The sequence below is a fragment of the Camelus dromedarius genome, chromosome 8 (genome assembly GCF_036321535.1).
Source record: "Camelus dromedarius isolate mCamDro1 chromosome 8, mCamDro1.pat, whole genome shotgun sequence".
Lineage (NCBI taxonomy): Eukaryota > Metazoa > Chordata > Mammalia > Artiodactyla > Camelidae > Camelus > Camelus dromedarius.
The window spans coordinates 23878170-24022348 of NC_087443.1; the positions used below are offsets into that span (position 1 = coordinate 23878170).

The 144179-nt window shown below is 37.7% G+C and overlaps 1 pseudogene; it reads left to right on the plus strand.

Annotated features, from left to right (window-relative positions):
- The first annotated feature begins 6255 nt into the window (after positions 1–6255).
- On the plus strand, positions 6256–69965 carry LOC105092496 (serine/threonine-protein kinase MARK2-like; annotated as a pseudogene).
- The last annotated feature ends 74214 nt before the right edge of the window (positions 69966–144179 follow it).

Genomic DNA, 144179 nt, shown 5'->3' on the forward strand with positions numbered 1-144179 from the left:
TCCTTAACTCTAGTGAAACTATAAGGAAAATCAAGGAAATATTAAACACAATTAAATGGAGGCTAAGTTTGGGAATGAAGGAGGTATAGTCTGGCAGTGAGAGGTATTCAGGAGCTTTAAAATGTTGGTACTGTTCTGTCCTATAAGCCAGCGCTGAGTAGTGAGTGGAATGTTCAGTTTGTCGCTCTGTATACTTTCTAGATTCATATGCAGTGTATTTAGATGTAAGCAATGTTTCTCAGTTTAGAAAAATCTCCTTTAAAAGGCGTGGGGCTTTCATCGAAGAGTGCATACGCTTCTTGGAAAGAAAGGCATAGAAACCAACAATGATTAATATAAAATATATGCCTGAGTGTTGATGTTGATAAAAGGGGTTAGGGTTTGGGTTTTCAGAAGAAATAGAAAAGAAAGTATACAGCAGAAAACAAAGTGAGGAAGGAAAGGAGGTTATAGCCGAGCATTTCAGCATTTCCTAAGCTTGGGGCAGCTAGTGCTCAGGAGTCAAAGCAGGCTGTAAAAGATGAAATGCCTAGGAGACACATTTGAGGAAACTAAAGCGTAAAGAGGGAAACAGATGAGTTTGAGAAACTGCTTAATACACCGCTCAGTACAAGATTTTGGACAAGTCACTGTATGTCTAGGATTCAGCTTTCTTGTCTGCAAAATCAGAGAACACAGAAGGGGGAAGCAGGTATAGCTCAGTGGAATGCGGGCTTTGCGTGCACAAGGTCCTGGGTTCAATCCTCAGTACAGCCATTAGGCATTAAGTAAGTAAGTAAGTGAATGAACGAATGAATGAATGAATGATGAATAAATAAATAAATAAATAAACCTAATACCCTTAAAAAAATTTTTTTTTAAAAGAGCACACAGAAAGTTTGGGAAGACAAGATGATTCTCCCAGCCTTCACACTGAGCTTGTTCAGACATTGTTCTCCTGACCTGTAGGAAGAAAGAAATCCTTGAACAAGTTTCTGCCACATTTTTTTTCACCAGCCAGCCGTGGGTGCTTAGGGCATTATTTAACAAATAGTGAAAAGGGAGGGGCGAGAAGAACATGTACCCTGGCTACAGCCACTACTCTGAGCCTTCGCACCATTTATCCTCATAGTTTGGGCAACAGCAGTTTACGTTCAGAGTTACTATTGCATAATTCTAAGGAAGATCACACACGGTATTTAATTTTTCAGTAGCTTCGGTGTTAATATTTTATTAAATTTATCTGAAGGGTAGGTTAGCGTGGCAAAACCCTTACCCAGTAATTAATGAGCTGGTAATTAATGGGTATGGAAGGGATGAGCCTTGTGGGGAGGTACAGGGGCATGGAGAAGGGGCGAGGGTAGGACTTGACATTCACAGAGGGCCCATCTCCCTAGGCAGACACATCTAGATCATGTAAGCTTTGAAGGAATGCAGGAACAAAGAGAAAATAGTGGATGTGCTGTGCAGAAAGTTCGTTGGGATAACTTGGTTGTAAGGAAAGCAAGGTAAGACATAAGCAGAGGCTGAGTAAAAAGCATGGCTCTGTGCTGTGCTCAAACATAATAACGGTGATGACAGCTGATTTTATTGAAACTTACTATGTATCAGACACTAGGGTAAATGCTTTCCATATATTATTCATTATACTTTGCGGGAAGTGCTGATATATATCATCATTTGAAAGATGCTAAAACGTGATTTCCCAAGATTAAGTGAACTACTCATGGTCACACATCCGGTAAATAGGAGTGAAAAGGTTTGAACCCAAGTAGTCTTTCAACAGATTTATCCTTCTTATATGCTACCCTGTGTGGTTGATTGGTTCTCTCTTAACTCACTGGCTTCACTGTTTAAGTCTGTGATCAAGCAGAGCAGCAGCTGACCACTGGGGGAAGGGATCAGAGGGGGAGGCTGTTTCCTCCCGCTGTGAGTGTGTCACGTGTTCATTTTATATCTTCTGCAACTAGTGAGATGGGAAAATACGAAATATGTCAGAGAGCCAACATTTAAATGAATTCCAAGCTTAGACTGTAAGCCTGGCCAAATATTCACCTAGTTTACCATTGTTAATTGTGCCAAGGCCCCCGTCCAACCCTGCTCACTGGAGAGCTATGTGACAATGTGACCCAAATATTTTACCTGCAATTCAGACACAGTCCAAATTTGAAAAATATGGGTAACATTATCAAATTCCCAGCAAACTCAAAGTCTAAAACAAAAGTCCATCCTTTATCCAGAAAATGTATAAATCTAAACAAATTTACATTTCAAAAATCTCCTCCCCAAGTGTTTACTCAGCTGTGTCTCAGTCAAAGGGTTAGTAAGACATCCTGGTGGAAGCTAGTGTCCTTCAGAAGGGTAGGCTGGAGGTGTCTTTCCCTTCGTCTGTTATGGCTATCACAACATGTCCAAAGTCAGAGTAACCTAACCCTAAAATACACGTGTACCCCACTTCCCAATTTCCAAAACTCTGTAAACCACATAAAGACATCAGAACATCAGGATTCACACAAGTTAGAAATCCAAGCAGTTTCTTAGTCCCTAAGCAGTTTACTCCTGGCAAAATAATGTTACTAACACCTAGTACATGTGGTAATCTAAACATTCCCCGCTATTTCCAGAATGAGTTTGAAAACGGTCCTTCCTGTTTGATACTTTGGAAGAGCTGGTGGAAGATTGGTGTTAATTCTTTAAATTTTTGGTAGAATTCTCCAGTGAAGCCATCTGGTCTTAGGTCTTTTCTTTGTCAGAAGATTCTGATTACTGCTTAAATCTCTTCATTAGTTATAAGTCTGTTGAGTTTTTGTGTTTTTTTCTTTTTTAAATATCTTCATGATTCAGTCTTGGTAGGTTGTATGTTTCTAAGAATTTACTCATTTCTTTTAGATTAACCAATTTGTTGTGCTGTAATTCTTCATAATAGCCTCATAATCTTTTTTATTTCTGTGACATTGGTTGTAATATCCCTCTTTCATTTCTAATTCTAGCTACCTGAATATCCTTTTTTTTTTAAGTCTAGCTAGAGTTTTGTTGTTTATCTTTGCAAAAAAACCAACTGTTGATTTTTTTTCCCTCAGTTTTCTATTCGCTACTTCTTTAGCTCGTTTTAATCATTATTCTTTTCTCCCTTCTGCATCAAATCAAATAGGAGAAGTGAGGTCAGCAAGATGGTGGAACAGTTAAAAGGAAATTGCGGTGCCCACTTTCCATTTCTGTCTTGCTTGAATCCAAGTACTGACAGGATGCATCTCTGAGGAAGATTCGAGAGGTCTCCAAAATCTCTAGCTGGGACAACTGAAAGTCCCCCCTCTATGAAACTGGACCACAAATTCTGGAGAGTTGGCTGATTCTTCAAATGCTGAAATCCTAACTAAAAAAAAAATAGATATACACAGGAATAGGGAAATATGACCCTTACAAAAAAAAATTACAGGCAAGATAGAAACTGTTCCTTCAGGCAGCCCCCCTAAAAGTCAAAATGTTGGGTATATGTTCTACTCCCTTTCTTCCCCAGAGAGAGAAGAGTTGGAATTTTCTCGAAGCCACCCTGTCCCATACTGGGCTCTGGCAAGAGAGAGAATCAGGAATTATCTAGTTTCATGGTTGGTTAGTTTCCGCTTCTAAAAACATTCCCTGTGTTTACCTGTTCTAACCTCCCCACTCCCGAAACTTGTGGCAATCAAGTACATATTTTATATCTCTGTAGTTTTATCTTTCCCAGAATGTCATGTAAATGGAATCATATGGTATGCAGTCTTCTCGCTCTGGCTTCTCTCACTCGGCTGTATGTATTTAAAGTCATCTATGTCTTTGAGTAGCTTAGTGGCTACTTCTTCACCACTGAATATTTTACATGGTATGGATGGATTACACTTTGACCACCCTTTCACCTCTGGAAGGACACCTTGGCAGCCCATTTTCTTCCCTGTTCTCCAGTTCTTTCTCTGGATAGCGCATTCTCAGTCTGCTTTTTTGAATCCTCTTCCCTGCTGACTGTTACTCATTTCTCCTTAGGTAAGACAGAAAGGTGGAGTGGCAGAAGTGGAACAGAGTTCCCTTCCTCCAACTGAAAAAAGATTTCAGGACTGCTCTCTGGTTCAAATTGATCAAACTTGCCTCTAGCGCCCCCTGCAGGTTAAGCCTTTGATAGAAAGAATGGTCTGGATCGGGGTTTACAATGGCTACCCTTCCCATCCCATTTCAGGTTCCTGTGGGAAGTTTTCTTGGCTCTTACTTTGAGAAGTTGGTTAGAATCCTAAAGTAAAGCCCAGGGAAGTATGAGGAGCGCTGTATGACTGGGGTGCCCAGGAACTTCTTCCTCTCATGCCGATCTTCATTCAGCCTCCACCACATCATCAAAAATACTAACAAAGTTGTTCCCAGTGGCTTCTGACATCAGTTTGCATCTGTTCCAGGTAAGCGAATCTCAGTTGCTGTGACTTTCTGGATATGCCTGACGCTTCAGATTTTAGGGTAATGGTTTGCCCTGTAATGTCTTTTCTCTGACAGTTCTTAAAAAATAATTGATTTTCTCTTTTCTCTGACAGTTTTTTTTTTAAAAATAATTGATTTCTACTTTGTCTAGCTATTTCTTATTGTAAGGATAGGAGTAACAACTTCTGCACTTTTTATGTGTGGGAGCTGAAACCAGAAATAGCTTCATCTTTTTAAATTCCTTGTGCTTTTGAGTTTTGTCACCCCAATTGCAATGCAAAAAAAAAAATTAATTCATTTGTATTACTGGTTTTTCTGCTACAGTGACCTGACTTATTCTGGAAATATATAGCAGCCCTCTAAGGCCCAGACAAGGATAGATGAAAGGGGCAGGGTGGGGGTTGCTCAGGAAAAATAGGAAGACGTTGAAATAGACCTTTTCTTGCCTAACAAAGGGTTTGTGCTCTCCACATGGAACATAATCCAAAGTATGGCTACTTCTGTGAGTATAGAAGTTCTCATAAAGTCTTGGAAGAATCTTCTCTCTCTCTTTAACACACACACACACACACACACACACACACACACACACACACAGAGACACACACACACACACACTCTCTCTCACGGAATGACATTTATAAACTAGGTCTCTCCTTGCCTTTGATAGGTTGTCTTGACCCTCTCCATGGCCTGTGTCTACTGACATAAATTTTATTCTAAAATCACCTTTTCACTTTTTTTAGTCATGACATTTAACTCACTTTGGAATTACAAATAACATTAAATCAAGACATGGCATTTTTCTAGGACAAAGATATAAGGAAATAAATGCCAGCTCCTTGTCCTTAGACCAATCTCAGTATCACTACCTTTCAAATTAAAGAACATCAATGGGCCGATGGAATGGGCTTCTGGGAACAGCTAGAGCTGAGCTGTTGTCCAGTAGCCAAGTCCAGGCATATTTAAGATGACCCCTCAGTCACCAGTAAAACTTTTTACTTTACAGTAAAACTCTCAGAAGTGGGCTGGACTCATTGCCAGAGTCTGCAGCAGCAGTTACATTTCAGGCAGTCTAAGGTCTAATATCTTAAGAGGATGACATAGAGAATGCTCCTCAGGCTCAGTCAAACCCTCATTTCTTAAAGGTGGTTCTATGAGGGACAATAATAAATTCTCACAGTGATTTGGAGGAGAAATGGGAAGCATGCTCCATGTGCAAGGTCAGAGTATCTTTGCCATCAAACTCCATATTCTCTGTTTCTCTTGGCATCTTTTTGTCAGTCATCATCCCACAATGATGTTTCTGCAGTGGGTGAAATGGATTAAGAAGTAATGATCCAGACAGTGCAGTGGATGGTGGAAAATGTTGGCCTGGAATCTGGAAGGCTTATTCTCTTCCAACCAGGCTACCACTGATTCTTGTGGGCTCCCTCCCCTTACTAATCCTCAACATTTCTAAATTCTTGCCCTAAAAAATTTATACATCATGATTAATCTCCTTCTAAGGTCTGCTACCATTTTCTCTCTCTCCTAATCTTCTTCTGATAGTTTATTGCTTGGAGTAAAAGACTATCAGCATCCATTCCTTTGCTTTGTCCTTTTCCATTGTAGAAAAGCAAATGCAATTTATTTACAAGTGCACAAGGCCTTATGACTTGCCCAGCTTTCTCCCAGTGACTTTCTATATGATAATGTGGATCTGTGTTGATCTCTGAGCTTAAAATGTATGTGAGTTTTTATGAGGGAAATTGCTTGACATTTTCCTGGACTTCAGATTCATCTCCCCATTAAAGCATTTTCCTGTTTCATATCAAGAGTAACATGCCAGTGGGTAGCATGGCAGCCACGATTGATGCACTAAACCCTGAAGAGCTGCCCCTCAAGTGGGTGTGGGTGAGTCTGAAGGCTTGCCCCTCTCTAGAAGGGAGCTGAGTAGGTGATTTTACTGATAAGAGGATTGCACTGGAGCCTGTGGGCAAACCAATGATAGGGCCTTGTCTGAGTCTGTTCAGGCAGCTATAACAAAAATACCATAGACAGGGTGACTTACACAACAGAAGTTTATTTTTAGCAGATCTGGAGGCTGAGAAGTCCAAGATCCAGGCATATCAGATTTAGTGTCTGGTGAGGTCCCACTCCCTGGTTCATAGAGAGCCATCCTCTCGCTATACCCTTACATGGAGGAAGGGGCAAGGTATCTGTCTAGGGTCTCCTTTAAAAGGGCACATTTCCCGTTTATAAGGGTGGAGCCTGCAAGACCTACTCAGCTCCCAAAAGACCGATCACCAAATACCCTGGAGGTGGGGTTTCAACATATAAATTTTGATGAGGCACAAACATTCAGCCCATCATAGGCATGAAGTGTGAAAGTAGGCAGAACTCGACTGAAAGGTGCAGACCGAGCCAAAATGCCAGGAATCCACTAAAACATTGACACAGACTTTCTAGAGACCCGCCTTACCACCGTAAGTCACCATAAGGCTGGTGACTTTTTGGACAGTTTAAATGGTGGTAAGGACTGGGTGATTAATATACTGGAATATCAGTATGGTATCCCAATAACCTGTATTAAAAAAATTTTTTTGGAGTGTCAGCAGAGAGGGCACTACTGCAGACCATGGAGTGGCGTTTGGGTACTCTACAGACATTTTATTCTTTAAGTGGATTGCAAATTCTGGAAAGTATTCAAGAAACAATGTTCTTTCCCCCCAAAATGTAGCAATTTGTCTCTTATCAACCAGAGGATCTAGGAAAAAATACGTACACGGTAGTTCATTTAACTCTAAGCAATGAACGTGTGTGTACGTGTGCATACATACAGAAGTGGTAAAAATTTTATATTTACTTTCTTGAATGATTTTCCCAGCTCCCATAGGTAAATGAACTTGGCACACACAATTGGTCAAATGATCTTTGGCAACATGTTTTATTAAATTCTCACAAAAATCATAAGAGGTATCAGAATTAAAGCTCAAAATGATAATGTCTCAAGGTCAGTAACTCACAGAGTGGATATTCTATTATTGATAGAAGTGTGGTTTAATCAAAATTAGTTATTTTATAAACTGAGAGGAACCCAGAAACCGAATCTTATCACAGCAACAGGAGCGGAACAGACAGTAAGGGGGCTACATCCAGGTGCTGATGCTGGAAAAAGACACTAAGACTGGGGATATAAAGCCTGCTGCCCAAGGAGGGGTGGCATTGTCAGATCACAGTTCATCAGGCAATTGTCGTTAAAGTACCCAAGATGAATAAATGGGTTTTGCAACAGGTGGGGCGATTATACTGATGGGAAACCCAGAGCCAATGCTAATAGAAATCCAAGAAATTATAATCAAGCAGAGAGCTACAGCCTCTTAATGTGGAGTTGGAGTGTATAAAACTCACCCAGTCGAATGAAATTACTGTGTTATTTAAAAGATTTCTAAAAATTGTATTACAGAACAGAAAACAAGGCTGAAGTCTATTTACTCAAAATAAAGGACCTAGTTCAGGCTGCAGTAGTAGCCTAGTCCTGAGAAGGCAGGTTAAGCTGTTGTAATAAAGAATATCCCAAATCTCATTGGCTTAGAAATACGTCTTGTTCATGATGTATTTCATTGAAAGTTGGCTTGGACCTATGATCTGTGTTATCATCATTGTTGTCTTTCAGGGACCCAGGCTAACAAAGCAGTCCTTTTCTTTCTTTTTTTATTTTATTTTATTTTTTTTAAACATTTTTTTTATTGAGTTATAGTCGTTTTAAAATGTTGTGTCAAATTCCAGTGTAGAGCACAATTTTTCAGTTATACATGAACATACATACATTCATTGTCACATTTTCTTTCGCTGTGAGCCACCACAAGATCCTGTATATATTTCCCTGTGCTACACAGTGCAATCTTGTTTATTTATTCTACATTTTGAAACCCCAGTCTGTCCCTTCCCACCCCCACCCCCTGTCCCCCTGGCAACCACAAGTTTGTATTGTATGTCTATGAGTCTGTTTCTGTTTTGTATGTATGTATGTATGTATGTATGTATGTATGTATGTATGTATTTATTTATTTATTTATTTATTTATTTATTTATTTATTTATTTTAGATTCCGCATATGAACCCTCTCACATGGTATTTTTCTTTCTCTTTCTGGCTTACTTCACTTAGAATGACATTCTCCAGGGACATCCATGTTTCTGCAAATGGCATTATGTTGTCATTTTTTATGGCTGAATAGTATTCCATTGTATAAATATACCACATCTTCGTTATCCAGTCATCTGTTGATGGACATTTAGGCTGTTTCCATGTCTTGGCCATTGTAAATAGTGCTATTTTCAAAGCAGTCCTTTCCTAAAACATTTTAATCACAAGGAGGATGGAAAAAGCTGTGTGGTATAAACACTGGCTCTTAATACCTCTGCCAAAAAGTGAAATATATCATTTCTTTTAAAATTTTATTAGTCAAAGCAAGTCATACTGCAGACCTGAGTTCAACAGGGTGGGAGAAGTGTAATTATCATACTGGAAGTAGAATAGGAGAGATGTGAAAAATGATAGTCTGTTGCAACTGGTTATAATGTAAGTTGATTCCAAAGCATACATTGTGGGAACCAGTCAAAGCTGGACTCCTCATACACTTTTTAACTACGGTAGGCTTCAGTCTAGAAAGTAGGAAAGTAGAGCTCCTGTTGTAAGTCAAGTATCTTATCCAGATTTGTGTGTCGGTATGTGTTGGTGTGTGTCTGTAGGAGGGAACGTTTGTCTGTGTGTATGGGAATTGAGGATGAAAATGGGATAAAAAAAAGGAATATAAAAGGTTACATGGATCAAGTGGATGAGATGAAAGCATAAAATTGGGCTAAATATGGAAGAAGGAAGAATTCCAACCTGACTATCTGAGGCTCAGAATACCAGAAATTGACACAATACTGTAAACTGACTATATTTCAATTAGAAAAAAGTGAATGAAATTGGCACAATAATGAGGGTCTTCTATTTGAGAAAGATGTTACACTAAATCTTTTATTGAATTTTTCCAGCAGCCCTCCAAGATCAATATATAGATTTAATATTAACACAACCCATTCTGAAGATGGAGAAACTTGAATCTCATAGAAGTCTATATTAAGTTGTAGGTCAGGGATTTTAACCTCACGACAGGTTATTTTTTCCAACCCATTAATATGATGACTCCCCATTTCAACCACCTATGCAGCTCACAAACATTTCCCACACAGTGTGGGATGAATATAAAGCCACAGAAACAAAGAATCACTGATCCAATTGGAAACTGTCTTGAAAGAACTAAAAGCTAAAATTCCTAAAATCACTCCACTAACCAGACATTGAATTTTAGGTGAGATCTCAAAGCTCAGATTGTCACATACTGCTTTTGTCTAGCTTTTACTTTTGCCATGGGAAGACTTACCCCCCACCACCCCAACCTTAGGAAAGGTGCTTGTTTGAACAACATTTTTACATGGATACTATTTCTCCTTGAATGGTCAGCATTGTGTGGTATTTTTCTTCCTCTGGGAGAGATGTTTAAAGGTGCCTATTATTTGACCTCTGCCAGGCAGGCTGCCTTGCAGCTGGCCGTCCTGCCTACATTTATCCAGACAACTGAGCTCAGCTCTCATCTAAGCACATGGATGAGACCTGCAGCAGGCTCCCCATCTCGTGCATTTGGTATTCCGGGGAAGTAGCTCAAGTCCTGTACCTTGTTAGAGGAAGAAGCAAACTGCGAAAAAGACCTTGGATGTGAATCACGGCATTCTCACTCAGCTTATTAAAGCCATGTCTATTCCTGTTTGGTCTCTGAAGCTGTTCTGGTGCTAACTGTCAGGGAGATTTTTGAGTGGTGAGTGAACAGTCAGATGTTTTGCAGTTTATTGCTCTGTGCGGACATGGCCATTTGTCAGACGGTGCTCTCTCTTAAAAGATAAAGCAGAATTATTGATATGGACAATTCTGGCGGTGGAAGAAAAATATATTTTGGTTTCTGGTAGAATTTACCTGAAATACAATAGTACTTAGAAGCAAAAAAGTTTTAAAGACCTCCTTCATTGTTCAGAAATAATGATGTGTATTCTTGTCAAGTAAACCATACATTCCAACACTTAATAAAGTTAATTCATACTTTACTAACATTAGCATGTCGTCCACAAAATAAAAATTAAAATAATAATTTATTATTTGGACATTTTCCATGCAATGACTTTGCTGAAGTTGATACAATAGTTGAAAGTCTATTATACGTGCTGTTTTATTTTTGTATTCATATTTAAACCATACTATATCACAGGTCCTTACAAAAAAAGATTCTAAAAAGAAGTCTGCTGTCAGATAATAAATTTACCAACATGAAAAAAAAATTAACCCAGGTCATTCAATTTGAAGATTCAGAAAACTACATCTCAAATTCCTTTTCAGTGACAGTCTCCATTATGTTGCTCTGCACAGTTAGTTCTGCTTGGAACAAACCTTCTTTAGAATTAATAATTCTATAGGCACAATGCACTAAGTATATAAAAAGTTTAAATTTTTTTGTTAACAAATGCTGAAGAGGGAAGCAGTATGTATTGTTTTAAGCGGTCATGAAGCAAGCAAGTAAAAGCATTTCATTTCAAAAACAATACCTTTTCCAGTTTTCTAGGATTGGCAAAGAAAGAAAGCACAGACCATGTATTTCATATCTTTGAATTATTAATTTCAATTAAGTTGTCAGCTGGAATAAGTCATCAGAAAATTATCTTAACTTTATTTCTATAATTTCAGGGTTTTTTTACTGACTGTTCATTGCTATTAAATATATTTTAAAATATTGTATAATATATAACATTTTAATAAAAAGAAATACCAGTATTTATAAACACTGAAAATCCTAACAAGCATAAAGTGAAATACTAAAATAATATATTTATGTGTAATAAAATTGCAGGTATTTTGTGGTTATATTTTCTTTTTTATATATTCATTTTTCAACAGTATTATTTTTGTTTTTTTCTCCTCCAGCTTTATCAAAATATAATTTATAGAAACTGAAATTCACTAACTTTAATTATACAGTTTGATGAATTTGGATAATCCTATAGTGTTCTGTAATCACCACCAACACAAGACAGAAAATGTTTTCATCTCCTAGATGTTTGTTCATTGTTCCTTATAGTTGATTTGCTCTCTTAACCCAGGCTCAGACAACTACGAATTTGCTATCTGTCTTTTCTCTATTATTAAATTTCATAAAAATGGTAGTTTTGCCAAAGGGATCAAAACTGTCTGATTCATTGTCTGGATCAGCTGTCTATTTGCAGGAGTAACAGAAGACAGTGGATCACACTGGACTGCATCCACAGTGTGCAAGTAGCAAGATCCAGACTGTGGACTCTATAGGTCAAACGGTGTGGGTCTTTCACAGGTGTAAAAAAACTGACCAAACTTTATAAAATGAGCTTTTACATTATGTGGTCATTTGTTTGATTTCATTCACTTAACAGAATGTTTTTTGAGATTCATCCGTTTTGTTGCATGTAATCACCTTTTGTCTCTTTTTAGTGCTGAGTAGTTTCTATATATGGATATTCTGTAATGTGTTTATTCATTCACCAGGTAATAGACATTTGTGTTGTTCCCAGTTCCTGACTATTATGAAAATGATGCTATAATCATTCACGTACAAGTTATTGCATGTAGGTATGTTTTCATTTCCCTTGAGTAAATAATTAGGAGTGGTATTTCGAGTTCTTATGGTAAATCTACATGGCATTTTATGTCACACTATTTTCCAAAGTGAATGTGCTATTTTGCATTCCCCAGCAAGCTATGTGTGTGATGGTTGTTTCATAGCCTCACCAACACTTGGTGTTGTCAGTCTTTTTAACTTTAGCCATTCTAGTGGGTGGATAGCGGTAACTTGTTTAAATTTTTTTGTCCTCTGATGACTAGGGATGTTGCACCTCTTTTCACGGGCTTATTTACTATTACGTGTATCTTCTTTCGTGTGTGCTTTCTATTTTTCTCCACTTTTTAAGTTGGATTATCTTCTTATAATTGAGTTGTAACCATTCCTTATAATCATCTCAATAAAAGTCTTGTATTATATAGGTGTATTTTTCTCCCAGTCTCTAGCTTGCCTTTTAATTTTCATAACTTCGTCTTTCAAAGTAAAAAGTTTTAAATTTTATGAAGTTTACCACTTTTTAAAAACTTTATGGCTTGTGCTTTTTGTATCCTGTTTAAAGCACGTTTCCCTAAACCAATGTTTAAAAATAACATGTTTTCTTCTAGAAGTTTGAGCAATTACATTTAGGTCCATGATCGATTCCAAGTTAATTTTCTACTTGGTATGAGGTAAAGGTCTTTACTTTTTCTAACCAGGTTTCTATTTACTCCAATGTTTTTTGTAGAACAGACCATCTTTCCCTCCATTGAATTATCTTAATGCCCTTCTAGGAAATCAAGTGATCAATTACATGGTGGGTCTATTTCTGGTTTGTTCATTATGCTCCACTTTTATATATGTCTGCTCTTACACCAACAATATACTCTAATGATAGTTGATGATTTGTAGTAAGTCTTAAAATAAGATAGTATAAGCCCTTCAAAGCTTGTAATTAAATAAAGACAGATTTACTTTTTCCTTTCTTTTCGATATGTCTTAAGAAAATTTTTTTTCCCTGTTAATAAAGTACAGGATAGGATCTTCAATACAATGTTAAATAGAAGCAGTGAGAGTGAACATTAGCCTTGTTCCTGATCTTATGCTGAAAGCATTGAGCATTTCACCACTGAATATGACCCTAGTTGTACATCTTTCATGGATGTCCTTAATCTGATTGAGGAAATTTCCTTGTTGGCTGAGAATCTTTAGCATGAATGGTCTTGAACTTTGCTAGATGCTATTTCTGATCTGTGTAAAATACTATTTAGTTTTTCTTTTTAATTTTATTAATATTCTGAATTACATTGATTGATTTCCTAATGTTAAACCAACCTTCCATTCCCAGGAAGAGCAACCCTTGGGTATGATGTATTATCTGTCATTTTTATGTTGTTGGATTCTATTTGCTAAAAGTTTATTGATAATTTTTGTTTGTATGTTTTTACAGTTATTGACCTATTTTATTTTTTGTGATGTCTTTGATTTTTGTTTAAGGCAATAATAGTGTCATAAAACAGGTTGAGATTCCGTTCTTCCTCCATATTTTAATGACAGAGTCTGCATGGGATTTGTATTACTTCATTGTTACATAAGTTATTGAGATAACCAGTGAAACCATTTGGACCTAGATTTCTCTTTCCAGGAAAGTTTTTCGTTTTTGAATTATATTTCTTTAAAGTATATCAGGCTATTAAAATTTTCTATTTCTTCTTGCACTGATTTTGGTAATTTGGTATCTTCCCAGAAATTTGTCCATTCCATTTAGGTTGTCAAATTATCCATAATATTTCTATATTATTATTTTTTAATATCTCTAGCATCTGAAGTGATGAAACCACTTTAATGATATTGACAATATGTATCTTCCCTCTCTCTTTTTTTTGTTGATCAATTAACTAGAGAGAAGCTTATCAATTTTATTGATTTTTCAAAATAAAAGAACTGGCTTTGAGTTTCATTGATTCTTTTCTGTTGTTCTTTTTCTATTTTGTCTATTTATGATTTTAGCTTTATTATTTCTTATTTACACTTATTGTTTATTTATTTTTTATTCTTATTCTAATTTCTTAAAGTAATACCTCATATCATTAAATTTATTTTAATGTAATGTATAAATTCCAAACTAAAACTTTCCCTATGTATACTGCTTTAGCAGCACTCCACCAATTTTAATATATACTCATGATTTTTCATTTTAAAACATTTTTCATTGCCCTTGATATTTCTTCTTTAACTTGCGGGTCATTCAGAAGAATGTTGTTTAATAGCTACATATTTTAGGGGTTTTGGTTATTCCAATTTAATTCCACTGCATTCAGAGAATATATTCTGAATGATTTAATTTTTTAAATGAATTTTTACTTGTTTTATACACCAATCTATGGTTCATTGTGGTAAAATTACCATGTGCCCTAAATGTATATTCTAATGTAGTTTAGTGTAGTGTTCTGTAAATGTTAATTATATCAATGAATTTGATAAGGGTGTTCTGATATTTTTTTTTTCCTTTGGCTTTAGTTTTTGAGCCTCGTTTTATCAATTGCTGAGATAATGATGTTAAAATATTCATAATACTGTGGGATTGTCTACTTCTTAAATTAATTTTGTCAGTTTTGTCTCATGTATTTTGAAACTCTGTCATTAGGAACATGCACATGGTTTACTCCATTAGTTTCTAACATAATTAGTGATTTGGTTCAGTTATCTATCACTTTATTTCTTATTTTCTCCTAAAATTTTATTTCTCTCTTTCTTTTTTTTAAATTTTAAATTATTTGAATACATGTTGATATTCTATTTTAATTATCCTGTCAGCTCTTCAGTTGTGGTTCTTTGCATAATATTTTTATAGTTGCTGTAGGGATTACAGCATACATCCTTAACTTTCCACAATCCACTTAAGTTAGTATTGATTTACTTTACATAAAATATAAAAAAATTCCAGCTCTATACATATAGCTGTTTTATGTGTTCATCTGTACATATATGATAAAGTCCCTAGATAATATTATAATTTATGTTTCAAGTATATGAACTACATGAAAATTAAGAAATAAAGACCTAATATTATTTTGCATTTATTCAAATATTTACCATTTCTGGTGCTTTTAATTTCTTTCTGAGAATCCAGGTTTCTATTAGGTATCATTTACCTTCAGTTTGAAGAATCTCTTTAACATACATTACAGTATAGATGTCCTGCCAGTAAACTTTCTTTAAAGTGAAAATGTTTACATATCAAATTCATCCTGTAAGGATATTTATGCTAGACATAGGCTACTAGAGTAAACTTTTTGTGGAACTCTTTAAAGATGTTGTTTCATTCTTCTTTCCTCTGTAGTTTGAGATGTCAGATCTTAATAAAATCATCATCCCCTTGCGTGTAATATTTGTTTCTCTAGGTGATTTTGATTTGCTTTTTTATACTTAGCTTTCAAAATGTGACTATAACATGGCTTGTATCTTGGTGTGGCTTCTATGTGTTTATTCTAATTGACTGGCTTTTGTCTTTCATCAAATTTGGGAAATTTTCAGCCATTATTTTCCAGTATTTTTCTACACTATTTTTTTTCTCTACACTCTTTCTGGAACTCCAATTGTACATATTTTCAACCATTTGATATCATATACCAGGTACTTGAGGTTCTGTTCACTTTTCAACATTTTTCCTTAGAGCTATTGACAGTAAATATTTTCTATTGATCCATCTTCATTTCCAAGAATATTGCCTATGCCCCTTACATTTCGCTGTTATTGTAGATTCTGCATTGATCAGTTCTAGGATAAAAATTTGTTTCTTTTTAAAAATAATGTCTATTTCTCTGCTGAGATTCCCTGGCTTTTTAGTCATTGAAAGTGTGTTCTGTTTCACATCACTGAGGAGAGTTGTTGGTAGTCACTTTAAAAGTCTTGGCTGCTAGTTCCAACATTTTGGTCATCTCAGGGTAAATCTCAGTTGATTTTCTTTGCTCTTCAAAATATGTTCCAAATTCCTAGATCTTTGTATATTTGGCAATTTTCTTATTGTGTCCTGAGCATGGAGAATCTGAATTCTGTAATTTTTGTTGCATGGGAATAACAAACTCTGTTTCTTGGTCAACAGATCTGATTTTAATTCAGAATTTTTGTTTTTAGCTGAGTTGCTTTGTTTCCTACAGGTATGGTTCAGAGAGTCATGTAGATAGAATTAGGATATCCTTTCTCTGTCTCTTTGCCTTCTGAGTTTCTTCTAAGTCTCAGAGGTTGTGAATATCCAGGCCCAGAAGACTGTGGTTTTTCCAGTGGCAGCCTTGTTGCTTCCCATAGCATCCTGAATGCTTAGGCTCAAATCTAAGAGCAATAACAATATGAAATCCATTTGTAAAATACCTCTCCTCTGAGTTTGTACACCCCACAAGATTCTGCTTAATTCTGTTCACTCCCCAGTGTCTCCAGGTACCTGCTGTTTGCATTATGTTCAGATTTTGTAATGATTTCCTGTGCGTGAGTCAGTCTGGTGAGATCTTACCTCTCCGACCCTATAGGAAACAGAATAACATTTTAATTTTTAAAACTGCTTCTTTGACATTTGATTTTCAGCACTGCAAAGAAGAAATTTATGTTCAGTTTTAATTTTGTTACTTAATGTGAAAACTGACATCATCATCTTTTGGGTATAGTTTTTCTATATCCATTTAATCTAATAATAATAATATACCAGTATAGTTATATTTGTGTATTATTTATACTATTCATATCTACTAATTATGCTCTTTATTTTAACTTATACTTTATTATATTTTGACCATTTCTTTTCTAATTTTTATGGTTCCTTCCAAAGGATCCCATATAATTTATAGATTAGATGGTTCTTCTAAATTCTTAACATTTTTTTCTCTTCCTGCAAATGTTTGTCCTGTTCCTTTACATTATAGAAAAGCACCTCAAGAATGTCTTTTATGTCACTTACTTAAGTTTTCATAGTACTATTTATATAATTTACCACCCTCAGTATAAATTTTTAGTTTCCTTGTCATCATTTTTTTATCTCTGAACTTTTTATATGGTGTTTTAGAATATTATTAAATAACCTCAAAGCATTTTCTAAAATTACTTTGAGTTACTAAAGTAGAAAATTTGGAGTGATATTAACTGAGTCGAGGATAAACTGAATATATTTTATGATACCATATTTTTATTTGTTTCATGCTATTTTACATACAAACTGATTTGTATATAATAAATACCTGTGTATACATGTATATGTATGTATTCTTGCATGTGTGTCTGTGTGCTAATGAACATATGTTTATATGCATATATATGCATATATATATGTATATATATATATGTATGTACATTGATTAAATGATAAGTATGACCCAGACTTAGTATTTATCAAGGCATATGTTGTAATAGGGTGTATGATTTGAACAAAGTTGTGGACAAAATCCTTTTCATAGATGCAATTGAGAAGTAGGTCAATGAACATAGCTCCTGGCAGAATTCCCAGTTCCTAGAGGGCTGTCATTTGTTTTATCTTTTTTTGACAGAAATGGGATATTTTTCTTCTTCATTCAGTGGTTTTCTAACACATTGAACAGATGAATTGCATGAAAACCATAGCCCCCAGAATAAACTAGTCCTCTGTCTCTGTCTGATGCCTAATCAATTCATGGGTTGTGAGGTCTGTACATTTAAGGAAGCATGTGTTCTGACTTCTAGTCTTTCAGACTTGAGAAGCCACCTCCCTTTCAGGTTTCAGTCTTAGAAGACTCATTTTTAGAGGATTAAAGAGTTCCTTAAGAGAGAGAGCTTGGAGAACAGAATTGGCCCAAGACTAATAAGAAAAATAAAATCCTTGTGATTCCCAGGATTCGTTTCTTAGGCTAGGCTATGGGCTGTGTTCTTTGCAGCCAAACTGCTGATGGTTTGACTGTATGGCATCTTTATATTGAGAAAAGCTGATGAATGGTTACATTCAATGTAGATGAGACATATGACACTAATCCCATCCCTCAAATCCAGACCTGTGAGTTCTAATAATGGGGAATGAAAGGTTTTTACTCCAACCAACCAACCAAAAAAAAAAAAAAAAACATGATACACTATAGAATTAGAAACTTGATAAGATTTATATTACCACCTGTGAGAGATTAATTTTCTATTCTTAACAGAAATACCACATATATGCTGACTTATAGAAAACTACTAAATGAAAGTTCCTATCTAGAAAGTTGCCTCTCAGCCATAACACAATGTGGAAAAGTTGCACAATTTAAAAAAAAAATTTATAGTTTTAATATTTTCCTTGGTACAAATTCTATGTATACACAGATGTAGTATAAACTACTACTCTAGGTACTAGTAACAGCGGTACATCTACCTCCCTGTGGATTATTTCAAATTGAAGGTTTTGGCAACCCTACATTGAGCCAATCTATCAATGTCATTTTTTTCAATAGCATTTGCTTACTTAGTGTCTGTGTGTCACATTTTGGTAACTTGTGTAATATTTCAAACTTTATTGATATTGTTATATTTCTCTTGGTGATCTATGAGCAGTGATCATTGATGTTACTATTGTAATTGATTTGGGGTGCCAGAAACTGCACCCATGGACGATGGTGAACTAAATCACTAAATGTTGTGTGTTCTGCTATTTCCACCCACCAGCTGTTCCCCCATCTCTCCCTCTCCTCAGGCTTCCTTTTCTCTGAGACATAACAATATTGAAATTCGGCCAGTTAATAACTGTACCATGACCTCTAAGTGTTCAAATGTAAGGATGAGCCACATGTCTCTCACTTTAAATCAAAAGCTAGAAATGATTGAACTTAGTGAGGGAGGCATGTCACAAGCCAAGACAGGCTAATAGCTAGGCCTCTTGTGTCAAATGGTTAGCCAAGCTGTGAATGCAAAGGAAAAGTTCTCAAAGAAAATTAAAAGTACTACTCCAGTGAACACACAAATGATAAGAAAGTGAAACGACCTTATTGCTGACGTGGAGAAATTTTTAGTGGTCAAGGTAGAAGATCAAACCAGCCACAATATTCCATTAAGCCAAGTCCAATGCAGAGCCAAGCCCTAACTCTCTTTAATTCTGTGGCAGTTGAAAGAAGTAAGGGTGCTGCAGAAGAAAGGGTTGAAGCTACAGAGGCTGGTTCATGAGGTTTAAGGAAAGAAAGCCATCTCCATAACATCAAAATGCAAGGTGAAGCAGCAAATAGTGATGTAGAAGCTGCAACAAGTCATCCAGAAGATCTAACTAAGGTAATCAATAAAGGTGGCTGCATTAAACAACAGATTTTCAATGTAGACATGGAAGAAGATGCCATCCAGGACTTTCATAGCTAGAGAGGAGAAGTCTGTGCCTGGCTTCATATTTCAAAGGGCAGCTAAGACAGCTGGGGACTTGAAGTTCAAGCTAAAGTTCATTTATCATTATGGAAATCCTAGGGCCCTGAAGAACCATACTAGATCGACTCTGCCTGTGCTCTGTAAGTGCAATAACAAAGCCTAGATGACAGCACGTCTGTATGCAACACGATTTGCTGAATATTTTGAGCCCACTGTTGAGACCTACTACTCAGAAAAAAAGGATTCCTTTCAAAATATTACTGTTCATTGACAATGTACCTAGTCACCCAGGAGCTCGGATGGAGGTGTGCAGTGAGAGTAACGTCTTCGTGCCTGCTCACACGACATCTGTTCTGCAGCCTATGGGTGAAGTAGTAATTTTGTCTTTCAAGTATTGTTATTTAGAAAATACCTTTCAAAAGGCTACAGTTGCCACAGACAGGGATCCCTCTGATAGATCTAGGCAAAGTAAGTTTAAGACCTTCTGGAAAGTATTCATCATTCTAGATGCCAGTAAGAACATTCACTATTCATGGAAAGTGGTCAAAGTATCAATATTAACTGGAGCTTGGAAGAAGTTGATTCCAGCCCCTATCAATAACTTTGAGGGGATTCAAGACTTCAGTGGGAAAGGTAACTGCCTTTATGCTAGAATGCAGATATGCTAGAAATAGCAAGAGAAATAGATTTAGAAGTGGCTTCTGAAGCTGTGATGGAATTGCTGCAATCTCAGGATAAAACTTACAGGACAAGGAGGGTTGCTTCTTAGGGACGAGCAAAGAAAGTGTTTTCTTGAGATGGAATCTACTTCTGGTGGAGATGTTGTGCAGTTTGCTAAAATGACAACATAGGATTTAGAATATAACATAAATTTATTTGATAGAGCATCAGAAGGGCCTGAGAGCATTGACTTCAATTTTGAAAGAAGTTCCAGTGTGGGTAAAATGCTATCAAACAGCATTGCATGCTACAGAGAAATCATTCTCAAAAGGAAGGGTCAATCGATGTGGCAGACTTCATTGTTGTCTCTTTGAAAAAAAAAAAAAATTGCCACAGCGACTCCAACCTTCAGCAGCCACCACACTGGTCAGTCATCAGCCATCAACATCTGAGGCAAGACACTCCACCAGCAGAACGATTAATGACTCGTTGAAAGCTCGGATGATGGTTAGCATTTATTAGAGCTAAAGTATTTTCTCATTAAAGTATGTACACTTTTTAGACACAATGCTATTGTACACTTAATAGACTACAGTGTAGTGTAAACATAACTTTCACATGTAGTGGGAAGCCACAGACTTTGTGTGACTCTCTTTATGGTGGTATTTGCTTTATTGCAGTGGTCTGTGACTGAGCTTGTAATACCTCCGAGGTATGCTGTGGTGTTAAGGTTTATACTTAGGTCTATGATCAATCTTGAATTAATTGTATAATATAAGGGGAGTATGATGAGGTTTATTGATTGAGTTTTTTTTTTCCTTGCTGATGTACATTAAATTGTCCCAGCGCCATTTGTTGAAAAGACTATTCTTTCTCCATTGTATTAACTTTACTACCTTGTCAAAAGTTAATGTTTTCTTTGGGGATTTTTTTCTGTTTCATGATCTTTTCTCCAGTACAACGGTCTTGATGACTGTTCCTTATGTTTTGTTGAAATCAGGTAGCCTGAGTCCCCTCCTTGGCCCAAGCAGTGTGAAGGAATAATGGGATAAGTGCTAAGTATGCTCTTAGGCTGCTAAGGAGGAAGTGTGTTCTTCAGTGTTAACACATGGTGCCCGTCAGATCAGTACGCAGGACGTGGCATTGCGGATTGGACCAAAGTTTCAGCTTGTAACAACTGCATATTTATTTACTCAGCTTGATTCTCTGTTCATATGGTTTTGGCAGCCTCTCTGGAGTGGATTACCTTAAAATTAGAGATTGACAGACATGTTTAACATTTGAGGAACCAGATCTGTTTTTTATATATATATTTTTTTTATTTATATATTATATATGTGTTTTATATATATATCTGTATATATATCTCACACACTTTGAATTTTAATCAGAGGCAAGAATAATCACAGTGAAAATAATAATACTTTGCATTGTTGATCGTGGGGGTATTGAGTTTACAGGGTTCTTTCATATGTTTTATCACATCCAGTCAAAAGAAAAAAGCCTGCAAGACAAGCTATTTTCCCTATTTTAAAATAAGGAAGCTACTGCTGAACTAGTTATCAAAGATACGTGTGGACAATAAAAGCCTTATCATCTCAATGTCCATGGATGAAGAAAAAAATATGGCGTTGGCCAGGTCAGTAGGAAGTGACTTACATATCATCAAAACACTTAGCATCATCAAAATGAATGCTTGCCTAAGAGTCAACCAAAAGGGGAACCTGTTGAGGAATCCAAAACATTAGGTTGATATAAACAACAAGCAGGTGGAAGTGGGTAGCATTGTATATGGCAACATAATTAGAGCTAATGAGATGAAATTAGGGAGATTATGGAGGAGGTCAGAGTTAACAGAATTGTGGAGTAAGTAGCAATTAACAATAGAGCTCCTTTTTCTGCTGAGTTTTTGGAAAAACATGTTTTATGAGTGAGAATAATTAGTTTATAGGGCTAATTTCCAGGAGCTGCTTAAGAGAGTGCTCCAGAAAAATGTTAAATTTCTGAAACAGTGTAGCCAACAGGAAAACAACACATACCCATATCTACGCACACAGCCTAATTTAGGTGAATTTTAGAAATTGTTTTTAAATACCTATGATGTCCTAGAGACTGTTCATTAAATTGAAAGATAATGTTTCGTTTTTCCTCTCAATTCAGTGCCTTAAAATTTGGTAATGATAGTAAAACTTTATATATTATACCCCTGATTAACATTTCCCTTCTCTGTGTATTTTTACAAAATGTCACAGTAATAAATTTAAAATATTTCCTTAAAATAGCCTATAAACCACTGAAAAAGTAGTAGTAAAAAATTTTGTGAACTTTACAAACTGGCTCTTCAGTATTACCCTAATTAATAATTGAATGTGATTTTCAAGTTTCATAGTCAGTTTGTTTCTAACATCGACTCAATTTTATATAAATTTTAAATTACAAGTAATCACATTTTGGACAATGATGAAAAAAATTCTCTGGGAATAATACGAGAAAAGCACAACCTATTTCTGATCCATCAGAACATTAAAATAGTGTTTTTGTAAATAATCCCCCAGGCAAGCCCCCACTGGGAAATTCTGTGTGATTTGTACACAGGAATGTGTAGGGTCTGTGAGAAACCCAGAGTAGCTTTTTCAAGCTGTATTTGTTTCTTATGCACAGTGCCAAGTCTTGAAAGAGGAAGGAATAAAGGTGGAAAAACTCAAGTATAGTAAAAACATTGTGTATGTGTGGATAAATATATTTAATTCCCTTCTTTCTTTATTCATTTTCCATATATAATCTCTCGCTAACAAGGGGGAAATAAGACTGAGAGAAACGCTCATTTTTCTGTCTCTTTGGGCCAGGGACTGAAGGACCTCCTCCTACCTGAGACACACTCTCAGTCCTGTTTCCCCCTTGTTAGCTGATTTAATGAAAATCCTTCCTCCTGCTAGGAATATAATTCGGAATCTCTCTAAATGTAAGGTCAGTAGTTTATATCTAGATGTGAGTTATCACACACCTATATGTAAAATAATTGTTCAAGATACGAGTGTATGGCTGGAATATGTCCCATCAAGGCTGCCAAGGGGGACACGATACGTTTGGCAGGTACAGAGATGACAGTGGGCTCAAAGGAATGTTACCATTTACTAGTCTGACAGTGATTTATGCTAAAGTGGGGTGGACATAAACAGTAGTTGAAGACCCTGGAAAATGAAGGCAATAAATTAAGAGTTGGGACTGTGGTTTTCTTGCTGGGAGGATACTCTGGTTCAAGAATCGTCTGGAGAGTGAGCAGCACTGGGATCCTGGAGACCTGAGATCAACTGGGGTCTGGATGGTCAATCAGATGCTCATTCTGTGGCCCCTTGAACAGTCATCTGAAGTGAGCCCCAAGGACATCAGCCATATTGCTGTTGTCTGCACATCCAGAACAGTAGGAGTGTTGGACTGTGAGTGAAACGCCAGATTACTTCCTCTCTCTCCTCCTTGGTTTCTCGTGTTACTGTGGTGTCAATAATGTCCACTCGTATGGTCAGGCCATTCAAGGTGGCTGTTCTCTCTCTCGGACGTCCCCTGCTCCCTCAGCGCCTGCTTCACCTACACCCTATTCACAGGACCGACCTTCCTACATACTTGCCCCCCACCCCAGCTAGTGATTGTTCTTATCAAAGGGGCGATGAGGGGCATGCCCTTCTGCTGGTTTCCCTGGTAACTGATGAGCCAACCTGATGTCGGTTCCTCTTGCAACTGCTAACCTCCCCCGGCCCCCAGGAGCAAGACTGCTTCCACCCTCTGCACATGGTGTTCAGACACATAAGCTCCCCATCCGTTAAACCATTGATGTCTGTCACTGACTCTTGAGTTCCTTCTTTGGTCTTGCAACTGGATGAGTATAGGCCTCGTAGACCTGCGAGGTGCAGCCCAGCACCCCTCGACCTCCCTCGCAGAGCAAGGACCTGCTAGTGTGAGGCAAGAAGCTGCATTTTGTGTGGCAGGCTTATTGGATGAAAGGAAGTTATTTAAATACCTGAAAGGACAATGCTGAGTCATATTTTCCCCGTGGATCATGGGATTTGTTTCATTTGCTACCCTTCAAATGGATTAACATCAATTTCTCCCAAATTCAAAAAAAGAAAAAAAAAAAACAACCAAAAAACTCTATCAGGAAGAATAAACACAATTGAAGCCAATGGAAGATTCATTCAGACCTACAGAACATAAAAAACTGGGAAATGAGAAGAGGCACGTTGATATTTTTCCCCTCTATGGCTGGGGCAAAAATGCACAGAAGTTATCTTTAGGGACACTGTTATTAACAGTACTGAAGTGATCATGAATCACGAGGAGAGGGACATTTATGTGTCCCTGTCATAACCCGTGTTAGGGGTTATGTAACATTATGTTCTATGTGTTAGGTCTGTGATTTTGTTTCTGCCTGTTTACATTTCTTTGTCTTAGTAATAGCCCCCCTCTTTTCCCTTGGAATGTGGGGAGCCGGGTGATGGAGGAGGAGGGGGTGCCATTACCTAGGTTCATGGACTGCTGGACCAGCAGGCCCGCCATAGGTTTTCCTCGTTTTCTGTCTCTCTGGGTCAGGGACTGAAGGACCTCCTCCCACCTGAGTCTGCAGGGACTCATTTGTGGAGGTCTGGAGATCTGTTGGAAAGCTCTCAGGGGCTCTGTTTGTTACCAGAAGCTAAATCAGAGAACAGACACTGTCACCAGGACAAAAAAAGAGAAAGCACTTGTGATTCCCTGTGACAGCTGCTTAGTGATTGCTTCAAGTGAATAGACTACAGCTCAGCCTCTTTTCCAGAGTGTCGCTGCTCAGTCTTCTGATTTGGGTTAACTAGGGAGAGAGGCCGGTTCCTTTGTCAAGGGCAGGGACAATGAAGTTTCCGGACACCAACTACCCACATCTTCTAGGTGAAAATTTCCGTTGTGACTGACAATGTATGTGCAAACATGGTCACCCCAATATGACGAGTTCATGTCAGGAATACTGTGCACCTGTTGGACAGGGCCCCTAGATGTTCAGACAACAAGAGGAGGTGGCAAAGCTGCTAAACTGAGTCAGGAAGTTGTGCTCATGTACTGCCTTCACAGTCTTGTCAGTCATCTGCCCTGCAAATCAGCTGAGAAGTAGAAGTGGCCAAGATCAGAAATGGAAAACCAGCCAGTGGCAAAAGAGGCCACGAGGACTTTGAAACAAAAAAACACAAGAGTCACCTTTAGGGCAGAGGAGGAAACTCTTAAAGGAAATCACAAATTACTCAATCTGAAGAGCCAAAAATTGAATTTATTCCAAACGCTAGAAGCTAGCTGCAGGGATTGAAATTCTCAGTGCACAAACAAACAAACAAAAAACAAAAAAAAACCCCAACAGATATCCTTAAAATAAAGTGCAGAGTTATTTGGGATTGGTGGAAGGTGAAATTCAGTCACTATAATTAAGATGGGTTCTGGTTATAATCTAATAAAAAAAATTAACTGGGTAAACTTGACAGTCTGTCTGAAGAGACCTGTGGATGGTGGGGATTCTTTTTCTGATTTTGAAGCTTCCAGATTACAAGTGAATCACATCCTGTGTATGAGAGTAGAATTTGCAGGTTTCTCTCAGATGCAGATCATGTGATTTTTTTTAAGTTAAATTTTTTTATTCTCAGAGCTAACTAAATATCAACAACTTGAAGAGTTGATGCTTCCTTAAATTTACACATCTTCTAGTTAACCTGGACCAAATCTTGTTTATAATGGTAGGTGAGGAAGATGAGTTTTATCTTAAATAAACCTGAAGTTGAATCTAGCCTATCAAAAGTAGCTAATAAATATTTTTCATTTAACTGTGAGATCACGAATAAAGTGAAATGCACTCTTGTAGGATATTGAAGAATCTTGTAGTCCTTTTATAGAAGAAACTGTGGGTGACTGGAAATTGTATGTATGTGTATTTTGTTGGGTTTTTTTTTTTTTTTTTTGGCCGGGGGTGGGGTTTGTTACAATGACTGATTAGTTTTTGGCATTTAGTGGGAAGCATTTAGAGACACGAGCGCCCGATACCTGTGGAACAACCCTACACAATTCATTTTCCTACCTCAAATGCCCACAGTGCCCCAGCTGAGAAATACTGGGGGACTTGAGAAAACTCCAGGGGCCAAAGAATGTCTCATCTGATCATATCTTCATGGCAGGGTATTGCCTAAAGACCAGGACAAGAAGTTATTGGGGACAGAAAGTAAAATATCTTCTTTATCTAGGGCTTCAAGGGCCAAGGGTCAAGGAAGAGGAAGGAACACCCACTGGGCATCCATTGGGTGACTTGCACATTGAGTAGTTCCATCTTTCAACTATCTGATGAGACGGGGGAGACTACCCTCTTTTACAGACAAGAAAACTAAAGACAGAAAAGAGAATAAGTTGTCCCAGGGCACAGAGATAATCAGTGTTATAAAAGTATTTGAACAATTTATATTCCCGCCAGGGGATCGCGTTACCAGGAAATTATTTTTGTGATTCTGCTTTTATGATAAACCAAGGTCTTTTTAATTCTTCTTTTTCTGTTAGTTTGTTCATGTTGGTCTACTCTGAGGACTAAGAGAATGGTGTCGTTTTTATGCTGATCCTGTAAACAGAGTTACTGAAGAATTAGAAGTGATTAGCTTCCCAGTCATCTGAAAATGTACTGTTAAATGGTGAGAGCTAATTCTGAAAGCTGGAAACTCTTATGAACGGCCCATTACTGTAATTGGCTTTTGTGCAACAAATGGAGTATGTTCCTCAGGGCTTTGTAGGGAAATGAAATAAATTGAATATAAACTAGATTACCATTCCTTAAAGTACTTTTAAGTTCTTTGTGTAGTCTAATGCTTCAGAGATATTTGCCTGCTTTATAGCCTCCCCCACATGTCCCATTCGTTTGTTGTTTCTCTTATTAGAATCTAGTAAACAGATCACTGAAGAACATCAGAGAGCACTAACTTCAGTATCTACATTATCAGATTCAATTTTGCACAAAATATTATATGACATTCACTTCTTTATCAGAATGAACGTAAGCCATTAATTTGTATTAATATAACCTTTAGGATGACTCTCCCATCTTGCAGTTTTAATGTATCCTAATCTTTCACCACATATATATAATATATATCTTTAATGCGTTTCCATCTGTATTACTCCTTCCACATGCAAATTCCATGTACGTACGGTCTGAAGATTGCATAGTGCCATTATTAATCATCAGGCAATCGCAAATCTTGATGGTGGCTTAATAAATTTCCACCTATCATTTGTTTGGAAATGCAGGAAGAATGGCGTATTTCTATGCTGAGTCGTAACATCCTAGAAGGAAGGCAGATCTTCTAGGCAGCTAGTGTGGACAGTCTTTAACTCCCTTTTAGTTTTGAGAGGCTAATTTTTTTGAGATTCTATAAATGACGATCTTTTAGAATAAAGAAGATATTAGTATTTATTCAATTCCCCTTTCTTACGCTCCGTGATTTCTCAGCATCTTCAGCTTGAGATGTGATTCATCACAGTGCTTATATCAGTGTAATTAAGTTCCAGTGCAGTCTGAGTGGAATCAGTATTTTTATAATAATTACTTGGCTGCAAGAAGAAGTTTAAATTTCAAGCCCAGTTCGACTATATCATACATATTTACCTTTTAGCAAGAGTTATTAACAACAAACCCAGAACTAAGTATACCCCAAAAAAGAGGTGGGTGGGAGACATGTAAGATAGAAACTGTAGGAGGGGAGGGAATAAAGAGAACAGCATATCACTTAAGTAATTGTGTAATTATTTGTATTATTCCAAGTTGAGTGGGTTCCTTCTTATACCGGCAAGTGTGTTTCCTGATGTGGAATTTGACCGTAGTGGTCAGAGAAGCTTATCTCAGCACTTAGCTCATTCTGTCCTCAACACTCACATACAACACAGGTATCCTTCCTGACAGGTACGCTTTGTGCTTCCTTCTCATAACCAGGAAAATATATAAGTGGGATCATGCTACACACTTTCTATTGCAGCTCTGCCTTTTCTTATAATGAAGGCCTCTTTTCATATCAGTATAGATAGAGCTGTTCCATTCTTTTATACTCTTGTATAATATTCCAGTAGAATAGTTGTACTTTAATTTATAGAAACATTCCCTTTTTGATAAATATTTGTGTGGTTTCCTGCTTTTCTTCATTAAAAGAATACCGTTATAGACAGCCTAGTAAATATATCTTTGTGTACATGTTAAAATGAACACTCCAGGATGTGTGTTCAGAAATGTATCTGAAAGTTTTACCAGATTTGTGGTTTGTGGACTAGAGGCTTTGACATCATATGTGAGTTTCTGGAAATAGAAAGTTTCATGGCCCACCTCAGACCTGCTGTTTCACAAAATGCACTTTCAAAGTGCAGTGATTCATGTTGAAGTTTGAAAAGCACTTGTCCTACAGAATTACATGTGTATCTTAAATAGTGATAGTTATCCTCAACATGAATATTATCAATCACTTCTCGTTTTTGTCGGGCTGATATTGTGTTTTCATTTTCATTTACTTGATTGAGAGTAGATTGAGAATGTTTTGCTGTACTTATTAACTATTTGTTTTACTTCCTGAATTGAATGTCTATATATATATATATATATATACACACACACACACATATATATATATATTCATATAACTTTTCCTTCTTTTCCTGTGTGTTTTTCTTTGTGATACAGAAATTCAGGATTGCCAATTTCATGTTGCACATATTTTCTCCCAGCCACTGCTTAATTTTATTAATTTTGTTACAATCTACTTCATTCATTCTGGAAAATGTTGAAATGTTAGCACAATTAATTTGTCAGTCTTTACTTTCTTGGCTCCTGGTTTTTCTCAGTTCAAATGGTCCTTTGTACCCCGATAATGGTAAGTTTAGTGTTCTGCATATATATTTTAATATTTCTGAAAGTTAGTTTTTTATTTTGTGAATTATTTTATTTTTCCCGAATGTTTATCCAGTTGTCTCCAACCACTTATTGAAAAAAAAGTCTGTTCATTCCTGCACTGGAAAACCTCCTAATGCCATTTACTGAATCCCCATATATAAAGGATCTTTTCCCATACTCTGCACTCGGTTCCAGTGAACTATTGCTATTTATGCTTTTATTCCCATAGCTGTGTAGTAAATTTTGATGGGTAGTATGGAAAATCCTCTCTCATTGCATATATTTAAGCATTTTTTTGTTAACCAAATTAAAAATTAGTTTCTTTCATGTAGATAATTACCTTGTCTAATTTCATAAAATAGTCCTTTAGGGAGACTGGACTCACAATTAATACAACAATACAGTTGGAGAGGATGGATCACACTATTTTTTCTATGATAACATAAAATAGTATATTTGAAAATTGACATGTATATATATCTTATGTACTATAAATACAAAATGATTAATATGAAAGTATAAATAAATAAATAAATTCACCATACTCCTCATCTAAACAGAAGCTCTGTTAAAATCTGCACATATTGGCCAAGTGTTTGTTTCAAGTTTTGAAGGGAATTTTGACACGCAAATGATAAAATTTAACCATGTATTAGACACATGTGTTGAGACATAATGATAAGATATTGATGATTAATAGATTACCCCCACTGCTAACTGAGCCCCAAGCAACTGTTCTGAAGCATCTGTTGGGGAATATGCAGACGGTGGATGTGCAGTTAATTTCAGGACCTTGTTTTTGTTGGTCATGGCTTCCAAGCCTCAGTTTCAACCCCATAAAGTGTGACTGTAATAGTGGCAAACTTTCTTCTGCCATTGATTTTGAGGCGCTGAAGATCTGATTGGGCAGCTCTATTCAACAAACTCAGCTGCCATTCTCTCACCCGAGAAACACTGTATCTGCTACCGCTTAGATATGTCTCTTGCATACGGATAAACCTGCCTGTTGAGCCTGGAACTTTTCATAACACTTTTTCAGTTTAGTCGGTAAATGATAAATCCATATTTCTAAAATCTGACCCCTAGACTTGGAAATGTACTTAGTATCTTCTTTAGTTGCATAACTAAATCTCAATGTCCTCATGAGTGGTTATTTTGTAATGTTTGTATTCTGTAAAATGTAATGCCTTTATCACTCAGAAGCTGAGTGTTTAATGTGGTCACTTTGCATTTAGATGCCTTATGTTTAAGCTCAGTGTTTACTGGGGAGCATCTGGTACTTAAACAGTTTCTATGGTCAAAGTTGACTAAATATTTGAACTACATTACCTTATCATAAGTTATCTATAGCACAAATAATTTTCCAAGTAAAATTAATTGCATTGTTTTAAAGCCCCCATCATAAATGTCCAAAGTCTTCAACTCTTTTCAACACTGACTTGTGACAGAGGTTAATAATATGAAGAGATTTTAGTCTTTTGGTCCTTTTCCCTTTTTCTTTTGGGATAAATTACTGACAGTCCAGATATTAACTTCCTGGAACTCTGCACACTCTTCTCTATGCCCCCGAGAAACTCTCTCTCCTGAATCTGTTGCTTCTCTAGTTTTTCATTCAATCTGTCTGTTAGTCTATAGTTACTTACTTTCTTCTAAGTTCTCTATCTGGTAACGTACTTGGAAAGCTATTAAGAATTCAAGTGCATTATTTCGTGGTGTTACCTGTCTTTATTCTTTTAGTAACTTCTTTGGTCAACTGCTACCAGTGAGAGAGGCATAATTTTCTTTTATAAAACAAAATTGATGGGGGAAGGCATAGCTCAATGGTAGAGCTCATACTTAGCATGCATGAGGTCCAGGGTTCAATCCTCAGTACCTCCATCAAGAAATAAATAAGCAAACCTATTTATCTCCCCCCAAAGCAAACCAAAAAAAAAAAAAAATGAAAAAAAAAGCAACTATACTTCAATTTAAAAAAGTTAAACACAAAAAAAACAAACAAAAACCAAAATTGAGTTATACTTATCCATCATCCACGTAAAACCACGATTCTGTGTATTTTCTGGAACTGAAGAGTTGCTGAAGGAGACAGGACAAGCAATATGGGGTAATAAATAAACAAACAAAACAGCAGCAACAACAGTAACATGTAAGGGAAGCAGAGGCACAGAAATGTACAAGGACCCAGGCCAGGAAAGTGTTTTCTCCCGCATTGCACATCTTTGTGGGTGTGTGGTGATAAGGGGTGTTTACTGGGCAGAGAACACTGCTGGGTTTGAGAGAACAAATGCTATTGAAAGGAAAAGGCACTGATGATAAAATTCTTTCTACTTCCTTGCAAAGGAGGCTAAGAATCTGTGGGAAAATGACATCCCTAACTCCCACTCAAACACCCATGAAAATTTCCAAAGAATGCAAAGATCTAAAGAAGTAAATTTACTTGATAATGATTCCTGACGTTCCTGATTCTGGATTTAATAGCGTTAACGGTGGGGATTGTTTGCATCCTCTCTGTGGGCTTTGATGTAGCACGGATGACCAGAGGCAGACTTTCAAAATTATATTTATTATAGAAATGTCATTATAGAATTATTTGACATAACAATGAATTCAGATTAATATGTACATATAGTTCTTTGGGGAAAGGATTAAAGGTCACAGAAATTAGGTATAAAGATCTATTATTTGAAGCTACCCAGGCAAGAAACTCAACCTTTGAGCCCTGCGAGAGCAGAGGAGCAGCCTGCATCCCTGACGTGGAGCCGTGAAAAGCTCCTCATTGGGGAGAAACCCCTTTATGTGATTTTTTTTTTCCTCATTGGTGTTGCTGTTCACACTTTGTTGTGATTAGTTATATATATACACTGATGAGTCTTGACATATTTACCTTCTTGTGACATGTTGGCTCTGCTGCCCCTGCCTGTCTGACTGTCCGTTTTACAAATGGGCAAATTAGACAACTCATGTATGTCGATACTGATAACATGGTGCTGATATGGGGTTAGGGACATGGCCAAGCCTTAATTCAGATATTCATATTCTACACCTCCACATGTATGGGGATAACATGTAAACACTGTAGGAAAAATATTAGAAAGTAAGAAGAGAAGCAAATTAAACTCAAATATATTGATTTCAGATCCTAGCTTTGCCCCTTTGATCTAAATTTTCTTATCTGTAAAATGAAGGTTTTTCCCAGATAACATTTATTTAAAAGGTTATTATTAATTTTTATTAACTTTCACTTAATAGTTGTTTAATGAATGCCATTTCCCCTTCCTGAACTGATTCCAAATTACAGGAGAAACAGAAAGAGTAAGTATTACTGGATCTCATTTCCACCCTATTTTTATGCAATCGTTTTGAAGCAGACTTAGAATTAATAATTCACAAATCCACAGAGATAGAATGGGAAATCCTCAAATTCTTCCAAATCCACCACCATAGTTCAAAGGAAATCCACATGTCACCTGAGGTCCATAACTCACGTCATTTTGATAATTTATAAACACTGCCTTATGTTCTTTTTTTCTAAATAGAGATATAACTCCTACACCACAAAATTCACCATTTTAAAAAGTACAATTTAGGGGTTCCTAATATAGCCATGGGTTGTGCGACCATTATAACTGTCTAATTCCAGAACTTTTTCAGTGACTCGGAAGGAATCCACATACCTATTAGCAGCCAATCCTCATGTACCCTCTACCTAACAACCACGTCTATTTACTGTCTCCATTGGCTGGTCTACCCTGGATATTTCATACAGATGGAATCATGCGTGTGTTCTTCGAGATTAGATTCTTTCACTTAACACATTGTAACATGGATCGATACACAATTCCTTTCTATGGAAGAATAATATTTTGTTGTGTGTATAAACTATATTTTGTTTACCCATTGACTCCAACATTTGTGTTGTTTCCATCTTTTGGTCATTATGAGTATATTATGCTGTAAACATCCATATACAAGTTTTACGTGGACAAATATTTTCAATTCTCCTGATTATATGGTAACTTTATGTTTAACTTTTTGAGGAACCAACAAAATATTTTCCACAATGCTGTACCATTTTAGATTCCTGCTTCCAGTGTATCAATGTTTCAGTTTCTCCAAATCCTCCTCAACATTCGATCCCCACTCTTTAAATTATAGCCACTAAACTGAGTGTGAAATTGTATTTAATTACAGTTTTGAATTGTGTTTTTCTAACTGACTAATGATGTTGAACATCTCTTCGTGTGATTACTGGACCGTTTTATGTCTTCTTTGGAGAAATGGCTATTTCAAATTCTTTGCCCATTTTTAAATTGGATTGTCTTTTTGTTGTTGTGCTGTGAAAGTCATGTAGAACTCATAAGTCTCTTCTCTTCACCAAGAGCTTCTGTGTGCATGTTGGGGCACAGCCTCGGCGTGTGGGAGTTGGAAACACTTCGTTGGTCCTCACTTTCTGCTTGCGCAGAGCTTCAGGGTTACCCGAAGGAGAGTGTAGGGCTTTCTCAGTTTTCAAGGCTGCCGCTGAGCTGGGAAGCAGAAGGCGAGTCCAGATCCAGTCAGCGTGTGCAAAGCTCACTGTTCTCCCTGAGATTCAGCTTTACTTTTTTTCTTGAATAAATGCTCCCCTAGATGCTTCAGACCTTTGAGTGACTTCCAGAGTTCTGAGAAAGTTGATTCTAATAATTTGGGGACTTTTATGGAGGAGGACATTTTTAGAGGTTCTAACTCTGCCTGTGTCCCTGATACCACTCTCTGCTGTGCCTCGGCTCTCTGGCTCAGGTTTACCACTTCTGAATCTACAGGACCCTCCGTGTTTCCTACTGCTGTCCCCCTCTGTCTTCTCTGTGCCAGCACAGATGGGACTTGCACTCACTTTCTTTTCCAGCATCTATGTGCACACACACAATTCCTGCCGGCTCTTACAGATTCGGTTTTCCAGGAAGGAAATTCTGTAGTAGAGAATGACATACAGGATGTTGATTTAGAGTGCCCCTAAGTTCAATACCTGTGGAAGGGAGGGAAGGGATGCAGGCTTGCACTGGTTAGTCACAGATGCAGGCTACCCATGACTTTGGGCAAAGCATCAGCAATGTAAGGTAACACATTCACAGTTTCTGGAGATTAGGATGCAGGCATTTGGGGAGTACATTATTTTACCTGTAACACAAGCTACCAATCTATCTTTTGTGAGTTGCATTTTGATGAACATGTAAATTTCCCATTTTTCTATTGGTTTGACAGTCTCTTTCTTTCTGATTATAGATTTTTATTCACAGGGTCCCCATTGTTACACAAACTAAATTCATTACTAAAATATGATAGATGTTGAATTTTTGAAAGTAGACTGTATCTCATTATTTTAAGTGAGAAAAAGAATAATGCCTTGCAACACCATTAAGAATTTTTCCCACATACGACCGGAACACTTACACACATTCATTTGACAACTCATGAAACGTATATGCGTATTATAAAATATTTAAAAAGTAATTACCTAATTATTTAATAGCTAATGAACTCATTAATGTGCACTTTTGCATACAGTATACAAATGCACTGAAAACTATCAAATGCAAATTATATTTTCTTCTATAATGCAATAAACAAATGCTACGATGTAAGCTAGCGATGGAATATTATGTTAAAGAGACATAAAGAATGCCAATAATATTTAGCAAAAAAAATCATAAAATGATAACTCACCTATTAAAGTGTTGCCTGAGTGGAGTTTGGTAGTTAGTGGAAGGAAACATGTAATAGATACTTGGTTTTTGGTCCGGAATTGTGAACAGCTGAGTAAAACAGAATACATGTCATGTTCCTCCTTCTCCGTGTCTGCAGCCAGGGAGCTGGTAGACGTCTTTCTCTTCTTGTCACTCAAGAGTCTGGGAGAGGATGGCTATGAATCACTGCTTGAGTGCTATCACACTCTGCCATAATCTCATTGATTCTGAACTTGGATCAACTCAAAGTTATATCTCTGTCACCATTTAAATCATGTGCAGGTGTTTGGGCTTCACTAATTTATCAGTGGCACTGTGGATTTTCTATTTCACTTTTTCCTTCTTTTAACATCTTTATTTTAGGGTAGCATGTACAAATCATAAGTTTACAGCTGAATGAATTGGCAAAAAATAAATGCAGTTGTGTTGTCATCAGTCGGGTATAGAAATAGAATATTACCATACTTCAGACGCCCCCCTCAGACCCTTCCTAATTACTAGCCCCCTCTTCTCCTAAAGTATTCACCCCCATAGCTTCTTTCACATTAATTATTCTTTATTCCATATTATTTCTGTCATATTAATTATTTTTGTCACATTAATTATATATGTGTGTGAACATATAATAATATAAGCTATATATGTATGGAGAGAGAGAATAAAACATTCATATTATGTATATTCTAGTTATGTATTGCTGCTACCGTATCACCTGAAAACTTAATGGCTTAAAGTAAGACCAGTCATGTTGTGAGTTGTCATGCATTCTCTAGGTCAGGAATTTGGGAAAGTCTGGGTGGTTTGGGTTTGGAGTCTCTCGAGATGTTGCAAGCCACAGGGTGAATGGATCTCCAGCAGCAGAGTGGCATGGGGCAGGAGCAGTTGGGAGATAGCTGAATGGAGACATTTCTCCCTCTTTTTATGTAGTAATAGAGCCTCTCTGCATGATCTCTGCACACTGGCTAATTTGGGTAGTTTGGGTTTGTTTGTTTGTTTGTCTGAACAGCATGGTGGCTTCAGATTGCTCACATGGTGACTCAGAGCTCTAATTGCAAGTTTTGAAGGCAGAAGCTGGACTGCTTTCTGTGATCTAATCTCCAAAGACACTCACTATCACTTCCACCACATTCTATTAGTTACAAGAAAGTCACGCCTGCCCAAATTCAAGGAGAGGAAAATTAGACTCCATCTCTCAGTGGCAGAGTAGGGGAGGCAAGGCTCTAGAAAAGCAAGTAGGCTGGGAGATCATGCGACTAGATTTGGAAAGTATAATCTGCCCCAGTCCATTGTCTGGCCACAACAATATGTATATTCCTCTTGCATGCAAAATATATTCACTCCCTCCCAAGATGCTTAAAAAGTCTCATCCCATTATATCAGACTCATCAGAATTTCACCTTTAACTTAGGCTGGAATGTGGATGCGGTTCTTCAGGTGCAATTCCTCAGGTCCAGCTCCTTGAATTCCACTCTCTGAAACCTGAACAACCTATGAGCATAAGCTAGAAACTATCTTCTCCTGACACGTGCAGCGCACAGTGGTGTAGTTGGCAGAGGATCCCTACGGCAAACACGTCTATTCTAAGAGGGAACATAGGAGGCACACAGTAGTCACTGCTCCACTGCAATTCCGGAATCAAACTAGGTGTGTGCTGCCAGTTTTACTGAGGTATAATTGACATCCAGCACTGTACAAGCTTAAGGTGTAATGCATAATGATTTGGCTTACATCATGAAATGATGACCCCAGTAAGCTTAGGGCTCATCCATCCTCTCATATAGATACAAAATAAAAGAAGAGAAAAATATTTTTTCCTCCTGATGAGAACTCTTAGAATTTAGTCTCTCAATAACTTTCACATATAATATATAGGAATGTTAATTATATTACTCATGTTGTACATTACATCCCTAGTGCTTAACTTATAATTGGACGTTTATACCTTTTCACCACCTTCATTCAGTCCCCCTCCCCACCTACTCCCCACCTTTGGGAACCACAAATTCCATCTCTTTGACTATGACTTTATTTGTTTCTTTGTTAGTTTGCTTTTTGTAGTAAAATTGACCTACAGCACCATGTTAGTTCCTGGTGCATAACGGGGTGGTTAGATGTTTCTATACATTACAAAATGATCACCACAATCAATTACTGTCACCCTACAAAGATATTACATTATTATGGACTATACTCCCCATGCTGTACATTTCACCCCATCGACTCATTTATTATGTAACTGAAAGTTTGTACCTCTTAATTTCCCTCACTCATTTTTCTCCTCCCCTCATCCACCACTGGCGACCACCTGATCATTCTCTGTATCTATGACTCTGTTTTGTTATGTTTGTTCACTTACTTTGTTTTGTTTTTAGACTCCATCCATAAATAAGATCATACAGTATTTGTCTTTCTCTGTGTGACTTATTTCTCTTAGCATAATACCCTCTAGGTCCATCCATCTTGTTGCAAATGACAGTATTTCATTCTTTTATAACTGTAATTTACTATATTATTACATATATATATATATATATATATGATATATATATCACATTTTCTTTGTCAATTCATCTATTGATGGACACTTAGGTTGCTTCCATATCTTACCTGTTGTGAATAATATTGCAGTGAACTCAGGAAGGAGATAGGCCAGGAGGGGAAAAAATTGGCCGAATTGCCCCTCTGTCGGAAGGGTACCAGCTGTAGCTGTACGCACCCACAGGGAAGCTGGGGACCTGGGAAACTATGCTTGTGTTGACCACACTGTGCTTTCTTCTCCTTTATGCAGTCGATTCCATACCTTTTCTTATCCTATTACCATGAAAAAAATTACCTCATATCTGGACTGCTGAATTTTCTTCAATGAAATCATCAGCCCATTCTGATAACCACACACTCTAGAATTACATTCTTGATACAGTGCAATCCCAATCAATATCCTAATTAATTTATTTGGAAACCTAAAAAGATGATAAATTCCATTGGGGGCAAAGAAATAAATCAGAGAGATAGATGACTTCTGGTTCAAAATGAAATTTAGCTAGCTGACTGTAAATGTACATTTTACTCCAATATTTATGAAGCATCAGAGAAAGATAAAAATAAAACAGTCCCCAAAAGTTATACTCAACTGTGTGCCTAAATCTGGGAAGGGTGTTGGCTCTTCAAACTGTGAAACTAAGATGAGGATTGCAATCAGTGTCTCACGTGAGTCTTGTGTGGCAAAAAATGTTCTTTAAAATCAAGACTCAGTCAAGGTTTACAAATTACCTTAGATCTTGAATGTTTCCTTAGAACGATGTCCCCTTTTTTTTTCTTTTATCACCATATTGACTTTTTGATGCATTCAGGCTAGTTGTTTTGTTGAATTTCCCACATTCTGGGTTGGTCTCATTTTCTCATGGTGTTGTATAAATTGTTCCTCTTTATGGCCTAGGTTTTATCTACTATGTTACCTTTCCTCTTCTTTAGACCCTGAGAACTGAGTTATTTACCAAGGAAATACTCATTTAAAAAGGTAGTGTTGCTTCTTTGTCCTTAAACAGAACAGACAATATCTTAAAATGTAAGACTGTCTTCGGTAATTGTCACGATGACTGGCATCAGGGCTTGATTTTATTGAGTATGTTAGAAACTTTTAAAGGACAAGTTATGCCATTAGCTTGGCTTCCATATCTTCCCCAATGGCCATATGGGCAGCTGATAGTTCTGCTAATATGTAGAAAATGAAATAACATTCGGGTGTCTGCTGTTACACTTGGTTCAACGTTCAACGTCTGTTTCTATGTGGGCATATGGGGGGGGTGCGCGCGTGCGCGCGCGTGCACAGGGACAACTAGTCACCTCCTCACAAAAACCTTGTATTGTAAATATTATCATCTCATCTTTGAGATAAGAATAGTTATATAAGTGTGCAAAACCATTATTTACAAAAGATTCCCCCATTCTAAAGCCTACGAGATTTCCACAATTAAAAATGGTAAAAAGTTTCACCTCTCACGCCAGTTTTGATCGGCTATTATAGGCTGAATAGAGAGCAGTCTTGAGGAGGCTTCTGGGGACACCCTTGACCCCAGTGAAGAAGAGTGCCACGGAAAGTACGTGATGTCAGCTGTGAGCCCCAGGGAGGATAAGTGCTAGTACCTATGAAACATACTTGAGAGTATCACCTGACCTACGATGAGCAAGCCAAGTCTAGCAGGCTCCTACCTGGGAGCACCATTTCTTTCCTCCTCCAAAGACAGTCCTGGTCCCCTGAGATTTTATCAGAGTGAGATATCCAGGCGTTGAGACACTAACTCTTCCCGGTAACACACACGCCAAAGGGGTGGAGTGACACCTGAGATGGGTTGGGGGGATCATAACAGTTCCTTAAAGTGGACAAGAGGTCTCTGTTTACACCAGGCTAGAAATAATTGCTATGTAATGGCCCCCTAATGTGTCCTCTAACCGTTTTCTATACAAGAGAGCACTTAATGTAAAACAGCTTCATGGGTCATTTAGATGAAATTCACATTTTTTTTTTTTTTTTTTTTTTTTGCAAGTGAGAAGTGCTGAGTAGATGCTTTCTATTGAATTCTTCTTAGAGAGTGCCAGACCAAGGGAAAGAGAGGAAAGAAAAGCCCCTTCGTAGGATGCCTTCTCCAAGCTCCATCTACCCCGCTGTACTGAAGGCGCTGGGACACGGCAGAGGTATCCCCTTAGAAACAAATGATGGTGAGGAATGGAGGCAGATGATTTGGTTGTGTTATTAAGTCTGAGGTAATCAGCGATGTAATTTGATTCCCTGTAATACGGCTATTCTATAAGAAGTCTCCAACAAAAAGGAAGGTGCTAGTGCGGAGGAAGGGTGGAGGGAATCCTGAAAACTCTTCATCCTGTTTTAAAATTCTGCTGCTCTTGGCCATTCCCCAGGCCAAGACATCATTTGGACGCTGAAACTATCACGAAAGTTTATATTCAGGTGTCCCTCGACACTTCCTAATACGGTATTTCACCAATTACCCAACCTGAATTTAATAGTCTAACCCACTGCGGTAGGAAAGCTTATCTCATACTGATTTTGTATTTGAAGTCGACATTTAGTGAGGTTAAATGATTGAGCCATTATTACCTGAATTTGAAGAGATAGAACAGTAATTGTTTTTTTCCCCCTGTTTTTTCCTCTGCATTATGCCGAATATAGAAATCAATGTGAAAAACAACACCTTATAAAGAAATATTGGGTAACCCTGTTATCAGACGTGGGCCAGCTGCTCACTAGGTCTTTAAATCAATAAATGAAGGAGGCAAGGTTGATAGAAAGTTGCTTTTAATCAGATAATCAGGCTTCATTTTACAGCAGTTTTAGGTTTACAGAAAAATAGAGCAGGTGGTACAGAGTTCCTGTTCACTCCCTCTCCCAGTTCCCTTCCGCTCCAGTTTTCCCTAGTATTATCATCTCCATTCGTGTGGTACATTTATTACAATTGATGAACAAATAATAGTACATTATTATTAACTAAAATCCATACTTTACCTTAAAGTTCATTTTTGTGTACAAAATACACAAAAAATGAACAATACATAATGTTGCATGTTCAGTAGTACAGTATCACACAGAGGTCTTACTGCCCTAAAAATCTGTGCTCTGCCTCTTCATCTCTTCTCCCCACCCAACCCTTGGCAACCACTGATCTCCTTTACATCTCCATAGTTTGCTTTTTCCGGAATGTCTTATAGTTAGAATTATACAGAATGCAGCCTTTTCAGACCGGCTTCTTTCATTTAGCGATTTGCATTTAAGATTTCCCCATGTCTTTTCATGGCTCGATACCTCACTTATTTTTGTTGCTAAATAATATCCCATTTGTATGGATGCACCTCAGTTTGTTTCTGAATTCAGCTAGTGGAGGTCATCTTTGTTGCTTCTAGTTCTTGACAATTATGAATGAAAGGGCTATAAATATTCAGATACAGATTTTTGTGTGGACATGAGTTTTCAATTCATATTGCAAAATACCCAGGAGAGTGGTTATTAGATCCTGTAGCAAGCCCATGTGTCTTCCAAAATGGCTGTGCCATTTCACATTCCCATTAGTAATGAATGACAGTTCCTGTTGCTCCATATGCTTCTCAACATTTAGTGATGTCATTGTTTTGAATTTCAGCCAGTCAAACGGGGATACAGTGGTATCTCATAGTTTTAATGTGCAATTCCTTAATGACAAATGGTGTCGAATATCTATTCATATGCTTATTTTCCACCTGTAAATCTTATTTGGTGAGGTGTCCCATATATTTTGCCCATTTTTTAAATTGGGTTGTTTGTGTTCTTACTGTTGAGTTTGGTTAAGTCTTTTATCAGCTATGTGTTTGGCAAATATGTTCTCCCACTCGATGATCTATCTTTTGTTTCCCTGAGGTGAGTTTATTGTAAGGTGGAATTTTTTCATTTTAATGAAGCCCAACTTATCAATTTTTTTCTCTCATGGATTATGCTTTTGGTTTTACATTTAAAAAACTCATTGCCAAACCCAAGGTCACCCAGCTATTCTCCTATGTTATTTGTTAGAATTTTTGTGTTTTACATTTAGATCTATGACCCATTTGGAGTTAATTTTTGTAAAAGGTGTAAGGTCTGTGTCTAGATTCAGTTTTCTGCATGTGGCTATCCAATTGTACCAGCACCATTTGTTGAAAAGGTCTAATCTTCCTCTGTTGAATTGCTTTTGCTTCTTTGTCAAAGATCAGTTGGCTATATTTCTGTGGTTCTATTTATGAGCTCTCTATTCTATTTCATTGATCTATTTGACTATTCTTTCACCACTATGACACCACCTTGATCACTGTAGCTTTACAGTAAGTCTTGAAGTTGAATAGCATCAGCAATTGTATTGTATTTATGAGCTCACAAACATGCTTTAAATTATGCTAAGAACTAAGAGATAAAAACGGATGGGAAACTTAGATGGAGCCAGCTGCCTACTTGGGGAGACAAAATTAAATGGGAGTTACCCAGACAGGAGATGAGCTTTATACCATTATGTCCCAAACTAGGTGTTATAGAAAATAAACATCTTAGGGAGCCAGGAAAGCGAAACCAGAGTAGGCTTAACAAGAGAAGGAAGACTCTATGAGCAATGGGAATTTGATTCGGGCTTGAAGGGAGAGGAGAATTTGGGGCAAGTGGAAAAGGTATCCCCAGTACATTTGGAAAAAAAGACAGCACAGAGGTGACTTGTGTCGTTTCCTCTGTTGCTTTTGAAGCATCTCTCCTCCTTCCTCATAAATAGCTTGGCTTCTTTGTGGCTCAGATTTCAGACTGTGTTGCTCTCTTCATCTGTTAGGTAACTCACTTACCAAGATCCTGATTTTTCCTTCTCATTTTTTAAAAATTTTTACACATAATCACCTAGTTCACTGGCTTCCTCCCAGCCCTAACCATTATCCTCATCCAGGGTGAATTCAACATAGAGGTGCACAGTCATTCTAGAAATCTGGAACTTTGTTATAGGACCATCAGCAGTATCCTCTTTCTCCAGCCCATCTCAGCCACAAACTTTGTGATCACAACCTCCGAAGCGACAGTCTCTGCCCCCAAGCCCCCACCTTCTAGCCCTCTTGCTGCAGTGCTTCCTGTAAACTCCTCTTTAACCCCATAGCTGCCACTCCTTTCACTGCTCCACTTTCCACAGAAATGCTCTGGAGTCCACTCACACAGCTTGGATTCCGTGACTCAGCATCACACTCCTAGTGTCACAGGTCCTTGGCTGGCAGCCATCTCCCCTGTGCTTCCATTGGAGCAGACCAGCTTGGCTGAAAAAGACACAAAACTAAAGAGATTCCTTTTTCCCCTTAACAGAGGCCCTGGGGATTGATCCCAGGACCTCGTGCGTGCCAAGCACACACTCTACCCCTGAGTCATACACCCCCACACACCATAAAGAGATTCTTAATCACCAAAAATATAATTATACTGCCTTTGGTGTGCTTGCAAAATCTGGGGGTCTCAGAGTAATAATGTCAGCTAAATTTGCTCAAAAAGAGACCTGAATTGACTTTTTGTGATGTCCACTATGCACTAGGACTTTTACACATGAAGTTTAATTCTCAAAATAATCCAGATAGATAGGTGTTATGCCCATAGCTCCCCAAAGCTCAGACAGGTCAAGAAATTGCCCAGAGACACATGGTAAACAGAGACGTGGTTCCTGAGAAATGGTCATCTCCTCTGCTCTGCTGCCTTCTGTAATTACAGAAGTCTCTTCCTTAAGAGAGTCTTCTGACAACTTGGCAGGGAAGGTTATCTCACGAGGAGATTCTTGTATTCAATGTAAGTAGCAGCACTCTTTGACCTTGGCTGTCTCATCGGTTTCATAGTTCTAGATGGTAAATTACATTTCATTCTGTGTATGTCTGAAATAATATTAGGTTTGTTTTTTATTCGGTGGGGGGAATATTACAAGTTGTCATGAAAGAGACTTGTTTACTAAAGTAGCATGTCCAGTCTCGATGAGATTGTCATGTGGGTATTTAATAAGTAAACTGAAGGTAAAATAGAATCCAAATTGTACTCTGAATACACACACACACACACATATATATATATATACATATAAATATACATACGTAAATCTCAGAACACCACTTACATCCCCTTTAGATATTCTGTCCAATTATCTGTTGAACAGTTTCCATGCTGGGCTACGCTGTCTCTGGTTCTCATATCCCAGTTCTGTGCCTGCTGCCTTTTGAAGCTTTGTAGAGGAAAACTTGAAGCCAGCTTTCCTGACCAGTGCTAGTCAACAAAACTCCAGGTGGTGGTAGAAAGACAATCATCATTTCTGTTGCTTCAGAAAATTCACATGCTTCAGTGCCATGTGCATAAAAAACTGTGGCAGCTGATTGAATTGTGGATTTTTTTTTTTTTTGAAGTACAGTCCGTTTACAATGTTGTGCTGATTTCTGGTGTGGATTTTTGATGCCAATTTTATAAAGCTGTGCAAACCCAATGCTGGTTTACTGTGGTTGCCACCAACGGAGGGACCCCAGTATGCCCATGGGTGAGGAGAGACATGGCTATTACACAGAGCAACTTGGCCATGAAATTCCTTATTTATGATCACATTCAGAAAGCCATGAACCTTTCTCACTTACTATCATATTTTAATTTGCTGCCACACTTGTGAGCACACACATAAATCAGCATGCATCTTTAAAAGATAAATCTTACGCCAAATCCAGGGCGAACCAGTGCATCCTTTTTTTATGGAATCTATGTGACCTGACTACAAAGAGCATTTTTGATTAATCAGAACTAAGATTTTAATAAAGAAACAGCAGGTGGGCTAACCACAAAATTAAAACTCCCAACCATCTCAGAGTAATAAAGTCATAAATATAAAGTGCTCAAAATATCTCATTTGCATCTTTGAATAACGTCCCTGTTTTACAAGGACAGGGCACCGCCTTGACCAGCAGAGGGCAGTTTCCCAAGCACGTTGTCATTTCCTGGTTCAGTCTTGTCGCAGTATCTCTGTCAGTCTTTCACTGCGCAATAGAGCAGGGCCAGTGTGGTAATTAATTGCCATCTGCAGAGTGTTTTTACCGGTGATTTTCAGATCCACTTGCTCAATTGCAATATCATATCAGCTGCATTTCAACACATGCTGGAGGACAAAAATGTGCCTTTGGTTTCCTAATCAGGTTTGGTCAATTGAAAAATTCTTTTTTTTTTTTTTTTTTTTTGCAGAAACGATGTCAACTTACCTCTGTGACTGTGGTAGAGCTCCCCTGTTAGTACTTAAAAATTTATGGCTTTCCAAACAAAGCAGATCAAGGTTTGAAACCAGACTCTGCTGCCCAGTGGCTGTGTGACCTTGTATTTGTTTTATTAATTACTCTGGTTACTTACTATTTTCTTGTAGTAAAATGTAAATAATGAGCCCAAGGTGGTATTGAGGTTTAAGCATCTTAAGAATTTATGAAAGACGTACTTGAAGATTTTCAGCTTATTCAAGTTGCACACGTATTTAGAACATAGCCTCCCAGTACGTGTACCTCGAAAGGTTTTGAGCATCAGAGCCATGCACTCCGCTAACTACCTCTGGGCAAACAGTTGAATCAACATGCCCATCTGTTGGTTTGGTGATAAACACTGCAAACGAATGATAACAAATGAACTTGGTAGTTCATGAAATGTTTTATGTGAATTATTTTATTCATCCTTCATGGCAATTGTTTACAAGGCAGGACAGGTTTTAGGCTCCTCCTTCTAAAATGAGGAAATAAGCTTCCGAAGGCTAAGCCATTTGTTTCAAAGTGACAGTGATAGATACAGAGGTTGAACTTGGTTCACTCCGATACCCAGTCGTGGGCATTTTTGACACACTATCTGGCTCCTCTGACCAGTCACGGCATTTCTCTCTCTCAGTCTGCCTCTGTATTTGCGACCGACAGAATTAAGCCAAATGACCCTGAAAGTTTCCTTCTAGCTCTGACATCCCAGGAAGTCACAGGACAATTTCCATGAAAGGGATGGCTCTAATATCAGTGGAGAATTATCACAATATTTGTACTATCCTTAGAAAATGAGGCTTCAAAGCTTAGAAATACTGAAGAAATTTCTTGAAGGGAAGAGAAGTAAAGAAAAAAGCTGTTGAGCGTCTGTTGGTCCCTGAGACAATTATTAGATTTTTAAAAAGTCAACCGTTTCTCCTTTTCAACACCATTAAACAGCACCTACCATCATTCTAAACACCACCCCCAAGACAGAACACTATAATTCTATCAAACTTTTTTCTAAATTAATACATTATTATATACCAAACAAACTTACTTGCCCTCACCACCATCCAAACACCACCCCTAAAATCAAACCAAGTAACCCCAATAGCAGTGGTAGCCATAATAGCTGTAGTAATAACAAACATGTAGACGTCTTCTGTGCACCAGAACCGTCCTTCGTGCTTTAAAGGCACAATTCCATATAATATTTTTGACTTTGTGAGGTGGGTGCTTTTAATATCCATTTCATAGCACTGATTAATTTGCTAGCCCTCATCGTCACCTGTCCTGTAGCATTTCTTGTCCAGGCTACTATCAATTATTTCCTGGTTACTTCAATAGTCTTTTTACGATTCTTTTTCTTTTCTACCCCTGCTTACCAACACATCAGTCTACAGAGCATCTGGACTGATCTTTTAAACCATAAATTTAATCACCCCATTCTCATGTTTAAATCCTTCTAGAGCATTCCGTTGCACTTGTAAGATGTCTAAAAGGCATTTCTGGCTGCAATCTACCTTTTTAATTGTATGTCATCTCATCTCATTTCATGCCTCTTCCTTCGTCTGTCACGAGGCTTCACCCACATTGAAGTCCACTCTGTAACTTGGCTGGATCAAGAATTTTCCCATTCCATGGTCTTTTCCCATGGGGTTCCCTGATTTGAATGCATCCTTCCTATTTTTTCCCTTTGTTATTCCAACACATACCTCAAAATTAATGTCATTTCTTCAGGGAGGCTTTTCTGGATTACCTGGTCTCAAGTAGATACACTTAATTCTTTAGCTCAGTATCCTGCTTTTTCATAACACTTATTGCAATGAAGAGTTACATACTTATTTGCATGTTTATGATTGTGTTTGTGTTCATGAGGGGAGGGCCCCCGTCTGTTTGTTTGCCACTTTATATCAAAAATTTTGCACAGCTCCTTGCCGAGAGTAGAAATGAATTAAATAGCAAAATCAAGGACTGAACATTTTCATCCTTATTAAACATCCTTATTCCCTTTTCCCCAACATCTTCCTCCAAAAATGCAGGACATTTAAACAACCTATCCATTGGAATGCAAACAAAAATTATAGAACATGTGACGCCATAATTTAAACCAACAAAAACCAACAAATAATAAAAAAGAATAATAGGAGTTAAATGGATAACTCCTATCTTTATTATGTAAGATTTTCACCCTCATTTTGTTTTTTGGGTTTTTTTTTTTTTAATAATACTAGTTCACCTGAAGTTAGCATTCCAGGTGGTGTGGATCTAACTAATAAAGAAATTACAGAAAGATGACTAGGGTAGGTGAACTAGCATCCACCCACGAATTAGGAAGGTATTCAGGGATGAAACTGAGAAACTACTGGCCCAGCATTTAATTAGAAGGGCCATATGATGTAAGTCATAAAATTGTAATTATATGGATGAGGTGAATAGTGACTAGTTCACCCAATCCCAGAATAACAGAACTAGGAGTCACTCTTCCTAACCCATAGCTTTGAAACTTGAATGAATTACATATTACAGCTATGGGCAATAAAGTGACACATTTTAAAACAGAGATACATTTTAGAGTTTATATTAACTCCTGGCTGTTACTATGATGGCATATTAAGGGGAACAATGGTATTGGGGAATCTGATTTAGCTTTTTAACCAGAGGACCTCGAGCCAAGGCATTCTTGTCTTCAAGCCATCCCTTCATGAGATATGTGAAACGCATATTTGATGCAACGTGTTCATTTATTACCTATCAGTATATAGTATTTTAGTCCACATTTTGGTATCATAAACCTTTTCTTTCTTTACTAGAATCATGGAGCCAACTTTCATTTAAGTACAGCAGACCTGCCATTTATTAGATGACTATAGGATTCGAGTATTTCTCTGGTGCGTTTTGCTTTCAAGTCACTCTGCCCCTCAGTCTATCTGAGCCGTCATCCCAAGAAGATGGTCTACCCTTTGCCCCAGTTACTACTCACAAGACTTGTTCTTCCAAGGGCTTTGTTATTACCTTACATCATTTGTTCATTTGATTATCGATAAATATTTCCGAAATACCTTTTACAAATATGCTATGTGCTGGGGAAGTGGAAAAGGAAAGGGGCATGAGTCCACCTCTTGCAATGCATGCAAGAGAAAGAAAAATTAATGAGTGATCACTTTATGATGTATGAAGAGAGACACAGGCAAGAAACACAGGAAAACTGAAGATTAAAAGTCTCACAGAGAAGATGACATCTGAGTTAAATCTTAAAGACCTAAGTTCATAAGGCAACACTTGCGAGATGGAAGAAAAAATTATGGAAGAGAAGAGAGATGGCTAGAATATAATATGCCTAAGAGAATGGAATTCATTTACAGGGGAAAATGTCTGAAGAGGTAGCCATTCACTTAAGCAGGAGTCATACTTAGAAACTGAGACTCTGTCCTGAAGGAGTAGAGCCTGGGGCTACTGATAGAAAAGGCTTCACTAGATTCTGAGAGACAGAAGGAGGTGACGCAACCTTTCTGAGTTTTAACTTGTTCGGCTAGATGGATAATGGTGATGTACCCTGAGGTGGAAATCCCCGGTAGTGGATTATTTGAGAGTGTGTGTATTCGTATGTGTGTAAAAGAGACGGAGAAGGTGCAAGGTGATGGGTTCACATTGGAACATGTTAGTTTTGAGGTACCTTGGGCCTTTTAGGCAGAGATGTATAGCAGGTAACTTGATACACAGTCATCAGATGAAGTCTGAAGTTCTGGTCGGAGGTAATGACTTAAAAGTCACACAAACGGGAGTGCAAGCCATGAGGCTATGTGAGAATGCGCAGAAAGAACACTTATAATGGAAAGACAAAGTGGTGTTATTCAATCAGAAGTTACGAAGCAAGGTAGTTTTCTTAGAGGGAAGTTACTGAATTCTTAGCAGATAGGAAAATGTGAGCACACTGCAGGTCTTCATTCAGTGAATGAGCACATGTCACTTGGCAGGCACCATGAAAGACACAGGGCATATTTATAAAAAGGTTTTTAAGTTATTTCTCAAGCACAATTCTACTTCACGAACCTGCAAAGTGTGTTAAATTGCCATGTGCTAAAACCCAGGAGAAATAAGCTTCCAATTCTGATGGAGCAACAGCAGGAGGGGATTTGTAAGCAAGTAGGACATCACCTCCTTGGAAAAGCTGAACCGGTACAGAGCAGCTTTCTGCTTCTAATAATGAGTAGGGCAAGGTGGAAGGATGAGCACACTGTAAGACCAGGACAGCTGATTAAACAGGGCTGTTGTCTTACATGTCCAGCTGGTTTGAAATACACCTTAATAGCTGCTTCAACAGCTTGTCTTGTGAAAGCAACAGAGCCAGGAGCACAGGAGCTGGCAACCAATGGTCTCAAAGCAGTCACTACAACTGCATTCATTCCCACTAAGGGCAGGTGCCCGGCATTTGGGAATTTCCTTGGAACCATGGATAAACAGGACTACAGGAAGCTGATTTCTTCTTTCTCTGTCCACAGTTTCTTGTTAGATAGAGATATAATAGTGAGGTAGACAGAGAGAGGACAGGTAGTCAGTTAGCTAAACAGACAGACACAGTCATGTGCTCCATGCACAGGAGTCTAGGACCAAGGAGGATTGGGGTAACACTACTGCCCTCCATCCCGTCACCCTCCCTGCTCCCAGTCTCTTACAGACTTCTGATGCCATCTGGGGATTTTCATGCCTAAAGCTCTTCATACCCAATCATATTCAGAACTATGGGAATTTTCTTTGGCTATCCTAAAAAGTGATTTGAGAAAAAATAAGCTTGGGCAAGCCAGGAGCATTCATTTTGATGAATGTAAAAGGAAGGATTCCAGAGTTATCTGGCCAAAGAATCATGAAAAACAATTGTCTGCTCATGGAAATGGACCCATCAGAGCCCCTCAACTTTTGGAGGTTTAAATATAGTGTGGAAATAGAAGAATAGGGATGTAACTGAAGATTTTATTTCCTATTAACTCTATTAAAGTCAAGCTGTAAAGAACATGGTACCAAATATCGATTAAGGGATTGAAATTTGCAAGTACAGGCAAAATTTAGAAAGTGACAATGTAGCTTTTGCACACATAGCTTAGCACTTTGGAGAAATAAGGCAAAGGGTCCTACTGTCTGTTTCAATGGAAGAAAAATAAATAAATTTAGCATGATTATCTACTTTTTTTTCTTTGGTAAATACCATAAAAAGAGTAACTCTGGGAATCAGGAGACTTCCCTTCTCACACTGGCTTTTTTTTTGGTAACCGTCTCTGTGATCCTGGTAAGCTACGCTCCTTTTGGGTCTCATTTTCCTCATCTCTGAAATAAGATAATTCGACTCATTCCTTCCTCTATGATAGTCTGAATCTATGAAATAGTTAGATTCAAAGGTAACTAAACAAATTTTGGTCAGAGAAAGCCGTGTCATCTTAGGCTCAAGCAAATCCTACAAAGTTGCTACAAAGGGTAAGAGATCTTCAGGGTCCAACAACTTTTCTATACCTGGAGGCAGGGATGTTCTCATTGTAGTTTGGATCTCCGAAGCCAGGAGCTGTCCACTTTTCCTGATGCAAGTAGGCAAATGATTTTCTCCCAGCCACCCTCAGTTATCTGCACCCTGAAAGCAGCAGGAGCAAAGGCTTCAATCAGATCCGCGTGGGTACTTGGTGCCACTAGGCATTATATGATTAAGTCTCTAAATAACACGCCAGCCAAAATCAAATCAGAGAGCCTGCACTGCAATTGCCAGTGCATCCACTGGCTCTCTATGTGCTGAATAAATATTGCACTTCCTGCGACACGATCTTGCCAAGATACTCCTAATTCTTTTCTAGCGTGAGGGCTCCCAACCAGGAACTATGTCCTGGGAGATTGTGGCAAGCCCCGTTACACACCATTTCACACACCTGTTTTTGTCTCCATAAATTTGCAATTACTTTTCCTCAGGCTTAGACTGATTAGAGCGTTCTTCTTTCCCCTCCAGTTGTTACAAAGGCAGTTCTAATGTGAATCAGCTCAAATGCCAGAACGGGTCAAATCTTTAGCTTTTAGCCTCCCCAGTGAGCCTCGTTTAAGTTTAAAAAGGAGACTTTAAGCCTTGCTGTGTAATGCTGTCTTTTGGCCTCTGAGCAGGAAACCAGGAGAGTTCGTAATGATCACAGTGGAGAATTCATTAAGCTGCCCTAACTGAGGGCTTGGGCGATGAGGAAGTGGGGGCCCCAGATTTGACCTGATTGAGCCTGGAGACTGGAGTGGGAAGACAACTAACGCTGTATGAAGCATTCTCAGAACTAGGGGCTTAAACATTTTCCTTTACCCTCATGGTCTCTCTTGAAGATAAGCGTTATTATCACTGTTTTACAGATGGCTCAGAGAGGTTAAGTAATTTGCCCAGAGTCACATATCTACAGGCAGAAGAACCATGATTAGAATGCAGATCTGTGTTTTTGGTTTTTTTTTTTCCCCTCTCAGTTTCCTAGACTGCTGAGGAGAAAACCCAGGCTTAGGGAAATAGAAAGCCACCTGAAGAATGGTTTTGGAAATCAGTCTCCCCTGGCAGGAAGAAGCTGACTGAAGCCTGCTGTCATGGAGTTGGGGAAGGAGGAGAGAGCGAGTCTGAATGAATTCCAGGTAGGGAGGGCAGGCCAGGAGAGAAAGCAGCCAGGGTTCAGGCATTGCAGAGAATTAGCTAGGGCTTCAAGGGTCTTCATAGAGAAACCTCAACTTATAATTTCTCTTACTAGCAATTAGGAGTCTTCAAGACTAGCAATGCTGGTTTCCAGCCTTACTGCTCTTGGCCAAGTCTTGTTAAGCCCTTCATTAGTGTATATGGCTTGTGCCGCTGTCCTAAACTTCACACACCCAAGGGCCTTTCTCCAGGGTCTGGAGAGCTGCCTCTTACCACCTGCCCTACTCCTTCTTCAAGTCCCAGATCAAATGTCTGTAGCCCTCTCTGAGTCCCCAAGGTGGAAATAGAAACTTCTCCTACTGAATTTCCTCTGCACATTTATCAAGTCCCAATCATATGGCAGTTTCTGTTCAAGTCTTGTATTTCCTGCTAGATTCTCAGATTCTTAAAGTCTGGGGCAAGAGATATGGCAGAAAAGGCACGTATCTGCGGTTTGAAAATCTTTTCCTTCCCTCTCTCAGTCTCCTTTACAAAGATGACGCTCAGAAAGTATATATAAAGTAAAGCAATTTTCCCCACCGTTATGCTTGCTTTTTCTTTTCTTTTTCTTGGTGGAAACCACTGATCATTCACTGAGTGAGTTTTTATTTACTAAGCACCAACTATGTGGACAATTCTGTGATGGAACAGGTGGTAGAGGGCCTGTTTGGTCGTGCTGACAGAATGTTGGTCTTATTTCAGGGGAGATATGAACAGACAGGGATACAGGGAAGTTACGTGATTGGACCTACTTTTCAGAGAGATTCTTCTTGATGCAACGTTAAAGATAGAATGGAGGGAGGTGAACCAGAGAGTAGGAAGAACAGAAGGATGCTGGCAACATTCCAGGCATGAGACAATAATGGCTTAAATCAATCTTTATGTTGGAGAGGAAAAGGTCTGCGGGAATAAGACCTTTACAGCCCAGGTTTCATCATCTGATCTCTTAAGCTGATTCTTTGTATCTGACTGTTACTTCATTTCCACTCCATAGGATCTGACTTCTTTGTAGATTTGCCAAACGTAATAGAAAAAAAAATCAGAAGCTTATTACTAAAAGAGAATAAACAGGTATTATTTTAAGTAATAGATGATTTATATCATTAAGCAGAAATGAGCTCCAGAATGTGACGTCTTAGGACACTGTCATGAAGTTGCTATGAACCATGGCCAGGTGGTAATTCTATGTCTAGCTATCTGAGGAACTGCCCAACTGTTTTCCCCTGCTGACCTGCCAAGCATTTTACATTCCCATCAGCAATGTTCCCATCACCAACATTTGTTATTTTCTGTTTTTGTTTTTTTTAATTATAGCTATCTTAGAAGATGTGAAGTGATACCTCATTGTGGCTTTGATTTGCATTTCCCTAAAGACTACTGATGTTTAGGACCATTTCTTGTGATTACTGTACATTTGTCTGTCTTCTTTGGATAAATTTGATTTAGACACTGTATGCCCCAAGACACAGATTTATAATTATTGTTATGCGTTTGTGTGAAAAATAAAAACTGGGGTTACAAAAAAAAAACCAAAAAACAGTGATACTGGCTTTTATATGATCCATGTATTTACCTTTACTGTAAGCTTGTATTTCCCCGTATGACTTCAGGTTACTGTCTAGTGTCCTCTCATTTCAATCTGAAGGACTCCCTGTAGGATTTCTCAGAGGGCAGGTTTTGTGGTTTCAATCTGAAGGACTCCCTGTCCTCATTTCAACCTGAAGGACTCAGGGTTTGTTTGTTTGTTTGTTTGTTTGTCTAGGAATGTCTTAATTTCTCCCTCATTTCTGAAGGACAAATTTTCCAGATAAAGAATGATTTCTTGACATTTTTTTCTCTCAGCACTTTAAATATGTCATCATACTGCCTTCCTGCCTCCTTGGTTTCTGATGAGAAATTGGCTGGTAACCACCTTACTGAGGATCTCATGCTTGATAAGTTGCTTTTTTTTTTCTCTTGTTGCTTTTAAGATTCTTTCTTGTCTTTGGCTTTAGCTACTTTAACTATAATGTATCTTGATATAGCCTCTGAGTTTATCATATTTAGAGTTCATTGAATTCTTGGATTTGTAGATGTATGTATGTCATTTTCATATCTGTGTTAATTTTAGAATTAGCTAACCAAATACTACAACAAAAACTTGTTAGAAATATGACATGAAATTGCCTAAGATCTGTAGACTAATTTTGCAATAATCAATATCTTAATATTGACTACCAAGCAGTATATCTTTTCATTATTTAGTTCTTTAATATTTGTCAGTAATATTTGTAGTTTTCAGTGCACTGCAACTACATATCTTCACATATCTTGTGTTAAATACATCTCTCAGTTTAGATGGTGATATGTCAAGAGAACAAAATTTTTAGTTTGATTTTCCATTTTTAATGGTAACATATAAACACAGATGCTTATTTTTGGAAACAAACCTTGTGTTCTGTGACATTATTAAATTCACTTATTCAAATAATTGTTCTGTCAGTTTCTTAGGTTTCTCTATGTAAATAATCATGTTACCCGCCAAAAAGGGGAGAGTTTTACATCTTTCTGTTTTGTGCCTTTTATGTCTTTTCTTAACTTCTTTTCCTCATATCACTTACATCATCTATGTCTTCCTGATATTTTATCTAGTTGTTCCATCAGTTGAAAGAGAGAAGTGTTAAATCTTCAAAAATGGTGACAGACTTGGCTACTTTTAATTACTTCAATTTTTGGTTCATGTTAAATGATTTTGTTATGTCTTCTTCTTAAATTGACCTTTTTATTATTATAAAATACTCCTCTTCATCAAAATCAAATATCTTTGGTTTACAGTATATTTTATCTAATAGCAATACAGCAATTCTTGCCTTCTTATGCTTACAGTTTGTATGAGGTATCTCCTTTTCATCATTTACATATAACCTACATTTGTGTTTACATTCACGGTGTGTTCTTATATGCAAGGTGAAGACAATTTATGCTTTTTTTGACTAGTTGAAAATCTCTGCATTTTCTTTTGTGTGTTTATTCCAGTAACATTTAAAATAATTACAGATGTGATTGGATTTAGTTGTACCATTTTATTCTTTCTCTTGGTCCCCACAATTTTTCTTTCTCTGTTTACCATCACCTAACTTCTTTTGGATTATTTAAATCTTTCTTAAAACTTCACTTCAAATTATTTGTTGGCATTTTAGGTATGCCTTTTTTGTATTATTTCCTTAATGATTGACAGCAGTGTTAATATTTAGAACTAATGTAAAACCACCTCAAATGAACTGGAGAAAACTTGCAACCATGAACAATACTTTGTTCTAGAGTTTCCATATGCATTATATTTAAATAAGAAAAAAGTGAACACATTGCAATGTTATTATTTTTCCTTATACCTAGGCATAATTTTATTTTTATTAAGATTTTATTTTTGGAGTGACATCAGCAATATGGCTGAATAAGGTCTCCCTTGTTCATATTCCCCATTCAACAAGAGTCTGGTATCCATCCATGGACAAAACTGCCTTTGTGGGAGCTGTGGGAGCTGTGAGATCCAGCACCACATGCCAAGGGACCCAGGAGGAGTCTTCCCAACATATGCTTTGGGTAATAGGAATACAGACCTTGATCCAAGCTGTGGACCCTGAACTTGACCCTGACCCTACAGTGGCTCATGAACTAACTCCAGTCCTTCTTGACCGTTGTCTGGGAGTCCCTGGAAAATACTGACTTAGACAATTACTTATGGATAAGAGAGACCTTGTGGATGTCCAAGTTTCCAGAATTGAAGTTTCAGTACTCTTCTGGGGCAAAAAATACAAGTTTGGACACATGGGAGAGGGTAAAAGAAACAGATGACTACCTGCATCATTACTTCCCCAAGGTGCCACAATTTAGTGACAAAAGCATCTCAGCCCATGATTTCTCCCTCAAAAGAAAGAGAGAGCTTTGAGTGAGTGCCTTGCTTCTCCAGCTGTGCAGAAAGATGCTAAAGGGCCACTTCACTCTCGCTACATTCAGAGTACTAAGTCATCAACTCCATGACTGTGGTTGAAAAGAGACTGGAGGAGTTTCATATAGGACTGTCAGAGAGCATGAATTTTACTAACTGCATCACAGACTCCATCACGAAGCCTACCCATGAGCTTCTGAGGAGGCCTCCCCTGTGGATTCCTGCAACTGGCCCATGGACACTCCCACTGTTCCACATGCATCACCCATGCATTCCCTCACCATGTGGTGAGTTCTCTGTGCGTGATTTTGACTGTGGTGAGAGTGACCTTTGCCAGATGACCAGTGAGCACACACACCAAGTTGACTCGAATCTGCAGGCTAGGAAGAGACTACAAACTTGAGTTTTGCTCCTTCCTTGGGAAAGCAAAACAGGGGCTGTAAGCACTTGGCATGGGGCATTGCCAGATTGAGAGAAGGCTTAAGAGTTCTGCCATAAGACGGAGCAAGAAGGATGGCACAAGTGTATCCATAGAAGGTCTGAGCTAACCTCAGAATTCCTAGCAGGACAGATGGGAGGTATGTCTCTCCTGAAGTTAGTTAGTAAAAGCTGGAGGAAGTAACTACCTATTCAAATGTGAATAACACAAGACTTCAAGGAACATGAAAAATCAAGGAATCATGACAACGAAGGATCATAATAATCTTTCAGTAACTGACCCCAAGGACATGAAGATCTGTGATTTACTCAATAAAGAAATCAAAATAACTATTTCAAGGAAGCTTAATGAGCTACAAGAGAACAGAGAAAGACAAGTGAATGATATCAGAAAAACAATATAAAAACAAAACAAGAAGTTTAACAAACAGGTAGAAATTGTAAAAAGAACCAAGCAATGAATCTGGAGCTGAGAAATACAAATGAATGAAACTTAAAAAGTCAATATAGAGCATTGACAACAGAATGGATCAAGCATAAGTAACAATCTGTGAAGACAGAACTTTTAAAATCACCTGGTTAAAAGAAAACCAAAAAAAAAAAAAAAAAAGAATGATGAGAAGAATGACCTATGGAAATCCATCAAAAGAAACAATTTGCAAATTATTAGAGTCCCAGAAGGAGAAGAGATAGTGTCCTGTAGTTTTCCTTTCTTGTAATACCTTTGTCTGTTTTTTAATATTAGAGTGATGGTGACCTCATAGAATGAGTTCAAAAATATTCCTCTGCTTTTATCCTCTGAAAGAAATTGTAGAGAATTGGTAAAATTTTTTAATCAAAATTTTGGTAGAAACCACCTGAGAACTTACTTGGGTCCTAGTGCTTTGTGTTTTGGAAGGTTATTATTAATTCAATTTGTTTAATACATACAGACCTATTCAGATTGTCCTTTTCGTCTTGTGTGGATTTTGGCAAATTGTGTCTTTTGAGGAATTGGTTTATTCATCTTAAGTTATCAAATTTGGAGTTGTAGAGCTGCTTATAGTATCCTTTATGATCCTTTGACCAAATGATCTTTAGTGATGTCCCTTCTTTCATTTCTGCTTTTTTGTGGCTTGAGTCCTCTCTCTCTCTCTTTTTCTTAGCCTGGCTAGAGGCTTCTTGATTTATTAATCTCTCAAAAATCAGCTTTTGGTTTTGTTGATGTTCTTATGGATATCCTGTTTTAATTTCATTGATTTCTTTTCTAATTCTTATTATTTCTTTTCTTCTGCTTACTCTGGATTTAATTTGCTCTTTTCCTCTCGTTTCCTAAGGTGGAAATCTTGGTGAATTTTCCATTTGAGCTGGAGGAAATGGATACTCTGGTGTTGTTAGATGAAGCAGTCTGCGGAAGTCAATTAGATCCAGTTGACTGATGATGCCGCTGAGTTCAGCTATGTCCTCACTCATTTTCTACCTGCTGGATCTGTCCATTGATGGAAGGGTGTTGGAGTCTCAACCCTTTAAACAATTCACTCCACTCTCTTCTTGATGGCAAGGTTTCTGGGGAGAAGTCAGACGTCATTTTTTATCTTTGTTCCTCTATAGGTCAGGTGTCTTTTACCCTCTGGCTTCCTTAAGAATTTTTGTCTTTGATTTTTCTGTAATTTAAACATTATATGCCTAGCTGTAATTTTTCTGACATTTATCTTGCTGATTGTTCTCTGAGTTCCTTGAATCTCTGACTTGGTATCTGACATTAATTTAGGCGAATTCTCAGTCATTATCATTTCAAATATTTCTTCTGTTTCTTTCTTTCTTTTCCTTCCGGTATGCCCATTATGAATATGTTACACCTTTTGTAGTTTTCCCATAGTCTTTGGATATTCTGCTCTGTTCTTTTCCAGTCTTTGTTTTCTTTTCTTTTTGGTTTTAGAGGATTCTATTGATATATCCTCTAGCTCAGAGATTCTTTTCTCAGCCACATTCAGTCTACCAACGAGCCCATCAAAGGCATTCTTTATTTCCACTTACAGTGATTTTTTTATCTTTAGCATTTTTCCTTGGTACTTTTTTTAGGTTTTCCATCTCTCTGCTTACATTATCCATCTGTTCTTGCATGCTATCTATTTTATCCAGTTGAGACCTTAGCATATTAATCATAGTTGTTTTAAATTCCCATTCTTATAATTCTACCATCCCTGTCATATCTGGTTCTGAGGCTTGCTCTGTCTCTTCAAATTGTGGAGGTTTTTTCTCTCTTTCTTTCTTTCTTTCTTTCTTTCTTTCTTTCTTTCTTTCTTTCTTTCTTTCTTTCTTTCTTTCTTTTTTGCCTTTTGGCATGCTTTATAATTTTTTTCAAGATAGCTAGACATTGAATAAAAGAACTGCAGTAAGTAGACTTTTAGTAACGTGGTGAGGGGAGGGAGGAAGGGAAGGTTCCCTATGATTAGGTCGCAGTCTTTTAGTGAGCCTACGCCTCTGAACTATGAACTTCACAAGTGTTTCTTGGATTTTTTTTCTCCCTTTTTGGGTGGAACAGAATGGCCAGAGTGGGCTGGAGTTGGGCACTCCTCCAGGTGAGTTAGGCTCTGATAATACCCCAGCCAGTTAGGCTCCGGTTAACTAGTTTCCTGTAAGGGCAGATTTATTTGTAAAGAACAAAGTGCTCCGGTATATTTCAGAATGGTTTCTTTACCCTTCCCCTTGCAAAAGCAGAAGGGGATTTTTTTCTTTGATACTTAGTATGGGAACCTCGTCAAGCGTCTGGAGGGAAATCCCACAATATTGTAAGAGTTTACAGTATGAATGGGTTTCCCTGGAGGTTTTAACTTTCGGAGTTGTCCACGCTGACCTGCAGCAAGTTGTCAATTGCAATTTAGGTTTTCCTACCCGGGTGCTGGTTCCCACAGCAGTTTATGCTAGTGAGTCTCTGGTCTGGTAGGTCATGACTGCCTGTATTCACCTTTCTCTCTCTTCAATTTTGAGGGGAGCAGTTTGCCCTGTGTCCTCACCTCTCTTATGGAATCTAGAAGAGTAGTGGATTTTTCAGTCTGTTAGCATTTTTTTTTTGCTGTTAGGATGGAATGTTTGCTTCTAAACTCCTTACAGGCAGAATTGGAAATATTTTTTGAAATATCTTTAAAATGGAGAACAGATGAAAGGCTGCCAGGGTTTAGAGATGTAGGGAGGGGGAGAGGTGGGTGTAGTTATGAAAGGGCTATGCAACAGGTCCTTGTGCTAACAGACTGTTCAGTATCTTGACTGTCATGGTAGGTACATGAGCCTAAACATGGGATAAAATTGTGTGGAATAAATACACTCGCACACACCCATACTCACGTACACACAATGTAGTTTATTCTTGAGCTAGAGATCCACATGAAGTAAATTGATAGTTGACAATATATGATTTCTAAGTATTATTTTTGCACTCTAGGATTCTGAAATTCATTGGCTCAATGTCTACTCCAAAAAGTGGAAAGTAATCTGATATTAAATAATAAAAAGGGCCAAAAGTTAACTTCTGTTCATCTAAGATTATGACTTAAGTATTAGTAATGTCCCTAACTGGTTTAAGAATATAAAATATTTTAATTTATGAAAATACTTCATCAATGACCAGCTTACATTTAGAATTGCATTTGGTATAATTATTGTTAAGTATATAAACATAATATATTGACATTGTCAAAAATCTGTTATTTTTATGCCCTCCCTTACAGTCTATTTTATATAAATCTCCTAATCTTTTAAATAAATTTAAATAACTTGGGAAAATAAGTATAATTTAAATGGGAAAAACGTTTACCTGGAATTAAAAGAAACAGGAAAATATGATTCATAATGAGGAGAACAAACAATTAATTAAATGGACCCAGAACTGACCCAAATGTTAGAATTAGGATATAAAAGCATTATAATAACTTTTATAATTGTATGCCTTATTTTTAAAAAATTAAGTGATCACATAGGAAATAAAACAAAAACTGAAATAGAACTTGTAGAAATGAGAACGACATGGTCTAAGATGAACAGTGTACACTGGATGGGATTAATAGCAGAAGCAAGAGCAATGGGAAAAAATGGCAATAAAACTGTCTAAAATGAAACACAAGAAATATATTAAAAAATGAACAGAATATCAGTTGAAGCAACTGCAAATGCCCTGACATATGTGTCACAAGAATTCCTGAAGGAGAGATGAGTGAGGAAGGACAGAAAAAAATTTTTGTGGAAACAATGACCAAAAATATTTCCAAACTAATGTTAGTTGTATTACATTTACATTGCCCATATTTATAATATATTTTACTGTTTTGTAAATATTATTCACACATTAAAAAAAATTGTTTTTTAGCTGAACACATTAATACCCTCTACCTGGCTTTTTGCCATTGTTTTTCCCTTATTTTCTTAGTTGGCTAAAATGTATCCTCTAATGGTTTCTTTTAAAAAGGATGAAAGTAATCATATTTCCAGAGATTTTGTACACTGCAAAAATTTCATCTGTTTTGTTTATGTCTGAATGACTGTGCGTACAGTTTTTGACTCAGACTTTTTTTTTCTTTGAGAACTTTTTTAGTGTTCTATTGTTTTCAGCATTGAATAGGATTGGGGAGCAGTCTGAGGCCAACATTGTTTTCCTGTTTTTAAGTGACCTGATCTTTATCTGGCTGCAAAGCTGAATAAAACAGGGCATTTATTTGTGTTGATCTTCTCTGTCAGGTTTTCCTAGGACCCAGATTTATTATTTTCTTTCTTTCTTTCTCTTTTTTTGGTCCCTATATTAAGACCTTGTTTGTTTCTAAAAAGTTTTCTTGAATAGTATCTTTAAAGATGGATTATATTCTAATGTTTTTCTTTAGTTACTCAACTTATGCAATTTTTGTATCTCCTTTGCCTTTTATTTTCTCATAATCCTTTAAGGAAAATGAATTTATATCCATTTCATTTTGCTTGCCTTTTTGAAATCCTGTCTTTTATGACCCTTACAAATGATTTAGTAATGTGTATCTTCTTATCATTGACATTTTTACCTTTATTCCAGTGATTTTTATTGTCCTCTCATTTCTTTTCTTAGCTCTTCTCTTCACGTTTCATCATATTTTAATCTTACCATCTTGTTTAAATTCACGTCTTTACCTGTGTCATCTTGCTTTTATCAGTTGTTTCATTACATTTTAAAATCCATAGTGAAATACTTAAGACTTCCTGTGCAATTATTATTTCTTATGATGAATATAGTTTCTATGTCCTTTGGTTTACTTGTATTTGCTTCTCATGCCATCTTTGATCTTGTGGCTCTTTTTGATTAAACATTTCTAAAGGGAATAATTTGTTTTCTGAAACCATTATTTTTAGGAGATTCATCGAAAGAGAGACCATGCTTATGTGTCGTGGTAAGAGGAGTGTTCCTTGAGAATGAAGGTAGCACATATGGCTGCTTCTGACTTTTGCATCTCACTGGTGTGTGGAGCTAGGCAGGAAATTGAGGGACTTACCATATAATCCTTCCTACTTAATCATTTCTTTTGACATCCTTTTCACAAGTGTCAAAAGTTTTGGAAGATAGTGTTGAGTTGCTATTTCTCATTAGCCTTTCTGTTTTGGCATGATTTCCCATTCTAGTCAAATCTAATCAAAAGATCAAGGAAAGGCTTTTTTTTTTTTTTAATGTCCAACTTTAAACTAGAAGAAGTTCCTAATTAAATTAGAAGTACCTAAGATAAGAGAAGGAGGGGAGTGGCCTTTAGCCTCTGGGCAAAAGCAAGTGTGACATCAGGTAAACACATCTGTTTATACTTTAAAATAATTTCTCAGTATGGTCTACACTTGTTTCTCCAAGAGGTGGTGAGCAAGATGGAGGGAAAGCTGTTTATCTAGACCTGATCTAAGGAAGAAAGAGCATCACATTGGCTTCTACCATTTAAACATCCATTGATTTCACAAGAACAAAATACAACAGAGAATTAAACTGGGTAGTAAAAGGCTTCTGGTAAATGATGCATTTTTCCCTTTATCTTCTGTTGATTTATTTTCCCAAGTTTTCATTTGGCCGAGATTCTGTGTCTACAGAGATCAATTTACCAGAGCAAATGGATAGCTGATTACATCATACTAGGCAATCAAGAAGGAAAGCTTTGCATGTGCACTCTCGTGTAGGTGTGTGTAGGCTGATCCTTTGAAATAGACCTTGCAAGATACTGTGATGGACTCTAAAGAATGTGATGATTGATTGGGAAGTGGGTGGGAGAGGAAAATTTGAGAATGATGCCTCGATGTCTTGTTTGGACATGTGAGTGCACAGTTACATCTTTCAGCAAAATCAAAAATACAGAAGCAGCAGCAGGTCTGAGAGTGCAAAGTAATGAGTACAGCCTTCGACAAGCTAAGTTTTAGGTGTCTGCGGGATATCACAGTGATGCCCAGTAGGCTGTTGGATATATGGTTTAGTGCTCAGGAAGGAGGTGTGGGCTGGAAAGGAGATTTGGAAGTCATCAACATCATGTCAAGGGCTTGTCAGGTCGAAACTGAAGTGAAAGCCCCAAAATTCATTTTATATCCAACAGACCAAATAAAATACCATGAAATTCTTTGTGCAAATGGTGCATTTCTGAGAAATGGTATTGCTAGAGTAGAAAACTTTAGTGTTTTAAAACTCGTTGCAGCCCCTCTGGGAAGTGCAGCTTTTGATAAATGATAATACTGTCTCTATCCCTGTGCCTCAAAATCTGTATTTAACCAGGTGAAGGCAAAAGGCAGGTAATAAAAAGAAAATAGTATACAATATTTTAACTTAATAAAACCAGCTTAGGTATTTCATCCTGGACTCTAATTATTGATGTAACTTTTAAGGAAAGGGAGTTATGAAAAACAGTGGGAAAAGGAAGATTGTAAATGTGTGTGTGCGTGTGTGTGTGTGTGTGTGTCTGGTTCTTTTTATTGTACTGAAATACAAATAATAGAAAACTTAACATTTTATTCATTTTGAAGTGTACATTCAGTGGCATCAATTATATTTACAATGTGCAGCCAACATCTCTCTGGGAAGTTAACTGCTAAATGGGTACAGGATATCCATTCAGCATGAAAAAAAAAAAAAGTTCTGGAACTAGGCGATAGTAAATGTGTTTCCGGCCAAGTTTTGTCTTGAAAAAGAGCAAGGTAAAGTAAAAATGGAGAGACTTGAGATCTAATCTTGCCCTTCCAAGAGTGAGATCCGCCCCTGTGTTTAAGCCATCTCTCAAGGCTTAATTTCACACTCTATAAAATGAGATCATTGTGTCAAAACTATAGGGTTGTGATGATAAAATCAAATTATGTATGTGCATGTGTGTGTGACTTATCCCCAAATTTTACATTTAATACATGTTGCTTTATTTCAACTGCTGGTCTCTGCATCTGAAGCCTAAGTGGGAGTTGGTGTGTGTTGGACCTTAACTGTCCAGCTGTTCGTTGTCCCCTGGCAGTGACGTGAACCCCTGGGAGTTGGGCATCACACCAGGGAAGTGAAAACAGTTGAATAGCAACAAGCAGTGCAATGAATGGCAAAAGCTGACTGTGCTTTAATGGCATAAATACAAGTTCATTTGTAACACATATATAACCGCATAAGTAGATCGTGAGATGTGGCTAAAGGACTTAGGATCTAAATAAAAGATATCCACAGAATTTGGGAAGAAGATGCTGAAGAGGTGTGTGATTTAATCAGTAGGAGATAATGAGGCTATAGTTGAAAAGTCAGAAGCAGGTATCATACTGAGGAATTAGGAGATAGATGAAAGATGGGAGCAGGATGTGGAAGGCAGAAAAAAGGAGAGAGAGTGGGAGAGAGAAGATGCTGGTTTAGTCAGATTTAGACATTCAACGTGTCATCTTTTTCTAGGGAAAGCTGCCAAGTGATGTTTATCCAAAAGTCAGTGGAAGGACCAGCTAGTCAGGAGAGTGGCTTGGCTCTTCCATTTCCTGGAGACAGGAGGGGTCCTGTAGGCATGAGGGGAGGGGTATGACTGTGCATCTCAAAGAAGGGAAGGGAGAAAGAATGTCACCTATTGACCACAACCATGTCAGTGTAAGTCTGTTCATCAAAGTTTAGAACTACAAGTAGATTTTAAATTAAGCCAGAAAATCAACTTTTCGAGTCATTGTTTATTCACTCATGCATTCACTTGCATACACACTTATTTGTTTAATCAACAAATAAAATTTGAAAATCTACTATATGCAAAGTCAAAGGTATTCCGAAAGTTTTTTGTTAGGTGTTGGGTGACAGGAAAAATAGGAAGAGGGAAAGACAAAATTTTAGTGTGATAGCAAGGGCTTGACACAAACATAGGAAATTCAAGAATTGAAATCCATTTTCAGATGTACCTAAAGTGAAGTCAGAAGGCTCCCACGAGCTTCCCCAAGTGTGCTGTTCTCACCCAGGTAGAACTCACTTTAAAATAAGCATCAATTACAAAGCCTGGTTATAAATTTTTTGAAACTTAAATCATATTTCCTCAAAAACACAATACCATGCATAATACATAATTCTAATGTTTTCTCCATAAATACCTCATTAATCCCCAATCTAGCAGGGAATAAAACTATCAGGGTACTACAGGTAAGCAATGAATCTTCCTGTGGTGTCCTGAGGGCTTCAATTTAGAAATTCTGCCTTAATTGGATTACAGTACAGTTACAGTTAACTGTGGAAATTCAACCAAACAACACTAGGGGAAAAGTTAGAGTGGGGCAGATATGAAAAAAAAAAAAAAGAAACATTTTAAGTAGAAAATGTTCCCATCTGACATTTTACTCAAAGAGATGATGGATGTCCAAGAGTCAACGTGAAGTGGCGGCATGAGACTGTGGTACCTTCAGCACATCTCATCCCGATGTACCTACCTTTCGTAATGTGAATGCTTCCCACTGCTGAAAGTGATTCCTGAGTTAAAGACTCACAGGAGGCTTTTGAGTGGGAACGTTCTGTGTATGGAAGGCAGAGCCACTGTCATGTCTCCTGGGAACTTCTTTCATCTTTAAGATTTATCTCTTGGAAGTTGTTGGCTTCCTCTCCATCATAATGGGTTTTCTCAATAAGAAAATCTCTTCTTTCTGCTGGAAAACTCCCACTTCTCTCCTCGCTGACCCAAATTTTCTGACTCTCATATTTGGATTATTAGTACAACCAAAATTTTGTGGCAGTTCTCTGAGTGGTCCTGTATGTGCTCCCCTCTCAGGGACACCAACCAGGGGCAGTACTTCTCAATTCTTTCTTAGATGCTTTCTTTGACCATGTATTCCCAAACTGAGATGATCTCATATACTAGAGATTTGATGTTAGCACTGCATCTACATTGTGAGTTTAATAGATATTTGAGGACTAGATAAAGTTTATAGCTCATAGTAAGTATCGCGTCCTTTCTACAAGGACATTTTTCCCTACGAATCACCTGCCTCAGTGGCAGGGTCCACATGTCAAGGTTTCTGTATCAAAAGCAGACTCTAGCTCAGTCACTGAATCCCTTTACCCGTAATGGCAGCAAACGTCTAGGATCAGAAGTGAAACTGCAGCCCCTGCAAATGATGGTGGTAGAAAGGTCTTTGTTTTGGATAAAATGTAGAAAGAAAATCTTTGACCTCTGGTGGAAGAAAAACAGTGCCACCAGTAGGCCTGGCATGTAGCCTGTGGTTGGTAGGTGCTGCTTTGGAAGACGTTGTCCAGAGTGAAGTGGGAAACCCCAGGGGTGAAGAAGACCCCATATTTCTTGATGTGGCTCACTCTATATATTTGAACCTAAATTATATTATTACAGTGTCATTATCTTATGAACGGCACAGTAAGATAAAGCATAATCAACTTCCAAAGCAATGCTTTCTTAGGTAGAAATTTTATTTTAGATGTATTTAGATACAGAGTTTTTGTATATATCATGCTGCTCTATTCTGTAATTTTTTGAATATTCAACATCTTCTCTTTCACTGCTGGGTCATAGTGTTTGATGGCATTTTAAAAGGCAACTAAACACATCTAGTTCTAGCAATGTGAATAATACATAAACCCTGATACAACGATGGCTTTGGCCATGCCTGCCCATATCAGGCAATAACCACCTACAACACAAGTAGCTCCTGGCCTGCTGCCTGGATGGTGCATATTAAAACACTTCATCGACTCTAAGGGATATCAGACTTCAGGAATTTGTACTATGTGGGAAAAAAAAAACCATGAATCTTAGAATGTTTGAAATGGCATAGATGAAATAGAACAATTTCTCTGCTTTTATTGTGATAAACTTAACAAACTTAAGGATAGCTCTGGTCTAGTCAAGTGACATGCAGATATATGGGACAAGAATTAATTCTGAGGATGTTGATTCTAACATGTTGAAATTTGTCACCATGACAGGCAAACCATTACTCCGAGGGATTTTCTGTCTGTACCTGGTAACAGATATCCAGCTTTCCATTAGAGAAAAAAGACAGTGATGCAGCGAAATCTTGAGCACCTAGAGGCCAAGCTGCCTTCCAATGACACTGATGGCTAACATCTGCATAGAGTGCATTGCATGTTCCAGGCTTGGTCATGCGTTATTTCTGCTAAACTTTGTAGCAATCCTAGGAGTTAAGAATCATGGTTAGCACATTTTATTGATGAGGAACTGAGGTGCGGAAGGCCTAAATATCTCACTTAATATCCCATAGCTAGTAAACGGAAGGGCACAATTCAAAATGCAAAGCTGAGGCATTTTTCGCTCTGCTGTGCTGTCTCCTGGCAAGTTAGCTTGGGCCAGGATCTTTCTCTGTATGTGCCAGGTGTTCATAAATTAGGCATTTGTGAGTTGGGAAGTCGCTCTGCAACTTTGGCTTTCTATCAGAAGCCGTCACAATTCTCTACTGGCTTCACTGTGGACCGAGTTAAGGCAGGTGCATTTGGTATCAGAATGTTTGAGATACAGTGGTTGAAAAGCATTTGTTTGGCCTTTTTAAAAATGTATTCTTCCTAGAAGTTTTTACTTGATGGACTTTTTAAAGTATTTTTCAACTACAAATTGAATAGAGTTTAAATAGTTAAAATTTTAGTCAATATTAAAGTATACAATATTAAAAACACAAGATTTTAATTAATTTAACACAAGAAGGTAATTTAATTACCTTCTCTTGTTGCCCACTGCTCCAAGGGTAAAGCACTGTCAGCACTTTGCTGTGTATCTTCTATGACAATGTTTATATTCATATCCAAATAAGGTGTAAGTTTGGTAAAAATTATACCAAACTCTTCATATTGTTGATGAAATGTGCCTTTTTATTTCACCAATACAGTATCAAAACAGAAACTCAGTTTGATCTGCTTTAGTTTAAAGGAGAAGGTTTTGGTTTATGAATTCCAAGGAAGGATTGAACAATTGACTATAAGATCAGAAGGTGAAGTTGGGCCTCAGTAGTGCTCGAAACCAAAATTTAGAACACTCTTCTCTAAGTTCAGATTCTTGTGTAGTGTCAGCTGGATTGTCTCATTGCAAAGCAAATAACTTTGACATGAAGGGGATGTGGCTACCAATAATTCCCAGATTCCTCTTTGTCAGTCCCACTTTGAAAACTCTATGGTGTGACTCTGGTTGGTTCAGCTGGGGTTCGGTATCCATCTCTGGATCAATCAACCGTATGTAAGAAACTGAGGAATCCTGATTGTCACATCTTTGTTCAGATATACAGTCTGGAGCATTCAACAGTGGCCTACAGGACAGGATCATTAAAATATGCCAACTTCCATCTTAAACCACATGGTTGGGAGCAGGAACTGGATGTGGTTTTGAGAAGTATTGATGGTCTCTCTACATCTCTAAAAAAATCACAAGGATAAAGGTTATCTGGATGAGCAAGAGGATAGGAATCCATTAAGCAAAGTGTGAATGTACCATAGATAATTTATCATCTTTCTAGCAGCGGTATTCATCTTAGCTCATATTTTTCATCATTACAAATTTTTTTTTAATTTTATTGAAGTATAGTTGATTTACTATATTGTGTTAGTTTCTGATGTACAGCAATTCAGTTATATATATGTATGTATGTATGTATATATATATATATATATATATTCTTTTTCATATTCTTTTCCATTATGGTTTATTACAAGATATTGAATATATTTCCCTGGCCCATAGAGTAGGACCTCATTGTTTATCTATTTTATATATAGTAGTTTGTGTCTGCTAATCCCAAATTCCTAATTTATCCCTCACCCATCCCTTTCCCCTTTGGCAACCACAGGTTTGTCCTCTATGTCTGTGAGTCTATTTCTGTTTTGTAAATAAGTTCATTTGTATCATATTTTAGATTCCACATATAAGTGATATCATATGGTGTTTGTCTTTCTCTTTCTAGCTTCACTTAGTATGATAATCTCTAGGTCCATCCATACAAATTTTTTTTTATTCAAGTATAGTCAGTTTACAATGTTCTGTCAATTTCTGGTGTACAGCATAATGTTTCAGTCATACATATACGTACATATATTCCTTTCCATGTTCTTTTTCATTATAGGTTACTGCAAGATATTGAATACAGTTCCCTGTGCTATACAGTAGGACCTTGTTGCCTATCTATTTTATATATAGTAGTTAGTATTGGCAAATCTCAAACTCTCAATTTATGCCTTTTCACTCGCTCTCCCCCTAGTAACCATGACTTTGTTTTCTATGTCTGTGAGTCTGTTTCTGTTTTGTAAATAAGTTCATTTGTGTCTTTTTAAAAATATTTCACATATAAGTGATATCATATGGTATTTTTCTTTCTTTTTTCTTGCTTAGTTCACTTAGAATGATGGTCTCCATGTCCATGTTGCTGAAAATGGCATTATTTTATTCTTTTTTATGGCTGAGTAGTATTCCATTGTGTGTGTGTGTGTGTGTGTGTGTGTGTGTGTGTGTGTTTGTGTTTGTATCACACCTTCTTTATCTATTCATCTGTCATGGGACATTTGGGTTGTTTCTATGTCTTGGCTATTCATACAAATATTTTTCATTATTATAAATAATGCTATTATGATCATCCTTGAACACACATCTTTGTGTCCAAGTAAGCATTTCTATAGAATAAATTTGTAAAAATGGAACTGCTCTTTAAAAGAATTTTTAATTTGATTGATACTATAAAATCCCCACTGAAAGGTATTTATACCAATTTACATGACCACCAATGATGAGTGATTATATACCTCACATATCCCCTTAAAGTTATTGGATACAGTTAACTAGAGGGAAATCAAACACTTTCTTAAGTGGATTATAAATTCATCACCTCAAGATAAATACTGAAATTTCTAGGCTCTGTCTTTTTATTTATCTTCAAGATATGTGGTTTTGAGAGTGAATTGGCACTGAATATGAAACTCAATATTAAATTTCAGAAAATTCAGGGTTTATTTTCACCAAGGGAGGAAAAGCAATTAAATCTCAAGACTGAGAAAACACTTCACCTCATCATGGAATATGCTAGTGGAAGAGATGTGTTTGATTACCTAGTGGCTCATGGCACATGAAACGAAAAGAGGCTGGAAGAAAATTCCACTGGAAAGTATCTGCTGTGCAGTGGTGCCACCAGAAGTGGATTGTTTATAGTGACCAAAAGGCAGAAAACCTGCTCTTGGGTGCTAACACGAACATCAAGATTGCAGACTCTGGCTTCAGCAACAAATTCACCTTTGGCAACCAGATGCATAATTTCTGTGGCAATAAGTTTGCTGCTCCAGAACCATTCTAGGACAAAATTTAAGACAGACCTCTATTGGAGGTGTGGAGCCTCAGGGTCATCTTATATGCAGTGGCCATCTGACCCCTGCCTTCTGATCTCAAGGAGCCGTGAGAGCAGTGACTGAGTGAAATTTACCATATTCCCTTCTGCTTGTCCATGGAGTGTGAAAACCTGCTCAGGAACTTTCTCATTCTCAATTCCACCAAGAGAAGCATTCCCACCAAGAGAGGCACTTTTGATCAAGTTAAGAAAGATTCATGGATAAGCTGGGGTCATAAAATTGAACTAAAACCTTATGTGGAGTTACTCACTGACTGCAAAGAGCCCTGGAGAGCTGAGTTGATAGTATCAATAGGTTACACGTGGAAAGAGATCAGGGATGGGCCACTGATGGGCCAGAAGTCCGAGGTGATGGCCACCTCTCTGCTCCTGGGACACCAGAGCTCAGAACTGGAGGGCTACACCATCACCTCGAAGCCCCAGCCTTCAGCTAATCTGACCACCAGCAGCAGTGCTTCCCCAACCCACGAGGTACAGAACTGCCTCTCTGCCAACCTCAACCAGTGGGATTTCAGCGATCACGCTGGTCCCGTCATTCCCATCTCTAATTCTCAGAATTCTCAGGGTAGCAGTACAGAAAAAGGTGGCAGCCATCAGAGGACCAGGAATCAGAACAAAATGCCAGTAGCACGGCCAACATGCCCACCACTTCCTTATTGTCCTGGAGAGGAAGAAAATAACTCCTCTAAAACAGCCATCTCTCCACCAGCAAAAGCTCAAAACAGGAATCCCCGAATCTTGGTGATGGCCGGTCTCAGCCAGAAAGAACAGAGCCAAACCAGACTAAGTTCTGGCGCCTCCGTGTCTTCGACTTCTGCTGTGGTCGGCAGAGCTTTGCCCGTTTGCACTAGAAACCCACAGCAGCCTTGGTGCAGCTCAGCCAGGGCTCAGGAATGGTGAGGTGCCTTAGCATGGCCCCATCAGCATGTCCCATGTCTCCCCGAAATGATGGAGCCCCCATAAGAAACTCTTTCCATGCTGAACAATTCTGACATATACTCAACCAGCAGCATTTGCCCTGTGGGAAGACCTCAGCCTCTCCCTGTAGCGGTGATCAGGGTTGGCAGACCTAGCTGGGGATGCTCACACTTCACATGGTGCGCAGCAGAGGCAATGATAAAAGAATTTCAGTGAGGCTAAGTGCTGCTCACTCTACATAGAGTATGAAGACCATAAGCTCATGGAGTCTATTGGAAGATCTGTAAGGTCCTGCATGCAAACAGCTGCCAGTGTGAGCTAAACAAAAAACACTTGCTGCTCTGTGTGTATAGCTCCCAGGGCCAATAGGACTACATTCAGTGGAAGATGGACGTGTGCAAAGTGCCACCGAGGTCTCTCCATGGGTTGGACATACATGGATATCTAGCATTCGTATGGTCTTCAGAAACATTGCCTCTAAAACACCCATGGAGTTTAAGCTTAAAAAGACTGCCAGGAGCCACTAGGGAAACAAGAAGAGAGGTAGGCTGGCCCCAGCTGCCAGGCCAGCACTCTGTCCCCTCTGTAGACAGCTGTGTTTCCTTCTGGGCCACTTCTCTCTCCTGACTTTCTCTGTAATTTCTTGTTTTTGTGGCAGAGAGGAGATTGTTCTATTGAACTAATGAGAAACCATCCAAATGGAAACACACATACACCTCTCTCTCTCTCTCTCCTCTCTGCTGTCCTGCTACTAACTCATAATGTCTATCAGCATTTCTTTGAGCTGATCTGAGTAAACCGTTCTTTATAATAGTAGACTAAGGTTAGGTAGCAAATGCACTCACATCATGCCCTCTGGAGCCAAAGGGAAGCACATAGATATAAAAATCTCTGGGTCAGATGGTTTAAACTGTAATCACTTAAAATCAAGGATGGCATGAGAAGACAGGAAAGCACTCAGCTACTTCTGCAAAGAAAAATAAAATTCTTTTCTCTGGAATAAATAGAAGCCAATAAAGCTCAACCAAATGACCTCATGAGTATAAATGTTTTCTGGGCAAAATTATAAAGTGCTAAGATGAACACATCTTACCTATTGCAATAAAGCTGTTCAATAGTAAGAGCACCTGGATTCCGTAGATCTAGGATAAATTAAATATTTTATCTTCTAAGGAACAATAATCAGTTAGGGAGAGTGAAGGAATTGGCTTTATTTGATATATGATTTACTTTCCTGGCCATTTCCATGAGCCACCTTTTGGGGTTGACTTTTCAATTCGGCTGCTGTTGTAGCACCGGGATCCTGAATTATGAAAAGAAAAGAGTGGTTTCATTTAGGAAAAGTAAATATTCCAGCAGCCATGAACTCAGGATTTAAAAATCATTCTAACTTGCTGAAAGCAAACAGACCCAGCATAGAGTGAAGTGAGAAGCAAACGGCAGAAATACCTGTGTGAGTCCAGTCACTGTGTATGTAGCACGTGGTTCCTCTCTGGCTAAAGGAGGTCACATCTTCACATCTTAAAATCAAAGCAAGAAGTAATGTGCTGAGTAGGGAGGCTCTGAGTGTCTGACCCTCTTTTGATCTTCAGAGGTGATTCTCACTAGGAGACAAAGGTACTAAACTAAGACCAATACTCAGGGGGAAGTAACTGCATATAGGAGGCATAATTTAGAGTGCCAGCCCAATTCCAGACTCTTCTTTCGTAAACTTCCCCTGTCACAGTCCCTGTATATTTCATATAATGAACAACCTATCCCCAAGCCCTGGCCCCAAGTGATTGTACAAATCATAGGCACATGACCTAAGGACAATCAAGCCATTAAACTGGCCACATACACCTATTACCTGACTTGGTAAGATGCTCTACCTTACACTCAAATCATGATCTGTGGACAAGCATCTTTGGCATCACAAGGCAGCTTATTAAAAACACGAAATCTCAGGCTCTGTCCAAGCCCTCTTGAATCAATCTGCATTTTACCAAGATTCTCAGATGATTCATATTTATATTAGATTTTAAGAGGCACAACCAGCAGGTCTGACTGTCTTGAGAATTTAAGTTAAGAAACATTAAAAATGGAACCCTCCTACACTGTTGGTGAGAATATAAATTGGTACAGCCACTATGGAGAACAGTATGGAGGTTCCTTATAAAACTAAAAAGAGAGTTACCATATGATCTATCAAGCCCACTCCTGGGCATATATTTGGAAAAGATGAAAACTCTTAATTCTAAGAGATACATGCACCCCAATGTTCATAGAAGCACTATTTACAACAGATGAAGACACAGAAGCAACTTAAATGTCCACCAACAGATGAATAAAGAAGATGTGAGATACACACACACACACACACACACATACACACACACACACACACACACACACACACACACACACAGTGGAATACTACTCAGCTATAAAAAAGAATAAAATAATGCCATTTGCAGCAACATGGATGGACCTAGAGATTATAATACTAAGTGAAGTAAGTCAGTCAGAGAAAGACAAGAATCATATGATACCACTTTTATGTGGAATCTAAAATGTGATAGAAATGAACTTATTTATAAAACAGAAATACGCTTACAGACATAGATAACAAACTTATGGTTACCAAAAGGGAGGAGGGGGAGAGGGATAAATTAAGAGTTTGAGAAAAAAGAAAGAAAATATTAAAAACAGACTGGAAGGAAACAGACATACAAAGTATAACCATGTACATGTTCACGGCCAATTACTTCAACAGAAACCCTGTGACTTCTGCTATTGAAGTACCTGTAGCTACTTTGTGTCTGTAGACTCTCCTACCAGTTACAAGTGTTCAGATTCCTCAGGTGATGTTTCTGTTCCTAGATTTCTATGAAAGTCACATCTTTCATGTGGGTATCTGTAATTAACTTCCCTCCTCTTGGAACCAGCTTGAGGTTCCTCGTTTTCTATAACAAAAGTTGCCAAATGTAAAGCATTTCTTGTAGTAGTGACCACTGAGGAATTAATGTGAACAGACCTCCAATTCAATTTAGTAATTCTAGCAAGAGCAACAATTTTTCTTGCGCATAAAACTGGCAGCAATTCATTTCTCCAGCCAGAGTTGGTCAGTGAGGGAAACACAGATCACTCCCATTTAGAACATGCATTAATCTCCTTAGGCGAGCAGGATGACATTCCTTGCTCAGAAAAGGATCATTTACTCCACCTGAAAGGAGGAAAGAAGCCATGTTAAGAGAATATTGTCTTCCATATTCACAGGTAGCATTGGCAATTCTTGCTGATGCTTCTCTAGGGAGAAGAGAGGATTTGATGTAGACATTCCAATTTTAAATTCAGGAGGTTTGGCTTTTTCCCAAGACCTCTGCCAGGAAAGACTATCTCCTTTTTTCCCCAGTATAATTTTTTTTATTGAAGTTGATTTACAATATTATATTAGCTTTAGTTGTACAACATAGTCATTCAGGGGTTTTATAGATTACACTCCATTTAAAGTTGTTACAAAATAATGGCTATATAAGTCAGAGGGAGGCAGATACTGTATGTTATCACTTACATGTGGAATCTAAAAAGTAAAACAAATGAATGTATATAGCAAAACAGAAACAGACTCACAGATACAGAAAACAAACTAGTGGATACCGGTGGGAAGAGAGACAGGAGAATGACAAGATAAAGTTAAAGAATTAAGAGATACAAACCACCATGTGTAGAACAGATAAGCAACAAGGATATATTACATGGAACAGAGAATTACAGCCATTATTAGGAGAGTCTGTCTCTTTATTGACATTTTCTCCTCTGTTTTTCATAAACTTCTTCAAGGAAAGGTGTATCCATCATGACCATGTTGTCCTGCCTCATTGCGAGATATTTGATCTTGAGCAAGTTATTTAACTTCCCTGCTTCTGCATTTCTTTATTTATAAAAAGGGGACATAAAATACCTGCCATTCCTCCTATGCTATGCTGTAATCAAATCCAATTTTGTGTGTGTGTGTATATATATATAGTGTGTGTGTGTATATATATATATACAGTCATCCTTTGATATCTGCCCTCTGTATCTGCAGGTTCCATATCCACAGATTCAACCAAAGGCAGATACAGAAGTCTGACTGTATATATAATTTTCAATCTTAAATGCAAGATATTCTTAAAATGTCCTGTGGTGTCTTAGTACTTTTTCATTATTGTGTATTAAATAAACATAAGAGCTGGTGATCTGGTTGAATGAGCTGTGTGATGATGAAGGTGGCTGGTGATCTGGGGACTTGACTCTTCAAACATTGTAGCTGAATATAGGGCCTCATGAAGAATAGTGTGAAAATCAGATTTCTATATCACTTAAGTCATCATATATTCATCTCAACAATTATTTATAGAGTGCCTGAATTGTATGTCAGGTACTTGTCAAAAATACAAAGATCTCAGTTTAACTGGGAAAGAGACCAACAACACCTTTCTCTTTCTCTCTATATACACTACATGGTACGTTTTGTTAATTGATTTTGGAATAAATGTTATTGAAGCACAAATCTCTCATAAATTACCTCTGCCAAATAAAAGTGGAGCAAAACTTCACTTGCCTAGTAGCAGTTGGGAAGAAGAGAAAGGAGGTTATATGTGACCTAGACCTTTAAGAATTAGTAGGAAATTTTGTGTTAAGTAAGTGAGAAGAGTGTTCTATGCACAGGAAAACAGGTAGGTAAAGCCAAAGTGCTGTAAGTAAGTGGCTTCAAAACATCACATAGTTGGATAAGATCGGAGCTTAGTTTATGAGATAGAGCAAGACAGGGTGGTGGAGAAAAGCTAAAAAAGATAGGTTGGAACCAAGTTGCGAAGAGTTTTGACTTTCATGAAGTTCTGTCTTTTTGTCAATAATTGTTTAATAAAAGAACACAAAAATGGCTAAATGTCTATTTTGGGGAAAAGCTCATGTCAAAAAGAGTTTGCTGGATTATCTCTTTTTGCTCCTGCGGGTCCACAAACCATCCTGCCATCCAGTTCTCTGTCTCCTAGGAATCTGACCTGCACAGACTGCATCACTGTGCTGCCATGACCTCTAGCTTCTGGTAAGGATTCATCAAGGGGAAGCACCAGCTGGAGATGGATGGACGGATGAGAGGGCTGATGGGCAGTTCTTTGCTTTCTGACTTTCTCCCTTCTGGATCCCCACTGATGAGCTTCATCTCTGTACCAAAGGCCACAGCTCCCGCTATGTGGTTTTCTTCAGTTTCTGGTAGTCATTTCTTCCTTTTTCTTCTTTCTTGTTTAATTATCTATTCTTTATTTACACCGGTATGGACTCGAGCATGTTAATTTTATTCAGTGGGGTTATAGTCTGCTAATATATTTATTTTCACGTCAGATTGTCAGAGTCTTGGCTACTGAGGGTCCTTCACGCTGGTTCTAACATCGTCTTGACGTGTCCCATCGTTCTTTGAGTACTTTCTTTAAGGCTCAGCACAATATTCGAGAGTCCTCTTGTACTTTTAGTGCCCCAGCCCTGGAATGAGCCATTTCGCCATGGAGATCTAGTTCCAGCTCTAAGTGGTTCAAGGTGTGCTCATTGCTGTGTGGTCCTGCTTCTAGGCCTCCCAACAAACAGATTTATGGAAGGTCTACCAGTTTATAAATCCGCATCTAATCTGACACCATAGCATTCATGCTAGTCTTCACACTTCTGTATAGTTCCCTTCTCCAGCCCTTAGGAACCTGGCTGCCACTGTCCTTAGTATATATTTGTTTGTCCATTTCTAGAATACATGGAATTCATTTCAGAGTTATTAACCCATATTACTGAGAAAATGAGATCTCCGGTTTAGGGAAATAATAGTAGGTCTTGGCTGTCACGAGACCCGGGATATTGCACAATTTCTTCTTATCAGTTTCCCTAAAACTCCAAGACACTTTTGATAATAGGCTTTTTATTAGACACTCTTGCCTAATTTGACTCTATTATCTGTTCTGTACTGGGATAATAACTGATAAAATGTGCTAGAGAATGACTACTTGCAAGGGGTTTAAAATACGTAGGAAGAGGCAATCTGCCCTAGCTCTTGTCTACTTTGTGTCAGCCTCAATGGATTTACCCAGCACCTGACTGAATCATGAACAAAACTGTAGTGAGCCATGCAAGAAGAACCTTATATTATGGGCTGTATGTAGCCAGAGATCTAGGGAAAGGAATTGACCATTTATACACTTCAGAGAAACGAATGTTTCAGACCAGCTCATTACTTTCACCCTGGTTAGTAACATTCTGTTAGTTTTGCTTCTCCACCTGTATCTGATCTGGGGAATCACATGATGGTTCCTCCATACCTGCCTTTCCACTGGTTAAGACTCATGATGAAGCACATTTCTGCAAAAAGTCATGTCACAATGTGACATCCAAACACTTTTTGTGCTCTGTTCTCATTTCAGGCACAAAGCTCCTAAAGCCATTGGATTTCCTGTGATAAGGGAGAGAAAGGCATCTTTAGTTATGTTTTGTTAATGAGGTGATTTTGGAAAGCACCTAAGGATGGAGGCTGGTTGCCAGTGGAGCCAACCACGTGATTAGAGAGTTAGAACTTTTGGTCTCACTCTCCTCCTACCCCTACCTCTTGAGAGGGCGGAGGGGCTGGATTTGAGTTTAATCACCAGTGGTCCATGACTTAGTTAATCATGCCTGTGTAATAAAACCTCCATGAAAACCCCAAATAGCCATCTTGTGAGAACTTCAGGTTGGTGGTGTGGGGAGAGAGGCCCTGGGAGAAGCTCTGCACCATTTCCCCATACCTTGCTTTGTGTATTTCTTAATTTGGATGTTGCTGGCGATTAGGTTCTTGTCTTGTCCCAGGAAGAATTCAGAGATGAGACAGGGAGGTCAAAAAAGTAAAGTGGGCATTGATTTAGGGAGAGATAGTGCACTCTCAAGGGGAGAGCTAGCAACTAAGGTGAGCAACTGCCCTGAGTTTCTTTGGCAAGTTGTTTACACAGAATGTAAAAATGAATGGGCAGAATATTCACTGAGAGGGGAGGGGTTTGGGGTCGTGTTCTCTCATTTTCATCCCAGCTCCACTTTCCTGAGGGGAGGAGGGATTTTTCTACTTATTTAGTCTAGACTGGAAGTGTCATGGCACCAGTGCATCATGCGTAATTTTAATCTGCAAGGCTAATTTTATTGAAATAAGGGCATAATGAGCAAAAGATTACATTTAGACACTAGAGATTCCTGCCTCTCCCACCTTTCTTTGTTGGCCTCCAGGACACTTGTCACCCCAAAATGTGTGGTTTCTTATCAGCCCAGAGGTTCCTGTTTTTCTGTGTCTGCGCAAGGACCCCTGTTGTTTACAAGATGTAGCCTTTCCTGCACTTGGCCCAGGCCCCTCCTCTTTGCCCAATTCCTGCCATTTGGTCTGATTCCCCCTTTCTCTGCCTATATCTAGCTATCTGCCTGCTCTAACATGGCTGTGGAGTCACATCCTTTAACATCCTTTGTAATAAACTGGCAATCTCCTGAGTAAACTGGTTTCTGAGTTCCGTGAGCTGCCCTAGCAAGTTAATTGAACCCAAGAAGGGGGTTATGGGAACCTCTGATTTATAGCCAGTTGATCCGAAGCACAGGTAACAAGCCAGATTTATGATTGGTGTCTGAAGCGGAGGGCAGCTTTGTGGAACTGAGTCTTCACACTGTGAAATCTGATGCCATCTCCCTGTAGATAGGATCAAAACTGAGTTGAATTACCGGATGTACAGGGTGTCAGAGAACTGCTTGGAGGTGTGGCGGAAAAAATCCCACACATTTGAATCGGGTGCAGAATTGTAGCTGTAAAATCTAAAGTTTCTTTAGTAACGACTTGAATATGGACTTTAATTGTCTTGAGTGTTCATATATCTCTGGAAAGAAGAGAAATCAGAGCTGAGGCTAAGAAAAAGGCTGAGAAAAAGTTAGCTAGTTGAATAATCGAAGTTTCTATAAACTATGTGACATGATTTTTCATATATTCAATTTTATAATAATTAAAAATAATATATTGATCATGGTACTGGGAAACACTGAATTCCTGAGCCCTGCAGCTAAAAATTTTAAACTGGTGCATACTTTTTAGAGGGGAATTTTTTAAAATACTGCATTTGTCATAAATTGCTTATACTATTTGATTCAGAAACAAACTTTTCTCTGATTTAGCTTAAAAAAAAAAAGAAAGAAATTCATGAAAAATGACCAAAGAGGGTTGTGTTAAATCATTTGCATCACATCATTATTTTTACTAATTAAATCTTGGAAACTTATGAAAATATTCAACATTGATATATTTCCTAAATCTACTTTGAAGAAGTTTTTATAAAATTATACTTTGATTCAGTAAATAATGGTGGACATTTATGTACAATGTATTAAAAGAAAAAAAAGGACGTGAAGTGGGAAATTTAACTATTAACTCATATTAAGAATATTAAGAATTCAGATCCTAATCTATTAGAGTTTGAAAAAGAATATTATAAAATGTAAATGAAAGAAAATAAATTGGTCAGTTTGGGAGAATGCTAGTGAAGTAAATTGTTATTTTGAAAACAGGTAATTAATGGGAAAATTATCTACTTTTTTTCTATTAACAAATATACCAGTAGATAAACAGATAGAAGTTGAGGGGAGTTTGTTATTTACAGAAACTTTCCAGGTAATACATGAAGGAAAAAATAAAAGACCTGGATTATCATCATTTTGCCACACTTACTGAATTATTAATGAATCTAAGCATTGTTTTTCAATGGGTGCTGGTACCACAAAAAGAGAACTAGACATTATGTATGCCTTGATGGAGGAATACAACATTACCTACAAATATGAAGTGCTCTCAGAAATATTGAAACGGAGTCTGGTTAAACCTCTAGACTCAACTGTTAATTTAGAGGAAACACAGATGCAGAAGAACATATCAAATAGCACTTTGATGATATAATCACTTCACAGTCTCTACACCAAGAACTCAGAAAAATTATTGCAGTATTTATCATGACCAATTTCAAGTATCACAGAGTCTGCTCCCTTGCACCATCATTTCTAACTGGTTAGTGTTGACATACAGAGAGGCCATTAACATTATTACATTAAAATGTCAAATAACCAGTTTATTGAGTTTTCTTACTGGTTTTCTTTTGTAAGAATTTTTCTACTTATTCTCCTGAATTTCTAAGATACATATTCAGAGTATCTTTAGTAATAAAGACTTTATCTTTTTCAGTATGTGTACTTTTCAATTTTTACATTTTTTTGGCTTAAAATGGTGATTGATTCCTGATCAGTGTGAAATGTTAGTGAAGATAATAGCCATTCTTGTTTGTCCTTTATAACTGGTTTTTGGTTTGAGAGAGTATATAATTTATAATTTTTTTACATTTAATTTTTTATTGAGATATATAATTTCAGGTATACAACATAATAATTCAATATTTGTGTATTTTGCAAAATGATCACCACAGTAAGTCTAGTTAACATCCAACACCATACACAGTTACAAAAGGAACAGTTTTCTTGAGATAAGGACTTTCAAGATCTACTCTCTTAACAATTGTGATATGCAACACAATATTATTAACTATAATTTTTAATACTATTTAATGTTTTTTAAATTATACTTAACATATTAATTTTAATAATACCTTTACTAATAAAATGACTTTCCCCCAATAATTGTAAATTGATTCAAACACTTTAGGTAATATATATAAATTATAAAAATTATCATCATAATAAAAACAAATACCCAAGTATAATTGGCTACCCAATTAAAAAATAGAATATTACCTTTAAAGCCCACTCAAATGCCTTTTTATCACCTCTAAGGTATATTTTCTGTTTTGCATTGTTTTCTGACTGTAGATTTTGTTTAAGCTTATTAAAAGTAATTTTTTAAATACTGCAGAATATAAAGAATCAAATGAGCACTTGCAGTTTCGTCACCTAGCAATAAGCATCCTTAACCTTTTGTGCACTTCCAATGTTTAGTGTATGTTCATATGATTATGTGTTTTCAAAATATAATCATACTCTTTTCACTTGGGATAAAAGTATTTACAAATGTTTTGCTATTATAAACATTATTATTGAATGTTAAATCTCTATGAGCATCTTATTTATTTATATAAATTATAAATATTATTTCTTATATAAAGTTTGTGATGTTGAAAACAGTGGATTAATGGGTACAGACTTGTTTTAGTTAAGTATTCCTATTTCAGAAAGGTGAAACCAACATAGTTCAGCAACAATTTAGCTTTCAGTTCATTGTATGCTAATTTCTTACATACAATAACGTACACTAACTCAGTGTTCACAATTCATGTATTTAATGATTTTTAAAATAATTTGAAACATTCATACTGCTTCCTTAGGCAATAGACAAATTACCAAGTATTTTTTTCTTTTCTTTGAAGTTTGTTATTCTTCATTTTTATTCAACATTTTAAAAATTCACAGTTAATAAATGTTGTCATTTTCTTTTTAAAAATAAAGCAGTACAAACCAAACTGAAAAATCAAAGTCTTTACATTTTCAAATTCTACAGGAAATTTCAGTGCATTCTTGATGCTATGTTGATGGTAATGTTTGACTGAGATATATTTTAGGTCAGATTTTACAAAGTTAACTGGAATTTTACAGGAGACATCAAACCGGGTGTACTGTATGTACTTCCACAATATCTGTACCATACATCATACTTGTCCATGTTAAAATTCCATCCCGCCTTTTTTTTTTTTTTTTTGGTAAGTCTGACATGTTGAGAACCATAGAATAAAGTTAAAATGACAGCTATTTATTTAACGTCTGGCTGCCCTAGCATTAATGGGGCTTAGAAATCTTGCATTTCTACTTTTCAGGTGCCAGTTCCCAAGCAAGTGATTTTACTGATAAAGGAGAGCTTTGACAGAGAAGGAGGGAGAAGGGCAATCTGATTTGGAGGATTGTACAGGTTTAATGGAGAGTATTTTTTAGATCCGAAAGAGAACTGCCTTCCGAGCTTCTTTTAAGCTTCTCTTAAGTTGATTCCAGGATAGCAACACTACCTTCCTTATCAAATGTAGCCCACCCACCAATGCAGAGAGGCTTTCAAAAAATTGAGTGTAAAATGATTTTGGCAAGGGAATGTGGATAGGGATACGGGTCAAATTATTCAAGAGGTTCTTTTGACATCATATTTTTAATAATTTCTTGTACTAATTTTTTTTGGACTTGCCTCCTAGGCACTCTCTAGTTTAAAAATGCAAAATACGTTGAATGCTTGATATGGAAAAAGAGACTGGGAAAACTTAAGTTAACCTTTTTAGCACATACCATATCTGGAAATTCTCCATGGACACAGGGATCTGGGCTCTACTTCTCCAAGAATATGTTCCGCCGTGAACGTTCCACCACGACCCATTAGACCTCAGCAAGGTATGCCAACCTGGCTCAATCAGTCCTCTTGGCACATACCTGAGCTCAAGTCTCCAACGAGTCAGGCTTTTGGCCAGTTTTCTGTGTCTTTGCTATGGCTGCATTGCACAATCTCTATTCCTTTTCTACTAGACATTTCTCTTTACCCACACATAATCCAATCCTAACTTCACTTTTTAAATAATTATTCACAGTAGTTGTTAGGTTTGGTTTAACATGAATGATTGATTTTTTTCTCTCTCTCTCAGATGCACACAGGATTCTATGCTTAAATGATGACTAACAAGAATTATGAGCACAGCTTGCTACTTCCTGTACAAGGAACACAGGACTTATCTTGTCCCATCCTGTACAAGGTACCGGTACCTCCTATACGAGGACCACAGGGCTTATCTTGTGCCATCCTGTACAAGGTACTGGTACCTCCTGTACAATGACCACAGGGCTTATCTTGTCCCATCAGGGCTAGCCTGAGTCTTTACCTCAATGCTTCTGTTTCTCACCACCTCCCTGCCCTTATTGCAATTTCCTGCCAGAACTCAGATTTAATAGAACAAAGGGCAGGAAAGGATTTTACCTTCAACCACCTTTTGTTTTGTACTGCATCACAAACCTTCTCAAAAAAAAAAAAAATATATATATATATATATATACCTACTTATCTATCTTGGGTTGAGTTTGGAAATAAAAGGGAAGATGCAAAGGAATCTAAGAAGTAGATTATTCTACTTCTAGGCATTTGGATAGGTGATAGTAGTTGGCATTTGGATAAATGAGTCATAAAAGTGAGTAATCAAACCTCCTCTTCCCTTTCTTGGCATATAGTTTAATTCCATTTATTTCAGACATTGAGATAATTTTACATAAGGATTTTTAAAAAGCTTTGACAAGACTCCATGATAACTGAGACTTTCCTTAGGTGACTTGACTTTAGAAGCCAATATACGCAGAGTATCTTTATCTTTGAAGATATGTTAATAAGACAGTGAAATTGTACTATCAACACACAGCAGTTGGGCAGCAATAGACTTGCATGTGGTTGCACATATCTGAGTGTATTTTGTAGAATCTCTTGCCTGGGAACTGCTAGCTGAGCTACCGGTGTTTCAGCAACATTTTTCAAAGCACGGAGTTGCATTTTTAAAGAATTTAAATGCTCAGCCTAACCAACAGTCTTTGAAAAACTCTATTTTGTCCTTCATTTACTTGATAAGTATCCACAATACACTACTTTTGGAGGCAAATACAAAGCAGTAGGAACAATACAGCCTGAGTCTGTCCAAAATCTAGAAAATCATTTTAGATTCCTCTGAGAATGAAAGAATGAAGTATATTTGGAGCCAGTGAGATGTAATGGAAGGGACCAGGAGCCCTAGGTTTCTGTCCTCATCTACATTTTATCTGTTCGATCAGACTGCATACATGCAGGCATTGTTTAAACACTAAATTTCTGTTAAACACTAATTACTTACATTATTCCTAAATCCTAAGATATTTAGTCATCAGTTCCATCCTCCATAAAATAAGGGTAGGGTGTAAGATTTTCCTCCCAATATTGACAAAAGTTTACAATATTTTCCCTGCCTGTATTTAATCAAGAATTCTCTGATCGGGGATGTAAAATAGAGATTGCATTATCTACATTTCAAAAATGAATAAAATTGTAGAGACTTTAAACTTAAACAAGACACATAACCAATATTATGGGATGTTGCTTTAAAATAACGTATTGAGCTCCCTGTTAGAAGGAACCTGAACTATATGGAATATCTTCCTCCTTCCCTCCCTGATCCTCATGCAAGCAATTAATAAAGTAATAGCAAGCTTTCATCGGTTGCTTATCAGAGGCTAAGTGCTATTAAGATGCTATCTTGCATAATATTTTTTTAAAAGCCTACATATGTCACAAGCATCAAAATGTTTTTGCCTGAAGTGGTGCTGTCAGGGTAATATGATATGATGGAATAGATTCAGGGCTCAGGTATTTTCTCCTGGGAACAAAGCAGTAGAAATTGGGGAAGTAGGTAGATAACATCCTTAAAGAAGAATATTACTAAGCAAGGGTGAGGAGCAAAGACAGGCGTGACTTGAATGTGGTAGACAGGAGAACTCCACAGTGAACAGTTTAATTTCACTATATACTAATAAAGACACATAATGTCAAGAAAGAAGCTGCTTCTGGAATTCTATGTATTAATTCATCTGTTCAACAGATATTCATTAAGGCTTCTGAAACTTACCTCTGCTTTAGGTTTTCTTGTGAGTCCTCTGGATATGGAGTTGGAAAAAAAAATTACTTACATGGAAGATGCATTTTAATACAAGGTTAGAAGTGAGCACAAATAATAAAAAGAAAGCTTCGTAAATTTGAAATATAAAATGAACCAAAATTTTCTCAGGGAAAAGTAGAAAACTTGGCAGGGTAATAGCTATGAAAAAATTATCTTTAATGAATATGGTTTACTTAATTTCACATGTTTTAACAAAGTTGTGTCATCAGTGTACTTGGTGGTAAATAGTCTATAATTTCTGAATATCTTTGTGACTTACTGTGATAAAGCTAAAATAAGAATATATTTTATGTTTATAGGAGGAAATGGATATACACAGAAGCTTAGATTAATACTACTGTGTAACAAACCTTTAATGTAGAAATTTAATAATTTTAAATAGCATTATAATTAAAAAATAATTTAGCAACCTGTAAGGATATTTTAGTAATATTAAAATCACCCGGAAATTAATTTGTAATTTTTAAACCACAGTAAATTAAAGATAATAACATATACCCATGTATCCACTGCAGAAATTGATTAATTTTGGCTTTTTTTAATCTCTGTAGCTTAAATTTTTAGAATTAAGTAAATAGAGTATTGCAGATAAATCTGAAGCCTCTCCGTTATTGTCTTTAGTTCCTTTCTTTTTTTTTTTTTCCATAAAAGCAAACACTGTAGTGTACTTGTTTTGCGTAATTTGGGTCCCTACTTTAAACTATTGCTATATATTTTTTATCCATAAATAACATGCCTATGTGTGTGTATTGATTTATATAATTTGTATAACTTCCCTTTTTCATTTAATCTTATGTTTTTGAGATGAATTCAAGTTAAAACAATAATTCTATTTTAATTATTTAATTATTAGGTTTATTCACTTTATGACTATAACACATCTGCCTATTCCTCCATGGATGTTCTTTTTGCCAGTTAGAAGGAGGTTTGCAATGTTTTGCAAGATACCCTTTATTAGGATGAAGAATTGCTCTTCTATTCCTATTTTTCTGAGAATATTTTTCAATCATAAGTGGCTCTTAAATTTTATTATATATACATATGTATATCTCCAGTCTTGGGCTTCTTTGATTATGCTAATTGATTACTGTAACAAAGAGAACTAGCAGTTAGGCCAAGTCCAAATACCACTGATGGTCATTTTCAGGGTCATATAGCAAAAATTATTAACTACTATCTTAGTGAAACAAATTTCTCAAAATACATCTTAATTAAAAAATAAACAGCTTTGTTGAGATATAATTTACACACCATAAAGTTCACTCATTTAAAGTGATTTTTTGATGATGTTTACTAGATTTACAGAGTACTGTAACCATCACCATAACCATCTGAGATCATTTTTATCACCCTGAATGTAATCTTGTACCCATTAATGAACATTTTAATTTGTTTAAGTTAAAAACAAGTTCTTGCTCTCCCACCTGTGTAATTCCCACCCAGCTCTAAGCAACCACTAATATACTCCCTGTTTCTACAGATTTGTCTGTTCTGGACATTTCATATAAATAGTATCACATAATGTGCAAATAATGTGCAGTATATTGTGACTGGCTTCTTTCATCTAACATATAATATTGTATGTTTTTGCTATTCATCTATGTCGTAGCATGTATCAAGACTTCATTCTCTATTATTATCAAACAAATTTCATTATATGGACATGCCACACGCTGTGTATTCATTCATTCATCCCTTGATGGACATCTTGGTTTTTTCCACCTTTTGTCTGTTGTGATTAAGGTTGCTATGGACATTTGTGTCTGAGATTTTATGTGGAGGTATATCTTCATTTCTCTTGAGTAGAGACATAGGTGTGGAATTGGTAGGTCATATGGTAACTCCACGTTTAACATTTTGAGGAGTGGCCAGACTGTTTCCAAAGGGCTGCACCATTTTTTAAATTCCCACTAACGATGTACAAGAGTTGCAATTTCTCCCAGTCCTTGCCCAAACTTGCTATTGTCTGTCTTTCTGATTATAGCCATCCTACTGTTTGTGATTTTGTATTACAAGTCCACTCTTTATTATTTTCTACTTATTAAGTGGGGAAAAGGTGGGTAATGAATGTAACTTGTTTTTAATACTAGTTGATTGTTTCAAAGGCAATACTGTTTCATTTTTATTACTATTAACTGAATATAAAGCTAAAATTTTTATGCATTGCTTTAGCTGCAAGTCACATGTTTCTAACATACATTACTTATGCTGCTGTTTTGAATGGAATCTTTTATAATTTCCATTACACTTTCTTCTTAAGCCAGGAATAATTAAGGTATCCTTTTTTTAGTTTCTCAATATAAAGCATTTAGATTGTCATTTAATTGAAGATTTCTAACTTAGTTTATTCTAATAAAAATGTAGTCAGGATAGTGTTGATTCTTTGAAATTGATTGAGATTTAACTGACAGCCTGATATGTGACCGTTTTCTTTTTGAAGTGCTACATTTGGTTTTGAAAAATGAGTTTATTTTTTATTTTAATATTGTTAAGTGTCTAGTTTTATTTAATTTTACTTTGCAAATCTCCACCTATAGCTTCTGCAGCTTCAAATGCATAAACCTACAAGTCCTTCTGTCTTCAGCTTCCAGTCTTTGCCCTGGAAACGAGTCCTCTTCATTTATGGCACAGGCATTTCCAGCTTTTAATTCTTAATGCTACTACGTATATCAAAACACTTTATTAAATTTATCCAGAAGCATTATATGTTTAGAGAGAGAAAGGTGAATAATCAGCTCATTTAAAAAAATTTACCAGGAGCCCATAAAAATCATTTTTAAAGTTTTCAAAATAGGATCATTTTTAATCGCTCAATCCAAATAATAAATTCAGACAAAAATTGCTTATAACTTTGAAGAACAAAGATTTCAATACTTTTAAAGACATTATGGATGACATAAAAAGGAATACTTCTCAGTTCATTTTAAGGAACTAAAATACCACTTTAAAATGGCAGATAATACAAAATAGACAATTATAAAACATTTCTCATTATTTTAGAGGTCAAATTTGTATACAAAAGTGAGCCAAAGATAATTTATTATAAGTTAAAACAAAAAAACACTATAAAGTAGTGCTTATCCGATAAATAGAAAATTTATGGATGGATGGTTGAAGTTGGAAATTTAGTGATATCTAAAGATGTTTTAATAGACCTAAAATGTGTTTATCCAGTTTTATAATGAAAAAAACACTTTAAAAAACACAAAGTAAAATATCTATTTCTGCTGGTAATACTGAGTGGAATGATACTTCTTTAAGATGATAAATATCACTCTTAAACCATAGTAATAATAAAAAGAGAGATCACAAATATCATAATCACCTTTTTATGCTTGAAACATTTCCATTAAATCAGGTCTATAATAACGTCACATTATAAACCACTCTTCAAGAGTTTTCCGGAAATTGTAGTCAATTCAATTTGCAAAGTATGAGAAAATGAAAGCACATAATTAGAAAAGGCTGGGAAATTCATCATTATTTGCAGATCCTATGACTCTACCCTGGAAACCTAAGAGTTTAAACTGACAAAAATTATTAATTACAAAAAGAAATTTCAGTCAGGTGTCAACTTACAAAGAATACCAAACAGCTATCTTTCTCTGTGCAGCAGTAATCAGTGATAACATTTAAGTAAATATGTTAAGAATAAATTCTAAAAGAAAATCATAGCAACTTATGAAGAAAACAAATTACTGACATATAATAAAAAGATATAAATTTAGAAATCACAATTTACAATATATATTCTCATCAAAACTTATCTATGAAAGCTATAGCAGGATTCTTTTAAAGAAATAAACAGCTCAGAAATTCATGTTGAAGAATAAATGCTCTAGAATCCTCATATTTCAACGTAGTAATATAATAATGTTATGAGCTGTTCTTACAGATATTAAGCCTTGATAGGAATTTCTGTCATGTGTACTTTCAGCACATTGAGTCACACACTGTCACCCTTAAACTGTACTTCTAAGGGCCAAATTCACACTTTCTTGTGAGTGGTCTAATTAACACCGTGCTCCATTATGCAAAGGTGTTCTTTTTTATCAACTCCAGCAGTACCAACAAATTTGTATACTTGTGTTTGTGCAGTTATTAGGATAACTATTTGCTTTCTTGCATTATTTTATAAAATTCAGTGAAGAACAAAAATTTATATCTTGAAGCCTTAACATTGTTAAGATGATGATGAGTATCACTGGATGTGGGAAAATGACCTCCGACCTTGGTCTCACACCCATTAGATATAGTGTGATGCACCATTTATATTAAGATTCAAATTCAAGAACAGATTTCTGGAATGGAACTTTGCATACACAGAGCCCTTGAAGTTCAAGTAAAGCTGGGTCTGGAACTGCTCTCACTTGTTAAGCCTTTCCACTTGCTTATCTTCTGTGTTACATTGTAAGCTCATTGAGGAGAGAGATCTTGTTATCTCTTCCTTACTGCTAGAACAATGCCAGACACGTGGTACGTACCTACTCAATAGATAAGGGGAAGAAGAACCCACTTCTTCTGGATCTCACGTGGCATCATGGAAGGCTGGGAAGCTGGTGATGATGTGAAGATGCAGTTGGAAGGGAGAGGCTAATGTGAGGGCAAGAAGAAGGTGTGTTGAAGTCCTGGGCTGTGAAAGGGGACATTTCAGCTCTTTGGGTCTCATTTCCTTTCCCTCCATCAAGGTCAGAAAAGCAGCGCCTGCAGGAAAACCCACAAACTGGTCAAGAAGCTGCTCACTAGCGAAGAGTGTCACAGTTGGAAAGCAGTGAATGACCAGAACCAGTCCTCGAGCTGTTGTAACAAAGTACAAAACCCAGTGTCCATTCCTGCCAGCACTGCTGGTGGCCACACCAAAGCGCCAGGGGAGCACACCCTGCCCATGGAGCACATGCAGTTCCCTACGGCTGTGGTCTTGCAATTCCTGGCATCAATGTACTTTGGTGCATTCACCCTTGAGTTCTGCTATAACTGGAAGGGACCAGAAGAGAAAGCTAGCCCTGTCCCTGGCTGAAGGCGTGGAGTGTAGAAATTTTTAGTTTTTTCTGCTTTTGTGCATCCATTATACTTCCCGAATCCTCTAGCCTGGGAAAACACCTGTTATGTTTCCCTAGAGCTGGCCAATTTTTTTCTGCTTTACAAGTGGAAATACAATTCCCTTTAGGCTTCAGAGTCTACATTTATAGGGAAATCTGCTTGTTTTTCTCCTCTTTTCGGTTTCCATTTCAAAATGCCTCAGCAAGCTTTTCTGTAAGCAGGCTGTATATAAATGAATGTGTAGAAGCGTTCACTACATATTAGCGTCCAGGGTATTGTGATCCACATCTGCAAAGGATGTAAAGGAAATCCTCTAGGGTGAAGGCAAGAGCAGGCGAAGGCAGGCTCTGAAGATTAACACCTGCAAGTATATAATTATCACACTCCAGCTGACCCTGCTGAGCCCCATTCGGAAACCGAATATACATTCAAATCGGGAGAAAGGCTTTCCTACTAGGAAGAGATTTCAGACCAGAGGGGTGCACTTTTTGACTGGGCTTGTTTATCTTGTTATACATCAGCAGAATAGCTGTAACAGCACTTTATCCTGTCCCACGACTCTTGTTAACCCATTGAGGGGGAGGATTTGCATAATGTCTTCTATTAAATGTTGGTATAATAAACCAATGAAGAGAAATTGATTTATAGAATATTAAAGTGGAATGGAAACTCTTTTTAACTTTTACACTATGTGGTATATAACACTTTACAAATAATTCTGGTCATTGCAGAAGGGAAGGAAAAATAGCTATCCTGTCACCTGTATCCCACTTTTCTTTGTGAATTTAATTGTATGGCTATCCTCTATTGGTTTTTGTGTCATAAAAGTAAGCATAACTTACATATAACTTTACTGCTGAGTTTTAAGAGTCCTTTGTACATTCTGGAGAACAGCCCTTCACCAGGTGTGTCTTTTGAAAATATTTTCTCCCGGTTTGTAGCTTGTTTCCTCATTCTCTTCATATTGTCTTTTTCAGAGCAGAAATTTTTAACTATAATGAAGTTCAGCTTGTCAATTATTTCTTTCACAGATTATGTCTTTAGTATTGTATCTAAAAATGTATCACCGTACCCAAAGTCATCAAGGTTTTCTCCTATGCTATCTTCTAGGGGTTTTACTGTTTTATGTTTTACATTTAGGTCTATGATCCTTTTTTTTTTTTTCAATTTTTAAATTTTATTTAATTCACTTTGTATTGATGTATAGTCAGTTACAATGTGTCAATTCCTGGTGCACAGCATAATACATATATACATTTATTCATTTTTATATTCTTTTTCATTAAAGATTATTACAAAATACTGAATACACTTCTCTGTGCTAGACAAAAGAAATTTGTTCTTTTTAATCTATTTTTATATGTAGTGGTTAACATTTGCAGACTTCAAACTCCCAAATTTGTCCCTTTCCACCCTTACCCCTGGTAACCATAAGATTGTTTACTATGTCTGAGAGTCCATTTCTGTTTTGTAGATGAGTTCACATTAGTGTCCTCTTTTTTCTTTTTCTTTTTTTTAGACTCCACATATGAGTGATATCATATGGTATTTTTCTTTCTCTTTCTGGCTTACTTCACTTAGAATGATGATCTCCAGGTCCATCCATGTTGTTGCAAATGGCATTATTTTATTATTTTTTATTGCTGAATAGTATTCCATTGTATAAATATACCACAGCTTCTTTATCCAGTCATCTGTTGGTGGACATTTAAGTTAATTCCATGTCTTAGCTATTGTATATGTTGCTCCTATGAACATTGGGGTGCATGTATCTTTTCCAATTAGAGTTCTCTGCGGATATACGCCAAGGAGTGGATTGCTGGGTATGATCCATTTTGAGTCATTTTTATGAAGAGTATGTGTCTATGTCTAGATTCTTTTTTTTTGCATGTGGATGTTCAGTCATTCCAACACTATTTGTTGAAGAGACTATCATTGCTCAGTTTGATCTTTGATCAGTTGACTGTATTTAAGTGAAGGGGTTGTCTATTTCTGGGATCTCTATTCTGTTCCATTGATCTATTTGTCTATCCTTTTACCAATACTACACTTTTTCTTCATTTATGTGGCTATATAATAAGTCTTGAAGTCAGGTAATGAGACTGTCTCCAGTATCTTGTTCAGTAGGGTGGCACTGGGACAATGGTCTGTTCCTGGGTCCACAGTTGGGTACTCAGTTAACCCACAGTGGGTCTATTAGCAGATGTGTGTCAGGTATGGCTCCCACCAAGTCCCTGAGAAAGCAGTGAGGCAGGTGTCATCACGTCCCTGGATGGTCCCTGGATAGGCAGAACTGGCCCTGGACCATGGCCGAGAGGGGCTGTAACCAAGCCCCCAGGGCTATTTCAAGTTCCATAGACACATATGAGGTCTGCAGGCTTAGTTCTAGAGGCACAGATGGATGGTTGCTTCCATGTCTTGGCTATTGTAAACAGTGCCACTGTGAACATTGGGGTGCATGTATCTTTTTGAATTAGAGTTTTTGTCTTTTCCGAATATATGCCCAGGAGTGGGACTGCTGGATCATATGGCGGCTCTATTTTTAGTTTTTTAAGGAACATCCATACTGTTTTCTGTAGTAGCTACATCAATTTACATTCCCATCAACAGTGTAAGTGGGTTCCCTTTTCTCCATACCCTCTCCAGTATTTATTATTTGTAGACTTTTTGATGATATCCAAGTTCCTGAGCCAGTGACCACTCAAGGCTTAAGCACACTGACGTTCCCATCCAGGCAGTTTCTCTGAGACAAATAAGAGGGGAGTGAATCAGTAAAGTTGGGTTAGTGACTCCAACAAGCCTTCATCCGTGACTCACAGTATGTCTAAATAAGGTGTACAAAAGGCTAAAAACAGTGACCACACATTGCAAAACCTGAAGGCTCTGAGAGAAATGCAGTTGATGGATATATTGAAATTTTTAAAAAAGGCTCAATAAAATGACTACTCCATATTCACAGGCCAGATCAAAGGTGACTTCTTAAGGGAATCCCCACTGAGAAGAATAATTTTCTCCTTCATTTGCATTCCTGTATCACTGTTTTAACTACATTATGACATTTACCACATTTATTTTAATTTCCTGTTCAAATGTCATCCTCCAACTAGACTGGGAGTATATTAAGGAGAGCACCATTTATTATTGCTTTTTCTAGTCCTAATTTTTAACTCTGGCACAAGTTGATCAATATGTATATTTGGTGAATTGAATTGTTACATATTATCATCAAAGGCAGCTTTAAGCAAGCAATTTTTTTCAAATTTTGCGGAAGCACAAATTAATTGAATATGTTCCAAAACAGCCATTTAATTAATGTTTATTCAATATTGGTTCCTTTTTATGTACTGTGCTAAGAGTAAGGCTAGAAAGATGAACCAATGCCATCATCCTTGTCTTCAATGGATTTCTGCTTTCATGGGGAATATAGAAAAAAATCAATGAACACAATATGATAAAGCTATAATAGAGAAGTATGTAGACAGAGGACAAGCACCTCTTCCACAGAGGAACTCTCTCAGTAAGCTTCCAAGAAAATGACAATATTTGAGATGGGCTTTGGCAGATGGATACGAATTTAACCATGTGCATATGGTAGGAAAGTGTCTTCCATATAGAAAAAAGAATGTATTTTAGAGGGACAGATGTTAGTGTGGGTGGCAAGGGGATGGGGCAGGCATTAGTCTGGGAAGTGAGCGTTAATAGTTACGTAGATGAACTCTTGCCACCATGTGGAATAGGGTAGCTGGGAGTGGGCATAAGTTTTCAGGTTTTTGGTAGGAGTATTGATTTTTGATGCCTAAAATTACTTATGAATTTCCCTTCCCCCATTTTTCCTGCACTAATCTATTACCATTTTAATACATATATGACACTTCACCTACTCACGAAGTTAAACTTGGTGGAAGCCAATCAGAATGATTAGTTCCTCACTTCTTGTCACCCAATTACCCAAATACCTTGAACACCGTCACTCTCCATCTCCACAGTCGCCGCCCAACTCCAATGACTGTGTCTCCAACCTGATCTACACGGTTACTGTCCTGACTTTCTATTTCCATTTTTCTTGTCCTTTAATGAAATTCTTACACAGTAATGTCAACTGAAAAGTGTTTCTCTACCCCTTCGACTCTTCATAGTCTCTTCACTGTTGTAGAATAAAACCCAAACACAAATTTTAATCTATAATCTCACATGTTGTGGCTCCTGCTTTCATCGCCAACTTAATTTCGTTAACACTCTTCCCCAGGTTCTTCATGCTGTAGTCACAGTGACCTGCTTTCCGTTTCCCCAAGTGCATTTCTCCCGTTTCAACCTGCAAGTCTCATCTTAAATCTCACTTTCCTGGAGTCTTCTTCAAACATGTTCTATAAAACAGATTGCTTTGATTTATTTTTAAACTTATTTATTTTTCTTCTTACTTGTTGTAAACTCAAGTATAGAGGCAGAAGACTACTATAGAATGCATGTACAGCTAATTGATTATTATGAGGCTAACATCTTTATTAGCACTTAACCAATCCGGTCAAAAAATATTGTCAGCCACAGCAGAAGTCCCCCAAAATGCTTGTTCCCAGCAAAATCTTTCCTATTCCCTCTATGCAAATATTCTTTTCAGTTTTAGTAATCACTTCCTTTCTTTTAGTTTTATCATCTAAGTATTCCTCCCTAAATCGTATGCCTTAGCCTCATCCTTTTGTTTTTGTTTTGTTTCGATGTATCTTTCCAATGGATTTTGACTTATAGTTCTACTTCTGTCGTTTTCTCCTTGTTTTTTGTTTTTTAATTGAAGCATAATTTACATACAATAAAAGACACATATTGTAAATGTACATTTCCATAAGTTGTTTCAAATGTATGCATCCTTGTAACCACCAGGTCATCATCTCAAAGAGTTCCCTCATCCTTTCTTCCTGTCAATCTCACCTCCCAGAGGCAACCATTGTTCTGATTTTTATGGCCATACTTTTTCTTGTTCTTGAATGTCATATAAAGTGAATTATGCTGTGTGTACTCTTATGTGTCCAGGTTCTCTAACTCAGCATAATGCTGTTTCATGTGTTAGTCATGTGTCTTCTTTTATTGATGAGTAGTATTCCATTGTGTGAATATACTGTATTATTTTTTAATCCATTGCCTTGTTCATGGACACATACATGGATACCAGCTTTGATGAAAAAAATCAATAAAATATGGACATTCTTACACAGGTCTTCTCATGAATGTGTTTTCATTTCTCTTGGGAAAATTCCTAAAAGTGAAATTGTTGGATTGTGTAGGAAGCATATGTTAAACTTTATAAGAAACCCAACTGTTTTTCAAAATATTTGTACCATTTTACATTCCCACCAGTAATGCATGAACATATCAGTTGCTTCACAAATTTGCCAACAATTGAAATGGAACCGCCATTCTAGTGGGTGTGTGGTGGTATCACATTGTGGTTTGTTTTACATTTCTTTGATGACTAATTCATCGAACATCTTACCATGGGCCTTTGGGAGAACATTATTTGGGAAGTGTCTGTTCAAGGTTTCCCTTATTTTAACTGGATATTGGATTACTTTTTTCTATTTTTATGTTGCAGGTGTGCTTTATACACAGGCACATGTATGTTCACACACACACGCAGACCTCACCAACATACACATATATGCTGGTGGGCATGACGGTGGATTGTGTCAGCTGAATGTACTGAGAATATTTTCTCCAAGTCTGTGGCTTGTTTTCTTCTGTTATTACCGATGTCTTTTGAAAAGACTATTTGATTTAATGGTGTCTAATTCATTGACTTTTTATTTGATGTTCAGTACTTTTTGTCCATCCAAGAATTTTTACCTACTCCAAGATCACAAAAACATTCACCAATGTTTTTATTTAGAATTTTCATTGGTTTAGCTTTCATGTTTATTTATATTATAAATCTCACATTAATTTTTATGTCTGGTATGATGTACAGGTCAAATTTTTTTTCATACAAATAGTAGTTTCAGAGCCATTTAAAAAAAAACAACTATCATTTCCTCATTGAACTACTTTGGAAGCTTTGTCAAAATCAATTGACCTTATATATGCAAATTTATTTCTCTAATCTGTTCTGTTACTCTATGTTTTCTTAACCTTCAATCTAGTATACTCTGTGTTGAGTTCTCTAACTTTCTTCTTCTTTTACAAAATTGTTTTTCACTTTGCTAAGTCCTTAGAATTTCCATGTAAATTTTAGAATTATCTTGTCAATTTAATAAAAGCTTGCTGGAGTTTTGATTGGGATTGTCTTGAATTTTTAGATCACTATTCCTCAACCTTTTTTTATTGTTGCCTCCCACCCTGGGGATTGAACCCAAGACCTCGTCCTTGCTAAGCACGCCCTCTACCACTGAGCTGTACCTACCCCACTTAAAAAGTTGTATTTTCCAATCATTTATTGTTAGTATATAGAAATATAATTAATCTTACTATATTGACATTATATAACACTTGTCGTTTCAATAATAATTCTGGTAATAAAATGTATCCATTTTTAATGAATTCCTCCCTGAGGATTTTAAACCTAAACCACCAAGTAGTCAGCAGATAAAGGCAACATCCTCATATCTATGTGCCTTGTTTTTTGTCTTTTTAGTAACATCTTCCTGAGGGGAGGGTTATAAAGGCTTAAGTGAGGGAACACCTTCTAAAGTGAAAAGTAGTAAGAATTTTGTTTTTTTCCCTTTTTAGTCTCCTCTCAACATCATCCAACACATCCATTCTTGCCTTTTTTCTCTCTGGGAGCACTGTGTCTACCAGGACGGATGGACTGATTTCTGGGTCGCCAAATGTAGGACCACTAAGGTTTTCCTTCATTAGAGGACAGCTGAGAAAAAAAAAGAGCCTTCCCAGCTGGCCTCCAAAAGAGAACACAATAGAAGAATTTGGCCAATTACCACAAGTTTGTGTAAAACAGTGTTTTTTTCAGGCTTCCTCTGAGAGGGCCCCTGGAGTACAAGTACATTGTAGTTCATAGCCGGAGTCTCTCCCAGTGCTGGTCAACTTTGATATCCCAGGAGGTATGTGAGAAACTGTGGTCCTGGCTGAATTAAGGTCAGGAGAAATGAAAAAATGCAATTACATTGGAGGTACATTCCATTTTCTTAACATCTTTTTTGTGTGTGTGTATGGCTGTGTTCGCTTCAGTATTGTGCAAACTTGATAATTAGTTCTTTTAAGATTTCTGGTACTGACTTGAATTAAACTGAGGAAAAAGTTTCCCTCAAACATTGTCAGATCTGGGTATAGAGGAATGAATGTGTAATACAATGGGAATAAAGGAAAACAGAAGTAAGTGCACAAGAGACTGGAAATAGAATGAGGCAGGGAAAGAGAGTATAGGTAAGAAAAAAAGAGCTGAAAGGAAGTTCCAAAACATATCCTGAAAAACCTGTCACGAATCAGATATTTTATATATTTTTCTTGCCTTTTCATAACCTTTTTTTAACTTAATCAAAGGTAATGCATGTTCATTTTTTAGCAAATTTGTAAATTATGTTTGTCAATTACAAGGATAAAAATTACCTGAAATCTCTGTTACATCATAGTTAATATCATGTTGTATTGTTTTCCAGTTTCTTTGACATCTCTCACATCTATTTCTATCATCTGTTGTTTATCTATGTATCATAATTTGGACCAGAAAGAATAAGTTGTTCTGTATTTTAGATTTTACTTAACCTTATACTTTTAATCAACTCTGTTGAGGTACAATTCATATAAAAAGGCTAATCCTTTGAAATTATTTTGAGAACCTTTGAATCAGTTTGCGAACTGATACATTTATGCACTTGTTAACCGTAACCGCATTCAAGATGGAGAGCATTTCTGTCGCCCCAGAGAGTTCCCTTATGGCTTTTGCGTGCAGTCATCCCTAACCTCTGATTTAGGTAAATGCTGATTTCTAAAGCCAAACGTTAATTTTGTACACCAACTATGTATAAATTATGTATAGTTATACATTAACTATACATTTTTATACATTAGTTTTGCAGATTCTACAATATTATAAGTACTCCTGCATGTCTGATTTCTTTTGCTTTGCATACTGTATTTGATATTCATTCATATTTCTCATGTGTGTGTTTGTGTATATTCATTCTTTTAACTACAGAGTGGTATTTCATTGTATGGATATACAACATTGCATTATTTATTCACCTGCTGATGTTTCCATTTAATACTACTATGAATAAAATATTTCATTTTTCATCATAAATTTCAAGTTATCTATAGATATTTTGTAGGTGCCTTTACTAGTTTGAGGAAGTGTCTTCTCTTCCAAATTTGATCAAACTTTTTCCTTTCTTTCATTTTTCTTTCTTTCTTTTTTGTTTCCAACCATGAATGAGTATTGGGTTTTTCCAAAATGTTTCTTCTGCCTTTGTTAAGATGATTGAGAGGTAATAATGATCATGTAATTTTTCTTCTTTTACATGTTGATGTGGCAAATCACATTTTGATTTCCAAATGTTAAACCAACCTTGCATCACAGGGATAACTGTACTTAATCATTTTGAATTATTATTCATACATAAATCTGGATTTCATTGGCTACTATCTGATCCGGAGGTTTGAATCTATGTTCATGACTAACACTAATAGTCTCTCTTTTCAATAATTTTAATAACTTAAAATTTCCAGGAAATCTGTGTCAGCTTTTGGTGTAGTGTTTTAGTGTTGTTCTCTCTTCATAAAATGATTAGAGAAATATTCTCCATTTTATTTTATTATTATTATTATTATTATTAATTATTCATCATCATCATCATCATCATCATCATCATAAAGCTTTAAGAGAGCAATCTAACTCCCAGTATGAATTCAACAATTTCTTAGATCTCTGATTTATGGAAAATTTTTATTCTTTCTTGTTTTTATGCACCATTCCTCACACAGTATTCCATGATAGAGGAGAATTTTTTTATACATTGAAAAATTATTTTCTTTAAAAAAAAAGATTATTGATATTAACTTTGGCATTTTTTTTTCAGTTCTGTATTACTTATAGGATTATTTGGAAGCATTACTTCAAGTTTTTCCCTAATTCCACAATAGGTCATATAACATATAAAAGAATGCCCATGTCAAAAACTTGAAGTAAGTCTCTTGATTTTTTTTCTCAGAGAACCTCAGTGGATGCATCCTCTGTATTTTGATATGTAGTTTTCTCACAGCCATTTTTTGGGAATAATAAACAATTACAGTTTGTTTTTTTTAACTCAGGAAAAAGTATGAGAGCTTAAGAGTTTGATCTATAATAGTTTTGCCTTCATGTCCTCAATGGAATATGAACATTAGGGAAAAATTAGTATAGTAGCAAGAATATTGTTGGAATTAGGGCCCAATTTGCGGTGAGAATGCTTCTTTTTCTTATTTGTTTTTGTTTCAAAATCTTGAAACTGCTTAAGAGATTATTTTGAATATCCAAGTGTGTGATTCAGGACAGAGTGAGTGTCTGTAAGGAGGTGGGAGAGACACCTTCTGGATGACATTCTTCTGGATGACAAAGCTAATTTGGAGCCTGGGAAAAGGGGGAAAGATAGCTCTGTGGATTCTCAAACAAAAGGGAGTATATCCTGCTATCTAGCTAATGCTGAAAAAGATTTTTTAAAAGACCTAAAAAAAAGGGTAACTGAGTTTTTTGGCTTTGGCTAAATAGTCTCTCTTTTCAAAAGCAGAGAGCTCTCAATGAAAAATTAGAACTGGGGAAATTGTACATCTCATGATTGCCAGGCTCACTGATGCCTGAGGACCAGAGTCTCCCCAATTTATTGAGGATAGCTAGTTGCCAGAATACTATACCTGAGAGCTAGAAGCCCAGCGAGAGAGAGAGATGAATGTTTCATTTACCGTGCAGACTAGAGCTGGGGAATCATAGCTAGTTAATTCACTGGAAATAAATTAGTCTTTCTTGAAAATTTGAAACTAAGCATTGCAATTTATAGCCACTATTTTGTTATAATTTAATGAGTTCATTCTGTCATATCCTTTTGAATTTTGTTAAAATTTGACATGTTAAAGATTTAGAATAATGGGTTAAATTCTACCACTTAACTGGTATTTCTGTTTATCTCTATTTTCAACAGTTTTGCTTTTTGTTTTGTTTTGTCCTTTGTTATTATCTTCCTTGTCAAAAAAGACCGTGGCCACCATGTCTTCACTGTGGATTCTACATTTTACTATATTTACATTACAGTATTGCGCTTACTAATATAAAATAACTCATCTTGTTTAATGCCTTAAACCCTACTTGTTTGTTCCTGCCTGCCCTAAATCTGTTTTTGATCATCTAATATGTCTATACAACTGTTTTTCTAAATTAATAATTCTATTTAAGTGTATTATATAAACAGCATAAGATAAATGTTTTCCATGCAAAGATTACCTTTATCTTAGAAGATTTTACTTATGTTATTGATTATATTAACTGATAAATAAAAATCTTTTTAAAAAAGTATTCTCTATTTCAGGACTCTGCCATCTACAACCTGTGGACCAAGAGTGGTCCAGCACCTGTTTTTATATGAGCTAGAATGTTTTTGCATTTTTAAATAGTTAGAGAAAGAAAGGAAAAAGAAAAACTATGTGAGAGTGACCATATGTAGCACATAAAGCTTAAAATATCTACCCAGCTGGTACTTTACAAAAAACGTTTGCCGACCCCTGCTCTGTTTTATTTCCAAACACAGTGTTTAGCAGACGTTATCACGGCCCTACTCAACTTCTCTCTGTGCTTATCCGGTTGCTGGTACATGTGACTCTTGACTTAGGGAGCAGGGGTTCCGTTCTCCATGCCCAGTGACTGGAGCAGGCTATGAGTGTTAAGGAATTAATGCTCCTTGGGAGCTCCCTGGATGTCTACTAGTGGATAAACATCCCTTCTCTCGCTCCTCAGGAGAAAGAGCTCTAAGGTATGCATTCTGCACTAGCTCAGAGTCCCCAAAGTGACCAAGCTCTAGGAGATCATGGCGGAGCACGCATGATACTACGTACTTTATGGCTTCCTTCTGTTCCTGGTCTCACTTCCCCCTGTTTCCGGTCTCACGTCCCCACTCCCTCTCAGTGTTTGCTGGTGTTACCTCTCAAATAAGCTACTTACACTCAATTCTTGTACCATTACCCAAAATAGACTTTGGAAATGCTATCTTCTATTTTTTTTTTCCTGCTTCCTTGAATTTTATCCAGTTCCTTAATTTCATACATAATGCATTCCTGAAAACATGTACAAGTTAAATGTGTATAATTTGAAAAGATAGACTTGCATTTTATAAGTCCTCAGAGAGCCAAATATGTCATTTTAAAATTTCTCCTGACAGTAACCTTCAGTCACTAATTTCAGAGGCATATTTTAGGTATCTTAAAGTTGATTTGTAATGTTTAAACTTATTTTTCTTCACAATTTCTCACACGGTTGACTATGTTTGTCCAATGACTAATTGAGGCTAAAGATTCATCTCTTTTAGACACATTTAATAGTTTTTATCTCTGTCTGAGTTATATTCTATATATTATATTAGTGCTGCCTGACAAGTAACTTCATTTTTAATTTTCTTCCTTTTCTACATTTTTAATTAAAATAATCAGATCCAAATGAAAGTAAGTTATCAAATAACTGGGAAAATACTATTCAGATAAAACAACAGTACTGCTGCTAAAATGTGTGTGTGACAAACAGGCAGTTTCACCTTGAAATATTTCAATATTGTTTTTCACCAGATGAAGAATGAAAACCATAATTCACTTGAGAAAGGTATTTCAGAGAGAACAGTGCATTTTTTTTTAAAGAATGCCATACATAAAAGTTAATTTTTTAAACAATCAAGAGCCCCCTGCTAGCTTTTTTCTCTGTTTCCTCCAGGAGTCCCTGTAGTTTTATGTTGCAGTAGCTTTTTAAAATTCTAGTGATTTTTCTTGCTCTGCTTATTCTTGCAGAAGGAGAAATTTATTTACCTCGTGTTTATTTAGGGCAGTGGTTCTCAACCATGACTGCACAGTGGAATCTAGGATGCTTTAAAGACAGTACAGAGGCCTGGGTCACACCTCCAGAGATTCTGATTTAATTAGACTGGAATGTGGCCTGGGCATTGGGACTTGTGAAAGCACCCCGGGTGATTTTAATTCACAGGCAGAATCAGCTTGGAGTTCCGGTGGGTTCTATTGGACTTGGATGTGCTCTTGTTTGAATCTTTCACGTTACAAGAGGAAAAACGATGCAGTACGTAAATTCAGAGTATAGTCCCAATAGGGGGCTCTGTTTCTCTTCTAAAGTGTTGCTTTCTCGTGTGTTTTATTTGAAGTATGGAAGTTGCATGTTCCTAGCTCTTTGCAGAGTGTGACCTGGTGCTCACCTACTGTGTCTCTGTCTACCAGGAGGATGCTCCTGGACCACCAGCTCATTGCTTGGCACGCCTACTCTGAGCACCAGGAAACCAGCGGCTTTCTGTTGCCAAGGCTATACCGTAAGAATTGACCCCATGTCTAGACAGATTCCAAAGTGTTGTTCCTTTAAGGACCTCCCTTCCTCAAGTCTCCCTCTCATCACCCCTTTGTTGTCAGGCATCTCTCTCAGACTGCAGAGTATACAGGTTTTCCTAGACTCATATCCACTTAATTCTTTGATTATCCAAGGCAGACGTGGTCCCAGAGTTTCCCTTTTGGAGAAGCTTAGGGCAACCATTACATCAGAAGGGCACTAGAATCCTTTTCTTGCATCTTCTTGTGTACAGCAAACGTGGTGTTGTTACCCGCCTCATGTGTTTATTTGAGAGAAGCTGGTGGAGACTGTCATTATGACTTTGGGGAAAGGTGCAGAACTCCCTTCAATTTAATCTGATTCAACATTTATGAAATTTTGGTAGATGGCTGCCAAGATGCCCTCATTGCTAATGGCAGTGAAGGTTCTCTTTAACTCCTGTCTTGTTCACTTCAGCAGTAGTCTAGGAGTCAGGAAATAACTGTGGCTGCTCTCTTATGTTCTAAGGAAAATGCAGTTAGTGACTTTCGATGGAGCAGTTTGGGTGGGCAGAGTCCCCTAGTGGGATGTGGTACATTGCCTATGAAGCCAGCAGACACAGGTTCATCCTACCAGGGTGGTCTGTTCTAAGACCAGAGGAGCTGCACAGTGGCAGCCTTGCTGTGTATGTACATGACACATACATGTACTGTGTCAGGGATGGAAGTTGCCCCCCCCACCCCTGCCACTGCGTCATGCAAATTATTTCATGTAGCGGACACTGCCCTTTCTATCACTGTTAGCATCTGCCTGAGCAAGATAGGTCAATCATAATAATTCACCTGCTAGACACAGTTCATTGGTTTGTGGATGATCTAAGTTGGACCAATCAGAAGCCTTCTCATGATATTTAAAGAGCTTCAATCCTGGTCTCTCTAGTGATGAAGCCAGAAAATGTAAGACACAGGATTCATCGGTAGCTGGACTGCCTGCTCTGTGGATGAATACAGTTGACAACTGATACTGTCAAGCAAAGGGAAGGAATGAGGCTCAGAGAATGTCCTAGGTAACTCAGGTTTCTGAGGCCGGACCACCCCCTTATATCCAGATTTCCATCTCTTCTGTAGCCAGTCAATTCGTTTTTGTGTCAGGTGGTTTGAGCTGGGTCTCTGTCGCTTCCAGACCAAAGAGTCCTGAGTAATAACAGGACTCCAGGCTTTAATCAGAGGCTCTGAGTTTGAGACCTGCCTCTGACCTGGGGAATTTATATTCTAGGCATTCCTGCAAAATGACAATAATAATGCCAGCACATTAGAGAAAAGATGAGAAAATTCTTGCCTCGGGGTCTGGTGTATATTTACAGAATAGAACAGCAATCGCAAATGAGTTACCTTCCTCTTTCCTTTTCCACTCGTCTCCAACCGCCAGCTAAAAGAGCAGCAGTGGGGTCCCAGAGAAACCCAGCAAAGTGCCTGTCCTTCCTTTCAATCCCCTGTGAAAGGGTCTGCTATGCGTGTTCCAGTCTGGGATCCCGTATGGCTTCACCTTGAATCAAGCCCTCCACTGTTAAAGAAAACTATAAAAGCGAGTCTTTTTGATCATTTTCCTTGCCTGAGAATCCATACATGTCCCTCCTTTCCTTAATGTGCATGATAATGAGCAGATCTATAAGCCATTAACTTGCTCCCCACGACTGACTCCCTGTTCAGCAGGAGAAACCCTGGCAAAGGCTTAAAACACCCCCAGAAATCAGACAGTGCAACCGTCAACAGAAAAATAAAAGAACATTTCATGTTATTCAATTTCAACAATCTCTGTAAACATCTTGAGGAAGCCAAAGCCTTCTATTGATCAGTTTAGGATGTCATTCTGCTCCAGAGGAAAATGGTAATAAAATGAATGCCACAACGTGTTCAGAGACCACATCACAATATACTATGTGTGACAGGTCCCTCTGCACTCAGGGTGTTCCACATTTATAAATGAAAATCCTCCCGTCCACTTTCTAAAATCGTTTTTTGCTATAAAGTAATATCTGTGTAATTTTATATTTCAGACTCTTATCTTGTTCTCATGTGTGCATTTTCCTCCCACTTCCACTTTGGTGAGGGTGATGATATATTTCTATCCTCACTCTGTGTGCAGAGACAGCAGAGAGAATTAGATCAACACACCAGGGGCCTGACAAGGCCATGGAGTCCCTCGCTCTGTTCCTGTACTGCTGCCTTCTATTGCAGACATGCACTTGTCCTTGGAAAAGTATCTCTTTATTTCCTACTTTTGGATACTTGTGTCTTTTTGCCACTGGACTGCCAAAGTTCCATCAGATAAAAGACAGAAAGGAAGCCAGTAAAAGCAACAGACAGGCTTTGGGATCTCAGAAACCACATAGACTCATCAGTTAACATGGAATGTCATTTCTTTGCATTCAAATATAAACACCTGGTGCTTTCTGCCCGCTGATCTTTAGAAGTAAGATTACGGGCCCTGTAGTCAGTAGAGAGCTAGTTTAGGTCCTATTTCTGTTGATTTGTCTCTCTGATGAAAAGTAATCTATTCCTCTGAGCACTGCATCTTCGCTTTTTGTAAAATTGGAATAATAATTACACATGACCAAGCATTGGTTCGAGGTAGGAATGAGACAATGCATGTAAAATAAAACCTAAAGCATTTCGTAAATAGCATATTTACGAAAGTCAGATCAACCCAAGTAAACTTCCCGGAAGGATCATTACTATTACCTTCTGGAAAAATAGTCCTCATGAGCGTCAAATTGCTTCCTTCTTTTAGGGGAGGAGGGGGTGGGCTAAACCACATAATTAGCCATCCATATTTCTTCACTACTCAAAATCTTGCTTTCCACGGACATTTGAATGACCTAAGAACACTTCGGAGTTGCTAATGGCAGAGAGGCATTGAGGCGACTGCGGCAAGAACACCTGCTCATTTCTCTGCATTTGGGGGCTGTGACAGAACTGTTACTCATAATGACCCCAGAATCAAGAATGGATGCCCCACATATCAGTTAAGTGGAATTCTTACTTGGCATGGAGTTAACCGAGGGAGCTCTTGAGACGCTTGAGAAACCATCTTAGAATTGATCACGTGCAGACTTGACAGTTTGCAACGTGCGCCTTCAGAAAGCCGGAGTGATGCTTCTGGGTTCCGCCTGCTGCAGGGGCTCCCCAGTTAGGGCCTAATCCTTCCACAGGATCCCCCAGCTCTTTTCCTTCTGGCTTCATCCCCTCTTCTCTCACACCACCGTCCCCGCTGTAGGCTGGCCTTTCCGCATTTCTATGCACGTCATGGCCTCAGTGCTGTGTGTCAAGGGGGACTGTTTTTGTCACGCGGACCTGTATTTCGGTGTCTCTCACGCTGCCCTTTCCCAGTAGGGAGCAAATAAGTGCTGATGAAGCAGCCTGTAAGAAGTGTATGTCCTATTTCAATGTGAAAAGAACAATCTTCTGAGACAGCAGAGACTTGATGGACCACCTTTTCGCTTTGCTTCTGCTGTGTGGCTGTCAGGAAGGTCATTTGGGCTGCTCCAGCTCCCCAGCTTGCTTTGGAAAGTCATCTGCCTTCTATACCACCAGGCAGATGTCACTGAATCCACAATCCTTTCTTAAGTCATAATTTTAATTATCCTCACATTGCAAAAGCCAGGGATTTGGATGTTTGACCATCTCATTACCAAACAAAGGCAGGCAGTCATTTATAAAATATGTAAGCCTCTGAGAGTGGCAGGATATGATTCAGAAAAAACATAAATCTTGGATTAAAATTTAAAAAGACAGTAACTTACTGTAGACTCCTTGGAAGTCTCCTTTTTAGGGATAAAAAAATTGCAGAAAATACTATACACTGAATCAATATTTCACTAAATAAATAAATGTGAACAGAAAGAACCCCTCAGTAAATTTGGAAATGGCTATAGAAAAAAGCTTAGACTGGAAAAGATGTGGTCATCATATTCAAAAAACATCTCTGTCCTGGAGTAGAGATGGGCCTCAGGCTGGAGGGTACAGTTAAGCTGCATTTGCCTCAGCGAGCTGCTGAGCTGAAGATCAGCTGTAAATCCAGGATGTGAACATTTCTTCTTTTTTTGTGGGGGGGAGTGGGGGAGGAAATTGGTTATACTTATTTATTTTTTTTAGAGGAGGTACTGGGGATGGAACCCAGGACCTTGTGCATGCTAAGCACACACTCTACCAGTTGAGCTATACCCTCCCCCTAGAACATTTCTTAATTGTATGCAATACAGCAGGACTCCAGCCCCATCCACACCACATTTTCTGATCTGTTTCAAGATCTTTCTCTCTAGGAGAGAATTTGAATCTATCTATAACTGAAGCTGAGATATATATATATAGAATCATACCTGGTGGGCTTTTTTCACCAATGAGAATGAATATACCAAAATTGCAGCAAAGTTCTGGATTTAAATACGTCAATGCCCTTCTGTTTGAGTAGCAAGAAATGCAGTCTTTCCCTGCACCCTGCTCCATCGTTTTCCCCCTGGGGGAACGTGTGGTGGTGGAGCAGATGTACACCTTTGTAGGGCTCCCAGGTGTCCTCAGACCTACCGTGCATGGGGATCTCTCTGTTCCTCTGGTGTCTGAGGTTCTCGCCCTTTGGCTCTGTTGGAGGCTATACCTGGGGTTCCAGGCTGCTGGTTGTGCTGTTCTGAGCTGCTGATGTACTACATCCTCCTCTCTGGCCAGTGACATAGCTGTCTGTTTGCTCTCCGTCTTTCCAGGTATTGTTTGAATAAGCAACATTTAGGAGCAGGTGCCCATCAGGGAGCTGTTGAGCTCATGGATCACAGACATCAGGGGGAAGGAGGGATAACGGTGGAACTCGGTGAGGGCCTGGGGCAGGGCGGAGAATGGTCAGAAAAGCTTCCCACTCATCTGAGAGCTCTGAGATTTAGGGGGTTAAGAGCAGGAGCGTCCGAGTCAAATGTCTTAGTTTTAATCCTAATTAGCTAGCTCTATGACCTTGGGTAAATTATAGAATCTCTTTTTTCCTCAAATGTAAAGTGTGAATAATAGAAGTTCCTGCCTGATGGCCTAATAGAGAAGCACTTAGCCTTATTATTGGTACAAAGTAAGCACCCTTAGAAAGTCTCGTTAATATACAGCCTTCTAATGTCAAGTGCAGACATGATGGTGTACCTCCATTTTTTCCCATTGACGTATAATTGACATGTAACATTATATTAGTTTTAGGTGTGCAACATAATAATTCAATATTTGTATATATTGAAAAATGGTCACCATGAGATGTCTCGTTAACATCTGTCACCATACACAGAAACAAATTTTTTTTCTTGTGATGAGAGGTATACTTCCATTTTTAATCATTATTAATCCATCAGCAACCTATATTTGATGAACATTTCTCTTTTATAATAGGCTAAACATTGCCTTTCATTAATTTCATTCATGAATTCTGCCACCAATTGTTATGGTAAGTGAGGTTTTACTCTCTTCCACATACTGGTTTTTAAAATATCTGACAGCAAAAATTTATAGATACTGACAGGCATATGCAGAATAGATAAACAAGATTATACTGTATAGCACAGGGTAATATATACAAGATCTTGTGGTAGCAAACAGCGAAAAAAAGTGACAATGAATATATGTATGTTCATATATAACTGAAAAATTGTGCTCTACACTGGAATTTGACACAACATTGTAAAATGACTATAACTCAATAAAAAAATGTTAAAAAAAAAAAAGTATCTGAAAGCAACTATCCTACCCCCAGGAGTTTTCATCCTTTCAGGGTAAAATGAGCCACTATTTTAAAAGAAAAATATCAAGTCCTAAAGCCATTTTCTCCTCCCCCTCCTCCATATACATTCTAGTTTATCAGTAACTTATTAAAGTGCATCACCCAGAATATTGCAAGTGTGCCCAAAAGTACACAGTGCAATTGAACTTCTGTTAATGTACTTTAATAGCACATTAGTCTTTCCAGCACTCCCAGCACAACGATAATGCAAAGTGAGTTTTACATTATCTAAACCTCTAGAGTTTTTCACATTTGTGTATATCATGCACTTTTGCAACTGATTTTTTTGAAGTTACACACCAGATTCACCTTGGTTGAACTGCAGTTACCAGATTCAGCTATTTCTACCTGCTGAGAAATTTTGGATCCCCGATTTGATCATTCACTATGTGTGAACTCTGCAAAAGTGTCCTTTTGACTTTCAGTTCCTCTTCCTCATCTCATCCATCTCAGTGGTTGCCCTTCTACTGACTCTGTGGTCCTGAAGCCAGCCTGTCCTCCTCCCCAACGTACACTCCAGTTTATCAGTAACTTGTTAAAGTAAATGACCCCCAAAATTCCAATTCCAAATCAAATCAGTGTTCCAAAGAGCACTTATTTTTGAAGAAATTGAATCAGAGAGGTCTGGATTTGGGAATACCAATGGAAATTAAGGGAGGAAGGGAGGTGACATACTGAAAGCAGAGGGATGCAGTTAAAAGTATCAGAGTGAATGGTGAAACTATCCCCCAAGGACCATTTTTCTTTTTCTTTTTCTTTTTTTTTTTTGCTCAGATTCAGAATGTTACAGCAAGATTGCTATCTCCAGGCAGAAGATTGGGAGCTTCTTTTCCAGAGCACTGACTGTCACAAGAGAAAAGGTTTAGAGACACTGAAACAAATAGCTTCCATTGAGCTTTCCAATGCCTCCCTCAGGTCTGAATAAACAGCCAAGAATCAATAAGTATATAAACAAATCTACAACATAAAAAACAGCTTCTATTATATCTATTTATATTATCTGTAGAGCAATGATAAAATATATTAAATCTGTGAAACAAAAACATATTCATAGACTACGACAAAAGAAATAATTACAAGAAAGAGTTCTTGCAAATTAATATATATGCAAATTTTTAGTGCAACCTATGACTTCGTAAAATTAAAACAACTGCCTCAGTCAGTTGCTAGGTGGACAACACTGACGTCACAGCATCTCTGTTTTGGTTTCTCACCTACCTGCAAAATAAGGATACTGGTTTGGTATCACTAACTTGTACATTGTATGGAATAACACACGCAGGGTAGCTCACAGAGCCCACACCAAAAACATTCATGATTAAGTGCTGTTAAGGTGTATCTCATATGATAATAGGTGGCTGGCAACTATTACCTACATTCAGTGGTCTGATATTTTTGTTTTCTTGCAGGGCTTGGTCTTAATACACATTTTTCTTAACATGTATAAACACAGCAAGCTAATCAGTGTAGCTCTTTTGGGGGTTCAGAAATACATTCATAAGGTAATGTTGAAGTCAGCATTTGTAAAGCGAAGTTAAAACAAATCTCGTGAAATATTTAAAGAAGATAAATGAGTAACACTTTAGCTGGCTTCAATTTTTATTCCTCTAGAGCAAAACGTACATCAGCCTTCCCATTAAAATATCCTCTGAGCACCTTATGTATTAGGCCATAGGAAAATGCAGTTTTTCCTTATGCTCTAAATTGTCATGAATATAAATACATATTATTATAAACAGATAGACCCTGGAAATTGGCTGCATTTATAAAGAGGGGAAATCACATAGCAACAACCTTCTATTACCATGACTGTGTAGGGAAGAAAATCCTATGTTATTATGGTGAAAGAACAAAAATGTGTTTAGCGATGAAAGATAAGTCAGAGGTGGGAGTCCTGGGAGAGCTGCCTGTCTGTTCCTCTGACTAATGCTCCAACCATATCTCATGCTTGCGTCTTTGCAAGCCGATCAAATTCATTTCTAGCCCATTTCTGCTTCTGAGTTAACATTTTAAGATTGACTGTGGCTTGGATCATCTGGCTTTCCAAATAGATCTGGGGGTGTGTAAGCGCATACCAATGAGGATTTACAGTTCATTTCAAATAAAGCTCAGGGCCATGGCAGTAAAAGTCCAGGGCCATCACAGAAAATGCCCGCCCCCGTTAGGTTTATTCTCTCTCCCAGTTTGCCTGTATTTTGTGTTTCTCTCCCAAGTTACCGTTAGGTACAACACACAGTCCTAGCGTTGTGGGGAGTTAGAGAAAGAAGTGGCTGGCATGATATTGTGATGATTATAATACAGCCTCCAATTGTTGAGAGTAAATTTTGATTGGTTTAGCTTTGCATTTAGAATCCCTGTAGCTGCTGTCTTAACAATGAGGACCCTAATGACTCAATGACATACCCAGGAATACTTGTTCTTTGGGGCTTTCTTCCAAATTTTAGAGACTAAGACAATGTCATAGCTGCCTTATTTTGACCATAAAGTCCCAATCAAGCTTTCAGATCAGATTCAGAAGTAGTGGCATTAAATGGGGAGAAAGAACCGTAAATTAAGAAATTAAAAACTGGGTTTCAGTCTTGTATTTCTATGATTTTGGACAGTCGCTCAACTTCTCTGGATCTCCTAGGCTCGGTTGACAGAGTGACTCTCCATTCTGGAGGGGATGTGTATGTACACACACACACACACACACACACACACACACACACACACACACACACACACACACACATATATTAGAGAAGTCTGTAAAATATACACAGGCTGGCCCAGTCCCAGATTGGTTGGTGAGAATCTCTGTGGGGGAGACCTGAGAATCCATGTGCTTAAGCATCCCCTGGGGATGTTCTGATGGAAGCCGGGATTAATCCCACCCTGAGGCTAATGTCTAAGAGCCTTTCCAGCCACTCGCTGTGGGTGGGGGACTTGGTCTCCCTTCACCTTTTATGTCTTTCCACCAGCTCTTTTATTTGTCCCTTCCACTTACTATCTTTTTCCTTCTTATTTGACTGACTTACCAACCTCAGTTCTAAAGTTTTGAGCTCATGTGTATGATGTGTGGCTGTAAGGACTGGTAAAATCAGGGCAATTTTTTTAAATCAATATTTTCCACACATAAAGGCAAAGGGCTGAGGTTCCTTCAGTTTCCAACGTTGAATTCCGTCCCAGAAAAAGCATAGTTATCTGGCAAGTGGAATGGAGTAGACATGGCTCTCATTTGGTCGTTTTCTGAGTCTTCTGATGGAAGAATTTCTTTGGGGAAAAAAAAACAAAGATAACTATTTGATTGAGCAGTTATTTCCTATTGAAAAACGTCCACAATTCTTTTTTGTATCTTTAAAAATAAATTACTTTGGTTATACTGTGCTGTTGATGAGCTGTGCCGGTGAAGACCAGAGTCCTCACTTACAAGGGATTTAAGTTCTCCTACTAAAGAAATCCTGGGGCACATGCCATTTTATATTCTGATGGTGAGACTCTGAGTTGACAGTCTGGATTAATGCAGCTTTCAGCATCCATCTCAGGAGATTAGCAAATTGTAGGTAGCTGTGATTGGTGGGTAAAACATTGTTATCTGATGTGCTCAAATTGACACCTGGTGGATAGAATTTTTTTTTTTTCTGTGTCATTGCTTATAAAATCCTTGTAGATCAAAAACTCTAATAAAGAACTCGCTTTGTTATTTATTTTGGCTTGATTTTACCAAATTTACTGCAACCAGTCATCATCTACTTCATTTATCTCTTTACAGCCTAGAATGAATAACCCTAAATTAATCAACTGATTACAAATTCCTTAATTGTGTGCATCACATTTCTCATTCTTTGCAGTTCTTTTAACTAAAACTGAGAATTAGACTCATGGGGCTCTGCTGTCAGTACCAGCTAGGTGTTAAGTAGAGACAGACTTATATTGTTTCTATGCCTCTGGGAGTTTCCAGGAAAGACAGAATTACATTCACTTAATACCTGAATTACTTGGAAGGAGACGAATTCTGTCGGGTCATCTCCTTGAAAAGTTCACATTTTTATTGCCTCACTCTCCCTCCAGTGGCTCTTTGGGGAATCAGGAAAAAAGCAATATGTCAATCCTTTTTCCTGGTTAAATAATCACACGGAGCACTAAGTAATTATCCCATTCATTTATTTTTTTCAACAGATATCCATGAATACTGACTGCGTGTCAGGCACTGTCACAGGCCTTAGGGAGGAGAAATTGACTATACAGAGACTTGGCTTCTAGGATTCAGCTAACAGAGAAAAGCCAAGTGGCACTAAATACCGTGGAAGAAAATAAAGAGGGTGGTGACAGAGAGGGAAGGAAAAAGTGCTGTGTCGTATCTCCAGAAGTCAGGGAATTCACCTCTGGTATAGTAACGCTTGAGCAGCATGTGAAGGAAACAAAGAAATCAATCAATGGGAGATCTGGGGAGAAGTTTTCAAGGTACTGGTGACATAGTGGGCAAAGGCCCTCAAGCCCCAGAGTTCTTGTGTTTGAGGAACCGATGAAGAACCAGGGTTGCAGAAGAAAAGGTCAGATGTGCAACAAGGGACAGGTCATCAGGGCCCCGTAGGCCGTCACAAGGACATTGTTGTTTGTTCTGAAAGAGATTGCTGAACTCCCGCATTCTCATTGTCAAAGGATTAGTGTGGTTATGTGATGAGAATCCGCTTTGCCGGCAGTCATGGGGGGCAGAGAGTCCAGTTCAGAGGCTTCTTATGTGGGTCAGGTGAGCAATGATGGCGGGTTGCTTGCCGAAGTGTGACGGGGTGGTACCAAGCAGTCAGATTCTGGACTCATTCTGAAGGTAGAACTGGGAAATTCAACGATGGATTGGGTGTGGTATGAGAAAAGGAAAAGGAATCAAGAAGACTCTTCGGTTTGTTCTACAGATCATTGTCTTGAGCTCTAATTGTGGAGCTATCTCAAGCCTGGGAGTGGGAAAAGAACAGGATTCAAAATCTTCTATAAACTGTGGAGGATTTTCTTCAATGTTGTAAGGCTCAGTGTCTCCAAAGGTACCTTGGGAATGATTGCACTGAACACCTCAGTGTGTGTCTTCAGGGTTTACATTAAGTAATAAGCTTAACTGTATTAAATTCTATATTGATGTCTTAATTTTCACGGCAACACTCTGAGAGAAGTGATGTTATCCCAATCGTATGGATGAGAAAACTAAAACAGGAAGGGATTACAGAATTTGTTCAACATCATACAGAGTTAGATCTTGGATTTGAAATCGGATCTTTTTAATACTCAAGTCCCCAAACAGTATATTGACGACCACAAAAATAATAGAGATCATACTAATACAAACAGCTAACGGTGTACAGTATGCCCCACCTTTTGTTTATTTCCTCATACACGTTATTTCTTTTAATTCTTGCGTCTCCTTATCAGGTCCATGAATTATCTTTCTTTTACAAATGAGGAAGGAGAGGCTTGTAAGTGGCTTGTCCATGCCACATAGGCAATAAGCTAGCACACCTGGAAGCCTGGCTTAAAACTCGGGTCAACACTACACAAAGCCATTTGCTCAACATTAGCCGAGATGCCTCTCTACACCGAGGATCAGTGTGTGTTCCTTCTGTAGATGTGGGGGGCAGAGGAGTAGGTGGGAAGGCTGAATGAGGAGACTCATAAGAACCCCTGAAGCTCTGAGGAGCAGAAAGTACCTGCCCATAGAAGATGCCAGAGCAATAAGCAGGGACTGGCCACTTCAACTCTCTAGCACACTTCTCTGAGGTTACTGTTGCAAGATGTTAGTCTGCTTTTCCCCCCAACCCAGAATTTATTGCATTTTTTCCATGGCTTTTATTTTTCAGAAATGATGAAGTATTTCTCAGAAGTCACATGTTTGCAATTCATAAGTACTCTGCTTTTCACCAGCAAATCCAATGGTTTCATGTTGAGAGGAAAAAAGAGCACAAGTGAAAATCTGGCTATTGTTGGAATCTTCTTCCCCCTTGGAGAAATGAAAGAAAAAAAACCCCCACCAACTATTGCAAAGGTAAAATCTAACTGCATTTGGAGGATAATAAAGAAGAAAAATCTAATTTATTATCAAGCAACAGTGATAGACTGGTTTCCTTTTGTTTCAACTTCAGTTGTGATGAAGTCTCAACATAAACCCAGCTGAATGGTTTTTCAGGGGTCTTGTAGATTTTTCTTGCCACAATTTGATCAAAATCTCAAAGGAATTAAACCAGTTCTTTATAAACCTACTTTTAGAAAGGCAGACATTAAGGCAATCTTAGAGACAGCAGTGGACAGAACTCCTTACTACTGTCCTCAGTCATTTAAGATGGATAATCCATTTATTCTCATGGTGAAATGCAGCTACAGGGCTATTTCCGTGCAGTCTGCAGGACTGTGAAAAAGTCTATAAAAGGAATAGGCAGGATGCTTAATAGTGGTTGAGGTAGAATGTCTTGATTTCTAGAATATTAAGGATACAAACATGTGCGGAACACCCTTGATATACCTGACCCGTGACTAAGCATTCACATATGCTAATTTAAACTTCACAACCACCACCAGAGCAAGAGGGGCCTTCTCCTTCCCATTTCAGAGGTGAGGAAACAGTCTCAGAGAATTGAAAATGTCAAAAACTCGTATGGACTATGAGGGAGCTGCTGGGCTGTATACACCCATGTCCACATGACTCCTCCCCACAGCTGCTCTGCATTGCAGTCCCATTTCTTAGCATCCTAACCCTCCACTAACGTCTCTGTAAAATGGGAGTGTGTATTTCCTGAAAAGATTAACTTTAGATAGCATGTGTAAAGTATCCAGTAGAATGCCTGGCATATTTTAGGAAGTTCTGTGGTTTTTGATTTTTACTGAGAATACATGACCAGAGTGCTAAAGGGCAAACCATCAAAGTTCCTAATGATCTGTTGACATTGAAAAGTAGAGAATTTCAATTATTAGAGTTTAAACTAGTAAAGAGAGATTAGTTATATATATATATATATATATACACACACACACACACATATATATATACATATAAAATATGTTTTTATATATATATGTTTTAACCTTTAAAGTTTTATTTGGTACATGTGCCAGTCAGAGTTGTACAAGAGAAGTAACCAATAATATGGAGATATATATAATATTATACAAATATAATATTATGAAAGATTATAATATAATGATATATAAAATTATAATGTTTTGCATATATCTTAAATTATAATGTTTTATGTATATATTACATATATCTGCAGTCCATAGGAAGAATTTCTTCTCCCTCAGAGTACTTTACTTTCCCACTTAAGGGCTTTCAACTGATTGGATGAGGTCCACCAAGGTTACCACGGATAACCTTCAACTGATTGCAGAGGTCAACCACATCTACAAAATATCTTCCGAGCAACACCTAGATTAATTAATAACTGGTACTGTTACCTATAAAGTTGACACACAAGACTATCTATCACAGTACTTATTTTCCTCACTGTGCAACAGCAGGAAAGTTGCTTGAATCACTTTATCACACTTGATAATCAAGATCCAGCATGTTAGTATTTTTTAGATTATCTCCCATGGGGGTGGGAGAACCCAATGGAGGAAGAGAGACTGTTTTTCCTTGTGTCTGCACATTTTCCCTATAAAGTAACTATTGTAGTATTTGTTCTTGCTTATTGAATTATTTGCAAAATGCCCTGAACTCAATATTTTCTTGAAAGCAAACACTTGTTAAATTATTCATAGTGCTACTTTCTAGGAATAATTAGATTACCTGCTGCCTACATCAGCTAGGAGACTGTAGAACCAAAATTTGAGATTTACAATGTTTTATGTGCATTTTTCCTTGACTAATCTAGCCTGTATTTAGAAATGGGAATAGGATAAACTCTGAGAGCAATTTATGGAGTATGCTTTATGCTGATGGGAGTTGAGATTTTAGAAAAGGTAATCAGAGAAAACCCTGCTGACAAATTGACATTTGAATAAACATCCAAAAGAAATGAAGAGGAGAGTCATGTAGACATCTGGGTAAAAAGTATTCTAAGCAAATTTCCTCTAATTGGAGTAGGTCTGGTGTGTCCTAGCAAAAAGGAAGAAATGGTGTGGCTAGACAGGAATTAATGAGAAGAAAGTGGTAATAAATGAGAGCAGAGATAAAGAGAAGCCTGATTCATACAGATGTGTAGGTCTTGTTGTTGTTAATTAGATTATTTTTGATAATATTCTCATCCTTACTTGCCCCAGTTTTGTTGACTTGGCAATGTAACTGGCATTGTAACCAAGTAAATATGCTGCTCAGATCTCCTTCAAAACAGCCTGCCTCAGCCATCATAACTGGGTCTAGAGCCTCTGGAACTGCCCCTCTGGTATATTACCTTGTTCCCCTAGAGGGTTTACTTCTACTGGACTGTTCTTAGCCAACTACTGAGCATTGCATGGGCACAAGTGTCATTTTGTGGAATGCAACCCCCCTGGTATGAGACCTTTCGCTCAAAGCTTCCACTATTGGTCTAGCTGAAACTTTCTTATGACTGCACTACAATTTGTTACTCTCACTGCCCATTTCTTTTTCTCTCCCCATTCTTTATAAGACAACTTTGCAAGTTTGCACTGTAAACTCTTCCTGCCTACTACTATCCCCTCAATTTGCCCTTCACTGGCCTCCTCCTACTGAATTGCTTGCATATCTAATCCCTTTATGGCATTTGATTTTTAGTGAACACACTTGACTTGGCTTAATTTTGTTATATTTTACTCCCTGTATGTTGATTTTGGCTTTTCATGGGGCATGCAATGACCGAAGATAAGGGGTATGTGAAGCAGAACTGGACCCAATCTGTAACTTGAATCAATTGAAGCTGAGCCTAGACTACCACCGTAAAACCACCACAGCCATGAGCATATAGATAAAGCATTGCAGTTTTAAGCCATTGAGATTTAGCATAGTTTGTTACACAGCATTATTGTGACAACAGCTAATTGATACGCATAGTAAAATTTTGACGTTTTTCTCTAAATTAGATGGAAAACTATTAGAGATGGTTGAAACAAAAGATGACATAATATGAAAGATCCAAGTTTATTCTTAATACAATGTTGATAATAGATGAAAAGGGATAAAGGGCAGAAACAGAGAAGTCCACTATTTGGCTTATGAAATAATCCAGTCAAGGGATAATGGTGGTTTTGACCAAGATGGAGAGAAGTGGTAGAAATCAAGATATTCTTCAAGGATAAGAAAGACAGGATTTATTGATGGGATAAAGTGTAGTGTGCAATAGAGAGGAGAAAATGATGACACCTTGGGTTCTGACCTGAGCAATTGGAATGATGGAGTAGTCTTAACTGAGAGAAGAAACAATCTGAAATCAGGCTTTACAGATCCTTGAACTTTTCAGCTGCAATCATCTGTATTTCCATCACACTTCAGCCACCCTCTCCCACAGTTATTTCCTGGGCCTTGTCACCACCAGTAAATATATCACGTCTAGAATCTAGATTCTGGGTGTGCCCCACTCTGGTAACTATCTCTTCTTTTTCAAGTTTACCAAATCCAGTAATCCACTTCGATGATGTTTCGCTGTTATCAGGAATTACAAATTTTATACTATCAATCTCATAATTTCTCTTCCCTTCTAACATAGGACACCATCCTCATTTACTATAAAGACTTCTAATATTCATTTCCCTCAAGAATACTCATCTACTTGGTAAAAACCAATCCTGCTTAACTGTCCACATTCCAAGGCCAGCTCCTCTCCCATGCTCAAGCCCCCATTACTCCTGCAGTTATCCAATCAATCTACCAAATGACCAGCTTCTGCTTCACTACTAAGTCATTTCCATCAGCAGGTAAGTATGCCTACATAGGTTTAGTATGAAATATCTGCTCCTCTTTCCACCCAGCCAGGATGCCTCATGATGGAAGACAGAGGTCAGACTAACCACATGAGGAAAACTGGTCACCAGCCAGACAACAGCCTGAGTCTCGTGAGTCCTGGGTATTGGGACTCCCTCAACTTCATTCACACAAAACAGCCCCAGCTGCCATCCAGGGGCCAGTGACCCCTGTTGCCCAGGCAATGACTGGGTGTTACCGCTAAGCCACTGCATCCTTCAAGTCAGCTTGTCACAACACTGACGACCATGGCTGTGCTGGATGTGCGCCCAGAGCTGCGATACTACATATTGATGGCAGAGCTTATTGGAGCTTCAGCTATCAGATCAGTAAAATGGGAATGATAATGTAACCTAATCCAAGAAACGGCTGTGAAAATTAATTGTCCTTATGCCAGGAATAAACTCTTATTTTATTTTAGGAACATCTACAAAGAATTTACAATGTTTAGATTGCACCGGGAGACATAACCAGTGGCTAAAGTGATCGTGTGAAAAATACATTCAGCCTAAATTTGGGAAACATACTGAAATAGATCAAGGTAAGATAGACATAAAGATTGCAAATGAAATATAGATATATGTAGTGACAGATGGGTATTATAAAATAAAGAACCATGCTCTCAAGAAACATCTCATCGACATGTTATCAGACAGAAATTAATACATGGATCCAAATAGCAATTATGCTTCTGTTATTTAGCCCAATATAAAAATGTGTAAATATCATGACCAGCAGATGAGACTCATGGCATCTATAAGAAAATTTAGGACCAACAGCCTAAAATAATAAGACCCATGGAATTAGAGGTTTGTTTGTATTGGGGTTTCATGACCCAATTTAATTCATTCAGATATGAAAGCATTATTTAACATTAGAAATGAATTAATATAATTCATCTCAATAATAAATTAACAATTTAAAATAAGTGAAAAGGTTTATAACTTTTCCAACAGGCATTAAAAAGGCATTTGATAAAAATCAAATTTCTACCCTAAGGAGGACTAGAACAGAATTCCCCTGGCATTATGATCTACGATCAACTTTATGCCTAATTTTGAAACTGTAGAACTATTCTACCTTGGAAAACAATTTAGTCATTATCTTAAAATTGAAAATATACATATCCTAAAAGCCATGCACAACAGTAGTCACTGCTTTTTAATATTCTGCAAAAGATAAATGCAGTATGATAGGTTCACATGATAAGAGTACGATGCATCTCAAGGAGAGCAAATCTCAAGACACAATTTTAGGGGAAGAAAGAAATTTAATCAGTTAGGTCCCAGTGCAACATCAGTGTTGCCAGGCTAGTTTTGAGCATCAGAACCTTACTACTTAAAACAAACAAACAAAAAGATTTAAAACTAAGACTATATGTTTCACTCATTTTATTTGGAACTATGATAAATTTATAGTGCCATATACAAATCTAAAGAGAGATTTTATATATGGCAAATGTGGAAGGTCTTTGAAAAACTTTTGATATATGTAACATTCTAGAAATAAGATTAACAAACTTTTCTGTAAAGGGCTAAATAGTAAATATTTCAGTCTTTGTAAGCCACAAATGAACTCTGTCATAAATTCTTCTCAATTATTTTTTCAACCAGCTAGCTTGTTGAAAATTTTTTTCTTAGCTCTTTTATCTGATCCAGTGTAAGGACACACAATAATCCATTAGGTCAACTGGGTCCTTGAAAGGAACATTCAGCATACTTAGTTACTGTGATGGTTTTATAGGCTTTATTCTTATAAAAATTTCTGGGGTTTAAAATAGGAGTTATTCTTAAAAAAAAGTCTTCACAGAACTTATGTTCAACACTCACAGTAATTCCAAATAAATAACTATTGTTCCTCAGTGTCTGATATATTGTACAAAATGCATTTGATTTCAGAAATTAAAGTCTGAAAAGTATAAGATAAGTTTTTAGAATGCTAAGCACTGCAGTGGCTTCACTCCTTTGGTGTCTCCTTCTCCACCAACCTTTGTTCTTCCAAAACCCTTTTGTCTGCCCAAATTTAACAGTGCTGGAAATTTCCTTACTTGCATCATTGCAATCTGTTTTTTATGTCTCTTCTCCAATGTTTTAATCATAAAAGAGAAAAACCGAATAATGATGGTGAGAAAAAAGTATAGAAAAGGTTTGGGGATTTGTTATTTAAATTATATCTTGTTGGCCATCAGCACATTGCCACACCAGGAACAGAAATGATTTATTTTCTCAATGGCGAAAGAGAGTTATATTTAATACCTACCAAATATTTCAGGAGATTTATATTTGAATTCTCATTTTGCTGTAATGAGAGTTCATGACTTTGATACTGTTGAAGTGTGCCATATGTGACTGCTGAGGAAACTGAGTTTCCAGGAGGTTAAGGAGCTTAATGGAGGTCTCTTAGCCTATCAGGCTCCCCTTGCTCCTCAACTCAGCATCAGCAAAATGTTCTGCATCTAATTGGAGCTGAGAAGATGGAGACAGGAGTGTTACTGTGGTGTGGGCCAGGGCACCAAGCTCAATTCAAGACTTTTTAAAAATAAAACAGGACAATAATAGAAGACAACATTTTTCATTATATAAATTGCATATTAAGTCAATCAATAAAGATGTAGCGTGTTTCTACTATATTCTAGGGCAATGTTAAGTTCCTCGGTGATGGCAAAGCTACGTAAACACTGTCCCGGACCTCAAGGAGTGTATAATGATCTGGTGAGCAAAGACCAATAGACACAGTTAATAATTCACAGCAATTTAATTGATAGATCCACCTGATTGGACCTAAAATAAATGCTGTATGTTCAACTGGGATATTTTACAAATTCCCCATTGAGAATAAGCCTGTCACATCACTTGCCCTTAGCTGTGCCAACAGACATGATAAAATCTGAGCAGAGGCAGGCAAAGTAAGCTAAATGATTGGCATTCAATTAAAGAATAAAAACAGCTCCCTTTGGAAACAGTAGAGAATAATATTGCTATTCAGCTATGTGTTTAGGAAATATTAAATAGTTGATGCCTTCAGGGGGTTTTTTTGTTTGTTTTTTTCTCACACCAACCAGTCCTCTGACTCCCCAGTGAGCATCTAACAATTCAATTCTGACACTAATTATCCAGAGTTAGCCCAGCCCCTTTGGGTTAAGGCTCAGTCCCATAAGACTGCCCTTCATTTCAAACATCAGCTGCAAATAGGGTGTCCAAGGTGCCCACTTTTGTACCTGACCAACTACAAATTCAGGGGTCCCCACAACGCCCCTCAGGTTTGATAATTCACTAGAATAACCCAAAGAATTCAGGGAAGAGTTTTACTATTACTATTTATTATAAAGTATACAATTCAGTTTAGTATCAAGGACACAGTACAACTTGTTATAAAGGATACAACAGCCAGATGGAAGAGATGCACAGGGCAAGGTATAGGGGCTGGGTTAGGGGTGTGTAGCTTCCACGCCCTCTCTGGGTGCACCACCCTCACAGCACCTGGATAGGTTCACTGCCCAGAAGCTCTCCAAACCCCATCCTGTCGGTGCTTTTCTGGAGGTCTCATTACATAGAAGTGCTTGACTAACTCATTGACATTGGTGATTGAACTTAACCTCCAATGGAGGTGGGAGGTGGGGCTGAAAATTCCAACCTCTATTCACATGGTTGGTTCCTCTAGGGATCAGCCCCCTTCTAGTGCTAACTAGGGTCCACCAGTAGTCACCTCATTGGTATAAACTCAGGTATAGTTGAAAGGGGCTCATTATGAATAACAAAAGATATTTCTTTCACTCAGGAAATTCTGAGGGTTTTAAGAGCTCTGTGCTGGGAACCAGGGATAAAGACTAAATATTTTTACTATACCACATGACTGAATAAAACATCTTTAGACCAACTCTTTATTTATTGACAAGATTATCAAACAATGTTTGAAGAAATAGCTACAAGATACCATTTTTAATAGCTAATAAAAAGAAACCCCTGGCTCTTCTGCAGCAAGCAGATGCGTTCAGATTTGAGATTGAGAACAGGGCTATGCACTCCCATCCTATAAAATTCAATATGTGTCTGGGCTAATATATACATAGATTTTCTATGAATTACAAAAGGGAAACTTTTTTATTATTAAGTTTCTGCCTCTGGGCAATTTTCTCTGAGTGGAAAGTTAAAAAATAGAACTGATGAATCAAGAAAATTTATGTGCTACAATCTGCATGCTATCCTGGATAAATCTCTGCACTTTTCTCTTTGTTTCTATGCTGAATTGAGCACAGATATTTTTCACATCCGTGTAGACTGTTAAGTCTACCAAATTATCATCAAAAACTTTCCTTTTTCCACTAGTGACAAGTACCTAATTGATAAAATCTTTTTGCTCCAGGATAGTGTTTGAGGTTTGTAGTCAGAGGGTTTTTTTTTTTTTTTAAAGGCAAAGAAATCTTAGGGTCACTAAATTTGTGGATTTTAAAAATTGCTTTCTCATTACCATTTTTATGGATTTTTCATCATGGGAGTCTCGTATTATAAAACAGGTGGTCTTGCATAATGACCTTAATAAAATTCTTTCTGTAAAGGTTCATGGATCCTAGATTCAATTAAAAATTACCTATCATTTTAAAAATGACCTATATCAATATTTGATTTTATACTTTATCCAAATAAAGTATACTTTATGTAAAAATTTCATAAATCTCTTGAAAAGTGCCTTCTTTGGATGTTTGGTGCTTGCAGCTTTGAAGGAGGTTTAATTTCTAAGATAAGATTGTCCTATATTGTGAAAGGAAGAGATTTTATGATAAACCTAGACACATGGCCAGGTAAAGAGGATGATGAAGTCCAGGAAAGAGACAGACTTCGAGCAGGACTGGGAGCTGTGGTTTAGAGACTGAGCTTCTGGAAGCTGAATACAGAATAGTTTGGGCTAAGATGGAGTCCATGGGAAAATAAGGGAGGGGAAGGGGTTTAATCCTAGAATTAAACACATTTAATGAGAATTTTAATTGGAGTAAGATCTATCCTAGGAATTTCATGAGCAGCTTTCAAAGCTGAAAAGCCAGGAAAACCAAATCTATTAAAAATCGGAGAGAACCAGGGATATGCAAGATGTTTCAGAAATGACTCTCAGAGATCTAAACCCTCGCTGACAAAGCTTCAGAAACTGGAGTCATGTTTTTGTTGTTGTTGTTGTACAAGTCCATGAATTTCAGTAAATTCATGGATTAGCATAATCACCACCAAAGTCAGGGTACAGAAAATATCCATCACCGCTCTTGCTTCAATTAAAAAAAAAAAAAATGCATGAAAGCTCAAAAAAACAAAAACCAAAACAACCTCTTATACTGCTCCTATGTGCTCAAAAACTCTCAAGAAGAAATTTAAAATCTGAATAGCTCTGTATCCAGTAAGATATTGAATAACAGAATTTTATCCTAAGGAATATTCCATATATAGGTAGATTTCACCAATAAATTCTAAGGAAGAAATGATGCTAATCTCATACAACCTCTTCTAAATAAGAGAATAAGAAGGTTCTTGAACTAGTTTATGGAGTCAGGCTAACCTTGGTGGCAAAACCTCTCAACATTGCAACTTAGGAAAATTGAATGAATTTTTACTGTAGAATATATGTAAACAGCACATAAACATTTTCATCACCCCAAGTACAAATGATAATAAAAGGATAACATACGACAACAAAGTTGGGTTGATTCCAGTAAAACAAGTTTGGTTTAATACTTAAGAATAAAATTCACCACATGAACAGGATAGAAGGGGAAATAGTATAAACCTCGTTAGTTGCCCTTACAAAAGCATTTGATAAAATTCACCATTAATTCATCATTTGAATTCTTAGCAAACTAGGAAACTAGGAATAGCAGAGAACTTTCCTAATTTGATTAAAAATATCTATAGAAAGTATCACCCTTAATCTTGAAATGTTGAAAACTTTCTTTGGGAATTCAGAAACGAGACAGAAAACACATTTTATACATTTTACCACTTTTAAACAACATTCTCTTGGAAAACGTAGGTGGTGCAATAAGACAAGAAAAGTAAATGTTTTTAAGAACTAGAAAGGAAGAAATAAAATTCTCATTATTTATAGACTATGTAATTGAGTACACCCAGAAAATCCCAAAATCAAATATAAACTTATTAAAGATTAATCATGAATTTATCATGATCTGTGGATTGAAAGTCATACCAAAATCAATTATATAGCTATCTAGTCATCAAACATTCAGAAAATACTTTAAAGTGTTTTTGTAGTTATTAAAGTCTGCTATAATTAAAATATAGAATTCTGTTTGATAATATCTAGTAATGTGAATAACCATATTCCTAAGACCCAGAAATTATGCTGCCCTTGGGAAATCTTCATGTCCCCTCAGGAATCAGTATACTGTTTGAGGAAGAATAACCTAGGGGATCCACTGGGAAGCCTTTCTGAAGTAACCAGCACTCTAAAACTAGCCTCCAAGAAACCCTGGCAAATAAGGGAAACAGGGGATACCCAACTTTTACAGGGAAATAGCGCAGGGCTAAATTTTGAAAGATCAAGTTTCACAGCCATCCAATGTGACGTCTGTTGACAGAAGCAGAGTGACCAGAGTCCCCAGGAGGGTCCTGAGATAAAAATCAGAGTGAGGCATTGCTATTTTTGTGGTTTTAGCTACAGCATCCTTGAACTCAAAATATAAAAGGGAAATAGGAATACAGGAGTCAGACTGGTTGAAACATCCAAGATTCAGGCCAGTCCCAGAAAAATCTTGCACAATTTCTCTTTATCATCTTCAAACATTGCTGTCTTTGAGTATGTTTTCTAATTAAAAAAAATAATGACCTGAGAAATTGGGTATCCCCTGAAAGTGAGAAAAACTGTGCCTTCCTCCCAAGGGGCTATAGGATAGTAGAGTTGTAGTAGTAAACAGGATGGCTAGTGAGGGTTCCCAGGCCAGCCCTGTCTCACAGGCTGCTGTATCACTCCGGCTGACTGAAGCTCTCATGAGCATGGGTCTTACTGCATGCCTCGCCGTATGAAAACATTTGAATTTGTTTCTCCTGCATTCAAACACCACTTCACAATGTGAAGTACGTATATGTCATTTCATTGGCGATGTCTGTTTAAAAGGGCATTTTAGATGTTTACTGACAGCAAATAAAATCTATTTCATATAATGCCAACTTTGCTCATTTATTCATTCACCAAACATGAATGGAACACCCACATTGTGCCAAAAATTAGCAATGAAAACAAAACAAAGACACTGCCCCTTAGGGAATTTACATTCTAAGTTTGGTGGGAGACACCAAAGAAACAAAAGAAATATGTAATATACTTACTATATTAGTTGGCGATAATTCTGTATCACTGTGTAAGCAGTTCCTACAATTCACTCCTGTGGGAACATTGCTTCCAAGGCAGATGCAGTCCAATAGAACCTTGTGAAAATTCAATCACTATGACCTAAAACAAAACAAAATAAAAGCCTAAGTATGCCATAGGCTCATACAATTTATTTACTTACGCCAACCATCAAAATTCAGTACAAGGATCATCCGGGACATTATAAGGCTCAAAGATTAATTTTAAAAATGAATTTTATAAAGTCAGTACCAAATAAGTAAGCATAAAACCATGACAGAAATGCCTATGAGGAAGGAAGAATTTGACAAGAGCACACATTAGTGTGGATATACAATGAAGACAAAATATGAAACTGTAGAATTCTACTTTCCTTGTGTATGAATTTTCCTTGGGACAGGAATATATATATATATATTTTCCTGTGAATTACAAAAGGGAAACTCTTTTTTATTATTAAGCTTTTTTTTTCATGTTAAAGGTTTGTATGATCTTTTCCTTCATAGTTTGTGCCAACCCTGATTGTTCAGCCGCGGCTCCCTGCAGGACTGTGTTTGAGGAATCCAGCTCCTGTTAAAAATCTATGTGTGATTTTTTTTTTCAGGCCTGACTACGGGCAATACAAAGGCTTCACCTGGCAGACCTCGCAGGGGCAAGCTGCCCTCCAGTGCTATGCTTGGTGCACGCCAAAGCACTGTGGTCTTTTAAGTGAGGTGCTGTCAAAGACTCAGACCCTCAGGCTCTTTGCATATTTTCATTCATAGCCCAGTCATTTCCATTCCTTGGCCTCTCTCTCCGGAGCTTTGGGCAGATTCTTCTTCAGGGGCCTCTGCTGAGATGTCCTTATGGGGGCCGAGGAGGGGAGGAGAACCTTGGAACACTTCTCCTAACTCTGACTCAGTACCCAGTACCTTTCCACTCCTAGCCTGATCCCTCTCCCTGTCTCCCCCGGCCTCTGGTCCAGAAAACTGCGGGGACTTCGGTTTGGGGCTCTCTCAACAGTTAGACAACCCCTGCCTGACCCTCTACCGGTGAGCCCTTCCATGGAGGAGAATAAAAGGGGAAAAGTTAACGCTTTCTTCAGTTAGTCAATAGTTTACACCGGCGTCTCTGGGAACCTGCAGGTTTCACACCTTGGGGTTTCGCATCCGCAGATTCAATAACCACGGATCCGCGGTTGGTGAATTAGCAGATGCGAAGCCGAGGATACTTAAGGCCAACCGTAGATTGTTAACTCTGCTTTTTTTCTGTAAGGGATTTGCGCATGCGCAGGTTTACATCCTTGCGGGTTCCTGGAACCAAGGCTCTGAGGGACGACCGTACCAAGGCAGTAAGTGATGAAAAGCTTCACCATTATTATCATTTTGGCTCGTTGTTGCTGTAACAGGCGACTTCAACACCTAGCAGGCTCTGCAGAGGCTCACTTTTGCACTTAGGAATATCCTTTCACTGATCCGCGGCACCTGCCTGAACCAAGTCCTGGGCGGCTAGCCCCGTCATACTGGGCTTACTCTGGGATCTCCGAAGGGTGGCGTGGGAGTCAGCCCTCCGTGCAGGTCAGGTTGCCAGGTGCCACTGCCCCCCCCCCCTCACCCCGAACCCCAGCTCCACCTTGACGCCTTTTATGTCTGAATTGCTCAAGTCTCGCGGGAGTTCTCACCCAAAGTTCCTCAAAGCTCAACCCTATCCAAAGCCACGTTCTCCTCACTCAGGGGGATATTTCGAAAACAACTTCAGTTGCCCAGGACTAGCAATAAAAATGAGCGAAAAGTGATGTATCAGGGAACTATAGTTGGCCCTTGAGCAACGTCGGGCTCAGGGGCACAGCCCGCTTCACCCCTATCCCCACTGAGAAATTAAAAAGAAAAAAAAGAATCCCTGAACAGCTCTCTCTGCCTCAAAAAACAAAGGAACTGATAAATGAGTCACCTGAGCGCAGGAGGCTGAAACAATTTGCACGAAATTAGGCCTCAAACCCTAGTTCTTTCGATTCTACATATTGTGATCTTTCACCTAACATATTTCCTCCCCTTTAGTTAAAGATCTGTAAAATGAGAATACAGGCACTCTGTTGAAAAGAAAAATCCACATGTAAGTGGACCTGAGCATTTCCAACCCCTGTTGTTCAAGAGTCAGCTGTGTCCTGTGTGATATCAAGCTCATAAAAATGGCATGTGCTTCGTCTGTATCTGTAAAAGTGATTCCAGGCGGTTGACAATCGGAAGGAGAATGAGTGAGTCTTTGGTGGTTTGTAATGTTGCTGAAGATTTAGTGGAAAATCTGAGAAAGTTTCATTTTCGCAGAGAAGCAACGCTGCTATTAAAAAGAAAGAAAGAAAGAAAAAGAATGATTCCACAGTGTCACATAAGATCACATAGGACATGAGTTTGTAGCTCTAAGTGCTTTAGGCTTTGTTTAGATTCTAAGGTGTTTGTAGCCCTTGTCGGTAAAGCTGTATGCTGAGAAATCTAGGCAACCTGAGAAATCCCATCATTTTCTGAATTTCCTACATCTCAGGCAGATTTCACAGAATAGAACTACTAGAAGGCGATTGTGTAGATGTGGGCTGTGAACCTTCTATAATGATTGTGACTGGAGTTGAAAGAAAGAGAATGACTTTATTAAGGAGACTCCATTGACTTTGGACTCAAGACACCTAGACTGAGTTCCTGGTTCCATTCCTAGGTAGAAATGTGACTTAGGCAAATTGTTTATTGTTTCATAGCTGCAAGTCCTCATTTCCATAACAATTAAAATGCCAACAGGACCTAACAGGGTTATTGTGGTGATTAAAGATGTTAATGTATTTAAAAGTTCTAACCCTGCAAATGGCACAGAGCAGATACTCAACAAGAAAAGGGCATCTTCTCCACCTTAGAGAAAGATAAATATGGAAGGGTGGTGGCTGGTCCCTGGAAGAGACAGCTGAGGAAGCTCAGTTCATCTGGCAACTCTCAATAGAAATGTATTGATTTAGGATAGTGTTATCCTTCATAAACCAAAAAATGCACTGCAGCTAGGACGCAGGAGGGATTGAAACAAAAATAGAAAGACACAATTTACAGGCATACCCTGGAGGTAGTGCAGGTTTGGTTCCAGATCACTGCAATAAAGCAAATATTGCAGTAAAGTGAGTCACAAGAATTTTTTGGTTTTCCAGTGCATATAAAAGTTATGCTTACAGTATACTGTGGCCTATTAAGTGTGCAATAGCATAATGCTTAAGAAAACAATGTACAAGCCTCAATTAAGAAAAACACTTTATTGTGAAAAAATGCTACCCATCATCTGAGCCTTCAGTGAATCGTTATCTTTTTTGCTCGCGGAGGATTTGAAATATTGTGAGAATTAACAAAATGTGGCGCAGAGACATAAGTGGCTCAACACATATACAAGTAAGAAATCTATATTCTAGATGTGTATATGTATGTGTATAGAATAAAATCATATAAGCAAACATTTTAATTTCTAAATATAGGCTTGAACTATAAAATTTAAGTGAACTTTCCAGAAAAGAATGTCAAATACATGGCAGTTTTAAGGATCTAAATCTTTCCTCGATGTAATGAGATTCTTGCATATTCTTTTATTATTAGTTAACTGAATTTTTATTTATGTTAAAGGTTTGTATGAACTTATCTTTTCTCTTAATTAGTCTTGCAAGTGATTTTTTTTTTTTTTTTGGTTTTCCCAAAGAACTTGTTCTTGGATATTTTAAGTTACTTAATATCTATTTTCTGACTTATTTTGTTCTGCCTTTATCTTTATTGACCCCTTTCTTTTGTTTTCATAAAATTGTTTATTTTTATTTTACAAAAGCTTTGCATCAAATTTTATTTTTCTTGTTTAATCATAAACCATTTATATGTATGGATTACCTGCCTAATAAGACTTGGCCTACATAGCTTACATTTTATGTAGTATTTTTACTGTATTTTTTAAATATGTTGTAATTTTTGTTTTGATTCTCTTTTTCCAAACTTTACTTATGTGATATCTACTGAAAGAATCATAGCAATCAAATTTTATTTTAATTATTATATCATTCTTAGTTTTATTACATTTTGAGCATTGAATATGGTTCTAAAATTTCTGTTTAATTATATTGATTGAGATTTTTTCATGTCTTAATACAAAATTAGTGTTGTTATACATGCAACTGGACAGTGAAATACATATAAAAAGGTGGATTCATGAAAAACGTGGTAACTTGCATGACGATCTTTTTAACCTGAAAAAGTAAAAATCATCCAAAATTGAGAAAGAGAAAAAAATCAGCCTTGTTAATCAGACTGTAGCAGACACAGAGAAGACCACTGGCAAAGCCAACATAAAACAGTGTTTCTTCTAAGGCCACATGGCCACACTATAGTTGCAAATTCCTTTATGAATGTTCAGAGCTGATCATTGCTTCCCTTTTTTTGGAATCACCCAGCACAAGTTCAAACCCCATAAAAATCTTCCTACTCCTTCCTAGTGAGATGCTCCATCTTTCCCTTTGTCCACGCTCTCTGTTACAGCAACTTCACAGACCCAACTCTGTTGGACTGTGTGACCAGAAGTGTGTTCCTGGTCTCTGATGGCTTTACTTCCTCTAATTCCATAGGTGAACTAAAATTACATATACTGAAATTATTATACTATATAGAAATATGAGAAAATCTCCGTAAGCACTCAGTCTGATGTAGGGTACCAGTAGGGTCTCATACATTTTAGAAATATTCTGTTATATGAAGTGCTGGTGAAATTAAATAGAAGGAAGACAATGTGGGCAAGTCAGTAACTTCCCTTGGTGGTTCCTTTTGATTTCTCTTTGGGCCTCGAGGAAACTCTGTGCAGTGTGACAGGGTAGCTTTCTTCTTTGTCTGAGTTCCAGGTGTACCTCTCTCTCTCTGAGTCTCTTGTAGTTGATTTTGAGCTGTTTCATTTATCTTGTGACTGAGTGACCATTTCAATTTCTTCAGAATAAAGAAATCATACCTACTCTCAAGAGCGTTTTAAAATCAAAAGAGTGAACTCTGTTGAAGGAAATGGAAACCTTTCCATTGCTGTTGTCAGGGAAGGAGGACACCCCCCCCTCCACCCTTCTTAGTTCTTTCAGCTGATCGGATAATTAAGTCGATGCAAGAAAGAGTAACAGGAGGGAAAAACAAATTTAATCCAAAAGGTCTTTTAGAAATAGAACCCCTGAAATGACCAAAGTAGGCTGTTGTTGATATATTATTTTTAGATAAAGGAACAATTACTTGTGAAGATTTAATAAAACAAAGGGGTTGGTGCTTGGAGTAGCAAACTAATGAAGAAGTAACAAAGTTTGTTTATATAGCTTTTGGAGCTTTGAGTTCCCTATCTCTGGTGATAAGGATGCTTTGTATCCTGGTAAAGAAGGGATACCTTCCCATGGAAGATTTATTTCCCACTCTCAGTGGGTAAGAATGGTTGTCAGAGTGGTTTTTTAAATCTTTTTTTTTCCACCAGCTGTTTCTCAACTAACTTTAATTCAAAATAATCAGTATACCATTGTGGCATATCTTGGGGCAGCCTGGCCTGAGCCCCCAACACTATGCAACAAGTGTCCATCATTATTATTATTTCTATTATTTTCTAAATTAAAAACAATTTTTTTTAATTGAAATATAGTTAGTTACAATGTGTCAATCTCTGGTGTACAGCATAATGTCCCAGTCACATATATACGTACATATATTCATTTGCATATTCTTTTTCATTAAAGGTTATTACGAGATATTGAATATAGTTCCCTGTGCTATTTTTATATATAGTAGTTAATATTTGCAAATCTCGAACTCCCAAATTTATCCTTTCTCACCCCCTTTCCCCCCTAGTAACCATAAGATTGTTTGCTATGTCTGTGAGTCTGTTTCTGTTTTGCAGATGACTTCATTAGTATCTTCTTTTGTCTTTTTTAAGATTCCACATATGAGTGATATCATGTGGTATTTTTCTTTCTTTTTCTGGCTTACTTCATTTAGAATGATGATCTCCAGGTCCATCCATGTTGCTGCAAGAGGCTTTTATTATTTTTTATGGCTGAGTAATATTCCATTCTAGAAATGTATCACAACTTCTTTATTCAGTCATCTGTTGATGGCCATTTAGGTTGTGTCCATGTCTTGGCTATTGTAAACAGTGCTGCTTTGAACATTGGGGAGCCTGTATCTTCTTGAATTAAGGTTCCCTCCAGATATATGCCCAGGAGTGGGATTACTGGATCATATGATAAGTCTATTTTTAGTTTTTTGAGGAATCTCTATACTGTTCCATGCTAGCTGCACCAAACTACATTCCCACCAGCAGTGTAGGAGGGTTCCCTTTTCTCCACAGCCTCTCCAATTATTTCTATTATTCTTATCTATCTAAATGTTATAGATAAAGGAGCTGAGGTCCAGAAAGGATAAGCGGCCTTCTTATTTCTATTATTTACCAATAGAGTGACGTTGGGAGAGTAACATATTCTCTGAAGATAAGTTTCCTTACCTCTGAAATGAGGAACGCAGTAATCCGTAGCCCATGGGGCTGTGAGAAGGATGTTACGCACAGGAGCTGCCTGGGCCGTTAACATGTGCTCAGTTTCCATTAGCTGCTGTTGCTGGGAGGGGCAGCTTAGAGCCAAAGGTCCAGATTTGGACCCCAAATCTTGTTCTCTTCTGCTAACCTCTCACCTGACCTTGGCAGTAAATGGAAATAGGCAACATTTTAAGTTTGCTTTGTAAGTTGTGAAGCGTGCCACCCTGGGAGATGTTGAACTATAGCGTGTGAGATGGCATCTTTGCTATCATCTCAACATTTGTTTAGACCCTACCCTTCATGTTTAATTTCCTTTTCTTTCTTGTAGAACTAATTTTCAAGTTAAAAATAGTTTTTTTTTTCATTCACATCAGACACTTGTTTAGTAAGGACAAAATACTCTAAAGACAGCTTTTATCTTCAAAACTTTTACACAGTCTCTATTTTGGTCGTCTCTGAATGTCACCTCTGCTGCCATGGGGACGTCTACACATCTCCTCGAAAGTTTTATAGTGAATTTCCTAAAAGTGATTCTCTAGTGGTTTTAAGACTGTATCTAACAGTTTTTTTTTTTTTTTTGTAAAAAGTCAAATTAGAGTAATGCCAGCATCAGTAGAATAAAAATATTTTTTGCTCCCAAAAGGCAAGATGTTAACCATGTAATTGTTTTGAGTCAGGACATTTGTTCTGGTTTTGCCCCGTATCATAATCCCCTAAACATTTAAGGAGCTCTTGTCATTCAGATACATATTTTGCTTTAAAAAAAATCTTGCCATTAAACATCATTTAGGATCCTAAATTTTCCTTCCATGACGCACGTGCCATGAGTCATCTGGATATTAAGTATAAGCCAGATAAAATTCCCCTTGCCTGAGCCTCACTGAGCAAGCAGGGAAGCAGGAGGTATGCAAAAAGCACACCAGCCAGGAACACACTTTGGGTACATTCAGCAAAAGGGATCCCTTACCTGGGATACCAATCTGGCAAAATAATTTTGGCTTCAGTGGCCTTATGAGTGGCAGATGTTCTAGGATCCTTTCCCTGACAACACCAGAAGATACCTTTTACCTGGAAATGCTAGACTCGAAATCCAGTTGTTTAGTACTTGAATCTAAAGTAATGTGATGAATGGATGCAATCAATTTCAGTTAACTTCTGCTTCAGCAATGAATAATTAATACAGGGGGTGGCCCTGGTATTAACTCCAATCCAACCACACTTAGGGATGCTGGAGCCTGGAGTACCTGAGGGACCTTCCTCTATAATACTTATATTTGGATCTTCTTGTCAAAACCAACTCAGTGTACTTCAAGGCCGTCTCAGGGATAAATAACAGGCTATTAAAAAATTGTAACTCCTGAAATACTTCCCTTTGAAATTGAGCAATCTTTCTGTCTACCAACATTGTCTCCAGGCTACAATCACTGTAATCACTGCTACATTCAAGCCTTAGACATTGTCTTAGTTCCATTAATTCCCTCTCAGGCCCGTTGGGTTTACTGTCTAGAAGTTCCATCTCTTCTCCACATGTGACTCCAGCCGTATCCCTACTTGGATAACTTTACCTTTTCAGACTTGTCAGTGTACCTGTTATCTCAAAAATCCAGGGATGCAGAAAGCACTGTTTGCCTTTGAATGCTGAGCCTCTTAGCAAGATACCTGCATTAGAAGAACTCCTCAGTAAATATACTGAATCCATGAAGGTAGCAATGACTGTGCGTTATTCCCCTGCTTATAAGCTTTTAGTAGCACCCCATCATTCTAACTCTGTAAACATGGGCTACAAGACCCTTCCTTGTTGGGGCCCTGGGACCTCCCAGCATCACCTTGTACTATCCATTCATTCATTCAGTCAGTCAAGAAATATTTCTCAAGCACCTGCTACATGTCAGAAAATACTATATACCCAGAAACTGGGTGTAGAAATGTATAAAGCAGAGAAAGCTATTTCCTCACAGATCGTAATTATAGTCAGTAACGGGAAACAGGTAGTGACATATATAACAAAATAATATATGTAACATGTTAATGGTACCATATGTTCTAGAAAGAATAAAGCTGAAAAGGAGTTTATAGCACGCAGACATCTTTGTACCACCCTCGTTTCTCAGGGGACCCCTGTAGATGTCATTTTCTTTCTTTGGAATCTCATTTTATGCAAAACTTTGCCTAGTTTTCCTTCTATTGATCTTGCATTAGTTCACCTCAAGTGTAACTCTCTCATTTCCTCGGACTGCCCTTCCCAGACCCTCTGCCTTCCCATCCTCCCTGTTGCTGGAGGACAGTTTCCAGTGTGTTCTGTGCTTCCCTGAGCTTTTAGTAGCGTCCCTAAAAGCTGAGCTGTACTTCTTCCTCTCAGAGGACTTTTCTCAGTTTGGAATTATCACCTCATTGTGAGATCAGTTATGTACTATGTGTCCTTTCACTAGAATGTGAGCTTTCTGAGAAGAGGAACAACTTGGAACAATGACTGGCAGGGGGCAGGCACTCACCGATGTTCAGCAAGGAGGGCTGGGAGGAGGGCTCACAGTGATGCTGTGCAGTAACCATGGTGTCCACGTGCCAAGAGTCATACACGCATCAGTAATAAGGCAGCAGAACAGGGGCTATGCACAGCTTTAAACCCAGCTTTATTTACACCGCAATTTTGCCTGAGGTCAAAACTATTGCTGGTGATATCACAGTGCTTTCAGGATAGACTTTTTGAAATTCCTAAGCAATAATCAGTAAGGACTCAGGAAGTGTCCTACACTTATTCCGTGGAGCCAAGAAATGAGATCAAGTAAATATGACATAGCTCTTGCCCTCAAGAATGAAAATTCCCTGCACAAATGAAATGTTCTTACACATACTCATCAAGTCCCTGACCTTTCAATTTTATCGAAATGACTAAAAAGAGCTGTAGACTTGCCATATGGAATTCTTGGCTAGTTGATGAAATTTTGTTTTGTTTCATGGAAAAACTTTTTCCACCCTTCTCTGTGCCTCAGTGAACCACTGAAGTTGAAGGATATGTTGTGCCTTCTGCTGCATTATTTCCCATCTCCCAAATCCTGTCTCCAGGATAAACTCTCTACCCGATGCAAAGGCTTTGGGAGCTTGAGGGGAGCTGGCAGATTTGTGATTTGTGCAGTGGAGGGAGTGGCCACCTTGCCCAGGTAGGACAGCAGCTGCCCTGGTTGCTGAGTTGCCCTGGCACCATCTGCTTGGCTGACCCACTCGTCTGCCAGCCAGTTTTTGTGAACACCAGAATTATTCCCCAGTGGAGATTTCTTGAAACATCTCTTACATCAATTAAAGACTAAAGAGCAGATGGCGATTTCTTGAGACAGTGAAGGGTTTAACTGATTCATTACTCATGTAGCGAAAAGTGCTAACAACCAATTCGGCATCGTATGCTTTGGCTGACTCTGCCTTGAGATGATCAGTTTCCAGTATGTTAGGAGGTTTCAGGCTTTAAGAATGGAAATCGGCTTCTCTGCTTCAGAAGAGCGAGACGTCTCAGGATGCCCTAGGAAGTCAGCAAGCACAGGGGTCTGTCTCAGTGTGGTCAAGGTCAGGCCTTAATGGAATGGCAGTGGTGCTCACCACCTCTCAGGTACCAGAGCAGCTCCAAGGAGACCCATCCAAACTAGTGACTGCAACAGAATTTGACAACGTGTGCCAAAGCCTAGCACTGTGCCCAGGATGCAGAAAGAACTCAGCAAACTGCAGCTGACACTGTGCTTACACCACCAGAAAACCGAGGAATTTAACAGCAGTTTCTTTTAAGCTAGTCATTCATTTTAGCATCCTGCTGAAAGAACGTACCCGTATTTCTCTAATAATTTTACCGTATTCATAACTGTGTTTTTCTCCGACCCTGCCCCATTGGTTTCTGCAGGTTTTCTTCCTTTCTCTCTCTCCTATCCATCTCTCTCTCTCCCTTTTGCTCTGTATCATTTACAACCAAAATTCTCCAAGAGAGAGAATCTGATGAGACGTGACTCACAATCCATTGTCTGAGCACACCCGCTGGGCATTTTTGTGCCAAACTACTCCTTAAACTGCCCCTTAAAACTGACCAGTCACTACTCTTGGATCCCAGGGTAGAGCCCTGATGCAGTCTATCCCAGCCATGTTAATACGTTCGTAGGATGGAAAGAATGGAGTATTGTGCATTAGAGTCACCCTGAGGCATTTTGTTGAGAAGGAGACTGGGGATACAGCCTACTTTGAGTTTCATAGGTTATTAAGTACACTAGTAATTCATTTTTCTTTTCTTCTGGAAGCTGGTAATAAGTTGCTTTTTATATTGGGCTCAAACCTTTAAAAATCTGTCAAGGAGCACAAAAAAATGTTGCTTAGGAAGTAGCTAAGTGCCGACCTCTGTGAACTTGGGGAGCTGCATGAAAAATCGGTTAATGGTTCACAAGATATCTTCCCATCGTGTGCGTTTCCAGGTGCCTGGAGCCTGGCTGGACCACATCAGCTCATTTTGGAAGCAAACTCATGACTAAGTAAATCCTCCCCAATTCCTGGCAGAGCAAAATAAGGTATCAGGGAGGTCAGAAGGCAGATAGACTTTAGTTCACATCAGTGTTCTGTCAGCAGTTAGCTCACCTGTCACTCAGGCTCCCTGGGGTGCAGTTGACTCATCCTTAAAAAGTAGGCTGTTGTATGGCTTATGCGAGAGAATGTATGCAATATACCTGGCAGAGAGCTTGAAGCAACACACGCTGACTCTTTTCCCCCATGAGCCCTATTCTGCACATGCTTAACAGCTCCGCTAGTCTCTCTTTGCTGCTCAGGCGCAGTGGGTCCTTCCCATTTTTGTGCTGACCAGGTTGGAGCTCTGCTGATACTCTGTAGTGTGATATGTACTCACGCTCCCCATGGAGGGGCTGGCGGTGCAGCCTCTGCTGGTAGGAAGCGGGCAAGCAGAGCTGTGGAGGAGCAGACTCTGAGCGACTCCTGTGATGGGTGGATGTGAACCCAGATGGAGCCTGGGCCAGGCCTGGCGGGGTCAGGACCTGGACCAGACCTGATGCCGCCATCAATGATGTGGCGAAACCCAGCCTAAAAATCACGACAAGAGTGGAAACCATGGCCTTTCCACTCATGCTCAGAACACTGTATCCCACCTTGATTCTGATCCTCCAGGCACAGACCTTGCTGTTTTGAAGCCTTACCCTCCTGCCTCTGTGTCTTCCCTCTTTAGGCCTAGGAACACCCTCTTTCGCTGAGTGGATCCCAAAAAGAAGTAGCATGCGTAAATCCTGTATGAGTATTACTGACACCATGAAACCTCTATGTAGCATAACTTTAGGGATCGTAAGTTCATACAGCATTCCCAAGTGTCAGCTCCAGGTGTTAAGATTTTGTCATTTATTTAATTCTTTTGAGGGGAGGTAGTTAGGTTTTTATTTATTTATTTTAAGAAAGTGCTGGGGATTGAACCCAGGACCTTGCGCACGCTTGGCATGCACTCTACCACTGAGCTATACCTTCCCCACCAAGATTTTTTTTTTTTATTTAAGCAGAGACAGACTGCTGGGACTTTGGCTTTTACAGACCCAAACTCCTATTCGAATATGGTTTATACACATTCCAGGCTAGGTTTTATTGGTGTACAAGTAGAAAAATAAATTCAGAGGAAAATTTGTGAGAATGTCCTTTTTAATTTCCGTATGAAAATATGTTTCTTGAAGAATGAGATGATTTCTTATTTATCTTGTGGATTTTTCACTGGTGCAATCACAAAGACTGGAAGATATTAGGTTCTTGACATAGATTTATTTAAAAGTACACATTGGTCGTTTTATTAAAATGATGATTTTGGCCATTCCTGGTATTAAAAATCACCCCAGAATATTACTCCTACGCAGCACCATCTGCTTAGATTACGAGACATTCTGATCACTTCTCTCTGGGTCATCCACCTTCAGATGTTTATGAAGATTTTAAAGTACTTGTTCTGCCCCAAATTGTAGGCCTGCCTACTCACACCTTCTCTCTGAACCCAAAGTTGCAGCGCGTTCTCATAAATTTTAGAACAGTGAGACTAGCCTAAGAAAAATAGTAGGGAGGAAATGGTATATTTTAAATGCAGATTATTATAAAAGGAAAAATATGGTTAAGGGTATAGATGAATATAAGTACTACTCATTTGCAAAATTGAATAAACTAGATATATGGCAATTCTTTAAAAACACAAGCAACAACACAAAGAGGAAATACAAACGCCCTATGGAGGCATAGTCAGCAGACATAAAGCAGATGAAGATGAGAGATTTCCCAGTTCCTTTCTAAAGAATGCTAAAATCCAAAATGGGATAAAGAGAGCATAAAATAAGAAAACCCAAGACCTGAGTCCTTTCATGTCAAGACCCTAAATCTTAAATATTTAACTATCAAATATTGTCTAGTATTATATTAAAAGAATAATGACAAATATAGTTTATTCCGAGAATGCACATATGGTTTGACATTGGTTATTCTATTAATATAATTCATCCCAGTTAAGAGTTAAAAAAAGCTAAAGTTATTTATAAAACCCTGGTGTCAGAAAGAAATGTACGTTACATTGAGAAATCACAGCTGAAGATTCTAAGAGACTTGACTACATACAAGTCTAAAGCATCCATATGTTATCCTGGGGTAACTGCTGACATCAATTTGTTGTGTATATTTTTAGATAACTTTTTGTGCAACATGTGTCTACCTACATATGTACATGTATCTGTAGCAATATATGGCGGATTGTTCTGTAATTATTTAGCTTTTGCTATGCAGCAAGCCACTCCAAACTTAGTTGTTTAAAATAATACACATTTACTATTGCTCAGGAGTCAATGGGTCCATGGTGGATAGGGTGGGCAGCACTACTGGACCCAGGGAGACTTTTGCATGTGTTGGGGTCTCCTGGCTCTAGACTGGTCCAGACTCTCTTCCTTGTGCTCACACACATATTTTTACTTTGCAAGAGGGATTCACACAGGGATGGGGAATAATTGTAGCCATTTTTTACAAGCAATATATCTCAAGATCCAAGAAAGTATACTGTATCATAGCCATGTGTTCTGATAAAATTTAATATGCCCATAGGAGGATAAAAACATGTCTAGTGGGCCAGGAAGAGAAGTATCTCCTTGAAATAATAAAAGATACAAAACTCATGCCGATAGCCAATAGGATATTTAATTATAAAATATTTCATGAATTCCTACTAGGATCAACTTAAGACAGGGCTGCATTGTATCACGACGAGGGAAAACTGGGCGAATCAATAGGCTGCCGGGCACCCCCTGCTCTTGCCTCTCCTCCTCTCACCCCACTGATTAATGGACCACAGTTTCAACAGTGTATCTCCAGTGCTCCTTTGACTAAAGAGTGTGAAGGAGGTCTCCTAAGGAGTGAGTTATTAGAAAGATGCCAGCAAACCGGAATGGTTCCTGGGGTTCATTGCGGAGGCAGAATTGGAACTTGGTGCTAATGGCATCGGTTTCCCAGCACTGTCAGTAGTTGCTTCAAACAGAAAATTAGTCAAGTTAATTCTAAGGATGGTTTAAATTTTTATTAAGTACACTATGTCAAAGTTAAGTTTGTAGTTTTAATTCCTTTAAATTTGAAACGCCTGATATTATTGTTTATACTATTGCAAATGAAGGTTAAAAAGTCCTAAGTTGAGGATAAGATGACTTTGTCTGTGTGTGTGTGTTAAGGATATAAACACAAATTTTGCTGGCAGACAGTATTATGGTACAGAGAAAGCTCATACCTAATTGAGAAACCTTTGGAGCAAAAACATTTTTGGAATTAGCTATGGTACACATATAATTCATAATTGTATCCGAACAATCTTTTTGTACCAATACAAATGAAAGTTATCATTGTAGAAATTTATGTATTTTTATATATGCACACTTAAAGTGATGTTAAAAATGTCATGATGATACAAATGATGAATCAAGAACATACATGAACACAGCAGTATGTGATTTCTGACTTTGCTGCCCATTGTCACCAATGTGTTAAAATTATTTGAACCCATAAAATTCAACTTTGTAAACCAACCTCAACTTCTTAAAATGGTATTAAAAGGTTTTTTGTACATGAGTTCCCTAAACTTAGGTTGAAATTTCTTTAAAATCTGTGGACATGTTTACTCACAGAATATGATAAATTGTATGTTCATCCTATTTAGAAAGCCAAACAGTATACAAAAAAAAAGAAAGAAAGAAAGAAAAGAAAAACCAAACCTAGATCAACTGCAGTGATTTCATTTTGTTTATTTTTTAATTAAAATAATTAACTTTATTATTTTATTTTCTGCTTCTTGCTGTAATAAACACTCAGAATTATATTTGCAAAAAACTTACCATCTGGGGGGAGGGTATACAGACCAGCTGTAGTGTGCACACACTGGGTACGATCCTCAGTACCTCTGTTAAATAAAATTAATAAATAAACCTCATTACCCCCCCCAAAACAAACAAACAAATTTAAGAAAACTTACCATCTAAATATGAGGGAACAATAAGCATATTCTTCATGCACATAATACCACCTAAATTTTGTCACAGAGAGACCAAAATAAAAAGCATTATTAGACAAATGACTCCAATTATGAGAAAAAAAATTATGAGTGCTAGAAAAGAGTTGGGAGTTAATGTAATCAAACAGTAGTAGAATTTATTGCTGTCTATAAAAAATAAAGAAATGAAGAAGAAAAAGTACCATATTTCATGGTGTCTAAGATGAAAATGTTCACATATCAAATTTTCTGAAATTTAAATGTCTCATGATCATTTTTGGCCAAGAAACAGCCACGACAGGGTCGTCCCTGCTGGTTTCTGCTCAACCTGAACTTAGCTCTTCGTGCCGCCTTGTTATCAGATTAGCCTTGTGCATTATTGATGCTACATGTTGGGGAGTTAAATTGTTGTTTGGAGTGACTTCAAGCAGGACTAATATGATTTTAAGTTAAGATGAAAAGTTGTTGTATTCAGAAAGGTGTAGAAATACAACATTAAGTTAGAAATTGGATATTGTGAAAGCAAATATCTGTCATGGGAAGACTGACAATCTCATACTTTTCCTGGTTCAAAGCAAGAGCTTTCCAGGACATAAGAAAGGAAGTTATTCACTAGTAAAAGGAGTTACATTCCTCTTTTATTTATTATTATTAAGACTTTTTTATGGCATTTTTATTACCTTTTGTTACTGAGATGTATGCAGAAGTAGTGACTGTTACAAGATTAGCATGCCGCGAAAGCCTGAGAAATTGTCAGTTCCCTCCAAATGTTGAATGGAATTTCAGATCTCCAAGGAACACTGAAGAATTATCAAAGGTGTTGTTGTAGATTAATTGGCATCACTTTTAAAAAATATTTTGAAGGAGATAAAACAATGGTGTATTTTAGATTTTATGTAAAATATATTCATAACAAACCAGGCCAAAGTTTAGGCAATAATAGTAAAAGGTAGGGCAGGGAGAGGGTGTAGCTCAGTGGTAAAGCACATGCTTAGCATGCATGAGGTCCTGGGTTCAATCCGAAGTATCTCCATTAAAAAATAAATACCTCCACCCCAAACAACAACAATGACAAACAAACAAACAAAAATTGCTAAAGAAAAGACTAAATTAAAGGTAAGAAGGCAATACTGCTGACTGTAGAATATTGGAGGTGGGGAACAGTAGTCTTGACTGCATAGCTATTGGTAAGTTTAATATATGAAATGGACCCATAGAAGAAAAACCAAGTTTTGAAGTTGTTTCAGTTTTATCAAATTCTAAATTATTTTCAAATTTTACATTTTTTTCCTCCATGATCCCTTAAATATTCAGAATTGTGGATTTTACTGTATAAATGTATGAAGTTGAATTGGCCAGTATTCTAACTGCAGAGGGATCACTCAGAGGAGGTGATTGGAGAAAGTATTTAGAATGCATGTTTTGAAGGTAGGGCCGCAGGATTTATTGATAGATTGGACTTAAGTTCTGAGATAAAGGAGTAAGAATAAATCTAAAGCTGTATATTCCCAAGCAAGTAAAATGATGGAGTTGTCCGTATGCCAGATGGTGAGGGGTAAGAAAGGGCAAGTTTTGAGAGATTAGAATTTCAGTTCTACATCTGCTTAATTTGAGATGTCAGTTAGACATCTGGGTAGGTATGTTGTAGGGTTTGGATGCAGGAGTCTCAAGTTTGGGAGGGTACTTTGAGATGACATAACCTTTGGAAGCGTCACCATAAAAATAATATTTAAAGCCATAAGAGTAAATGAAACCACCCCAGAAAGAATATGGAGAAAGAAAAAGTTTCATGTTGAAACCGTGGATCATGCCAGCATTTTAAGTCAGACGGAACAGAAGTGAGCAACAAAAGTGATTGGGAAGGCGTGGCCAGTGCGGCAGAAGGCAAACCAGGGGAGTCTGGGGAGAGCTTAAGGTAATACAGACAGACAATAATTTCTAAAATTTTCACTTAAAAGAGAAGAGACAAAGTAAGGAAGTAGCTAAAGAGGTAGGTGCTCAAAGAAAGTGTTTTGCTTTTGTTTTGGTTTCTGTTTTTTAAATGAGAAAACGGTAGCATGCATGTACGCTTCTGATGGAAAGGAAAGAGTAGAGAAGAAAGAAATGGGGGTGCAGAAGAAAAGAGAAAATCCGCGCAGAACCGCACCGAATGTGCAGGTGAAGAGGTCGGCCTTTGCAAGATGGTGTATAGATCTTTGACAGTTACAGGAATGAAAGCCAAGTATGAGCACAGACCCCTGTGCATGTGCAAAGGCAGAAGTGGAAACCTGGGGAAGTTCTTACGGCTTCTTTTTTCTTGTGAAATTGAAAGGAATGTACCTGCTGAGAGTGAACATGGGGACATGAGAGCAGATTATTCTGTTCCCTACAACACGTGCTTGAAAAAGAATGTATTCTCTTGGTGTTTTCTCAGTAATGCCCTATCTGTATATATTACAGCGAGCTCGCTGATTATGTCTTAGCATTTATGTATTTGCTCCTTTCTTTGTCTCATTCATTGTTCCCTACGTCTGTAAAATGGGGATAATAATACGTATCTTAGGATTTTGTTGGGATGTGCAAAGTTAACTTAAATGAAAATGTTGAAAATGCATAAAAATAGCTTTAACTTGGGCTGCATGATATAACAATGAGATATTTTTCTTCTTCTTCTTCTTCTTCTTCTTTTTTTTTTTTTTTTTTTTGGCATTGAAGTCAAGAGGAGGTCCTCTCTTTAGAGGAATTTATTTTGTCTTGTAAAATCGCCAGTCTGGGGCCTCATCCTGGTTGTTAATTAGTGATGCGCATCAGGCCAGTTATAATTAAATGCGTCCCCTCTGTCATTTGCAGGTTAAATACATGGTTCCTGGCATGAGACAGGAGAAGCTTTATGAATCGTGCTCTCAAGTGTAGTCTGTTTCACAATATAAATGTACTGCTGGGAAAGAATTGCTCTTGGTAAAATAATTATAGGTTAAAAAGAACTGAGGGGGCAAACAATTCAATGTATAGCATGTGCCATGACTGACACCATCAGGGGGCGACAGCCTGGCAGGAATCCACAGTATCAGAGTACCATGACCTCTGATGCCAGCCTTGTCTCCATCATAAATTATTCACCCACAGTGATCAGGGGATTGATTTGTTTTTACCCATGAACCTTACTCTTCACAGATGGGTCCTAAAGTAAACAAGATGAATCCCTAATTCTGGAAGAAAAAAAAAGCATTTTGAAATACAGCTATTAGGGCCCTCTCCCTACATCTGAAACTTAGAAGTGCTTCAGAGAACTCCCATCCCCCAGGTCACATGTACTGGAGAGCTAGAAACTGGAGAGGAGATACGCACATGGGGAGAGAGAGTTCCCCTTATACACGCAGGTGATGGGAGCATGAAGAGGGGAGGAGCAGAAGAGGACCCCTTTCCTGAGACTGAGCATGTGCAGAGGAACCTCTGCAGCCTCTAGGGGACAAGTACGAGAGGAGGAACCATTGGAGACAGTGACAGCCCTGGTCCAATGAGACAGAAGAGTAATTGAATCAAAGCTTCATTTTACAGGCTTATGTCAAGAACATGCATGAGCAGAGTTCTGGACTTTCTAATAAGGGTCTGTTTTTCTGGACGGCGGGCAAGTAATTAGCATATATGACACCCTTACCCAAACCTCAGAGTGACTCGTACGCCATCCAAAACATTATTTCCTTTCTTCTCTTATGTGAAACTTGGGTTTTTTCCTGTTCAAAGCATAGGTGGTGATGCGTACAAGTCTGGAATAGTCAAGTAAGGAATAGTCACCATCCAAATCTGTTTCAGATACTGGACACCAGGTAGTAACTTTCAGCCACTGTGAAGTACACTGAATAAGACTAGAATCCAAGCCAGAAAAAGGACCGGTGGTAGGACTTATGTAGGTGGAACTGACGGCTGTGAGAACATCCCAAATGATGATGGCCTAACTCTGTGAGCTCCTGGAGAACACTTTTCCTGTATGCTTCTGCTTCTACCATATCTTTGTGACACCTCACTGCATTCCAGTAGCGTTATTTTGATTACTTTTTTCCCCCCTGACTTCTAGACTAAGTCTAAGAGAAAGGATCATTCAAAACATCTTTGATGACCTCTAGTTTTAGGTCTGACGTGTAAGGAGCTTGGAAGTCATTACTCCCATCCTTAGAAGAAAAAAACTGAGAAAACTGAAAACCAGAATTTTGGTTAGACCCATCAAAGAACTGTTATTGCAGGGGGCGCCATTACCCTCAAGTCTGAAGAGAGAGTCTCATCTAGAGTGACACAACAGAGACCTGCCTATCTAGGGCAGGAGCCCCTGGCGCTGCAAATCCTGAGAAACACTTAAATGTCACTTTTAATGAATTACTGGATGTTGAGTGTGAACTAATTTGAGAAGAGAAACTCCTGGGGAGTGCAGTCTTGGGAAGGACTTGTGGAATTTACTTCCAGGAACCCCACCATGTTCTCACACTGGAGATCTGAAGAAGATCCCTTTGTAGATCTGATAGGGAGAGGGAAGAACAAACATTGTGAAATAAGCCTGGGGTATTCTCCATAACAAATGCCTACTGTGCAGGGGGCAGACACTTTCCCAACCTGGATGAGGGGCAATTACCCTACTCGAATCTCCTCGAAACTTCCTCGGTACTTAAGAAGGAAGTGGGGGTGGGGTGCAGGAGAAAC